Genomic DNA, 144,179 nt, shown 5'->3' with positions numbered 1-144,179 from the left:
CTTTTAGATGTATTACCAATACAGTTGCATCTAAATATTTAAAAACAGCTAAATAATAAACAGACTGTTGTAACGGCATTTAATTGGCAAGGGACTGGAAGGTGAAGTATACTTTTACAATATTAAGAGCCATAGTACTCAAGGGAGAGCAAAGAGTTGAAGATCGGTTCCGACAGCATGAAATACAAAGTTACTTTACGCTCGTCCAGACATGCAGCTGACTCAGGTGATTCGCATTTCTAATGTCAAAAGATCCTGACTCCTGCGGTAGCAGACAAAAAGTTAAGTCGCCGGGAAACTCTAAGCTTGCTCATATGACCCTTTTCACGCTTTTCTAAACTTTCTTCCTTCAACTCCTTGCTCTCCCTTGAGTACTATGGCTCTTAATATTGAAAAATATACTTCACTTTCTGGTCCTTTGCTAATTAAATGCCATTACAAAATTTAAAAAAAATTAACTCAATAGGTTAACAAAAAAATGCCAAAAAATGAACAATGACGATACCTTTTTTGTTTCGGTAACTCATCACAATACAGGAATAAACTCTCTCACATCAAAGAGTTTCCCTAGTTCTATTTAAGATGGCTTCGAGAACACAATCACTGTGTTTAAGAATATGGGAGATAATCAGTATAGAACCAGCAATATTCGTTGAATGAATAATAAAATGCCTCTTTCTTTTATTTCATGAGCTGTTCTTCTAGGTTATATATTTTCTTCTTGGACAATTACACCTTGCACACATGAAGAACTAATCTAAGTTAATCCTTACATGCCCAACTTTTTTCTAGCGTTCATACGGTTTAAGAAACACGAAAAACTCGCTTTGAAAGATGCTTCTTTCGTAGTGCTGGAAGCTGTTGTGAATATTCTATATGCTAGGAAAAGATAGTCGAAGATACGCTTTAGCAGTTTTCAATAATAATGGAAAATAATAAAGATATATCAAAATGTCATTTGACAACGCCAACTGTCAATATCTCTGGTGGTACTGCTCCAGTAAAGTTATATCAGACTAATAGCAATAACTTCAGTTCTAAGTTCTAATAGTCTCAGTTACTGATCTTCCTTATTTTTGTGAGTAAATTCTGCCTAAATCAAAAGTTTTAGCAGCTTAAAAACGTTGTTCTTTACGTACAACATGGGCATGAAGGGGTTGATGTGCTTTATTCATACCTTAATACAAAATATACTGATTTTAAACAAGAGTATTTAGTGTATTTTAGATATGTGCAATTTGTTCATTTGATGTTCATTCGTTCTGCATCATTTATTTGAGTAAAGATTTCTTGAAGTATAAACAATAGAATAAAAGGGTGATCGAGTTTTATCAGCTTCCAGATTAATTAAAAAAATTTCAAACATTTGCGGTCTTACCACCCGAGGGTGTCACCACCAAAAAATTATTTCCTTAAAGGATACTTCAATATGATAATTTATGCCTAACGTCCATTATGCCAATCGTCCATTGTGCCTAACGTATATTATGCCTAACGTTCATTACGCTAAACGTCTTTATGCCTATCGTCCATTATGCCTAACGTTCGTATGTCAAACGTCCGTATGCCTAACGTATTTATGCCTAATGGGATACACCCGTCAAAAGCACCTTCAATATCGAGAAAAACTTGATTGCTTCGTGAAAAAAGCATTTTTAATATTGTAGACAACATTGTGTAACAGGATAGTAGTAGACTTCCCCTGCTGATATGCATGTTGCATTGCATGCAGCGGGTGTTCGCCATAGCTAACATCCCGAATGTAGTGATCGATTAAACGTTCCACTGATTGAGAAGGAAGGAGGTCAGAATGATCGGTCTAAAGCTCTTTGCCTCCTCATAAGTGATGCGGCCACCTTTAGGAATGAATTTTACAGTTATTTCCCACCACGCTAATTGCACGTATCCTGTTGCAAGCAGGGATGCCAAAGGTCCTGGTAAACTACATTTTTCGGTATATTTTCATCGAGGGTCTGCCCCAAAGGGAAGAAGAGCGTGTCCAGATAAGAATAAGAAGAGTGGCAGTGGCAAGCGCAAAACAGATTCAAGATAATCTGCATAAGGTGCATGCATGTGTGTACAATAAAATTATTGGTGGCAAACACTTTGAGAGGCTGAAAGCACTAGTTTCTATATTCAAAACATTGTTTTAATTTCGTTTTTATTAACTTCTTTTTTGGGAAGTGAATCAGTATTTACGCAATGTCGATCATGCCAATCGTAAAACCAAAACTCTCGCTTTACGTATGCCTATACCTTATCTGGTACCATCTTGGGTTTTCACGTCATTTGCAGTTTGACAAGACCAAAATTTGACAAGACCATAATTTGATGTTGGAACGGTCTATCCCTGAGAATTATCATAGGAAGGGCAATCCCTCGATTTACATTTGCACAAGCCGTACAGCCCGCTACAACGACGCATCACTATAGCTCTTGCCAGAACGGTAGCCAAACCGAATACATTTTCCCGTAGAGCAGTAGAATACATTTTTGTTTTGCTGCTGTACTCCGACTGCTCGGTGAGAGTGTGGCGTAGTAAAGTTTGTTCTCTCTCTTTGTACATTTTTCTCTGCATAGTCAAAGGGAGAGGCGCGCACACGAAAGCGATGATGCCGGTCGTGGCGTAAACGAACCGCATTTATTGTCGACGTTTGTGATTGAAAATATTGAATAGATTAAAAATATTAAAAAGTGTAAAATAAGGAAAGAGAAGCTGTACCGCTCGCGTCTGGTGGCTGTACTGGGGGCAGTATTTCTTTGTCATGTTACTGCTTTGCTTACAGACTGCTGTACAGCGCTGGCCGTCCTGCAATAGCGAACGACAGCAGCGTCAAAAGCGAAATGAGAATGTAGGCAGAAAAAATACAGCCGCAGAAAAGGTAGACATTTTGCATCCTTGGTTGCAAGACTACAAGTAACAACGTTTTTCAAAATATGCTTCAAGTGTTCATATCCTTTTTGAAGTGAAAGTCTTTCGATTTCGAAAGTGTTTAATCTACTAGTGTCGTTGAGACTTGAGACATTTGTGCAGAGTCTTTTTCAACCACTTCGCTCAGCACATCGAAGGGCATTTCGGTATTATTTGCGAGCCAACTTAAATGCGTCCATCCGTTTGCGATTACAAGCTCTTCTACACAATTTTTTGAGTCGATCAAGTTCGATAGTTCACCAAGGTGTTTCTCTAGAAGCACGCATAACTAAAAGTGGACAAGCCTCTCTCTAGTAACAATTGAGGTTCTATCGTAGTTTGATAGCCTCTGATGAAACTTAGATTACATTCGTAGCGTGCTATAAAACTTCAATTGTTACTTGGGCTTGGTATGCTGCTACTATGATTAAGTTTGTTTTATCCACGACCTCATCCAAGTCACTTGGAGATTCAATAGTCGGAAGATACCCATGAAACCCAGTCGCCAAGCCCTCTTCGTAGAGATTCCAGTTCGTAGAGTTAGATTACGATATGTGAGGATATCTAACGAGTCGTTTTAATGATCAAAGACGATGTGGTTATGATCAGATAACGACAGTTCGAACTCGTTTGATACGAATCAGTTGGCCAACTCATACGTAATACTATCAGAGCAGAGAGTTACGTCTAACACATCTTGTCTGGCTATTCATACAAATGTTGGAGGATTTCCTATAGTGAGTATGTGCTAATTTGCACTACTTAAGTATTCCATCAATTCAGTGCCTATCAAATTGATTTCTGAGCTGCCTTACATTATGTGGTGGGATACAACCGTTTTCAAATCATCAGAAGATGATGGCTCATTATGCGGCAAATATGCCGAAGAATAGACATATCTCTTGTTTATGTTATCAACAGCTATATTGTTCGGGACAGCGTCGAATGAAAGATTTGTATCAATAGCACTATTTGCAGGTATACATGTACGAGGCATTTCACGTGAATTTAGCATGCTATTTTTGTTGACAGCTACTAAGACGGCGTTAAGTAACTTTCCAACATGGAAGTTTGTTTTATGGAAATAGGGATCTTGAACCAAAGCTATGGAACCTTTTCCTACATTCACAAGGCGGGATAGATTCATAGTTGCTGCACGTTTACGCTGAAGATTAATTTGTGCTACTCTAACCATACTCGATCACAGCACTATTCTTTTCATCATCAGCACGTGTTGTACAGCAACTAGAAGATACCAAACACGTTATCTTATAATCGTCCATAGCGAACCCCAAAATGGGTATTATACCAGCATTCGCGTAACACAGCAAGGATAAGACCCACGGAACTCCATGTACGACTGGCATAGTTTAGTCCTGCTAGCCATTCAATCCTCGGTACAGAGAAAAACATTGACTTGAGGACTCCTGTGCTCAGTCGCCTTTTATGACATGGGAGCAGGAACCCAGTGGATTAATTCTTGGTTGAGATATATCAACCCACCGGAAACCACACGGCCACTAGGCTGGTTTTGTCCAGAGAAAGATAATACCCGTTGTTAGTCACATCTCACGACATGCGAACAGACACCCAGTGAGTCATTTCTTTGTTGAAATACTGCGAGAAATATGGAACTCGTTTCCCGGATGATTTTGGATCGATTTATAATTGTAGATAATTGTATCGATTTTGTTGGCTATTTCGGCAAATTTAAGACTAAGAGAAATGAAAGCAAATGAAATTGGAAGGTATTAGGTATTCTATAGCGAATCAGTTATAAACATAGAACGGAAAACTAGAACTAGGCAGGCTAATATGGACATGATCGAAAGGAAATGTGAAGAATCCTTTGCCTTCTGCTGGTAGGAGTTGGGCGTTCCTCCCAAGTCTACCGCATGGTCGTTGATAGAATATAATTCATCAACATGTTTCACCGGTAAAAAATCATCAGAAATCTTTGCTTACATCGACCGTTCTTTCCCCTTCTGCTAGCATCACGCCGCGACGTATGCATTCAATCGACACCAAGCTCTTGGTGTCGTGTCGATCATATTGTGGCTACTTATTTATTTTTTCGTTCCGCACACACAGATGGGCGTGAGCAATTAAGGGAAGAGTCTTTAACGGGTTTCAGCATGAAAAAAAAAACACTGCGTTTAAGAAATTTGGGTGAAGCGAATTGATCAAAATTTTTGTACGTTATGATTCAATAACATTCTTCAAGTTTTTATGCAAAAATTTCGACAAGTGACTCGGTGACGAAGCTTTTTGTAGAACGTGTCCGGAAAAAACACGATAATAATTGCCATTCAAAAACTACTAAACCGATTTATATTGAAACTAGAATTTATTCACTCATTTAAAATAAAACACGACACGCGCACGTCGCTACTTATTATATTTATATGTTCTACAGCACTCAGGGCCCAGTAACGAAATTGTAAGGGATGAGTGCATGTAATTACATCAATCATAATCTCATCGTGTAATCTATTTCGAACATGATTGGAAGACTAGTTTCAGATGCGAGATTAACATTTAACTATCAATATTCATCATAGAACGACCACGTCTCGAAGAAGAAGTCAGTATCAGATCCATCGCAGACGAGTCACCAAGCCAAAATGACACAAAGGAAAAGCTTAGTGAAACGCATTTTTTTACACTCTCGAAAGTTTGTCCTCAATTTATTGGAAACATCATCGGTTCACGGATTTCAGCATATTGTGCAAGGAGGGGTTCATGTGGTCGAACGCATCTTCTGGATTTCCTGTATTACGCTGGGAGTTTTTGGAATGATTGCTTTGGCCCAACGAATCTGGTTCCGCTACCAAACGTCACCAGTTGTCATTTCAATGGATCGCAACATGTATTTCTGGAATACAAGTTTTCCAAGTGTCACCGTTTGCTCTCGTCATCGAATTGACGACCAGAAGGTTGAACAATACATTCAGCAACACCCGGAAACATTTGCGACCGAAGACGACAAAGAAGACTTCAAAGAATTTATTACTAAGCTAGCGAATGCAACCTACGACACATTCTTGGACTTGCCCATGCACAAAACATACGGGATACCAACCACACAATATTTGAATTTAATCCACAATTTATCATTAGCTTTTCACCCTCAAATCAGTAGCGGAACTCTATTGCCCTTACTAGGGCAGCAAACTATTACAGAGCTAGGAGTGTGCCTGTCGGTTAACTCTATTGTAGCAGAATACAGTTCGTACCAGTACTGGTCGAGTGATCGTTGGGATTTGCTTCCATCACCGATTACTGCTGTTGTTCATCCACTGGACGGCGAAGTATATGGACAGTTGGTCAAGCTGGAAAATTCCTACGAGGTGTATTTTCACGGGTACATGGAGATTCCTGAGATTTCGAAACGAAGATATCTGTTCCTAGAGGCTTTTTACACTACAGTGGAACTACTAGCGTTGGAGCTTATCACGTCACCTTCGGCTAGACAGTAAACAGTTGTTTGTTTGTTTTATCTCGGAGGTAAATTTGGAAAATATTTTCAGGTTGGCAGTATCTCAGAGACAATGTCGATTTACACACGAAGCTGATGTTCTGGAGTTTAGCCCCGTTTACAGCTATAACCTGTGTCGGATTGAATGTCGCATGCGTTTGGCTGTCCGGTATTGTGGCTGTATTCCTCATTTCTATCGAAGCAGAGGTAATATAATATATAAATCATGCATGGCCTTAAATTGTATTTGACATGTTCTAAGGTAAAGGAAAGAAACGCTACCGTATCTGTGATTTTGAAGGATATCGTTGCTTGGGTCAAAATTCAGGTATTATAATGTAATAGCAGGGTTTATGTCAAAAGAGTGGTGGCATGATAGTTTTTACAAAGAACACAATCTACAGATCATTGTTTTAATCTTAGCATTGTCATCACACTTTTCATATGCACTCTAAATATGAAATATAACGTAGTTTTTGATGAAGAACCCATCATTCCACACAGATGTACTAATAACATTACGTGAAGGAAACAAATCCGTGCAGTGCAACTGTCTCCCCAATTGCGACGATTCAAACTTTTTCGTGCAAGCCTACGTAAGTAATATAAATAAACCTGAAGTGGATGTAACTACTGTACAACATCTCTTACAGCGATCCAGAGAATGGTTTCTAGGAGCTAATCTCCAGTGGGGTTTTACCGAGTATCCAAAAATGCAACTACAGCGAGATATCATTTTTGGACTGTCAGATGTCTTCGGTAATTTAATACGCATGTCATCTTCTTTTACGTCCGTTTATTTTTGTTCTATTTCCTTTGACCTTCTCCATTTTATTTTTCCAACAATATCTCTTTGAACTTTCTCCTTCTCATTTTGCTTGAAAATCCAACTAACTTTGCGCGCATTTTAATAAGTTCTGCATAGTTTTGATATCATATTAGTATCAGTTTATATGACAATATTCACTCTTCAACCCGTAACTCCGGAACTGGAAGTCTGGCCAACAAAAAATTGAATAGAATCGTTATATCGTTATACCGTTCACTTGAAACTAAGTTTGTGCAAATCGATTCACACACGCACACTCCCACACACATATACGCACACACGAAACTTGACGTAAAATGGTGAATGGGTTAACAGCATGGCTGCCTCGTTAAAACTTTGGCAGGTCTCCAGGTATGCTTAACCCTTGCATGCCCAACTTTTTTCTAGTGCAAGTGGGGGTTCAAAACTATTTTTCCTTGAAAAAGGTGGGCTCAAGAAATACGAAAAGCCTTTTATCATAGAGATAGGTGCTTTCCTCGCAGTGCTAGAAGCTGCTTAATTTTTACCTATCAATGCTCAATGCACTTCTCCTAGAATATTTACAACAGTCCAATTTCGTGGAAAACGTAGCCAAAGATAGTTTAAATTGATAAGTTTTATCAGTTTTCAATAATATTGCAACATTACGCAGATATATGAAAAATTCATTTTTCATCGTCAACGTAAACTGTCTCTGGCAGCACTGCTTCATTGGAATCCAATCAGACTAATTGCAATAACTTCAGTTCTAGAGCTAATCCTTGCAACTTTTAATACTCAAATGAAAAGCAATAGTCACGTTTATTAGCGTTACTTGTTATTGTGAGAAAATCTTGCCTCAATCAAAAGTTATAGCTGTTTAAAAACGTTGTTGTCCACAAACAACATGGGCATGAATGGGTTAAAACCCGTCACCAATAGTTGGTGGTATTAGGTTCGGATGAACCGATCCCGATTTAACGCCGATCCGGCTCTGAACACTATTCCCCATGAATTATAGTGTCAACCCTAGCATAGTATCCCTGCTTGCATAGATAAACATTGGATCACGGCCCGAAGTTGAGACCCCATAAAATGGAGAAACTCACACATATGGAGTAGGCGCGGCGAATCTCTTCACCAAAAGTAGTTTAAAGAGGTCCCCACCTCGGCAAAGCCAACCAGTGCAACAACAGCACGACCAGGGGAAACAGAATCTTCAGCAACCGGAGCAGCCTCAAGAAAAACAACTGCTGCAATCACAGCAGCATAAAAAGGAGGGCAGCAGACGTTAACGTGGGTAAAAACACCCAATGGGAAGTCGGCGGCACAAGACGGGAGGCGAACAATATGGATTGCACAGTGGGACGAGCCCGAACTTATGTCCAGATAAGAAGGTCACGCGGTATGTTCATGAATATTTTTCTTGTGTTGGTTGTTTCGGAGACACTTTGGCAAGATTTTAGATAATTTGGATATGAAATGAGTTTTTCACAGCTTTTAGAAATGCGTAACTCCAGTGTTTTTCGCAAATTTGCTCACAGGAACTTTTCCGGTTATTTTAGTTTTTCGAAGAAACGTTTTTAATTTTTCTTAGGACGGCGCCGGTGGTTGAGTGGTAAGCGTGACCGCCACTCATTCCTATTTGCCTGGGTTCAATTCCAGCCGAGGTCATTGAGATTTTTCTGAGGCGAAAAAATCTGTGGTCACGTCTTCCTTCGGAAGGGAAGTAAAGCCGTTGGTCCCCGGTCTATGAGTTTGGTGGATCGATATCTAGTCCAGATAGTCAAGTCACCTCTCTGGCGTCGGTAAAGAAGAAGTGATCCAACTTCTATACTCTTACTAACAAAAATATCCTCCTCCTGTGATACTTGTGGAGTGTACAGTAGTATATACGGCCTCAAGCAAAAGCAAGTATCGGACTAACCATTCCTTCTCTTTCCTTCCGCGATCTACGTTCGGGCCTGGCCGGCGCCGGTATTGATCAATACTTTAGGATTACCAGGAGTTGCACATTGAAAGATGTTTCGCTACTCCCAAGCATAATTATCTACTTATTCTCTGTGCAACTTCAGCTAGTCCAGATCGATAACGGAGTAGCAGCCAGGGGTGGTGGCACAAGCTCAAGCTCAAACGTTTTTAATTATTCTTAGCATCCCTAACGAGTGGTTTTCCTTTCTGAAATGCTTTAGTATCAAAAAGAAATGGAGTGTATAAACCACTAAAAAATATTAAATGCTATGACAAAATAATTATTTTTGAGCCACCTTAATGAGAGGGGATTATTTCCAATATGTTTTGTTATTAAAAACAAATTCATCACACGATCATTACAAAATGATTACATAAAAATAATTATTTTTGAGCCACCCTAATGAGTGAGAATTTCTTTTTTTACATGTTTAAATATCAAAAATGAATCTAGCGCACAATAGTTACTTTTAAAAACATTTACGAACCGTTTCTACAAAAACCTATTTTTGAGCCACCCTAATGAGCAGGTCATTGTTTATTTTTAATGTATTTTGATATCAAAAACAAATTGAACGTACCAAAAGTACATAAAAGCATCATACTTGAACTGATTTGACAAAGTTTTGCCTTTAATCCACCTTTTGCTCTAAGCCGAGCCGCTGTGGATTGGTCCGAAAAACGAAAGCACTTCGAGGGACGAAACAAATGTGAAGCACTCATAGTCAAAGATAACGATGACTCGTACAAGAAGGTACTGCGTGAATTGCGGATAAACCCGGCACTGAAGGCTCAGACGTTAAGAAAATCAGGCGCACCAGCACTGGAGAGATTATCCTGGAATTGAAAAAGGATCCGAAGTCAAACAGCTCTACTTATAAAGAACTCACCGATAAAGCCATGGGCGACGCAGTGGAACTGATAACCTTGTACCCGGAGGCAACCATCCAATGTAAGGACCTGGTTGAAGTATCGTTGGAAGAAGAGCTAAGAGAAGCTCTGAAAAAACAGTGCGAGCTTAGAGAGGGGCAGATGACGATCCGAACAAGAAAGGGACGCAAGCGGCTTCGGTTAGGTTTCCAGTCGCAGCAGCAAACAACGCACTAAAGCCGGGAAAACCAAAGCTGGTTGATCGGTATGACCATTGAGTGTCTCTCAGCGACCAGAAGTGTGCTTCAATTGTTAGGAATTTCTGCCATCTGTGGACCACAAGGCAAATAATTGCCGAAAGGCTCCGAGATGCCTGATCTGTGCAAACGAAGGTCACAATCACGTTAAAGGCGGCCCACGGTGTCCGCCTTCAAACAGGCGACTGCAACGAAGTCACAGTCCAGGTAACGCAAATCATCCACAACCTTTGCGGCACAGCACAGCCACAGATTGCTGTGGCAATCTGTAGCGGAATCTAACTACGACCAGCGATAGAAACTGGATATCAGATAACTCAAAACCAGCGGCGATTGGGACGATGGGAAGATATCCATTTCAGGAAACGGTTTATCGCGCAGATGAATGCTGCTAAACACAATAGAACCTTTTCTGCAACTGCTAAGGCACCGAACAAAAAGAATTAACGGAGCAAGTGTTGGGCTAGCGAGATCGCCGACGCAGCGAAAAGATCGAGTGCAACTGCAACCGCAGCAACAGAGAGAGTAGCCCAGGGAGACCATACCGAGCACAAGCGGCGACAAACCAGTTTGACGCCAAGGAAAGCTAGGGTTTCAGGAGCGCACTTTGAAACCAAGCATTAACCAAGAAGACCAGCAGTCTGGGTTTCCTAAAGTGGCGAAGTTGAGGCAAAAAATCGAAGAATTCTACGAATTCATAAAAAGCGAGGGCAACATGCACGGACAGATGAAGGATCTAGTGATTAACATCAAAGCAGCAGTCGAATGCGAGCAGATGGCATTACTAGAGAGAGCTTAAAACGCCGAAAAGACGTTGAAGACCACGGAGATAGCGAAATCAAAAGCCTACGAGACCAGGGATGTTATGCACCTCAGAGCAAATAAAGAGAAAAAAACAAACGCTCGTTGCACCTTTCATGCTCTTCTCTTTCACAATAAACCTCTTCACTCCGATGCGTGTTGCTCCCACACGTGTATTCTACTCCATGGCTGCACGCCACAAAGAGTAGAAATAAGAGGCTCTTTAGTGTGTATCTTGGTCCCACACGCACGTAAGTAGAGAAGGCAACCAAAAAACATTTTTAAAACGTTCTTCCGGTCAAACTTCATCTGAATTGTAGTTTGATTCGCCTTCTTACCTGCTTTCCAGTGAGGGGAGGCACAAAAAAGTGGCTCTTCAAGGTGACTCTTTGAACGAAATTGTGCAGCTCTTGGTGCACTCTTTTTCGTTTTCAAGTGTCTCTTTGTGTGGTCGTTCTGCACATCGCAGTGTTTTTGTGCTGCTCTAGTTTCAATCGGTGTATTTCGCTCTTTGTGGCTCATTGTGTGAGCAAATAACAAGCCTGTACGAGACGCCGAGAGGTGGCCGGTATTCCCGTTCTGTGAAAAGAGTAAGGGCAACACCAGGAGAGAAGGAGGAACCGTAGAAACCCAAGAGGTCGGTGAAGCACAGCGGAACAGTCGACAAAAGGAGTGGGTGGCGATCCGTAGAAGCCGTAAAAGAGAGGAGGAAAAACAGAATGAAAAGGATGAAATGAAGAAAGCAGACCTTCGATTGCGCCAGCGGGGGTGTAAGGGAGACACTCTAGTCGTCAAAGCAAACGACGGCGTGACGTAAGCTGCGATCCTCAGAAGGGTGAGAGAGGATCCCAAACTGAAGGAGCTGGGAAAGAACGTAGCAAGATCCAGGCGCACTTAGAAAGGTGAGATACTGTTTGAGCTGATGAAGGATCCATCGATCAAGAGCTCGACCTATCGGGAACTCGTGGCAGAAGCGGTGGGAGGAGTAGGGAACGTGAGAACTTTAGTTCAAGAAACAGTGATTGAGTGCAATGAAACCTAGAGAAAGAGCAGATATCAATCAGGTTGAGGAAGACGTATAGTGGCACTCAGACAGAAGCGAAACGCTTATCGTCAGACCCAGCCAACCAGCTTATATCCACCGGTAAGATCAAAATCGGATGGTCGGTAATCAACGGCGTAGTCGCATGTAGCAGTTATGCTCCCCTACGGTGGACACCAAAGCAGTACAATCTGATGCTGAACACACTAACCGTCTCGTTAGTCGGACGAACGCCGGATGTATAGGAGAAGATTTTAACGCTTGGGCGAGCAGGGTAGCATGCTGACCAACGAAAGAAGTTACAGATTGTGGGAAGCCCGGCGAAGCTGGAAGAAAAGGCTGTGCAATGAAGATTCCACTAACACATTCCGTAAAGACGGTCGGGAATCGCTCCAGCACCGTAGTAGTAGTCCGTCGCTGATAAATAACTTGAATAGGCGAGTTAGTGAGCAGTACACACATAGCGATCATCCGGCGATCCACTACACGATTGGTCGGCAGAATTGCGTTGTAACGCGAAGAGTGAGGACTAGCGAGCGGAAGTGGAAAATAAAGGACTTCGATAAGGACGTTTTTGTGAAAGCACTTCGTGCTGACAACCTCGCTCCAATTGCGACTGCTGCTGAGCTGTCAGAAAGATTAGCGAGGGCGTGTGACATAACAATTCCGAGGAAAATGGAGCCGAGGAGCTGTTGGCGTCCGGCGTATTGGTGGAACGGAAAGCTAGCTAGATCGGAGGCTGTCAGAGAAGTGTGTAAGGTGACATTTCGGGCGGCTAGGGCCGCTTTTAAACGCTAGCTAGTGCTTAGTAAGTCCACCTGCTACAAGGAGCTGTGCAGAAAAGTAGACGCTAACCCCTAAGCTAACGCTTACCGTGTCGTGATGACTCAGACTAACGTGGAGGAACTTTGCCCGAAGTACGACCCAACCGCATGACCGCCTGCACCGTATGTTGATACAGACAGGGCAAATGCTGGTGACAATCCAGTCTCCCACGACGAGCTCTTTATAGTGACAAAAGCAAAGAAAGCTCCTGGTCCGGACGGTATCTGCTTAGGATAATTCAACAGAAATGCCTGCACGAAGACTACTTACCGAACAGATTGAAGACTCAGAAGCTGTTGCAGCCAAAACTAAAGAAACCTCCAGGAGATCCAGCATCGTATATGCCTGCTGGATACTCTTGGTAAATTTCAGGAAAGGGTCATCCTCAACAGGCTGACGAGCTATGCTGAAAGTGAGAATGGACTATCGCAGAGGCAGTTCGGGTTACGCACAGTCAAAAAAGAGAAAGCATCGAAGCAAAAAATAAGGGGTAATCGCTACTGCGCTGTGGTAACGATCGACATGAAGGACGTGTTCAACAGCGCCGTAGTGCTGCACAGAATGCGGGTCCCGGACTATTTGTGCAAGTTTTTAAAAACTTAATTTCAGAACTTAGTACTTGTCTACGAGACGAACATGGGGCAGGGGTCAATTGGGGTCACGGCGGGAGTACCTCAGGGCTCCATACTCAGCCCAACACTCTGGAACATAATCTACAACGGAGTGTTAACACTGGAACTACCCAGGGAAGTCGAGATCGTCGGCTTCGTAGATGACGTTGTCCTGACGATAACCGGCGCGACCCTCGAGGAAGTGAAGATTGACGGCAGAAACAATAGGCATCGTGGAAACCTAGATGGTTGATGTAAAGTTGCAACTAGTGTCCGAAGTGTGAGAACGTCGAGGAACCTCCAGAGCGCGTCGTCTTCGAATGCCCGAGGCTCGAAGCGACACGTAGAGAGAACGGAAGGGTCGGACATCAACCCGGAATGGCAAGTGACGTAAACACGGGGAACGCAGTCAACAGAGTGGTGACGAAGATCATCACAGGCACAGCAGAAATGACGTGATGAACAGTGAGCAACGGTCTCGAGAGAACAACCACTGACGGGAAACTCTTCCACCGGAGTAGGCTAGATCCACCGCCTGGGACTAGTCGAGTAGACCGCAACAAAGCATCAGGAGTGGGTCGTCGGGGCGCCAGCGAACCGGAAGGCACATTCCACTCGGAATCGCCAGACCGACCACGGCACCCTACCGTTGGCCCGAGCGAAATATATCGAAAACAAAAGAATAATCGGTATCGGGAGAACTCCTTTCGCCAAGAAACTCCTTCGGCTCAAGCTAGATTCGACGCAGGGGACTAGAATGAGTAGTTCTCGACTAGACACCATCAGTTTCGGGTCTCCGGGGCACCAGCGAAACGGACGCCTTGCTCAACCGGAACCGCCGGACCGAAATCGGCACCTGGCTGGTTCGATCGGTTTCATGAGAACTTCTCTCATCGGGAAATTCTTTGTCGAAGTAGGCAAGGTCCATCATCGGGGACTAGGGTGAATAGTTGACGAACAGATCGGGAACTGAATGGCTCAGCGGTAAAGTGGTACTAAAAGGACGAGAAGTGAGCCAAAAGAATTAAAAAAAAGTAGCAGTGCTGAATGGCACTGCGCAGGGAGCCAAAGGGCTCAAGAAGTTGTAATGCTGAATGGCATAAGAGAGCCGAAGAGCTCAGTAAATTAGACGCTTTTACGAATGAATATGATGTTTATTGACGACAGCAACATTAAAAGGAACTAAATTTCGATCTAACCACATCTAATGTAGGAAAAGCTTGATAACATTGACAGTTTCATGTAAAGGCGCCACCATGCCCAGCCTAATGTCGTTATCAATCGTTCATTTTAATTGAAAGTTTTATATTTCTCTTTCGTCTTACCAAATACAAATATTTGTATTTGGCCTTACCTACGATGGTAATAATACTGAAGAGTTAGGCTTTTTTATACAAAATAATAACTTCCCAATAACCATCTATAAAATTAATACAATATTTTCTAATTTCAGTGTACATAGGTGGTCTTGGCGGATTTTTCCTGGGTTGCAGTTTGCTAACCTGTACTGAATTCGTGTATTTCCTCATCTGGCGACTGTTCAAACTAACAAATGACAACCATAGAAACTAGTAACGACGGTTAGCTCTGGACTTCAGTGCGCTCAACTGTTCCTTACACAGGGCACGCTTTGCTTCATTGGACTGCAGCAGCTTCCTCAGCCGAACGATCCGCGCCGAATTGTGGTTACGTTTTATAACCAAATCCTGTTCACGTTTCGCCAGCGATCGTTTCAGCTCGGTCAGGCGTCGTTCCTTTTCGTCTAACTGGTATTCACGAGAGCAACGAGCGTACGAAAGCTGATTCGGAGAAAGTACAGCGGAACTGTTCCCATGAACCGGATCTGCAAGGTTAGGTTAAACATTCTGAAATCTCTTGTTCAAAAGTTGTATCTAGTTACCCGTATTTTTTCTGGTGACACTTAAAATGGTGGCCTTATAGTCTTCAACAGCTTGCCGGATTTTAGAGTACCGGGATTTCTCAATCTCATGAATAGCTGTAATTCTCTTCTCGTTAGTCATAAGCTCCGTCACTTGTAATTTGGTTTCCTGAAGATGAATAAACACTGCACTAACCGTCTATTTAGTTATTCGATTGACCCAAATCTTACTTCACAGCGCTTTTTTATAGCACCAAGCTGATTGCTCCGGTTACTAATACCTTCTGTAAGCTGTTTAATCCTGACCCTCAGTTCCTCGTGTTTTTTCTTGTGCATAATGATTTCATCTAAAATATCATAGGTGAACGCAGAATTCTGAACACAAGTATACTAATCTTACCATTAACCTTTTGATTCTCACTTTTCAACCATTTAATTCTTTCAGCATTCATGATTTTCTGTTGTTTTGATGTACTACCTCTCTAAATTAGCGTGAATTTGAAACTACAAAAGATGCAGCACAGATGCCCACGTGTTTCGATGAAAAAATGCTAACAAATCACTGCCGCTTTATTCAGTCGACTCACATAATTAGTTTCTTTACTAAAACAGTTAACCTTACTTTTCTTGACAGTGCGCTTGTACTGTTTACATGGAATTTGTGGACGACTAGATTCGCTCGAAGAAAATCGAAAAGAATTTTTCTAAGTCCATGTAAACAGTACAAGCGAACTGTCAAAAATGAACACTCAGTTCATTTGTGACGTCAGCGTAAAGTATTCAATAAACAGGCAGAGTTCATCACTGTGGGATCTAAGACATAAGGATGAATTCCTAATGTCACTCAATTTGCACCATTTGCACCTTATTGAGTTCATTCGGACACAGCTATCCTCACCTTTTTGACAGTTCACTAATTACTGTTTACATGAACTTTGTCGTCGATTCGACTCGAATTATTCTAATGTCGTTTTTGCTTGAAGCGAAACTGAGTCAAAATGTATGAACTGACAACGGTTCGGGTTAGAATCTGACTCAGTTTCGGGTTCAAGCAAAAACGCCATAAGAGTCGATTTCGCTTAACTTTCAAACCAGGTTCACCAGCACGGTTAAGGGCCGATTTCTTTAACCTCGGTTAGTGCTTAAATCATGTTTAAACATACTGGTGGTATAAAAGTTAAGCGAGGGTGAAGAAATCGGCCCTAGGTCTGTGTAAACAGTACTCAAGAACTGTCAAAGTCGAACACCGTAAAGTATTCAATTTTACATTTCGTTGGCGTGAATTGCAACGCTTAAAACCCGAAGAATCGTTTTTACAACGAAGCTTATGGTTATCTAAATTCTTACACCAATTGTCTGCCGTTCAATTCGTTAGAAATGCCGAAATGGGTTGTTGCATTTGAGCAAGAACCCAAATAGACATCATTCAAAATTCTGAACCAATTTCAGAGACCCGAAAGAATTAGTTTAGCGGAAATTTCCCAATAAAGTTTTCTTTTCTCCTTCAAAATTCATATACTGTTAAGTTTGTGACTATGAAGTCTTGCCAAATGATATGGATCAGGTAGAACATCGAATTGAATTGGTAGGCTAATCACAGTTGATACATCTTCGATTGCTAACAAAACCGGTTTAAAGCACTAATGCTATATGACTATATTAAATTAGATCTAGGTAAACACATGTGGTGTCAATACCCTTTAGGTGGAGATATTAAATGTCTAGAAATTTTAATATTTATCAGACACTTATCAACAACAATAAGCAGGAAAAAACTACTCGAAGCCAGTTTGAATCAGTTCTTTAGCGTCATATGTAACCTGTTGGGAATTCCGAAGTACTACTAGTTATAGATTGCAGCACTTAAGAAATTCTCAGTGTGCTAACGCAGTTACTAAACAACTTATGCAAATATTTTGCATAGTTGATGCGCATTTGAAATGAAAACAAATGCATGAATTCCAGGAGTTAAGTCTCAGCCTTTCTATCGAGCGCAGTGAGCTCATATCTACAAATAATAATTTCATCGACATGTCTTAATTAGGACTATTGGTAATCGTTTTATAAGCATTACAATAATTAGGGTGAAAAGATGCTATATTTTTTCAGGACATATCGTGGATCTTAATTAACTCTCCTGGCGTCCTGGGAATTCGAGGAAAAAATGGTGATGTGTTGTTTTTTCTTTTCTAAACCAAAGTTTTTTATTCATTGTGCTTTCGCTTTATTCACTCTGATCCTGGCTTCAGTTATAGTTATTTTTTCATCTTGCATCTTTATACGTCCTGCCCTAAATAGTATTCTTGAATCTTGATTGAAATAGTTTTGGGCATTCAGGATTCTACCTGTAATTATTATTGATGTTTTATTTTGATCTAACATTCGCTATCGATAACACATTCCGAATTTGATTGAATTTCATGAATTCCATATCTTTTATTATCACCAGGCATTGCATTTATCGCTCATATGAGTAAATGCGCCCGGATAGTTTGCTTCTGCGACAATAAAAACTCACATTTTCACACGAAAAGTTATTGGCACTCACACAACTTCTCCGGATAAATAAAACGTGTTATTTCTCCGGATAAATAAAACAGCCGGAGAATGAGTGAATGAATTTATCACGGTATCCTTTTTTCGCTCGCTGCTTTTCTGTCGTTATTCCAAAACACGAAGAAACAAGTCTATCATATTTCTTTGCCGCTTTTCTTTGTAATTAAGTGTATTTTTTGAAGTTTTTATTGATTTCCACGAAATTAAAATTTTATCACCTTCTCCGGTGAGAAGGAAAAAGTCAAATACATTTTATCCGGAAAATCATTCTCACGCTATTTGAGGAGACGGAGAATTTTGCGACTCATCTTATCTCGGAAAAGTTGGACATCGGATAAGCTTCTTCTCGCGTGAGTGAGAGAGAATTACAATGCCTGATTATCACGGAATGTAAAGAATGTCAGGTCAATTTAATGCTTCATGGTAGACTATGTTCTTCGTTTTGTTGTTGTTTTGTTATTTCCGGTGAGTAAATAAACAAATATGATGGCTTTCCAACTCGTGAGCATACCACATATAATTGGCAATGCGAGAAGCAAGGGAATTCGAGTTTAATCCCCCACAAGTTCAAGGATTGGCCTCTTGATTTATTAATTGTCATGGCAAATGCAATGAAATTAATATTAACCCTAGAACGTTGCACTTGCGTTTTCTACCTTAGAACGTTGCACTGGGGTAAAAATGAATCCCACGTGATGGATCGCAATTTTTGCAGGTAAAATTGCAAACAAAAGAAATGTATAATACATCATTTTCTTCGTTTTGTAATTGCGAAAACAGCTGCGTAAGTGAAAGTACGGAATTTATTGAATCAATGATACATAAATTGGTTTGAACAAAACAACAATTGAATAAATCGCGGTTTTGACTTTTTTCATAAACATTACTATAACTGCGAATTTTCAACCGATTTGAAAAAAATCAAATGATTCTAAAAGATGAAAGATGGTCTAAAAAAACTATAAAATGGAATTTCGATATTTTGAAAAAAGTGCAATTATTTGGAAGAGTGAATGTTTAAAAATCGGGTTTTGGAAAATACCACGAAATGGGGTGGAAATTGAAATGAAAAAAATATTTCTGTGCAGTAATATATTGGTAACACGCAACGTTACTGTTACAGCAGTAATTGTGCGCAAATTATACTTGCGAGTCATTGCTATAAAAAATAAACAATACAACAGTAAAAATCAACAAAAATCAGAACGATTTTTTGTTCCGCTTGAAAATTAATTTAAATTAATTGAATAAATGATTAAAAACGATTACATAATACTAATTGTTACTTACGTAGTAAAACAACCAGTATTTAAACTGGTATTGTCACGAATAACATTTCCACTGACAGCACGAAACCTGACGAAACACTAACGGCAACCGTACACTGGGGTACAAATGTACCCCACGCCAACTTTGACACCTACTTCTACGAAGGCTATAAGCAAACTGGCTATACCACCTTTTCCTACTCTTACTAGGAACTCTAAATTGAATTATGGTTAGGGTCTCAGGTCGGAAAATGCCGAATTCTCGTCTTTACATGGCTCCAAAGAAGGCGTGGGGTTCTAGGGTAATAAGTCTCGTGGATGCGCTGGAACTCGATGCGTTGGAACTCGAAAGGTGAGTCGTTTGGAATTAGTGGAATTCTCGCAATCAATACTTCGTCGTCCTCGAATTTTCCTTTGATAATCATTATTTTTAACTTGCTTCACGGCCAATCTTGTTACACTGCACAATTTCGGTTGATTGAGGTTTCGAAACATAATGGTAACAGATCCAACCTTCAGTCGTAAATCATATAGTGGTAATCCTGGCAAATCCAATGAATTTAGAAACTCTGTTAGATAATTGGTTACAGGAAGCGTTTGTCGAAAACCGCCGACCAGCGGAATCAATACACCTCCAAAACTGCAGTCCTTTATAATTCGATCAAGTGCTTCGAATTCTCGTGTGTGTCATTGTGCATTCGTCCCAGATGTTAATCGCAACACTTTCGCCATTCCCGAATTATTTCAAATTGGGAACATATCGGTTCCTCAGTCACTTGGAGATTTAACGGTAACTTCAACGCAGAATTATTGTGAAAATGTGGCTGCAATTCCTGAAGAGGCGATGGCCAGCGCAATTTCTGATCTCGAACGAACCGAAGCCAACAGTATTAGAATAAGAAACGTTTTGCCAGTTCCTCCGGGTGCATCGATGGAAAAAAACCTCCGTTTCGGTCGTCAATCGCTTTCATCGGAGTGTCGCAAACGTCCTTTTGCTCGGGAGTCAACAACGGAACGTTTGTTCGAAGTACCTGGTTCAAAGCGTCGCGATCATATTCTCGTTCGCGTCCCAACTCATGATTAAATGCATCGTACATTGCACGATTCGATGATGGAATGCCCAATTTGTTCAACAACCTGCCGCACATGAGCAGACACATGTCTTCAATCAAATTCAACGCCTCGTTACGCATCTCATTGTTCATTTCCAATTCGCACAAATTCGATGCAAAATATCGTCAACCATGTAGTCCTTACATTTGTGCCACAATTCGACAGCATTTGATGGAAAACACGTCGAGATGGTGATCGCAAAAAGCGTAAGAATTTGGTTTGCAGGCACAATTCGAAGCGGTTAAAACGAAGTTGGATCACGAATATTGACTAAAAGCAACCGAAGATACTGCTTCTAACCGCACTGCGCACTTATCATTCCTCTTATAAATTCTTCTCATAGACTGGTTAGTTTAACTAGTCTGTCTATGAAATACATGTGTTCTGACATGTGTTTTGACAGCTCGCAGTTTTAAGATCACTCGCACGTTGGAAGTACGGAGTCCAGGTTGGTGGGAAGCGCGCAATAGAAGCACTCATCATGCACAGTATAAATTCCTCCAAGTGCGTCTGTAGAAAAACATTGTCGAATCCAAGAACAGCTTTTCCTTGCTTCCATCACTGGAACGTTTTTGACGACGCATGCCATGTATAATGGCGTGGTATTTCGGAGTATAAGTGTTCCAGCAAACGGATCACTCTGGCAGATGGTAAAGTAACTTGATATCGCGTCATATCATCGTTAGTATCAGGAGTAGCAATTCCAAAAACTGCTATGTCGATGCCCTTATTCACGTACTTGCGAACGTATTTAATTGATTTAATGGAGTTGTAGAATTCAACATTGCAGTGGTTTTGAATGTTTTGGAGAGGTGAATACCGAACAATCCAGCTATTGTTAATGACAACGTTATTGCTTTTCACTTTCATTCTAAAAGTTTTGCCATTATGCTCGGTGGAACAACGTCGATACAGTGGGTATCCATCGTTTCCGGAGAGTGCTAGCTAGCAATGAACGTGGGTATCTTTCCGTGTAATGATTTTCAACCATGCAGGTAGATTCTGGGTTGTGTTGACCACAGGGACCGTGAACCATATTTGTCGTTACGATTTCGAAAAGTTCAGCATCGGTTTCTGAATCGGGAATCACTGCGCTAATGGTATCATCGATTCGGTCAGCACGTATTTAGTCTACCAACCAAATAAGTCCATCTGAATGCATCAGACCTCTTTTCGCCATTTGATAGAGCACATTCAGCATTTGACTTCACCAAACACGTTTTGCTTGACAATCAAATCCATGAGATTTTTAATTTTGCCAGAATACTCGTGTGGCGATGTCGAAACGACCCCTCGATGTCTGGCCGAGTATCGAATGCTGAGATATTTCCGTCCACTTCGGGTTGCAAGTAAATGTAATGAATAGATCTGGACGTCCGCAATAGCGTCTTGGGCATACTAATTCATACACCGTAAACTTCCGTCATAAGTGAACGGAAGAATGGCCAAACGATTGATATTATTGGCACTTATATTCGAACTTATTGTATCTCTTAATGTACGTATTGCTCGGACCGCAATTTTGATTGATTCAGGTGCTCAGTCTCGATTTTGACATACATGTCGCCCGCATACTGTTGGAACAATCGACTATATCGCAGCAAATAGTTATCAATATGCGGTCTAATTTCATACAATAATAGACCTTTCTCGTCAAAAAATTTTATATGATAGGATGCTTCCTTTTTTATCCCCAATTCGTTACTGCCTATTGCCGCGATGATTTGGTACCTCTAACTATTGAAAAAATCAAAAATAGTGCAAGCTGCTCATTTAACCCCATATTCTGAATACCTATCTTGCCTTGTTTCCCCATATTTTTACACCATTTGGATGAATTTTCTGTGGGGAATACTAAAAGGATGCCAGATCTGCATATATATTAGTAAATCTGCAGATTTTGCATTTTCACTGCAGATCTTTTGCAGATTACAAATATTTAGCAGAACAAAGCCTATGCCAGCCAATTTATACACCAGCCTTCAACATTTTTGATCATTTAAATTATATACATACTACATTTCTACGTTGCATTTATTGAAGATTTTTGTAGCAATCTGCAGACTTTTATATTTTTACTGCAGGCTATTGTTTAAATAGACCTGGCATCACTGATGCTGAAATGATTCATTCATATACCTGTCAAAAATATAGAGCATTGTATGAAAATGTATAACCTCACTTTTCTGACAGTTTCGGTGTGCTTGTTTACCTAAGACTTGTTTACACGGACTATTAAAATTTACATTACTTGAATACTTTCGATGCTCTTTGAAAGAATATCAGCTCAAGAGGGATGAGGATTGGAACAATGGTAACCTGGTTCATACATTGACCAATCGGCACTGGATGTAAAACCCGGTGGCATATGCTGAATCGCAAGATCAAGCATTGGGCTATAAAACGATTGCTTTCTGGATGATGGATCCTTATCACATTTGTACACATTTTTTTGTTTGCTCGTGGGTTAATTCCTAACAAGATGATCAGATTGATTATTCATTTTTAGGTGGTGAAGTTTACCTGAACTTTATAGGTAACGAATTCGGTCGATGATAAGCTGTTGAAATGATTTTGATCGTTCAATGCCCATATCGAAGAACGTTTCCATTGGTCAGAATGCCTACCAGCGTATAGACTTTTCTACGGCTCATGTACGTACACGGCACATGCCACAAACACTACAACACTAGCTGGTGGAAAATAATAAACAAAGACGGCAAAATCAAATGGGATTGTTTTCAACCAGGAAGCTGCAGAAGTGTTCGTGAGACCGGGCGACAAGAACTCAATGATACCAGCAAACATGAGGACGACAAGGTTATTGCTTTCGAGTGGAATAATCATTTATTAGGGTTACCAAATGGACTGAGAGCAAATTAAGGACATCCCTGCCAAATCTATTCGGAATCGGAGCCTGAATCAGTTGTCACTTGAGCCAGAATTCTGAAAAAGTCGGGATTCTGGCTTATGTTCCAGCAGTTGAACTGGGACGTTGAATCTTGATCGAGACAAATTGGAATGGTGTAGTGCCAATATTGAACGAAGGTAACATCTTTGGCTATATCGAGTTATCCAACAAATTTTGGTTACTTCTGAGTAAAAGAACTTTTGGTTGTGATGAGTCGCCGAGAGTATGCATTAGCAAAAACAATCGCTGGAAGTATTTGAAATTGACAATTGAAATTGATTCTCTTGGAATAAAGCTGATCTGAATAATTTAATACAGGGTGATTCATCATGACGTTTTTTTGATCTCGCAAAAATTTTAAAAATGGAGTTAATCGCGAAATGTTTATTTGTCAATCGAAAGAACATTTTTTGCCATTTATTGTTTGAAAACAATTTCTTTTAAACGTTGACCATGTTGGCGCTTGAGGTAATCCTTTCGATTGGTCCAATTTTTGTTGATGGATTCGAGTATTTCAAGTGGTATCTGGCTAATTAGTCGAGTAAAGTTGGTTTCCAATGCGAATGTCAATGTTTTCTTCAATGCGTGCTGGATGTGGTCGATTTGTTAGCTAACCATCCAATAACGAGAACTGCAACTTTCACTCTTTTATTGTATGGTGAATAGTGGAATCAGTTGGCCGATTATATCGACCATATTATGGACGGAGTGCACGAAACACATTTCTCACAGATCGCTGGTTTTCGAAATATAGTTGAATAATTTGAAAATCGTGAGCATACTGTGGTGGCAAACAATACTAAACTACAATAAAATGACATGGCTTGGTAAAACCATCATGTTGAACCACTCTGTATATGCCAAGGTTTGAGACTAAAAATAAGGATATTTGAAGTAAAATAAGGACGCTTTCCAAAAACCTCGAAAATAAGGACATGTCCTTTAAAATAAGGACGGTTGGTAACCCTAATTTATTATTCGTGTTCAAGTTCCATTACAGCAAAAGTTTCGTCGATTATCGCATTGTCGTTGATTTAGCCGGCAAATGCAAAATAGCGCTCGGCACTGACAATAAGGAGTAAGAAGGATTTGATTGGAGTGATAATAATGCAGAGCATTATACGTTCTGATAGAATATCAGGGAGGAGAAATTATATGTAAATTTATATTATATCCCAAGTTGCCATCATTTTGGCACCGCAATAAAGCTATCTGCTGTCTTGTTCAAATTGGCACGAAATAACTAGGCAGCGAATGATAAATTTCATAGTCAATTTATTTACTTTTTCGGAAGGATAAGTAATTAGTATGTTGTGAATATATGTGTCGCCGGTGCCGTGTGTTATGGTGGTACCGGACGGAACCGTTGGTCAGCAGACCGTCCTTGTCGTACTGGTCATAGATGCGACGTTTTTTCTCATCTGATAGCACTTGACATGCTTCGGAGATCTGTCTTAACGCTCTCTACTTAGAGCAGGATACGCGAAACCACTGCTAGCTTTCGAAAGAAAATTCCTAGCTGCTGCTACCCTATCAGTCTCTTTCTCGGCTGAGGACTACAATTTCGGTCGATTAAATTATGCTATGAAAATTGTACTTCCTGGAATTTCATCTAACAAGGTCAATTCATTGTGAGGAATTTCGCTGCGTTCCAACATTGCTTGCCTCTGTAGGTGATGATGTGTGTGGATTCACTTCGGCAGCCAGCTCTTATGTTTTGGATAATTTTGCTATCTTATTCTGCTGAATAAATCATCTGCCTAAAGCCTCTACGTTATACTACGGTCACTTTAAAAACGCTCTGCTATTTAATCTTGTAGCTCTCGGCAAGTCAGTCCTGGCACTCTGCTTGACTATTCCTGGCACTATACCGCTGACGTCGCACTTATGACGGTGATCAAACTTGGCGAGAGTGGCAGTGGTTTCGTCGGAATTTTTCACTCGACAAGCAGTAAGTGCAAGGACTCTGCTACTTATGCCTGAGCCCCTCATTGAAACCTTCGTCCTGCCGGAGTGTTAGCTTCGTCCGATACCGGAGCGTATTGCTGAACCGAAGCAGTCTGCAACTGGCACAGCTTCCTTCGAATCGGAATCGCTGAATATTCCCGTTAGCCGAATGTCCAACGTGGCCGAAGGCAAACCGATTGCAGCAACACCACCAGCCGTAGCTGACCTTTTAGCCTTTAATCCAAGTCCCTGCCATTGGCATAGCGACAGACGAGTGCGGCGCAGGCTGGACCATCAGTTGACTCGGTGCCGGACGGGGCGAAACAGCTGCAACAGGAGCGGACCTAGTATGGGGTGTAAAGGTCATCAATTGCCATAGATCACCAAAATGCTCTGCGACTAACATTGTGAACAAAACAAACCAAATGAAATTGATCGCAACAACGATAAAATAATCTAAATTCTACCCAAACATTTGAAACATTTGAAAAGGGTCTAACCAGCCCCCTGTCAAGGACGACGTCTCTGTACAGCCGCATCACTGCCATGAAAGGCAAAACATTGATTTTGAACCGAATGATTAGAAGCTGTATTTAGTTACAAAATGTCGATTTTCTGAATAATATGATATTAAATCATCCCACAAGATGCAAAACGTCGTGTGGAATGCTTGAATATCGAGCATAGTGCCGAACATAATTCTTTGTTTGGGGCTTTATAGCTATAACGCCCCATATATGTCGGTCGCTGTCAAACTCCATGTGATGGTATAGGGTTGCCAGGGGGGCTGGGTCTAACTGCCAAACGTAAACCTTAAGAAAAAGGCAAAAGAAGTTTTGGTCGAATTCATTATAATTCTATTTAAAAATTTAATACTGTTTTATTTAGTTTGATTGCGCATATTGTTTACATCAGACACTCCCCTTAATTCATTGAGTACGTATTTCACTGCCTTTATAATCCTTTTGGAATCAGTTACAATAATCCTGTATAATCATTTTATAATAAGCGTATTGCTAGTTAGGACTTTTATATCAGCCGGGCCCTTTTATAATTTGTTATAAAATCATTATCAAAATTCTTCATAATCCATTGTTGCGTTACGTTTATGCACATGGCCAGATAGATAGTTTTTAACTGGGACGTGACGTGTGGATACGAAAAAACCTAATGTCAATTGCAGCCAGGAGGAGCTGTCAAATGCAGCCAAAGGGAACCGTCAAATGCAGTCAGGGGGAACTGTCAAATGTAGCCAGTCCATTTAAAATATGTGAGAAAGAAAGAGTGGCTATGCAAGACAAGAGATCAAAAGAGCAGAAAAAAAGAAAAAGAAAACATATATCCACAGGTTTTGTCCCAGGATTTTAATAGAGAACATGAAAATTCGATTTGTTTGCATTTGGCAGTGGGCCTTTTTCAAATGTTTGGCTAGAAATTCCTTACTTCTACGATAAATCATGTACAAGAAAAGTAAAAATGTTAAATTTAACGGAACAATGTATGATGCCGACATCAAATAAAAAATAACAGCTGAGCGACCTTGTTTGGAAAGTGTTAACATTTGGCAGCGAACCAAACCAAGTTTCTCATACTATGATCGAATCAACAAAAATTCCAAGACCATGTAAACAATCTCTCTGAACAGCCAAAAAAGTGCGGTTAAACATTATCATGCAATGTTCTCTACCGAGAGGTTCACTTTAGTTTGTTTACATAACCAATGAACTTTGTACCGCGACTCACCACTTCATTTGCCGCGTTGCCAGGAACTCAAGCAAAATATTCAAAACAGTGTTGCCCAAACACACATTTTCAGTCCCACCATTCTTGCAAAGGTGAAAAAATACTCAACATTCTTGCATTTTTCAAATTTAAAAAAATCATTAAAAAATCACGATAGCTCCAAATAGTCTCATTTCAACGGCAATATTCTTAAAAATGTGTAGTCTTTTGAATAAAAATAAGAAAAAAGGGGGTTAGGTCGGACGAGAAAGGTCTATTCTCGGCTCTGATGATGATTTTGTGATTGTCAGAATGTTTCCAATGCCGTCTTAAATATCCGAACCAAAGCGTTGTGTTCGTGAAGAAGCTCTTGCTGTTCTCCGATGATCTGACGATTCATAGCATGGTTAATCGCACAACGCTGATCGATTACAGTATCAGAAATTCCAACGAAAGAAATTTGTGTTCTTCATTCACTCTTGGCTACAATGATCCGGTTCGATAGTTGAATCTGTAAAGTTGGGTAGTTCATTCCAAATGGGTAGGAGTTGTTGGTCCATAAATAGGCACACATATACTTATTTGAGATAAAATTACCTTAAATGCCGGAATGAATCCACGTTCTTCAATAACATTCGCACCGAATGACGTCATTTGAAAGCAAGTGTTGTATTTGTGTGCATTCTTCAAGCAATGTCTTGATTCTAGTAAATCACCGTAAAGCAAAGAGCGCAATGGTTCGGGTTATTCAGTCAACTGTGGTAATTTGACTTTGCCACCTGCACAACACAATCCTGGCGTCTCTGATTGAAACTTCAGTGCATTGCAATATTAACAAATCATATCCGTGCGCCCAATCGTAACACACGGCAGTCCACTGTAATCAATCGCACAGTTATATTGGAAAGCGGCACGATGCAATTGGACATTGACAGCACTTCTCACTCGCCGACTGACGTTCAATTTAACTCGACAATGCAGATTAAGATAGCGCTGCTGTCTCAGTCGTTCAGAAACTGCATCTGCTTCTCGTCCCTTCTGAATTCATCCTGTCCGGCAAACTGTTTCTCAAACACTGGAAGTACAATGCCGAAGAATTCGAATGATCATCCTCGAAACAATATTATTCGATTCAAAATGCACTGAAAATATGTAGCCCATTATTCTACATAAAACTGCCAACAAAATGAAGAACAAATTACGCAAATCAATCATGTCGTTCTTGAGTGATGCGAGGTCTTACGTACGCCACCTTTGTTTTATTCACGGAAAACCGGTTCTTCACAATTTCAATTAAAAATTAGTCGATTTATTTTTTTATTTTGTTTTGTTGAAATCTATAATCTATCTAATAATCTATAAATTGTTTGGATGTTGTCAGTCTCAGTCTGGACACGAAGTCTTTTTAATGCTGTAAACAATATCGTGAAGCAGAGTAATCGTGGAGTTTCCATGTCGTTATTGCTTTTTGCGCACTGGATATTCAACTAAGCTAACGTTCCTGATGTAATGATCAATTATCCGTTCCAAATCAACAGGTATTGGATGTTGGATGTTCTCCAATACCTGTTGATGTACAATACGAATCCTCACTCTACAACAGACGAGCTGCTTCGGAACAAATAATCCGATTCAAGATTCATTCAATTAGTGGCATTGAAACGACATTACCAACTAATTCTAAAATTTCAGGAAGGGATGTAATCGTCAAACACAAAGCGAAAGTAACCAACGACCTGAGACCTCACTCGAAGCTCTCTGAAAATCAAGAAGGCAGTACTGTCTTGGTGCAGAATTTGTTACCAGGTGGAAATTGTCAACAAAATTTGGGAACACGGTTCCAGAATAGACCGGAAATCGCATTAAAGTTTCAGACTCCTTGTTAAACAGTTCTTTCCTGCGTAACCCTGCACACTTCAAGAAAATTATTTCCATTGAAAATATGCCCTGGTCTAACGGTACAGACGATAGGGTGATGGTGCAATGAGCCACTCGTAATATGTTCAAACTCTAACTCTAAGAAGGATTCTTAGCGGTCAGTAATCATAGCACAAGCCCTACAATTATACTAAAATCGACTGCGAAATCTGTCAAAGCAGAAGGTTTAGTTCTTCAACGGAATGAAAAATCGACGCTTTGCTCTGCTTTTTCCATTCAAGATATAACTTAAAAGCAAGCAGAATACCGATCGGAGGTAAACTCACAAGAACTCTCCTTTCGCCCGGGTTTTATATGCTCCAACGCACTCCACCTACGGGCAGATTTCGCACCCTGTTTACGAAGACGAACGACGGTGAAACTTCGCATACAACATCTATAATTTCATGCATGTTCAAACCGTTGTAACAAAACGACTTCGTATGCGGTTCGCAGGATATCTAAGCCTTTTGAGGAAAGCAGCTGTGGTAATTGCGTGATTAACTTAACCCTAGAACGGTTTTGTGGGGTTCATTTGAACCCCAGGGCTATTTTCAATACCTGTAATTCTGTTACGGTTTATTTTATCTGCAAGCAATCTCAATTTGATTATTAAACTTCCATTGAAGCAGGTGGAACCTATTAGGTTCACTTGACCAACTTAACAGTGCCCGTTTAAAGTGTGTCTGGGGTACAAATGTACCCCACAAAATCGTTTGCGTTAGTGTTTTGTCATGTGTACATAATTCGGAAAATTGATTATATCTTTGTTTGTAAGCAAAATATCGATACATAGTAAGTGAGAAACTTGTGCAAAATTGTGTAAGCTTCAACATTGCTGAACTATGCAAATTGTTATTTAATATAATAAAGCTACTATTGCAAAGTAACTAGAAAATGCGCTTGGATCGTTATGGTAATTTTTGCTTTTGCGGATGAAAGAGACAGAACTCATTCCTGAATATGATTTGTATATAATACATATCATGCACCACTCAATTCGTCATCTTCTGAATCCCAGGGTCTGGAACGCACTTATATCATATACACATATAACACACTGGCTCTACCTATCCCTTTGACGCCTTCCCGTTTTATCGCCGTTATTACATATTGCTGTATCTGTTTGTGTTTGCGTTTGATGTCCAAAAGAGCATCGGAATAAATACACTTTTTGACCAGTTTATGAATAATTTACTACTTGTTCAAAAGACAATTTAATAATCTTCACAACGCCGTATAGAAGGTTAAAATCGGTTAGAAACTACCGGAGTTATATGAATATTAAGGAAAAATGAGAATTTTGGCATATTTTGAAGACTTCTAGCGAAAATTTTCAATAGGACATAAGTAACAATGAGAGATTCTCTTTGAGGTCTTTCTCTTCTGTTCATTACTCGGCCATTTCAATATTTACTACTCTACGCTTTGCATAATATTGTAGTAAAAACCGTCGGCTTTCGATATGTACTGGAAAATTAGTACAAAGTGCTGTAATGACGTCGTAATAAACGAAAGAGAAAGTAAACAAAGAGAGGCTCTCAATGTTACTTACGTCCTATTGAAAATTTTCTCTAGACTTATTCTACAAAAACTCAAATATTACAGAATAAAATAGACTAAACACGAATATTTTCCTAACTTTTAACTTTTTGAACTACCCAATTTATTTACAAATTGAATAAAAATTAGGCATATTAGAGCGATTTTAGTGCTGGGGTACGTATGTACCCCACAAAACCGTTTACGAAAGTCACGAAACCGTTGTAGGGTTAATAATTCTGACAGCTCTGACCATGATCAGAACCGCGTCAGTACACATACAGGCTCACGAACATGTATTGCTTGCAGCTGCGCCAGATTTAATTATCTGTGGAGTAAAGTTGGTTCAATAAAAACATATTGATCTGTTTTAGAATTATTACCTACTTATTAGGCGTCCTGGAACAACAACTAATAAGTAACCCTAAATTAAAACTCTCTACTACTATTCCGTAGGATAAATCCATCGCATTTGATGAGTTGAAAAGTAACAATACTGTCTCTCAGCTGTGCAATGCACCATTTTATGCAATGTATTGGGACCGAGAATGTCGCACAAAACATTTCCGGTTATTTCTGGTTACGCTGAATGGGCGATGGAAAATCCCCACAAGTATTTATGTATGAATATGGTGAAGAATAGGTAAAAACAAGTAATTAACACCTTCGATGACCCGAGGATACGGCATGCTTGCGGAATAAACAAAACTTCGCTGGCCTTGCTTCACAGAAAATATTTCTCGCATACATTGTCAAACATGTCAGTTATTCGCGAACCAATCTAGCGCTTCGTTGAGTTATTGCTCTTGTAAGAAACATCGAAGTACAAACAAATCCAAAATCAAACGTGTTGACGTCGGTTTCACACACATTGATACCAATCAGAAAGGTGTGTGATTCGGTACTAAAACCATCAAAATGTAGAAATTAGCAAAATAGGTGTACTTAGCAAGCTATTATGCATTCAAACTGGAGATCCTGCAAATACAACTATAAATTGCACTATAATTCATGAAGGAAAATCTTTTATAATTCATCTAATTATGTAGGTACCGACCCGCCTGATGCCGCGATTGTCTTTACCGTATCAAGAGATCGATGTCCCTTGCAATTCTACATCTTATTTGTTTTAACTGCCTTTTTTCCTTTAACAACCACCATTGAAATGATGAGAAGAAGTTTCAAATTTTCTACTGTGCGTGGAAATTGTGCCTTTTGAACCTCTGCTTATTATTCCACCTAATCCAAGCTAAAATAATAGCATCATCATCATTATTGTGCCCGAACAATTCTAGTGTACTGCCGAATCATGACCGAACAAGTTAAAAATTTCTTTAGTGATCAATCAGCCTTCCAATGTCAGAAAGTTTGTATACAACATGCTACAAATGAAAATTATTGAGCACAAACATATTATCTCTCGTTAATTTTCCTCGTCACTATTTCAATATCTCAAGGCCCCATTGAAAAACAGGGAGTATCAGCGATTTATACAGAGTAAATTTGAAACGCATCTGTAAGATACGGAACTTTAGTATATTATACAAATTGTAGAAAGTTATATTCCATTCGCCACCTCAACATTCCCTTGTGCCTCGTGCCTAACATCATTATCACATGCCATATTTGCCTCAAGATATACGGGCTATTTTAACTATAGCCTCGTTTCCGTGTAAAAATCAATGATATGCTATGCCGTCCCCTCGGATAGCGAAGATAACAAAATGAACAATACTCTATAAATCATTTAAATGACCAAATCATTGACGTAGCATGTTTTCCTACATTTTTGCACGCCACATTTTTTTTCCAAAAGAAAAAAAGTTGGATAAACTCATTTGCGCATGAGGGCACTAGACCTATCTTAGAGGAAATGTTACTATGTTTTAATTGCCGCGAGGTTCTACTGTATCGATTATATTGGCTATTTTCGGCAAATTTAAGACTAAGAGAAATGAAAGCAATCAAATTGAAAGACGGATAGGTATTCTAGAGTGAATCAATTATAAACTTAGAACGGAAAAATAGGACTACGCAGGCTCGTATGGACATGATCGAAAGGAAATGTGAAGAATCCTTTGCCTTCTGCTAGTACGAGTTGAGCGTTGCACCCAAGTCTACCGCATGGTCATTGATAGAACATAACTCATCATCATGTTTTACCGCCGACGCCGGCAAAAGAAACTTCACAAATCCTCGCCTAGAGTATGCATATACTCTATACATTTTTTCCAAAGGAAAAAAATGTTGGATAAACCAATTTCTTCTTGACTTCTATATTTGGCTAACCGAGACAGGATCATTTAGAATCCGGACACTCTATCGATTCTATAGCAGCGTCCTTAGCGGTCGAATTTGAAATGCTTTGACAGCGATTTGTTTTGAAGGTACGTGGCCTTTAGTGATGAGAGTGAGGTGTTGCTTTTTCGCTCCCTTCAGCTTCATCCTGTATAGTGTATAGTGATATTGTGGAAAAAGTTGGTTTTTCGGAAAAGATTTAACTGTACACTCTCATCCGCGAAGATGTGGATTTTAGCCGTAGTGCCAAACTAACTATTAGGTAAACCTTTAGATCGCTTGTGTGAGGACAGAAACTACCGGCCAATATCCGATTTGACAGTCGTTTCGCATGTGTGAAAAATCAAATTTATCAACAGTAGCGTGGTTGCTGACTACTGGTGCTATTAGTACTCGAAAATAACCGAGAGGGGAAATACCCACTCGAAAGTTTGGAACAAACTAAAACCTGAAATTAGTCGTATATTTGTCTTGCGCACAAACTGCATGCGTCTGAAATTCTCGATGCACAATAATTTCATTTTTTTATTCAGGTGCAAATTTCTTTTGGCTTACAATTCAACTTTCTTGAAAATATGGTATAATAATTAAGATTTGTTTAAAATTTAAACTTATTTTTAGTAATACTAAGGGGAATATATTTTAACACATCTACATCTTAAAACAAGGTTTGTGTCTTTGGGATTCCTAAACTTCCATTGTTCCATAAAATTTTCCAATTTTCGACCGTTCTCTGACAAGAAATACTGAAAAATTCGTTGAAGCTACGCGATCTTTCATGAATATCACCTTCTAATGCCTAACTGTACGCATTTTCTCATTAGTCATTACCATTCTAATCTAAGTGTCCGCCTTCTCGTTGCCCGGAATGGGGCAATGCAAACTGAGGTAATCTGACATGATTTTTCAGATACAGAACTAAGGAACTCCCCTGTTTTTCCCAGAAAATGCAAGGAGTGCTTTCCATGCTCCATCGAGCATCCTTGGAACTGTAATGATGTGGACATGGTCGTTGCTGGTAAAATATAAATCCACCAGTTTTGTGGGGAGAATGTATGCAGCACAGCCTCACCACTACTATCATAATAATTAGCATAAAAGCGATGCATATCTCTCATCATCAAACGAACGCTACAGTGATATACGCACTACAATGCTTAGCGCGAGCATTTTTGCTGTCAGATAAATTTGTGTGTTCAAAGGGCAATCATTACGTTTAAGTAAAGTATTATCGTTTCATCGCGAAGCATCAATTGTTTGAGTGTAGATCTACATGGAATGCTGTTCTTGCCGAAAAAGTTGGTTCCATGTATTCCGATCAACGGTTGAATAGAATACACAACATAGTACCTAGCCACTAGATGGAACATTATTTCTCTCGTTAATCCGTCGACAAACCGGTGCCAATAACCGCAGTTTCAGCATTCATTGAGTTTTTCATTTGTATTTCTAACATTGCGTATATTCGGAAAAAATCGGGCGATCCGACATTCAAATAGTCCTTATAGGATTTTTTCACGTACAATTCTGAGTGCTCTCTACCCACCACGAAGTGGGAGACCGTCCACTGCTGTTCGCGCCGGATCTCATTTCATCTGACCCTTCATCGCAGCGTCGATAATCAAGCCAGTTAAAACCTTGTATGCTTCCACTGGAGGAGTTTCTTGTTTTGATTCGATTGTTTCGGAAATAGTGGACGCGTAGCTGTTCCAATCAATAGGCACACTAATTGAGGTCGAGTACAATGATAGTACAATGGAGTAGTCATGATCATATTGAAATTGTTGCGAATATCCTGCAGTAAGATAAATCGGTTATCAACGTGAAGACAACCCTATGGCATTGAGATGTATAGGGGAAGACATTTTTCCTTTGATTCGGTCTTGACAACCGACAACTTCAATATCTAGTACCGGCCCTGGCGAAAAATGCTAAAATTGTGGAAAATCTACTTTGGAAGACGAGGAGCCACTTACTTCAGTTTTGGTATAGCACCCATTAAATGACACTCTCGGACCTTTACGAGGAAGCTTAAGGAATGATTTTCTTTTTTAGAAAATTTATAGGCACATTAGAACATGTTCCCTCAATGGGATTGTCAGACTCTCGCACTTTAGTGGACAAGGGAGCGTAGAAATTAGTCGTGGTTTCTACGCTTCTACATTGGGTAGCTGTATGCATACTATACTATGCAGCCATGCACAAAAAGGTGCTGCTCCGTGTCCTATTCCTGTGCACTGGCTCATAATGTGTCAGAGCTAAATTCATTGAGCCAGGGCTTGTGCTGGTTTCCGATGAGCTAGAGTTAGCAAGTAGCACGAGCACCGATGAGCGAGAGCTCTCGCTAGCACGGTGATAGCTAGCACGCTGCACGGAGCTATAGCTCAGCTATAGCAAAGTAGAAAAAAACAACGCGTTAGTGTGAGTAATGATGCCTGCATCGTTTTTTCAGCAACCTGTCGCACATTTACCAACGCTTATTTCTTGCTTTGTCCTATTCTTCGTTCCATAGCTTACACTACTTTACTGTACCGTTCTAGCTCATCGGACAAGGTTACCGTGCCAGCTCATTGAGTTAACTCGTGCTAGTTCACTGAGCTAGCTCACCGAGCTTGCTTGTGCCAGCTTACTGCGCTATCTCATGATCGTGCAGCTAGCGCAACGAGTGCTAGCTCTTCGAATCCTACAGTTCGAGCACGAAGGTTACCTAGCACAAGCGGTGCCAGTGCTTATTGCTTTTGGTTCGTTCAAAGCGGTCGCTCAGCTCGTGTTAGGCTCTCGTGCTGTGCTTCATGCAGCCCTGGCTGTATGGCCCAATTGTTCGCAAAGACGACATACCATGAGACACAAAAAGGCGAAGAGGTGGACGAGCCCCGTTCAAAAGAACAAAGTTTGGAAGAGTAGATCCAGGGAAAGGCTCGAAATGAGATTGATTGAAAATAAGTACCGTAAACCGGGGTGACATTGATCACTTTTCGAAGTAATCATTGCATATTTTTAGACGCACACATTTTTTTCAAGTTTAATATTTTTAAACCATGTACTGATGTAAGGAGAACAAGATTGGATGGTTTTACCTAAAATTGTCCGCTTACAGCTATTTTTTCAAAAATGATTTGAAGTTGATGTCCGTTTCGTATTCTGGGGTGACTTTGATAACCTGCATGTTCACCCACATTAAGTTATTGATGTCAATGCTTTTAATTCAAATGTTTGTTTAATCTAATTCTGGAAAGATCCTCATTGTTAAATAGATGTTAATTGGTATTATACAAAATAATAAATGTACTGTAAAATTCGAGTAACCAAAATTCGCATAATTTGTATCCAACTAGAATAAAAGATTCTGAAAACCTTTAAAACTGCTAAAATTGTTTTATTTCAATGCTTTATCAATGTACAAAATGTTTCATCCATTTTAACACGTTGGAATATTGAAAAATGAAAAACAAGTTGCGAGTTTTAGCTTAAAAAAATTGAAATAAATGCCAACTAGTTTCACAAAAAATTGTATTTAAAATAAACAAACTCTTAAAAGTAAATTTGGTACATCCCACTCTAGAGGAAAATAAAATCTCACTTGCAATTTATTACTCTTGCTCAAATCTGAGATTTATTTGTTTTATAAAAAATAGACACTTTGTGGAGCTTCGTAAAAATAAGGTAAAGTCAAATTTCGGTTTTTTGTAGTTTTTGTACCCAAAAACCGAACAAAATACTCAAAAAGTATAACAAACCAGTATTCATAAGTTTAGAGTAAAAATCGTTTCAAACTAAAATGATTCGGTGGACTATTCTGGTTTAATAAGCGATCTACGAAAAAAGTTTCGAGTGATCAAAGTCACCCCGATGATCAAAGTCACTCCGGTTTACGGTACTTATACTTCTCGATCCAGGGGCCTGTTGTATTAGATGAATATAATTTATAACGAAAAGGAGATTTATTCGCATTATTTTGCCATCGGAGAAATATTCCATTGAGCCAGAGGGGATGTCTGTTGTCAGAGATACCTTCCCAGTAGTCAAAACTATTATGCGGGCTTCAGTACCCGCACAAAGGTTTCATCGGTGGAAACAGAAAATTAATGCAACGAAATTTAAAAGAATAGAGTAATTGGTCACACAGCCCGTTAACAAAGGGTATTTCAGAATAGCCACCACGTATTATCCGGAAATTTTCACTTTCACTTACATACACCATACCTGAATTTTCTCCACAACGAGTAGAAATCATTTCGAATCTTACTACCAACTCGGGAAAAAAAAAGTTTCGCCGGCCCGATCACATCTTTTCTTTTCTTTTGGTATTTTTTCTTCCTCTGTTGCTGCATTGTTTACCTTTCTCAATAGAAACGTATAGCATATAGTATTAGATAAAATTATATTATACACTAACTACGCGTCAATTCTTTGAACACGCATTCGTCGCAAGGAATCGAAAGTTTGATTATAGTACTGGGGTTTTTTCCGACGGGAAAATGGCCTCGGAATGTACCGTTAGGTCTCTGTTATTTTGAAATGGATCATTGGAAAATCGGTAGAGCTAACACCTACTACATCCCGAGATTGAGTTGTTTGCATGGAGTGATTGGATCATATGCAGAAAACTTTTTCTCACAATACCACTACCGGCCAGTGGGACGTAGAAGGTTAACACACACATACTGACATACACACATGGGCTTTAGTGATGAAAGTTTCGAATCGATACGTGCATTATTAAAAAGTTTTACTAGCCGGAAGACGACGAAAAGATTGTTCCTCTACACCCACGTAGTAAACCCGTAAATTTAAAATATTGTGAAAAAATCAAAATGTCCGTTCCTACCGTAGAAAATGTTCTCAGGTGGTTTCGTAATCGCAAGAGCGGGACGCGGAACATTCAAAACATATACGTCATGCTGGAACTTTGGATCGGTTGCTGAACTGGCTGATGTTAAGGTCGAACAAGAGGAATCAAATATACGATTCCAATCGTAGTACCGTCTGGAGTAGGTTACCGATCTTTCCGTGCATCCAAGCAACAAACAGGACGATGAAGCAGTATCTTGTAACCAAAACACGCACCCGGAAGTTGTACGATTGGCTTCTGACGAAGTACAGGAGATACTTTCTCAAGGATGACGAATTCTATGTCAAGATGAATTACAGGCAGGTTCTCGGACAAAAGCATTATCTGGCCACAGCACGGGGTGATCTTTCCTGAAAATACAAGTTTCGCTCTCGTAGTGATTTTGCAGTTGCGTTATGAATGTTTAATAAAATATCTTCATATCGACTAAATTACATTTTGCTTACGTCGAATCAATCCCAAGAAACCTCTTTTTATGTGCTTAAATTTAAGCGAACCAGATTTGAGTACAGAGCCCATTGCCACTAAGGTTTATTACTATCGAGTGATAACAACGATGTGAGTGAGCGAGATTTCTACACACCAACGAACTTCCGTGGTGAATAGGAAAGGTTAGTTCTCCCAAAGCTTCCGAAATGGCGACCAATGTATCTATTGTTGGCCTTAAATCATGCAAGTATCATTCGTGGCCACGATTCATCAACCCGTTTCGCCGGAACCGGAAAATTGATACAAAATAAATGAGAAAGGCATTGAACCATTAAAAATACTAAGGGGGTGTCTGGTGCAGTGGGCAAAGAAATCGACGTCTTTTTTATCCACTTAATTGTTGGTATCGAACCTCTAGAATAGTCTCCAGCAATCTCGGTGGCCACGCTGAACTTCTTTTGTTTTAAACAGCCATACATTCATCGCGCTTATTTGCTGCAACACACGCAGTTTTCAATCTATCGGCAACAATTTTTGAAACACTTACAGCGATAAATATACAATGTAAACATTACATTCTAAACTACTTCTACCCAAATTTTCACGAGAGAATACCCAGTGGGTTATTTTCTACAGCGTTTTTTTCGTGATGCATTTTGCTGTGGGATACCCTTTAACGGCGTTTTTCCCGAAACTGCGTCTTATCAATTTATCAAACACGATAACTCAAAAACTAATCAACGAGTTGACTTGGTTTTTTTATAAGAATGAACAATATATGTAGCCTGTCGATGGGCCACAGTAAACTGAATAAAACAAATCTCCCTATTATTTTAAAGAAAAGTGAGGGAAATTTAAAGTAAAATTTGAGATTTTTAAATTTTTATGAAGCTATTTTCCGAAAACCGAACTTTTTCCTTTTTTTTCTTCATCGAGTAACTACTAGTCTAAGCTTTACAAATCTTATTGAATTTCCTGTATCAGATAGGTCACGGCGCTCCTCGACGTGGAAATGGTTGGACGACTACTCTCGGAACGCTCGTATGTATGGCTCTGCGTGACTGAAAATATTTTTTTTTCGTGCACAATGAATGTATAGATAGATCTCAACATTACACAAAAGATCCACTGTTGCCTTGCCTTCAAAATCGTAAAACAAAATAACTTTCGGTTTGAGCACTTCACACCAGACGTCCCCCTTAAGATAAGTTTTCGAATTATGGAGAGAAGCAGACGCAAAAAAAAGCTCTAGGGAAATGCAGTTTTCCCGTTCTTAGCAAGATATATAACATTGTATCACCCAAGAACTTCGTTGTGAACCAGACACGAGAATATTTCAACACGTGATTGATTCACAATGGGCAAAATAAATAATTTTTTGTGTAAATTATCATTTGATGCCACGAAAATATTTTTACCAATTAGTAATGAGAATAATTTCGTTTACTGTGCGATTCAGCCATGATCTTTTAAAAAGCCATTATCAAAATTTCTACCAATGTCGTTGTAAAATATTCAAGAAGTTCACATCTTTCCGAGTAAGTTATGTCGCAAAGCTAAGCCACTGAGCAAAGCAAACGTAAAACAGAGTAATTGACAAAATATTTATCTAAAAGAGATGCTAATTTTTTTAACATTAGATTTCCAGCAATAATTAATCTTAAAGCAGAATTTTTAACACGTTTCACCATTCTGGTCATGATTGTACTAGATTGAGAATTTTCATTAAAGGGAACTCGATCCATAATAGATCTCTGAAGAAAACAAACCATTTTGCGTGCATTTAGATGAAAACAACTTCGTGATAAAGGGGAACCTTAGTATACGTTGAATGTCTAAGTCTAAGGATTGTAAAAAATGCTATGGCTACGGACCCGAAAACCAAAACAAAAACGAAATTATTCAGTAAGGCCTATTTACACACTGGGTTAACGTGAGTTTTACTTGTACGGTTGTGTTTTTCGAATTCGAGCATAGAAGTTGACAACGTACCCTAACGTTAAACCAAAATTCGTGAAACTGCCCATGTCAATCGTTTGTTTACCATTTATCTGTCAGTGTCGTTCTTATCGAACACGAGACCTTTCAATGGCCCACATTCCTCGGACTGAGTGCTTTTGAGAGTCCCGTGCTCGATTGGAATGACAGTGACAGATAAATGGTAAACAAACGATTGAGATGGCGCATCCTTAATAGATATCACGCGTGTTTTTTGAAAAGGGCCAATAAGCATACTGTCAAAATTTACTTTGAGAGGAAATTCTGGCCAAACCATCAATCGCCGATTATTAGTGACAGCAGTAAACGAAAGAGAAAACTTTTCTCTTTTATAAAATGCCAACCTCCACTCTTGGCGAGCTACGGTTTGTCCAGAATATTCTCTCAAAGTGAAATTTGACAGTATGCTTATTGGCCGTTTACAAAAAACACGCGAGATATGAACTATTTAACTTAATTATGTAACTGAGGGGACGCACGACATAAGTACATGGTGTCAACTACCCAACGATATTATTTCGCTAGCATTGTCTTAACTGAGATGATTCAGCATTCAAGGTCTATCGATCTGTGATCACAGAGTTGTTTGCTGAACCAATTATATTTCAATATTGCATAAGCTTCCGTCGATCCTCTCTAGATGATTCTTGCGCAAAAATTCACAACATCACAGTTTAATTTTCTATGAGCAAACACCGAAAAATGTACATATTTGCAATTGGGGTTCAGTAAACTTGTTGCACCTAGTGAAGGTTTACTCCATCAACACCAACTCAAAAAAGTACAGAATTATCCTGTGAATGCATGTTGCCAGGTAGCCTATTGTAAACGCCACACCTTGATCAGTTGGAATATTTGTTCCGTCTGCAGCTAGCTGCGTTCAAGACAATCTACCTACAAATTGCAAATATTATGATTCACGTTGCTATACAATCGTTGGAAGTTAGTGCTTATCTTGTCACCAAGGAGAACATTGCCAGTACCATTGATCACAATATCCCACTGTGCGTGCACACCATATTCACGTGCTTCATACATATCTGCAGTATTTGCATAAATACAACAAACATCTAGGTACCGAGGAAACCAGTTCTTCGGTTTTGAATAACATGTTTTCTGTGACTGTCAGGTCCGCAACGACGCAGCCACCGGCTAGGGTATATATAGGACTTACGTGTTGATCGGCAGGTATCATTCCAGAAGTACCCGTTGTCCAAAATTTACCTATTGTTGGTTTTTTACCATCTTTTTTGTCGCGGTAGTGAAAAGATTTTGGTGTCAATGTTATTAGTAGAATCGGATGCATCGTTGAAGTTCATTCCGTCCGTAAGGTAAGAATATGTGCGAAGGAGAACAGTTCTAACGTTATCGGCAAGAAAACCCTAACAATTTAACGATGGTGATCTAGTATTGGTAGGAGAATATTTCAAGAAAATTTGCATTTGAATTGTAAAGTGTTTACCTTCGAGTAATACTAATGCAAATGGAATTCAATAGTGTTCATGTGACATCGTAACTAGAAAGCTGATTTGAATTGAGATGATGCAATATTTGGATCAACTTCATCAGTTGTTGACTGACCGACTTTGAAGCGGAGTAGTGAAACAACATTTAGTTGCAATGGTTCACATTTCCTGTAATGATTAATCATTAAGTCGCAAATTATTGCATTTGACGGATCAAGTTGGGTGCAGGACTGATGATATATCTTCTTGCTAGTTGATTTAGCTGAACCACACGGATTGGATGAAGACTCGAATAATATCGAATCGTTCATACGTACATATAACAAATGACGACTCGCAATGCTTCAAGCTGAGAACAGGATTGAACACTCAAGGATTTTCAGTGGGCATTGAGTATCACGGCAGGGATCTTTGTAGCGTTGTCAGAAACTATTTTGGAACAGAATGAGAACAATTGCAGATATTTCATAATTATAAGAAGGAAAAAGAGACCATTCCAAACTGGCCTACAATGGTGAACAAAGGCCCGATCAAAATCAAACATCAAAATTACACCCAATCTTCTAATTTTGAGAAAGTCAAACAGGATTCTTAACCGAAAGCTGCAATAAAATTCGTCAAATGTCTGGTTGGACTTTAAGCCAAGTGTATTTTGCCAGAGTTGATAAGAAAAAATGTCCATTCAAGATTACATTATCAAGCCTCGAGAAGAAGGGATGAAATGGGTAAGAAGAAATAGATACATGATTGATAAAACTGTTTCTGATATTTTATCCAGGATCAACTATGTAATTCTAAGTTGAACAATACAGCAATACCATTTCAATAATTTCCATTTCAATTAATTGGATTCAGATCATTTTTTTTATTTTTTGATGTAGTAAAAAATGACAACTGACTATGACTTAAAAAATAATTGGCTCTTGATCCCCTACTGGAGGGGGTGGGCGTAGCGTAGTTGGTAAATCGATTGCCTTGTACGCAGCACACCTGGGTTCGAGTCCCGACCCCCCACATAGGGTTAGAAATTTCTCATAAGAGATTTTTCTAACCCGAAGAGAAATGGCCTTAAGGTTAAAACCTCTATAATCGAAATAAAAAAAAATCCCCTACTGGACTTTTAGTCGTAAATGAAAGAGGAAAGTGCATTCTGTCATATCCTGAAATTTCAGATATGCGTATTTTTTAATAAACTTGTTCCACTAAGCGCACCGTGCACGTACCAGTCTATTCAATTCGTCGAAATCGGAAAATGGTTGTGTGTGAACGTTTAAACAATGTCACAACTTTCTCATGGATGGCAAAACCGATTTGCATAAACTTAGTTTCTAACAAACGGTATTGTCCGTTTCATTGGAAACGCGCTATTCAATCATTTTGAGGCCACGATTTGAATTGGCGCATTTGGTAATAAATGCCGAAAAACGTAAAAAAATATTATTACCCAGGATTAATGAGCGCTAATTATTTACTTTAACTGAATTTGTCAATAAAACTGACTGGAAACTGTGCTATCAAAGCTTCAGGTTTTCGCATGTTTTATTTACAATAAGGTTTTTACACAAAATTGCACCACCTTTTCTTAAAGTGTTCCATAAAAAATACATTGCGACAAATCGTGCGCCGAATATCGCTACGAATCTTACTGCGACGAAAAATAATCGTCGCATCTCCTTTGGAAAAACACGGACAATATAATGCTCCCACAGGCCGCTAATAATGCCACGATGATACCAAATTTGTTAAGGCGGGCGTCTGGCGTAGGCAAAAAATCGACTACTTTTTTATCCTCTTAATTGTTAGTATTGAGCCTCGCTGATCTACTTTTGTTTTTTTATAAACAATACACTCTAAACTACTTCTACTCAAATTTTCAAAAGAAATGATCCAATGGGTTATTTTCTACAGCGTTTTTTTCCGTGATGCAATTTGATATGATATCCTTTAATAGCGTTTTTCTGTAAATCGCGTTTTTCAAATTGGCGAACACGATAACTGAAAAACTAATCAGCCAATCGACTTGATTTTTTATGAGAAAGTACAAAATGTGTAGCCTGTCGATGAACCACAGAAAACTGAATAAAAATCTCCCTATTATTTTTAAAATAAGTAAGTAAAATATGAGATTTTTCGGTTTTTCCGTTTCCGAATCTCAAACTTGTTTCAATCTTTTTTGGTTCATGGAGTAACTACAAATCTAATGTGGTTTTTGTTTGAGGCGAAACTGAGTTAGTTCCTAACCCCAACTGCTGTCAAAATGTATGAACTGACAGCGGTTGGGGTTAGAACCTGACTCAGTTTCAGGTTCAAGCGAAATCGCCATAAGCTTTACTATTCTTATTGAATTGCCTGTGTGAGACAAGTTTATCGAGAGTTATCGTGTTCGTCGCGGCGCTCCTCGACGCGGAAATAGTTGGACATCTACTCTTGGAACGCTCGTATGTGTGGCTCTGCGTTACTGAAAACATTTTTTTTCGTACATAAAGAATGTATAAAAAGATCTTAACATTACACAAAAGATCTATTGTTACCTTGCCTTTAAAATTGTAAATTAGGCAATCCATGAGACGTTAGTTTGACAATCCGGCGGTGGGTTCTGCCAACAAGTCATCTTTCGTTAGTCCGACTCATTTGATGTTGGATCGATTCAACGATATTGTCGGATGTCGCTCCCCTCGAAGTGACGCCAGAAGAAGTAAACAATAAATAATCAACTGATCAGAAAGTATTCCATCAATTCAATGTCTCTCAAATTGATATCTGAGTTGCCCCAAATTTGCATCACTGCCCATTATAAGTGGAAGTCCATTTCTTTCACAATATGACACAACCTTTTTGAAATCATCAGAAGCTGATGACTCATAATGCGACAACTATGTTATCAACAGTCATACTGTGATAGCACAAATATCACGAATTGTGAGCTCGGATATTAAACATACACCAATAGTACTATTCATAAGTCTACAAGCACGAAGAATTGTGCGTGGATTTGTCTTGCCAATCGATGCCTGATAAATCGTATTTTTATATGAACGCGATCGATCTGACAAAATCGATTTCTTTTCGAAGTTCTCGCCACTATTGAGCACTAGAATGATTGTGATACTATTTGTTAGTGACATTTACGGAAAATGTTTACGAAAGTTACATGCACTCATGAAGTAACTATTTTTTGTGAATAAATATTGTGGGGTTCTTCAACAAAAACCGTGACTAGCGCTAAACGAATTTCTTGTTTTTTTTGTTAGGGGAAACTTTGCCACTGCGACCACTATTCAGGTTATCTTTTGTGGCTGACCCTGTTTGCTCTACATGTTACAAATTGCCCGAATCCAATGTAGTTGGAAGCGAGTTGTTTGTTTGTCCACATGTGTCGTCCCAACCGGGTAGTACATTATTAATGTAGCTGAGGATCCGTTTGGGACAGGTATGCCATATCTCGTGACGCGTCATAAGATGCCTTCCGAAGTATCGCTCCCTTCGAAGAAATAGTACTGCACACTGGCAGAGAATATGTTCCGAGCTCTCGGGCTCGTGTTACAAAATCGACAAATGTCATCTTGACTTTTGCCAATTTTTTTCAGATGATACTTAGCAGGACAATGTCCCGTAAATAAACCTGTGATTATACATAAGTCTTTACGTTTTAGATCCATTAATTTTGTGGCTCTCGTTGTATCTTGATGTATGAATTTCTTAGCTTGTCGAGTTGGTCTCTTGCCCAAACCGAAAGTTCTAGTTTAATGGCACAGGTAGATATACCTAGAAATGATTCTGGTCCAACAAACGTGTTTGATTAACCACGCCTGGCTAATTCGTCGGCCACTTCATTACCATCGATTCCTTGGTGGCCAGGTACCCAGAATATCATTACTTTATTCCGAGTTGCCAGTTGTTGTAAAGATATGATGCACTACCAAACCAGTTTGAACTCACATTTCGACGACCTTAATGCCAACCGTGCTGCTTGGCTGTCCGAGAAGATTGCGATTTTTGCATGTATGTAGTTTCGTTTCCTACAGACCTCCGAGCAGGTGTATATTACATATACCTCTGCTTGAAAAACAGTAGGCCACTTTCCCAATGATATCGCTTCTTTAATTCTCGGTCCGTAGACTCCCGAGCTAGTCAGCTCACCCATTTTAGAACCATCCGTATAGAATGATATTGTACCTTGAGGCAGCATAGGACCCTCTACATCCCACATCTGACGATCCACTTTGTGGACCTCATATGAGATATCGAAGTTCGGTTTAGCCTCCATTTTATCTTGAACTGTTGTCAAGACAGGGTTTAGTTTGAGTTCCTTTCTAGGGGCAGATCACTTGTGATGCATTTTTAAAAATCAGCGAAATTAAATGCATTTATTTCCATCAAAATAGAAATTTATAATGTATTTTGCGTTGCGTGCTATGTTGTTTGCGTTGCGTGTAAGACGTCAAACCCCTACAGAAAAACTAGCCCTACATTTAACAAAATGTCGAACAAAGTGGATCAGCGTAGGACGTTTGTTAAATAAACTTTTCTGCGAGGCAGTGCAGAGCTGATGCAAAAATGGAAATGAAATGCATTTTTTTTTAATTTGATGCAAATTTGTTATACATTCTTAGAGTGATCTGCTCCTAGGTTCCTTTGTTATACTCAGGTGACCATTTAAATCCCCATCAAATAGTGGTTTACCCTTCAGCACTCTCAGAGAGCCAAGCCTCGTCTCCCTGACCGTTTTTGCAGGGTTCACGTTGAGTCCCTCTTTGAAACACCATGTCATGATGAAGTTTAGAGCTAGTTGAATCCAATCGCTTAGTACAGATTCATGTTTTCCTCTCACAATTAGGACAATGTCATCTGCATATCCAACAATTTCGAAACCCATTTCAGTCAGATCATTGAGAAGATCGTCCACCACTAGTGACCAAAGCAGGGGTGATAGCACACCTCCCTGGGGACAACCTCTATTGGTTGTTATAGTTGCTTTCGTGTCTCCCAACGTTGCTGTGATCTCTCGACTCTTGAGCATTGCAAGAATCCAGTCCTCTATCGGTTTTTCCACTCCTCTTTTTCCAGGGCCTTGTGAATTGATATGTAGGACGTATTATCAAAAGCACCCTCGATGTGTTGGGTTGATGACGAATCTATTTCGTTAATAGCAAGAATTGCTAAAAACATCTTTCGTAGTGTAGTGATGAGCATTTTCAAAAAAAAACAATTCTGCCTGATAGATCGCTTTAATGTAAAAACCTATTTTAATCCACCTAGCGGTGCAATTGTGCCTTTCTCAATCATGAATCACGAGAATGTGTGCGTTGTTTATATTCATTAAAAACTTTTAAATGCATATATTACATTTTATTATTATACATCACATGACAACTATATACAGGAAAATAAATCATTATTCGAGTTCTAAAAATTTGAAAAAGAAAAAACAGCCACGGTAATATTGAACTGAAAAAAGGTGCGAAATCGGCAGTCTCAAAAAGTCGATTTTTATAAAAAAAAAATTTTCGAGATAGCATAAAATCTCGACGTTTCATGCATTTTAAAGATGTTTGGCATCAAAAATACGAATTCGATTTCTGAAATTTCATGGGGTCCCCCCTTTGCAAAAAAAATTTGAGTTCCGGCTTATATGGGAATTTCATATGTGACCGGACGATTTAGTCTATATTTCCGGACCCATATAAGCGATCCGTACGAAATTTTATAGACTATAGCTATCATTTGGGACTAAGTTTGTGAAAATCGGCCCAACCATTTCAGGGAAACTGATGTGAGTTCGTAAATTTTGAAAGATGGCCGCTTTTCCCGGGCACTTCCGGAACCGTCTATGGTGGTCAATGTAGTCAACGAAAGTTTGTTTGGCCGTCGGTGACCTAGAACTGCAAAGTTAAGTTATTTGAGAGACATTTTAGCGAAATTTTTACCTTTTTTGCTTCCATCGGAGTATCGGTTTGAATCATAATTTGCTATGTGATCGCACGCCACAACCAGTAACTCCGGAACCGGAAGTCAGTTGAGGATAAAATTTAATAGCCATTTACGGGGACGCAACATCTTTCATTTGAGACTAAGTTTGGTTGATTCGGTCTAGCCATCTCCGAGAAACCGATGTGACTGTTAGTCTGAATTTGGATACTTCCGCCGGGGCTTCCGGAACCGATGATGGTGGCCAATGTGACCAAAGAGACTTTGAATGGCTGTTAATGACCTAGTACTACAAATCGAAGCAGTTGTGCTCACATTTTGGAAAAATTTTCACCATTATGCATTCATTGCAGAATTTCTTAAAATCGACATTTTCTGCGTGATCGTACTCATCACCCTGTAATTCCGGAACCGGAAGTCGGATCCATTAGAAATTCAATAGCAGCCTATGGGAACGTTGCACCTTTCATTTGGGACTAAGTTTGTAAAAATCGGTTCATCCATCTCTGAGAAAAGTGAGTGAGATTGTGTTCGCGTACACACACACAGACGCACATACACACACACATACATACACATACATACATAAACACACAGAGACATTTGCCGAACTCGACGAACTGAATCGAATGGAATATGTCACTCGGCCCTCCGGGCCTCCGTTAAAAAATCGGTTTTCAGAGCAATTGCAATACCTTTCTATTGAGAAAGGCAAAAAATCAATATTTCGTACCACCAGATTTTAAAAACATCGAAAAAATACCTTCGCCTTATTGAAGTTAGCTTGAAAGATATTTAGCCAGGCATAAAATCATTATTGCCAAAATGTTTCCAGATGTATAACCTTTCCAACAAATCCTTGTTTGTCAAAAACAGTGCAAAAATACCATCGCGCGAGCTCGCCAGAAAACTGACCGATTTGACCCCACTCTACTCTACTTACATTTTCGAAGTTTATTCAATCACGAAAGCTGGACTTTCGCCGTAAAGAATTTGTTGAACGTAATATTTATGCGAGCTATGAATCAAATCATTATAACGCGGTAATTCAAACGTTTGTTCATACATTTTAAATGCACCCTTTTCTTTTCTCCCAAACAGGCTGATCAACAATCTAAGCCTGCGCAAAGGAAGCCGCACAGGAAACTCGGGCAACCCGTTGGAATTTCAAGTACTTACCCAAATTCAGTACGTACCCTGACAAGCTGACACCCGAGTGCTCGTCTCGCAACTCATTATCCTGAACACACGCGCATAATCACAACAATGGTTCAAGATCAGTCGAAATCCCGTAGCACCGGTGGCAACGGTGCTTACCGTCAGCCGGAAAAAACATCGGCAAACTTCCAAGGAATTCAAAAAATGAAAATGACCTCCGCTAATGGGTCCGCATTTGGCAGTTCTAAAAAGGATGAGCACAGCAGCTCGAATAACGCGAGCGCTGTGTGGGGTCCACACTTCAAAAATCGCGATCATTTCGTTAGTATGCACTTTTCCTAGATCGATCGGAGTCGAAGTATTAATTGATGTTGCATTTGGATATTTGGTCTGTATGAATATTTGATTTCAATAAAATTATTGGATTGGAAATTTTATTCTAAGCGACAAGCATTCCGAAAATTATATATGCCAAAGCTGCTGAATTAGAAAAAAAACTACGTCGGCGCGCCTTGCGAGACCCAACTGGCTGAAAGAACAATCACTGGTAATCCGCTTCGATGACAGCAATCATTGCAGAAGAACAGTCAAGGTGCTACAAAAGTGTCATAACTACAGTTCACGTAGTCATGCAAGAAAAGCTTCCCATTTAAATTAATCGATTAGCCATACTGGCGTATATATAAAAGATATAGAATATATTTAATAAGTGGTGTGAAGTGTAGGAAGATAGGCGAGTCTTAGTTATACGTTAATCTGTACTGATCGGTAAAGCTAACTGTAAATCGTCTTGAGGCTCACTAAATTCCTATTGGACTAAATAAAGAAGAAAGTTACACTCGACAGGAATATTAAATTGGATCAAGGTAATATAAGCACAGACTACAGCCACTCATTTTCTAGTGTGTTACCCCTCAGGCTTAGGAACAATTTTTCATTAGTGGTCTATCCTCCGCATGTTTGTTCATATGGTAGTGGCGCCATCATCGCAAATGAGACTACAGTCTCAACAACAAATATATTTAAAATGGTGGATAAAGTGGACAGTGACAGAGCCAAACAACCGAAACGTGCAGCAGAGTCATCGATACACCATAGACAGATGCTTGGTAACCAGATCAGCAATTTTGATATCTTTTTGTAGAATTGTAGCTAAGTAGCCAGGGCCCAATTCGAATAAAATCAGTTAAAATTGAACATTGGAAGAGTGCGTTTTTAAGATGAGTGGGTAATGTCAAAGACATAACCGGAGTGAAGTAAAATACGCTTAAGCTGGTCAATTCGAATGTGTTACTATCTTCTGAAATATTGGAGCAAAATCAAGTGATACGGCATGCCTGTAAACATCGAGCTTTAATATACTATTCGCCAGTAGGAAATATTTAAACATTTTCTATAGATTCTTGTATGATAGCTCCATATGCTCCATTCTTCTGATACTCCAAATGGCGCCTGTACGTGCCATAATAGCTTCAAACATGACACTGTTCGTAATATATCAATAATTTTTATGTTGACACAAGTAGTCATCCGCCCAGTAATTCATCCATTTAACATTTATTCAACGAACGGCCAACATTCCTAATGAGATGTTGCTGTGAAGCCACCACAAACAACTAAATGTCTGTCTCAATACTACGAACAAGATAAAATTGGCCATCATAGACACCATCCTCCATATTAAGCCGTTAACAAAGAATTGTGATTTTTGCAGTGGTCAAACGGAAATTTCTTTGAACAATAACTTTAGTAGACCTGGCGCCAGATCGGATAGAGCTCGATTTTCTTTTTTGACTACCTGCGGGTCTAGATCCTACCCAGGTAACCAATAAGCAAGCTGAATGCGTCTTAACGGCTACTTGATAAGCACTTAAGTCGTTTTAAATGCTATTTAAAAGTCGCTTTTGGCAAAATATACGGCTACATTACTGCTGTGCTATGAAAATGCTTTTTTTACTACTGTTGTGCATTCAGAATGCTGCTTACTGGCAAGAAGTTTTTAAACAGTTTTTCAAATGCTGATTAACAACAGTTATGCATAACGAATGCCAGCATACTGCAAGAAGCATCCGGAATGCAAATTTTACGCTACTTTACTGCATACACTAATGCTTGTTGGTTACCTGGGTAATATCGTTTTTCTAAACGACGCACAGTGGCTGGAGGCTGGCCAAAACCTCCAAAATTTATTTTTGAAATATTTATATTTTATATTTTTTCTAGATTTCTCATATATTGAATGATGTATATTCAAAATTTTATGATCATTGGATAAGAACACGATTTTTAACATGAGTTTAAACGTAGCAAAGTCCGGACTTTTTATTGATTTTCATTTCCGAAACCACCATTGCTCTGTTCACTTCAAATGCATGTTGCTCTTTTGATTTTCGTCCGATTTTAGCACAACTAGTTTCATTGTGTAGAGGAACGAAAGAACTTGGTTAGTGAATAAAATACATTTGTTAAATTTGCTTGGAACTATGACTTTTTAGTTTAAATATGTTTGAGGTGGTCAGATCAAAAATACTTTCTTCACTAATGTATTCTGTACAAATTTCGGAATCATTTCGGAACGGTCACATAGTATACATTCTATGGGAAATAAGCTCTACTTTTCGAATATCATGGTCTCGTTCTGCGCCTAGGTGCGCAAAAGGTTTTAAAGAGATTTTGAAGCTTTGTTGCTAATATGGAGGCGCATGGTGTTTTGTGTAAAATAGTTAGATAATCTACAGTAAACCAATATGTTATACAGTAGTATTCTTCATTTTTTATGATATTGCTGACATTGGTGAACAGTAACGGAAAATCTATGATGAAAACGGGATCATAGTTATAAGAAAGGTTCAATGACACTGTATGGAAAAATGCATTTAATATTTTACGACTTTTGACATCAAAAATGAGCTCAGCACCTCAAAATTAGCTTAAATTGTGATTTTCAGCCAAATTAGGTAACATTTGAGGTTTTGTCCGACTTTTGTTTGAAGACCCGCCACTGTGCCTCGCACAGGTTGTCGAAACACGCTCTCTTGCTACTCTTATGGCGATTTCGCTTGAACCTGAAACTGAGTCAGGTTCTAACCCCAACTGCTGTCAGTTCATACATTTTGACAGCAGTTGGGGTTAGGAACTGACTCAGTTTCGCCTCAAACGAAAACCACATTAATGGTCTTATTAAGGGCCAATTCCGCTGCTCGAAACACTTAACGTGTTTGTCGCTTACGCTAGCGCTATGTTACTTCGCATGCATAAATTTGATGCTATAATTTAGTTGCCATTCGCATATTCGCATGTATTCTTGAATGATTACGCGCGGAACGTGAGTCTGATGCTTAATTTTTAATGCTAGATGCTAAAAGAGTCAGTTTCCCCATATCACTAGAGTTCCCGGTCATGTCGCCGTGGAACGTTTTATCTAGTGAGCATGAGCGTCATTGTTTGATTGGTTCAACTGAAGGCTCTTATAATCGAGTGTAGACTTCCGGACGTGACCAAGATCGCGCGAGCGGTGGGTTTGTTTTAATATGTGTAGATGATTGCAATTGCGTGTTCGGTATGTGTTATCGCGAAAGAACCGAGTGTTTGTACGTTTGAAATTGGAGAGATTGTGAGTGTATATGAGAGAATATGCAATTAATTGTGTTGGAAAGTGTTAGTATGCATCTAATTTAGGATATAGTAATAAAAGGGTTCATAAGATGCCGAATAAAGAAACAGGATGCAAAGAGATTAACTAGAAGTATATGAATTGATATTATTTTTGGTATGCATCAGTAGTGGAAAAGCAAACTAATAGAACTACAACAAAAACAGGATTACATCATGCTATACTGATCGAGAATGGATGATTCACATGCGTCGGTAAACTAATTGTACACTAATTTACCAATCCAATCTTCCCGAATGAATGGAATCGAATGTACATATTGAACACTGGATTTACCAACTATTCTATCATATGCGCCAGTTCTACATCCATTCCCTGATCCAGCTGTCCAAATTCCCAGACGAACACACACAGATAGATAAACAATAAGCACGCAACCATTGTACACTAGAGTGGGACATGGTTATATGAAAAAAATAAAATTTGGCTCCGAGTAACTTTTTGGGTCCCATTTAGCTCCCAGAACAACTCTGCAAATTTTTAGCTCGATCGGTGAAACTATATTTTTGCGCCCACGGTTTAAAGTTTACATGGGATTTCGTATGGGAAAATTGTCTTTTGCAAATTAATTCTTCCAAGAGTCGCCCGTTATCTCCTAAAAATAAACAGATGTCTGATTTTTATAGGAAATTTGTCAAGGAAACAAAGTCTAGAAGACTGCAAAACGATCTGATGCTTGTGGAAAATGTTATTAAGCAAAAACCGATTAATGCCCTGAAGATTGATGAAAATTTCAGTTTTCATAGCATCACTGCTTCTGACGGTCTAATTATATACAAAATTTTTAACTTTCTCTTATTATGTACAAAAGAAGCCTCAATTTATCCCTCAAAACCTTGCGAAGTTGCCAAATAGTATAGATAAACGATTTAGATACGTTAAGAGAGGATTAAAACAAAATTGCGTATAATTGGACAACCAATAGCAGTGGTGCTGGAAAAAATGAATATTTTATCAATCGTCAGAGCATCAATCGGTTTCTGCTTAATAACTTTTTTCTCAAGCATCAGATCGTTTCGTGGTTTTCGAGACTTTGTTTCTTTGTTAAATTTCCTATACAAACCACATAACGATTTATTTTTAGGAAGTAATGGGCGGCTCCTGGAGGAATTATTTTGTAAAAGTTAACTTTCCCATACAAAATCCCATATAAACAAATAAACAGTGGGCGCAAAAATATAGTTTCACCGATCGAGCTGAGAATTTGCACAGTTGTTCTAGGACCCAAATGGTACCTAAAAAGTTGCTCGGAGCTGGAATCTATTTTTTGTCCCACCCTATTGTACACTAGTACTAAAAACTAACTAATAGATTTCTTCTTCTACATTTCTTTATTTATTTTATTGACCTGTGCACGATGACGAAGCTGACCAATGAATCGACACGCAATGAACCCCACTCCGAGCTGTGCCCACAAACACTACCATTAAGCTTTTAAATAATGTTTGCAAACACAGCCCACAGAAAAGGCCAATTCGCGGCGATCTACCAACCTGCCCCGCCAATGCGCTCAGGTTGTTGGCTGACTGTTAGTTTGGGCTGGTGCGGAGTATGAAAAAACACAAAACATAAAAAAGGCCCATAATCAGCAAACAAGCGACACTTTTCCGAGATATCAGTATAAAAATTTACTTTTTACTCGGCTGTGCGGGGATTTGGCTGATTACAACTTAGTTTGTATGTACATGCAAGTCATTGGTTTGAATTATTGTTTGTGTTTGCTAATACATCGCACATTCTTTTCATTGTCAATGACATTTTTTCAGGGCGAAATTGAATTTGTAATTAAACTATAAATGTTACAAGAGCAAACCATCGAAGCAGCAAATAGAATAAGAAAAGGGTTCTAAATGTGCTAATTTGAGAAGTCCTGCACTTAAAAGTAAAAAAAATAATGTTCGTGTATTGGGCCTCGAACCCAGGTCGGTTACGTTCGTCATGGTTTGCTATAATCGTGTCAATTTTTGTAGTAAGTACAATTACCTTTGTTAAACACATAATTCAGCCAAAAGTCAAAGGTGTTATAAAGGCAAATGTATAGGTAGAAACAACCTTTTGAAGACATGTAGTGTAGCTTAATGATTAAAGGTAATACTATTGGTAACAGCACCATTTGTTCAACTCGTAATTCAGTCTAATTAAGATGGTTGAATAAAATCATTAATGTTGTCGCTGCAACATTTGTTAGTGGTATAGTTCAGCCTAGTTTGACCTGGTGAATACTATTGTTGAAATAAGCTGAATAAACTGTTAATGTTTAAATAGTTCAGCGAATGTTTTATTCAGCTCACATAGCCTTTAATCTGCTTTTAATCAGACAAGTAGTCTTATAGTACAGCTCCTAATGTTTGTCGGAATGTATCAAACTCACGGGCCTAGCATATGCAAGAGCGAGATAAACTATCAGTGTTAACAGCGGCATGCGACCTCTAGTAGTTATAATCACTTTTGCCACCCGAACAGAAATGTACAGTAACAAAACCATGATTTTCACTGTGACTACAGTAATTTTACAATAATTTACAGTAAGTTCTAGTGTTATGCTACAATACAAAAACAGTAAACGTTTCTAAATAAATTACAATGTAAACTCGACTTTTACAGTAAAAAGGGGTGTGGTTATGTACCTTAACATTAAAAAATCGATTTTTCTCCCCACATTTTTTTCTCGAAATCAGAAAAATCTAATGTGAATATACTGTATTAGTTTTTAGCTAAACAGCAAAATTGATTGTTACATGAAATTTGATTGTAAATCAACTGCGAAAACTCTGCGTCGAACAATGTTAAAACAGTAATAACTATAATATTTATTATTTTATGATTGTTTGTAGGGTAAATGCTATTGTGAAATTCTATCCGGGAACAAGCAAAATTCAACTTCATTTTGAAAATTATTTTTCCTGCCTTTTTCAAATGTTTGACGCGAAGATGTATTTGAAAATAAGTAAAATCAAATAACTTCACGTTTGGGTAATACTGCGATAGTGTGTATGGTAAGACGAATGACGTTAAATTGCTGTTTATTTATTTTAGCTGCAACCACGTTGGTTGATCGTTCACCGCGAGTTAAGTTCAACCCGTTCAGTTTCTATTAAACTAAACTCCCAAAACATTACCATGGGACGTGTTTCAAGGAAAAATAAGGCATCATGGAGAAAAAACGTTGATATTACTGATGTTGAAACGTTCTTGGAAGAACAAAGACAAAATGATCGCATTGGAAACATCGAACAGAAACCTGATTCTGAGCTTTTTTCTAAGGAAGGTGCTAATTTCGAACAAACGGCGTTGAAAACCTCTAGAAAGAAACGTTTTCATGAGTCTCCCAAATTTTGTTGGCCTCTACAAAACTCTTCTAAAGTGCCAGATCCAATTGTTAAAAGAAACATTAAGAAGAAAATATCGAACCCAAGTAGTCGTCCGGTTAAAACAATCACTACTATTAAACCGAAAATTCCGAAAACAAGATCGTTTAATGTCGACATCTGGAAAAATGATACGGTTCCGATCGCATTGAAAAACGAATGGTACAACGAAAGCACTGTACTGCATAACCTGAAGCATACGGGAAAACCAATCGTCAAAGTAGCACCGTCAACACATGCCAAGCCAAATGCTGTTCCGAACATAGAAGTGCCTTCGGGTGGCTCCAGCTATAATCCTTCAATCGATGATTACAACGAATTGAAACTTTCAGTTGTGGAAAAAGAACGTAAATACATAAAAAAGATGGAACACCTTGATCGGGTAGTCACGAACAAGTTCACCAAGTTATCAAAAGAGGATCGCGAAGAGATGATCTGGAAAGAAATGTCGGAGGGATTACGCGACAACGATGATGCATCAGATAGTGATACTGATTGCAGCGAAAAGGAATATAGTTCGATAAACCCACCGGTAATGAATAACAAAAAGGACCGCAAGGCTAAAAACAAGAAGCGTGCTGCAATATCTAAGCGGAACGCTGAAACCATCGTTAAAACGGAACTGAAGAAATTCAAAGATATTGCAAGGATACCGCAGCTGAAATCGGAACTGGATAAAAGGCAGTCTAAAATAAAACAAAAGCGAGAAAATCGTAGTAAACGATTGGAGGAGAAGGCTAGAAATCCTCGCCGAGTAGCCTACCTGCAGTTCGAAGAAGGTGAGGCTGATTTTGCTGAACCTACAGAGCTTTCGGATAGTTTGCGGAGAATGCTGCCGAATAAAAGTCTGCTGGTGGATCGTTTTAAAAGCCTCCAAAAGCGAACGTTAATAGTACCGAAGAAACATCGAGATGGAATACTTCGCACGAACAAATCCACGCTGAAGAAATGGAAACGTTACGCTCTACCAAGTCACAAAGAAACATAATGATGGTTAAAGCTTATAGTTCCCCCAAATAAATGTTGAACGGGTAGGTTAGTTGTGAAATGCTGCTGTTTTCCTTTTCCTCATCATCCTATTCAAACGATTGGTCAAGCCGAATATAACATACTTCAATTGAGCCCTTGACTGAAAGTTGTATTGTAATTTACATATAGGAATTACTTAAGATAATAGTGATATATACACATTGTCAAATACTGCAACATTATCACATAACTATTTTACTAGCTTAATTAAAACACTTTTACCGATGTCTTCCGTTTTACGGAAGATATCGGTAAAAGTGTTTTAGTATAACATTACACTAAGCCGTTCAAAAACAGTGCTGTTGTTAAAGTGTAGTTTAATTAGCAAAACTGTACCTCTCACGTTCACAGAACGATATTTAAAATTATGTTCAGCGAATTGCAGTATTCAAAGAAAAGTTTGCACTACTAAAAACTTATCGATTCTAATTATATATTATAATTCGTAATGGTTTTCACTTTACCTTTCTCCATAGGCTGATCAACGATATAATCTGCGCTAGAAAAACGTAAAATCAACCAATAACTTGGCTACACCCACACTCAACAATAGCATCTAATAAATAAAAACTTTCAATAAATTTATAGAATTGTAAATTTTAAACCATTTCAAAACTTTCATTGCGACGTGTCGGCCATTCCAAAGCCACGAAGTTCCCTGCTTTCGTTTTACCCAGAAAAATGTAATTATTCAAAATTAAGACTTTCTGCTTATGAACTCAGATTAAATCAAACAACTCGTTACTACCTATTTTAATCGAAACATCATGGTACGTCATCTGAAATCCAACAAATGGTTTGTCATGAGATTATATTAGTGTATTTCCAACGCTATTATGTTACTTAGTAGAGTTCCAAGTTTTTACGCATTCTCAAACCATATCAATCTTTGAAAGACCTGTGTATGGCAAAGGTTTCTTTAGAAAATCAAACAGAGAAAGAGGAAAAGTCAAAAGAAGCATACAGAGAGAAAGATTAGAAGAGAAATAGCTATCGTTGTAAGCTCTCGTACGCTAAAATGTGCTAAATGTGAGCGTTGAAGCATTATTGAACTATCAAGTATGTGGTAGAGGAAACGAAAGAATATTGAAATAGGAAAAATATTTCGCTAAAACCAAAAGATAACAATCATGAATGTTGTCCACTCTAACCTGTTTCCCCGTGGTACTGTGAAATGCTGAGTATTTCGTTTTCCGCCAGATCTTCATGTTGCTGCAGCTGCTGTTGCTGTAAGTGAACGCCGAGCGAAAGGTTAAGTCGAGCGTTCTGATTGCCCGTGTCTCCTCCCACACCACCACCACCCACTGCGCTCATGGGTGGTGGTCTCAGACGGGAAGGATCCAGTAGTGATTGCATTTTACTTTGTTTTTTCACTGGTGTTCGACTGGGTGAAGATTTGCGACTATTCGTGAAAGTTTTCAACATTTTTGCGCTGCAAAAAATGTTTACATTAATATTTGCAGCAATCAGGAAACATTTCATCACTTACGCGTCAGTAATCTTCTTTAGTAATCTTTGATACGCTTGATACTCCTCCTCTCCAAACTCATTTGGATCATGACGAGCATGTTCGTACCTGTAGGTATTAAAACGTTATTAAACTCACTGTAGTATCTATTATTCAAACATATTCATTATCTTACATATCGCAAAACTGGTGGATCAGTCTCTGCCCGGCGCCATTCAGCGGAGCTGCCAGTGTTGTCAACAAAAACGCTCTCAAACTGTCCCGGGGGTGTCTAGTAGAACCATCCTGTTTGGTGATTTCCTTTTCTGTGTGGAAAAAAGATTTGCTTTGCTGATCAATATAATCGAACATTTTCCTAAAAAGTTCTGCACGCACCCAGTTCTTTGACGTCGTCCATGGCTTTCATTCGATAGTAATAAGGTGGCAAAACAGAGTCCGGTTGAAGTATATACTTCTCACCATCCTTCTTGTCATCCCACAGCAACTTTGGTTCGTAGTATATCTTATGAATACAGTCAATACGCCTCTCAATTTCCTTTTTAATAGACTATTCAAATAAACAAACAAATCATTGGTAACTTAGTGTCGACTAATGTAAACGTTGACCTGTTATCATTATTTAACATGGATTCTTCAGGGATGAAGCATACTTGGCACGATAGAATAGAAAACAAATCGTTCATGAAATTTAGTTAAAATTTACCTTTTTTGCATCGTGACCAACAGCGACATGAGGGCCCCGTCGCTGTCGGAGCGTGAATCGAACGATTTGTCGCTTTGCAATAATGAAACAAATTGTCACGGCTAGCACTCCCCCACCGATGATTATTACAATCATCACTCCGGATAATTCCTCCATCCTGGCAGATGTGTTGGGCGTTGCGTTGGCAATTTTTTCGAACATTACATTAAAACCAAACGCTTGTACCAATTTTCAACACTCCCATTGATTTTTTTTAATCTTGTAACTCGAAATCGATATAGAACAACAGCTCCTTTCTCAATTTTAATGTTAAATTTTTCGGTAAACAATGCAATGTCATAATGATACACGCTCGTCAAATACCGCTCGTTTATTAAAAACCAAAATTACTCACACCAATAAAATAAAGTACCCATTAATGTGTAGAAAACTACCCATTTTCAAAAAAAGTGGAATAACCCACTTAATGGGTAAAGAGCTTACAATTGTACTCATTAATGCATTCATGCACGAAGCGAAACTTTTTTCTTTGATTGTTCAATATACAATATTTTATTGTTGAACTAACAATATTATGTTCATTCCAACCAAATTTAAGTTAATTTTGGTTTTGACTAGTAGTAAATCAGTGTGTATTGAAAATGTTTGTGCGCACCGTATATTTCATTGAAATTATTGTGGTTATCACTGGAAATTAGCAAAAAAAAGCGAAAAAACAAGATAGCGACAAGATTGCGAAACCGCCATTTTTAAGATTTAACCATGTAAAATGTAATTTGAATTGATTTTTATATGAAGTGTTCGAGCGACTATTGGTCTTGAACCAAGAAAAAACAGGATGATGCAAAGGAATCGAGTTAGGAATCAAAAAGGCACACTAAACAATAAATTAAATAGGTACCAAAAATAGTAACAAATAATTTCCGATTTTCGCTCAACATGTAGTGAAAGGGTGAATAAATCCATGAACTGTCAATTCATGACCGTCCGATACCTGACCAAGAGGGGGTATATATTGCTAGACGTTTGTTCTAAACTGGGCGGATGGAGCTAACAGGGTATATTTTCAATTCTTTCGCTATTTTGAATTGATTCCGTCGCATGCTAATCTTCGGTGAAAAGCACAATACTATTATTAATAAAAAACAAAATGTATGCTTCTACAAATTTTGCAATTCCGATTTCAACAAATATCGCAGCCCAGTTACGCCAAACTCAACACTGTGGCAAGTGTCAATGATAAAATAATTAAAAACATTGGAAGTAACATAACCTTTGACACTGTCAGAACAACCTCAAAATGCTGAAAATAAATAGCTGGCAAATGATCCTGCAACGTTTTAAAATTTACAGTAAATTTAAAAATAAAACAATAAAATTATTGAATTTATTTTTATTAAAAAACATCAACTGTTAATAACCTTTCCAACAAGCCCCTCGTTCGCTGCAATCACTGCTTCATCTACTCGATGCGGCGAGGCGTAGGTATGCCGGAGCAAGTCGGCGCGTCGGCGAAGACCGGATAATAAATAGACAAAGCTAATTGTAAACAAACGAAACAGAGAGGAATCATCTGGACCCCATTGTGCGATAGGTTATCTTTAGTATAATTATTAGGATATATCGGTAAATCAAATACAACTAATCTCAAATTGAGCAAAGGTCGATTGTGGTACGAGCTACCTTATTATGTCGCAGAGGTTTGCTATGTAGAGAACAGGTTTGAAGTAAATTTACGACACCAAGTTTATGCTCGAGTAGCATCATGATTAAATGCATCTCTTATTGTTATTTAGTTACTTAATCACCTGGAAATCATTTTCAAGGGCGCAATTGTCTACTTGAAGACACTCGAGAAGAAACTAATTGTATGTTAGTATGACTTAACTGAAATGTACCATTGAATTAAATAAATTTGATTTCAGTTCGAGTCTCGCCAAAAACGGACTGCGAAAACTTCTACATCAACAGTAAATATTTTCTTCTATATTCGTTGTTGTTTCAACTGAATCATATTGTTGGACCAATCGTGTTCACAATATTAGATCAATAATATTGGCAATCGTTTCAACAATAATATTGTTGATTCAACCGATGATGTGATTGAAAGCTAGAAATGTCAAAATCAGAATTTATTGTAGAAATAACAATATTACGGATTGAATCAAATATTGAATATTATTAGCCCTGAGATAATAATAATTATTGTTAAGTTTATACCAGAATATTGTTATATCTACAACTAATTTTTCTGCGTGTTGTAAGCAACGCAAAATACATTATGAATTTCTATTTTGATGGATAGAAATGCATTTAATTTCGCTGATTTTTAAAAATGCATTACAAGTGATCTGCCCTAGATCTGCCCCTAGATGCCAACTATGCAAATTTTTGTTTCTCAGTGTGGAAAACCCAACCAGCGACAATCGTTCTTTCGTTTAGTGCTAATCCATGATGTCGGAAGTAGTGCGATGTACACGGATACGAAAAAATACCAAAAGTTGAGCTCTTTTGAGTCAATCTCGGGGTATCGTGAAATAAGGTAAAATTAGGTAGACCGTGTTGAAGCTAGTTTCCCTTTAACCACTGCAAAAACCACAGCTCATTGACAGGTTTTTTATACTCAACATTGAGTTAAATATGCCTAAATTTAAGTTGAATCTACCTAATTTTGAGTATACCTCAAGAAACTCAAAAGTACCTTATTCCATGGAAGGCCTTGACTGAGTCGAATCTCTCACTCTCTCTCTCTCTCTCTCTCTCTCTCTCTCTCTCTTTGTTTATGACAAAGCTAATAAGTGCGAAAGCGACACAAGACTCAAAACTACCTAAATTTAAGCACAGAGAACAGACAACGTTGGAACAGACATATATGCTAGAACAAACTTTCCCGAAAAGCCTGTGTAAACATTTAAATAAAAATACATTGAAAATCACCATCGCATACAGGTTCGCATGCGTGAGTCACCATTGTATCCAAGTTCGCACAAAAGTCCCGTAGCGATTGCTGGCCGATCGAAGCGCCAGCCAATGGCAAGTTGCTACTTGCTGTTGTCATTTCAAAGCGACAGTTTTATTTCTTACACAAGTTTACTTGTATGTCTTGTATGTCAGGTCTCAGTGATTTAAGTTAAAAGAACTTATTCTGCGGGCTGTTTTATTTTTCCGTGTATAGCGCACACTCAAAAAAATGATCACTTACTTATCATATGCAAAAACATATAAATATTTTCCATAACACTTTTCACGTAAATTTTACATGTTTCACACACTGAGCCAAAAAATCACATACGTTTCATGTGAAAAAACACCTAAATTTTAAAAATGATTATTCACATCAGATTCATATGCATCAAATAAAACTTATACAATCACCGATGAATTTCAAATATAAAATGAATAACTTTCAATCGTGCCCCACATACATTTTATGTGACTATCACATACTCCTAGGATTATGTGTAAAACACATAACTATTACAGAAACATACGATGTTACTACAAAGCCCCTCGTCCACAATTAATCTTCTTTACCCGTACCGTACAAGTAAACTAAACGTCAGCCAATAGGCAATGACTCATGAGAATGTCAAATCAAAGAATTATAAAAACGGTCTTAGCTTACGTCTTAGAATCTAGTGATCGATGGTGTTAAAGCGGTAAATTTACTACTAAACTTAAAACTATTGAAATATTATACTACATCTAACTTATAGGCTACAAGTAAACTAAAATCTAGTGGTATTTAAAGACGGTATTTAAAGGTGATTCAAAGATATTTGTATATTGAATTGAGGTACAAAACGTGAATTACTTAAACTAAAACTTCATGAACTTACGATCTACTTAAAATTAATGCAGGTATTAAATAGCGGAATGTATTATTTCTAATCGCCCTTAATATACTTGGTCTAGCCTAGAACACGACCAGATTAGAGGTAACATAAAACATGACACAGCAATCCTGTGAATAATCGCTAAAACCTAACCTAACTTACAGTGGCTAATACGTGGAGTAAACTACCAAGGAGGAAACAATTAGAAGCCTAAGAGGGCACTAAACGTAAGAATTTACCTATTCAACTAAATACTAACTAATGTAAATCTAAAATTTTAGGGATTTTATAATCCTCGTAGAATAAAGATTATAAAATCGGAAAGGCCGTGGTTTCTCTGCAACAACTTATAAAATCCGTTTAAAATGCCATCAAAGAAAGTTGGCAACAAATCGGCGAAGATTCCGCCGCCGACGAATGTGAGCTGCAATTTGTGCAATTCTCCGGACAATAGTCGAATGGTGCAGTGCGACGACTGCAACAAGTGGTATCACTACAGCTGTGTACATGTAGATGAAGGGATCGCTAATTACGACTGCTGCTGTGACGAATGCGTGACGAAAAAGTCCCAGCCAGCGGGAACTTCAACTCCAGTCTCCTCTAATGGGCAGGAGCTGGCTGTTACCATCGTAGATGAATCATTGACGGTCGCGCCAACAACAAAAGCTACTAACGTTGGTGATAACGCTCTATCTGCCACCGGGGCCACAGGGCCAACCCTACAATGTACGGATAATAGTGACAACGCAAAACTACGTCAAGAAATCGAAAAATTACGCTGCATGTTTCAGACACAGCGTACCAATTTTGAACATCAGATCAATATGCTAGAGGAGCAGAAAAACACATCGATGAACGAGCGGATCTACAAACTCCAAGCACAATGGAGTATGCGTGAGAATCAGCTACAAAAGGAGATCGCACTTCTCAAGCGAAAGCCTGACAATGTTGCTATAGAGACAAAGTCACAGAGTGAAACAAAGTCAATCGTGTCATCAAAACGAACGACAAAAGACCGTGAACGTCGTCTAATAGCTCTAAAAGAACGGCAAGCTTTGGAAATGAGACACCTTGAAGAACAACTTGTGCTGATGGAAGAATGCAGTAGTGAATACGAGTTCGCAAACGAAGAAGAGGAAAATATCAGCTGTAAGGAGAAAGTTGATAAATGGTTGGAGAACGGACCTCACCCCGATACTTCCATAGCTCCTACGCCGGTCTGCTCCGACGTACTATCCGTTACTTCAAAGAGAAACACGAATAGCAACCGCAGTACGACCGGTAACTATTCTCAACACGCGCGGGCTCTCTCAAAAAACCAACTGGCTGCACGGCAAGCCGTATCTAAAGATCTACCAACCTTCTCCGGAGATCCTGAGGATTGGCCCCTATTTTTTGCCACATTCGAGAGTAGCACTGCAATGTGCGGGTATACCAACGAGGAGAACATATTTCGCCTAAGACGCTGTCTAAAAGACAAAGCCTTCGATGCAACGCGAAGCTTGCTTCTACACCCAGACAATGTGGGTACGGTGATGTCTACGCTGAAAACCTTGTTCGGGCGACCTAACCTTATCGTTGGGGCAATGATCCAGAAGATTCGAGACATACCACCACCGAGAATCGAAAAACTGAATACAATGATCAATTTCGGCGTATCAGTACAGAACTTATGCGCTACTATACAGGCCTGCGAGTTAGACGAGTATTACTATAACGTAACAATCCTTCAGGAACTAGAAGAAAAACTTCCACCAACAGTTAAACTAAGCTGGGCGCTAACCCGCAAACCTATTCGGAGAGTGAAACTCACAGATTTTAATGAATGGCTTAAAACAATCGTGGAAGCTGCTTGTGAAGTTACTACCCCGGACGTGGACATAGTCGGGAAAACAGAGAAGAAGAAGAATCAAGGATTTTTAAACGTCCACTCCGTGTGCCTGTCGGAAAGCCCGCGTGAGCCAGCGACAGATGATTGTATCGTCTGCAAATCGGATTGCGAGACCGTTGCCAAATGCAAACGTTTTTTGTCTATGAACGTAGATATGCGCTGGAAAGTATTAAGAGCCTGCAAACTTTGTCGTAGGTGCCTAAGAAAGCATTTCACGTCCTGCGACGTCAAAGATCCATGTGGGCAAAATGGTTGCACATTTTTACATCACAAATTGTTGCACAATGATACCAAGCACAGGGACGCAAGATTAGCGCCACCCTCTCCACCTACAGATTTAAATCAGTGTTGCAACATTCATCGCAGTGGCGTCGGTTCCGTATTCTTTCGATACGTACCGGTTATTATAAAAGGAAAAGGGAAATCAATTGTAACGTTTGCGTTCCTTGATGATGGGTCATCATCAACCCTGATGGAACAAGAGCTTTACAACGAACTAGGGTTGGAAGGAACCCCCCAGCCACTCTGCCTGAATTGGACGGGTGGAACCAGTAGGTGGGAAAAGAACTCGGTTAAGCTTTCGGTCGACATATCAAGTGTGCACAGCCCTGATAAACAATATCGCCTATCCGGAGTTCATACAGTCGCAGAACTCAGACTACCAGAACAGACATTGTCGATCGAAGATCTGAGTCAGAGATATAAGCACCTCGAAGGGCTTCCTATTCAATCATATTCCAGAATCGCTCCCAGAATATTAATCGGGATGAACAACTGTCGACTCGGACATGTACTAGATAGTAGAGAAGGCAGAGATAACGAGCCTTCAGCAGCTAAAACTCGACTGGGTTGGATTGTATACGGTCCGTGCTTCAGCTCATCACAACCAAATACAATTATCGATCACGCCGTTCATCGTTCGTATCATATCTGTGCTTGTAACAAAGGCCATGACGAGGACTTACACGCAGCCGTTAAAGAGTACTTCGCTTTAGACAGTATGGGAATAATTTCACCCCGCAAAATTCTACAATCAAAGGAGGATGAGCGCGCCATACGTTTACTTGAACAGTGCACCACTCTAAAGAACGGAAGACACGAAAGCGGTCTTCTTTGGAAGTACAACGACGTCCGGCTTCCGAACTCCAGATCAATGGCACTCACGAGAACGAAATGTCTAGAGAAACGAATGGAACGTGAACCAGAACTAGCCAGTATGCTCAAATCTAAAATAAGCGAATATGAGGAGAAAGGTTATGTACGAAAGTTGACCTCTACAGAACTGAAAATTCATCGCAATCGAGTGTGGTATCTACCGGTTTTTCCGGTCGTCAACCCAAATAAACCAGGCAAGATTCGCATTGTCTGGGATGCAGCAGCGGAGGTCCGCGGAATATCTCTGAACTCGCAACTTTTGAAAGGACCCGACCTACTCAATTCTCTAGTTTCGGTACTGTATAAGTTTCGAGAATATAAGATCGCTATTACGGCGGACATACGCGAGATGTTCCACCAAGTGAGAATGAACGAGAATGATCAACACTGCCAGAGATTTTTTTGGCCCGCCGAAGAACCCGGAGGCAAGCCTCATGAATATATTATGACCGTCCTGAGCTTCGGGGCAACCTGCTCCCCAGCCACAAACGAATACTGCATGAACCTTAATGCCCAGCGATTCGCCAAAGAATTCCCACGTGCTGTAGAGGCCATCACGAAACAGCACTATGTGGACGATATGCTGACGAGCGTAGAGGAAGTCGAACAGGCCGTTAAGCTGGCGAAAGAAGTCCGCCACATTCATTCTCACGCAGGATTCGAGATAAGAAACTGGCACTCAAATTCCGATCACCTACTGAACAAACTTGACGCTAAACCGCACGTCGAAACGAGCCTCAGCATAGATTCAGAGACTGCCATCGAAATACTCGGCATGTGGTGGGATACGAAAACAGATTGCTTCACCTTCAAGCTTTCCCCACGACACGATGGCGACTTGCTCTCGGGACGAAAAATCCCAACGAAAAGAGAACTCCTTCGAACACTGATGACTATCTTCGACCCACTGGGACTGATCGCCAACCTCCTAATGTATCTAAAAGTGCTTTTACAGGAAGTATGGAGATCCGGTGTGGGCTGGGACGAGAAGATTAGCGGCAATCTTCTAGATAAATGGAGGGTGTGGCTTCGAGTGCTTCCAGGCGTTCAATCAGTTGCGGTACCTAGGTGCTACCGCAAACATACCTCAGCGTCCGATGAAACGACGACAATCGAACTCCACACTTTCGTAGATGCGAGTGAGAGCGGCTACGCAGCGGTGTCGTATTTCAGGTTCGAAGAAGGCGATGAAATAGAATGCGCAATAGCAGGAGCAAAAACTCGCGTAGCACCGCTAAAGTTTGTGACTATTCCCCGACTAGAACTACAGGCAGCAGTACTGGGTGCTCGACTTGCTAAAAGCATCGTGGAGCATCATAAACGTCCGATCGTGAAGCGCTACTTTTATACAGACTCAAAGGATGTCATGCACTGGATTAACTCCGACCATCGTCGGTACAGCCAATTCGTAGCTGCACGCGTGAGCGAGATACTTGAGTCTACTACAACAACCGAATGGTACTGGATTTCGACCAAACTCAATGTTGCGGACGAAGGTACAAAGTGGCAAAAGCTTCCCGACCTCTCACCGAACAGTCGTTGGTTTAGGAGTCCAGAATTCTTGTGGACAAACAAGATAAACTGGCCAACCCACTGCAACAGCTTCGGATCGACGGATGAAGAACTTCGCCCTACCGTTCTCCACCACAACGCTTACGCGTCGATAATAGCGTGGGAACGCTTCTCTAAATGGAACCGATTGTTACGCTCGGCAGCATGGGTGCAACGATACGTCTCAAATCTTCAACGGCAATCAAGAAGTGAGGGTCTCCAGTACGGTCCTCTGTCTCATGAAGAGCTGAAACGAGCAGAAATGTGCATCTACCGCCTGGCCCAGAAAGAAATGTTCCCCAAAGACTATTCACTGGCTTCGCACCCTATCAAAGCAAATACACAAAAGCGTCTCAAAGAAAAAGGTCAGCTGTCCAAACGACATCCCATAATGGACGAAAGCCAAGTTTTACGCATTCCAGGAAGAATAGACGAATGTAACTTTGTTGGCGATCTCGCTAAAAGACCAATATTCTTGCCCCGGCAACACTACATAACAACACTTATAATTCGTGAAGTTCATAAGCTCTATCACCATCAAAATCATCAAACAGTTCTGAACGAACTGAAGCAGAAATACTATATTCCCAAAGTACGTACACAGTGCGATCGTGTTAGGCGAAACTGTCAATTTTGTAAAATACGAAATACAACGCCACAGCCACCAATGATGGGCAGTCTCCCTGCAGCCAGGTTAGCAGCCTACGCGCGAACCTTTTCGTATATAGGTATAGACTACTTTGGTCCACAAGAAGTACTAGTAGGGCGCCGTGTTGAAAAACGATGGGGTGTGCTAATAACATGCCTCACTGTGCTGCGCCATACACATTGAAATAGCACACAGTCTTACGACGGACTCCTGTATCATGGCCATACGCAATTTCATGTCTAGAAGGGGAGTTCCGCTCGAAATTTATAGTGATCGAGGGACGAACTTCATCGGTGCAGATCGGGAGCTGAAAGAAATTTTGAAAACGGTTGACCAGGATCACATGGTGAGAAGTTTTACGACATGTTCTACGCGCTGGATCTTCAATCCACCTGCCTCTCCCCATATGGGAGGGAGTTGGGAACGACTGATACAGTCGGTCAAGAAAGGACTGGCGCAAATAAAGCCACGAAGACTGCCTACGGACGAGATTTATCGGAATATGCTAATGGAAGTTGAGATGGTCGTAAATTCTAGGCCATTGACATACGTTTCAGCCGACAATGAATCAGCACCAGCTCTAACACCAAACCATTTCCTCTTGGGGACATCGAATGGCGTTAAACCCTTCATTCTATTCGACGACGGCGCAGATACCTTACGCAAAACCTGGAAAATGTCTCAAGTTTACGCAAACATCTTTTGGAAACGTTGGTTAACGGAATATCTTCCCAGCATCACGCGCAGAACTAAATGGTTCCAGCCGGTAAAACCTATTAAGACGGGAGACATCGTAGTCATCGTGGACCCCGCATTACCAAGGAACTGCTGGCCCAAAGGTCGTGTGGTTTCCATTTCCCAATCGAAGGACGGGCAGGTATAAAGTGCTACAATCCAAACATCCGGAGGGTTGATGGAACGGCCCGCTGTAAAGATTGCAGTTCTGGACGTTGGACCAACATAGAGTAGGCTGCCTCCACGACAGCATACTGGGGGGAGTGTTACTACAAAGCCCCTCGTCCACAATTAATCTTCTTTACCCGTACCGTACAAGTAAACTAAACGTCAGCCAATAGGCAATGACTCATGAGAATGTCAAATCAAAGAATTATAAAAACGGTTTTAGCTTACGTCTTAGAATCTAGTGATCGATGGTGTTAAAGCGGTAAATTTACTACTAAACTTAAAACTATTGAAATATTATACTACATCTAACTTATAGGCTACAAGTAAACTAAAATCTAGTGGTATTTAAAGACGATATTTAAAGGTGATTCAAAGATATTTGTATATTGAATTGAGGTACAAAACGTGAATTACTTAAACTAAAACTTCATGAACTTACGATCTACTTAAAATTAATGCAGGTATTAAATAGCGGAATGTATTATTTCTAATCGCCCTTAATATACTTGGTCTAGCCTAGAACACGACCAGATTAGAGGTAACATAAAACATGACACAGCAATCCTGTGAATAATCGCTAATACCTAACCTAACTTACAGTGGCTAATACGTGGAGTAAACTACCAAGGAGGAAACAATTAGAAGCCTAAGAGGGCACTAAACGTAAGAATTTACCTATTCAACTAAATACTAACTAATGTAAATCTAAAATTTTAGGGATTTTATAATCCTCGTAGAATAAAGATTATAAAATCGGAAAGGCCGTGGTTTCTCTGCAACATACGATGTGAAAAAATCAAACACATTCAACATGGCGTCAAGGAACAGCACGGCGGAGAATACATTGCTCCCCGACTTGTGATTTTTCTAATTAAATGTGAAGACGTTAGAAATATATATCCGCTATCTCTGCTCCAGGTTGAAGATTCCAAGATGGTGTAGAATGCATTTCAAATCAATGATCAACACAGCCCAGTAAGTCCAGCCGAAAAATGTGCCAAAGTTCTGGATGGCTCCAGTTAGTGACCGGTTCCAGTGACACGATTGTTTTGTCACTGGAACCGGATATTAACTAGAGTCAGTTAGAATATCGGCTCAATAATCGGCTGGACTTTATAAGGATACTCCGCACCTTTATTCAACCCAGGTTCATTACCTATCAAAGCATTTGAATGCTATTATATAGGCAACTAAAAATCACATGAATATCAGATAAACCCTCTTCACGTAACATGATTGCTATTATACATTTCACTGAGCCAAAAAATCATATACATTCCACGTGAAAAAGCACATAAATTTTACAAATGACTATTCATATTAGATTCACGCGCAGCAATTAACATTCATACCTACAATGATGACTTTCAAATAAGGTACCAATGACTTTCAAGTATACAATACATACATTCTATGTGATTGTCACATTCTTCAAGTGTTATATGTAAATCACGTGAGCATTATATGAATGTTACATGTGAAAAAAGTAAACAGATTCAATATGGCGTATTCAGCTTTTTGCTGGTGGCTGCGTTTTTAAATGCGCACTCTATTTTGACAAGTCGTCTGTACAGTGTCAACTTTGACAACTCGTCAGCAGTGTCAATTTTGACAAGCGGTCTCATCAGCCTTGAGTTTCATGGCTATCATATATCCTTCTTTATTTATAAGCAGATTCTCAGCTTTTGGAAAGTGTCGAGAGAATTATGCGATTAGAACCTCTGCTCTTACCTAAATTCATCACACATGAAATGACTAATAATAGCACATGAAACTTGCTTTTAAACCACCAGGAAAAGCATCTTTAACGATACAGTACCTAAAAGTAGACCTAAACAATGTTTGTTCGCATCTGATTTTGGATACAAATTTGTAGCAAAATTAATGGTCGACCGATTTTTGTATGCCGATTGCGAGTAGCTAATAGTTTTGAATAGCAGATGTTCTGTATCCATATTTCGAGTTGAGTGCCGCTGTTGAATGGAACTACAGTTAACTGTGCGAATCCGTACCGAAATCAGTTTAGTTTTTCAACTGAAAAACAATATTTATTTGACGTTCAATTTTAGTTGAGAGCAGAAGTGAACGCCTACCGCGATCAAAAATTTGAATCTAAAGCACGTTTTGTCAAATTTGACAAGACTGTTGATTTGTCAAAATTGATATTGGACGGAGGACTTGTCAAAGTGGGGTGCGCATTTGAGGACGCAGCCACCAACAAAAAGCTGAATTACCAGTGTAAGGTATTCGAATTACGAAGAGTTTCTCGAATAGTTCACCACAGGTATTTAAATGTAAGAATATTAAGAACAATACCATTAATACGTAATTACATTTCAGGATCTGGGAATGAACAAACTGCTAGTTTTATTGAAATTGGAATCAACGGAAACTGTAGATAATTTCACTGATTTCATGATCAAAATTGGAATCTATGGTGGAAACAATATGCAACGATTCTCTTTTGGAATAGATGTCATTATAGATAGAAATAGGTCAAGTAAATACACACATTTCATATCAATTATTTGTGTTAATATTTAATCTACATCCTCCACTCTTCTTAAACACCTAAGAAAAGCATTTGAATGCTTTATGAAATGCAGCTAAAAATTGACTGAAACTCATATAAAAATAATACGGATTTCATCTAGAAAGTATGTGACATTCCGATGTAAAGTATCTGAATTTCAATTAACATTTACATGCAGTCGACGATGATTTTAATTTGATTGACAATAAAATATTTTAGGTGTGAAACATGTAAAATTTACGTGAAAAGTGTTATGGAAAATATTTATATGTTTTTGCATATGATAAGTAAGTCAAAGAGAATAGGGAAAGAGACGAATAGTGTGAAGCCAAAAATACCTTATTGAGCAGACCAATCGTGCAATGTAAATAAACATTACTCATGCCTGAGTTGGAGGAGATAAGTATTGTAAATCTATCAAAAAAAGAAATTTGAATTTTCGTCAGAATTTAGTGCAATCGTGATTGTAAGGTGCATTCTAGAGTCTATGTATGAGTAAAAACAAGCTTAAGAATTATTTCATCTCTTTGTTTCAAAATGCACATCGTTTGATAAACAAATCCAACGATCGACAAAAGGTTTGTTTTCAAAATATAATAGGAGTCATTTAAAGTGCTGCCTTTGGAAACGGTTGCCAAATTCTAGTGTTGAAATCATCGTAAAGGGAGTGTTGCCGTTTTGACTGATTTTCACTCTGCGTCTCTTTCACTATTCTCTTTGAAGTAAGTGATAATTTTTTTGAGTGATAGGAAGGGCAATAGATAGACAATTTTATCAGTGTTCTCTTCTGTAAGATTTCGGCGAGTTGTGATTCGATGACGATCCGATTTATCTGCTCAAAAATCAGAATTTATATAGATTTTGGGTTGTTAATTCTAAGTGTGTATGTTTTGAATTGTGTAAATAAACAGAATTTTATTTTACTTGGTGTTTAATTATAATCTACTTGACGATTGTGTGCATTATTATGCAAAGTGAACCCAAAGTGCGTCGTTCCGCCAGAGCTCGTCCAGTTAACGCATATTCGGGAGAGGCACCTTCAAGTGAAACCCGCACTGCTGACGTTTCAGCGGACACTTCCTCGAGAACACCTAAACAACAGCAATCTTCAGCGATGCCATCCAGAGCCTTAACTCCTAGAAAAACGCCGATTTCGTCAAGAAAAAAGCGATGCAGACCAGTCTCTCGCAGCTCCAATAGTACTACTGACGAATCTTCGCGTGACGAAACAGAAGGCGATGATGAAGACGAGGATCCGGATCCACTGCAGCCCAAACTTACCCGCCTAAAAGCAAAACAGCTGAACAAGAAACCACTTCCAATTGCTCCTTTAAACGCTCCTCGACCGGACGCGGAAGTAGCCGCTTTGATACAGCAAGAGCTAGGATCCGACGACGATGACGAAGAATACAAGCCAACCGAAGATGAAATCCATTCCGACGAAGATCCAAATACTACAATCTCTGACATAGACTCCCAACCGCGAACGCCTGCTACTCCAGCAACTTTAGAAAAAGTGGAGCACGATGTCCACGAAACCGAGTCTTGCTATACCAAAGATGGATTGTTCAAAATTCCTCGACCAAGGAACGACAGTCAATGCTCGCACTCGGAACAGGAGCAAGAGAACATTGCTCGCCGTACACGGTCTAAACTGTGTCTGCAAACTACGGCGATCGAAACGATTGAGTCAACGTTCATTCCACCGGATATTACGACTGATATGTACGATTTTGACTGTGACATGGATCATGTGTGGAAAGAATTTTTGAGCGAGTTTACCAAACCGTTGCGTAAGTGGCAATCGTTATGTTACGTGTCGTTCATATGATAGGTTATTACATTTTTATAGCAACCAACGCGGAAGACGATGATGATACGGATCCTGAGTATGTCGCAGCTGGTAAAATTCCAAGTAAGTGTACTACAATGCAACTAATTCTGCAAGAACATTAATCCGGTTCTGGTTTTTGTAGTTGATCGTGAAGAACTACGAGAGGTTAAGGTCTCCCGGAAAGAGCTTAACGAACTTGTATCAGAGCTGCTGGAATGCGGTTTGAATGATGAATCATTTTTGGATGGCAACATATTCAACACAACTCCAATCGCAAACGAGGATGGTAGCACTCAACAACGATGCCAGAAAACACCAACGGATCAGAAAAATGGAGAGCAATTCGATCAGAATTATATGCAATCGACAAAAGCCTCTATCGCAGAGCAACAGATAGATCAGATCGTTCAGATAAATGATACGGAATGTCCACCATCCAATGCTTTGTCAAACTCTTCAGCGCCGCCTATAATAAGCGAAATAATTCCGTCTATGGGTGCCACGTGCCAATCCCCAGCTTATGCCAACAATACTTTATCAGGGGGCATTTCCTCATCGTCGCAACCAATGATTCTATTAAATAAGATTCCAGCGCCCAACGCTACCAGTGGCCTAATTTATGCGACTGCACAACCAACCCTGATTAATCGCATTCCAAATGTGCAACAGACAAGTACCCAAGCAAACCTCAACAACCGCCAATTCTTCATTCAATTATCAACTATAGACCATTCGAGCTATCGAAAGTATTACAAGCCGTCCAGCACGGTACCAACAACGCCAGTGGAACAACGCGGTCTGGAGGAACCTACTAAACGACGGTATCGTTACAATCACAATCTGGTGCCCGTCGATGTAAATATCGATGAAGGACAAACCGGATTCAACGACTTCCAGCTTCAACTATTTCAACAGCAGCTGCGAAAGCACGTTCAGTTTGCAGCGCAAAATTTTCTGCAAAGCTATGCGCATCCCATGTTTTGGAAGCTGGCAGATATCTTCAAAAAAATGATAGTAAATGTGTCATTTGATTTTGCTTAATTTTTACCTAAAACATATTTTCTTTTAGCTTGAGTTACGCGAAGGATCGGTCACAAATCCACTTATGAAAGCGTGGAACTTAGATGCTGCCGTTGAGTGTTGTTTGAGCTGGGAATCAGGTCTGCAACAGCAGACCGACGAGAACAATGAACTAATACAGTTTTTACTAGAAGAGACTGATAAGGCGTGAGTATTTATCGTTGTCGAAACGTCTCAATTTATTTAGTTGTTTTTTTTATTCTTACAGTAATAAAGCGAAACAGGAAGCAAAATACTATCAAAACCATTTCCATCCAAAAATGATGGAAAAAGTTGTTACCAACCAAGCTTTTATGTATCCAAAACTTCTTCCTTACATACCATTCCGTATGGACTTGCGAGCAGACCGCATAATTAAGTCAGAGGAACGGCTCATTGCTTTCGGGCTGGAATTATTCTTCCCGATAGTTCAAAAGAAAATTTCCGAAAGCAAATTTCCCAAAACAGAAAAACCAAAGCTACATCACGTTTGCCATTATATTAGCAAGCATCTTCTCCCGCTGCATAGCACTACGCAAATTTACGCTCGCATTGCTTCTCGCCGCCGTGCCAGTGAAACTAATCCGATCCAGGTAAGGGCGGGAAGTTTAATATTTTTTATCATCATCGGTATTCGCAACCGTTTGTTTAATATTTCAGCAATTTTTTGTCCACTCGAAAGCACCACCCTTTCAACATATTCTAGAAATTGTCGATTTTGACAACGTGATTCCACCGTACCTATACCAGCAGGGTGAACTACCGCATCTATGGGACAAGTATATATACTCCAATCCTAGGGTAAGTGTTTAATTCAGTTGGATGCCAATTTATTGAATTCGCTATTCCCCTTTTATTGAATTATGACTATTTGGCGAATTGCTTAGTTTTACATTTTCAATTTCCTAAATGCATTGTTTTTTTACTTGGTACTCATTTTTCGGGATGGATACGATATACCTCTTGTCGAAGTTTTTTTATCATGAAAATCAGTATATGTTGCTAAATGGCAACAGTATGTATTTAAAGAGTTAAAACTATGGTCGCCTAATTTCAAATTTTAAATGTTTTATATTAATACTAAAGGATCTGTTGTCTTTAAAACCACAACTCCTTTTTTGAGTAAGGTTTTTTTAGCAATATGTTGATTTAGGCCCAAATGCGGTAGCTTATTCATTTTTTTAAGTAAATGGCACGTGTTAGTGGAAAGCCATATTCAGAAGTGGCTTGCTCCTCTCTTATACTAGTAAGGAAAAAAGTCGTTGACTGGTTGATCGTTGTGGCGGATAAGCACACTTTGTTGTAGTGGTTTCCAGCCTGTAATCGCAGGGGCTTGGGGAGGGTCGATATTTCGGATAGTTGTTGGCACTCTGATGCTATCATGATGTTCTCTATATCATCGGCATGTCATGATTTTCTGGTTGGACGGTAATCAAGGAAGCGTATGCATTGTAAACTCGTGCAGTTGTTGAAAAGGTTGAAAGGATTCTACTGTGAATGAGAGAAGGGAACATGTACTAAACTTGAACATTAATAGTTTTCAAAACGATAGATTAGAAAAATGTAGAGGTTGTCGTGGCTTGCGAGGACGTCCCAGACTGGAACATAATGATCTACTTCAGGTCCGAAGGGAATCAATTAGTTGGGACCTTGCAATACAGTACTTTGCGCACAGACAAACAACATGCTCGATGTCATGATAACCATTCTCACAAACGCATTGATTACTATCAGCAAGTCCCATACGACGGAGATGCGCATCAAACATGTAATGCTTGAAAATGAGCCTTGACATCGCACAAATAAAGTCCCCTACCATCCTAACAACAACCGCAGAGCAGCACTAAATTTCGGACGATCCCTACTATATAGTAAAATTTTTTATGTGATCGACCGGACGTGCCGAAGTCTAGAAGTGCTCTCCACTATTCTCGAGCTATTACACCGTGGAGCGGTGCGGTAGCCTACAGGCTACTATCAAGCACCTCTGCCGAAGCAGCATGCATCGAAGTCGGAGTGCTACCCTGCCACTGCCCATCAGGAACTCACCAACAAGTCCCTATCATCGCCCGGCTACACCGTGTGAGACAACGGGCCTGGCTTACAAAATATTTCAATGGTAGAAGAAGTGTAAGTATTGTATAATACGACGACTTTAAAACCAGAAAAAAAAAGAACTATTAATGGATGATATGTGTTATAGTTACGTTTACCGTTGTGATGGACGAGTAATCATTTATAATTATCAGTGCGATTGCCCATATATTTTAGATTACTGCATCAGAATATTTTGTTATTAAGAGTATACCATCAGTGTATTAGTAATACTCTTCTTGAACTGCATACAAACTTTTTCTACTATTACTACGTACCTTTTTGTTTATTTATATAACTGACGAATTGAAGTTTGCACAATATTTTTTTATAATATAAACTAGCGAAAAATGTAAGTTTGATATAACTTGCTTAAAGAAAATTTAAGACACCATAATAATTTTATTTATAATTTTTACCTGGGAATAGTAAATATAATAAAAGAATGTAGTGTAAGAAAACTAGAGCTGATATCATACTCATAAACCTGCATTTGAAATAGGTGCGTAAAAAAATCGATAAAAGATATACCAAACACTGATATTTTGTGTCAGGAATTAATGTGGTGGCTATGCAGCAACACCCAAACTGATATTCTGGTGTTTGAAATGGATTTCATATTATAATGTTATGAAAATGCATTGTTTTAAAAATATTGTTTAAAAAAGTGAACATATTTTAATGAAAAAAGTATCCTAAGGTAGAACATGAAAAGTTCTAAAAATATTTTTCCGCGATGTTAAGAAATTTAATTTAAATTGATCATTATATAAACAGTTTACAAACGACTTTTGGTTTTGAACCAAAGAGAAACTTGGGAGGATTTAAAAAAATCGAGTGGGGAATAAAAGGCACACCAATAGATGGGATATCAATGAATTAAATGTACCAAAATAGTAACAAATACTTTCCAATTTTCCCACCGTAGTGAAGGGGTGAATAAATTCATGACCGCCCAATTCCTGACTAACAGGCCCTATATTTTGCCTGATATTTGTTCCAAATTTTGCGGATTCAGTTAAAATGGTATATTTTCAATTCTTTTACTATTTTGAATCGATTCCGTCGGGTAGTAATTTTCGGTGAAAAGCATAATACACCACTGTAGAATTTTTAGGATTAGAAAATTTTGTTATTGAAGTAAAATGATATAACAGAAAATGGAAGGCGAACAGAATACCTAATTGTATATATTATCAATACTGTCCTATCGTTTTTAACTAAACTCCAAGCGTACTAAAAACTTCTAAATTTCAAATTCGTGTTTCAATTCTAAATAATTTTCTCCAGCGACGTACGAAGGTTTTTAGTTAATAAATGATGTCTGTATCGATTTTCTTGGCTATTTTCGGCAAATTTAAGACTAAGAGAAATGATAGCAATGAAATTGAAATACGGATAGATATTCTATAAATGATTGGGTGTTGATTTTAATGGTATTTTCAGCGTTTCGTGTAAAATTAAAATAGCAAAAAATATAGGTGAGAGTGGAGACACTTCATCCTTGGGGATATTTGTTTCCCTGGCCATATCTCATAATCTATACGAATAATGTTATCACAATATAAAAAGAAAATGAAGTTGTGATATATTTTAGAAAATGTGTTTGAATTCATCTCGAAGACCTTTTAACAATTTTTTTGAACGGTTGTATGAGATAGTCGAACTAATTATTTATGAATATTTTCATTTACGATTACTTTCTAAGGATTTTTGTCTAGAAAAACACGTGTTTTGAATAAAAAATTTCACAAAACATACAAATAAATTTTAATTTTGTTCACCTTATACAACAGGTATCTTTGATCCCTGTGACATCCCTGGTATCCTTGATCTCTATCATTATTTCTCTCAAACACTTTTAAAATGTATAGAAATAGAAAAGCATCATTTTCATGAAGTACCGGGCTCTATTAATTGATTTAAAATGTTTTTTCCGTGAACAAATCATGATATAAGTTATTGAAAGTTGGAAAAGCCAGTTAAACAACACTGATTTACTGTAAATACTTGTCTTGACTTTCTGCTGTGGTTAAAGTATGTCGTGCATCTAGAAAGGTAGTATCATTAGTTAATTTGTCAGGACAGGTGGTTAACTGAACTTTCGTGTCTATAGGTCATAGTTTGCTTTGTTTCTTTAGCCCTAGTAGGCGGGGGATCAAATTACCACACGTTTTCACAAAAACCTCGTTTTGACATGATTTTCAAAACTGTTCATATTACTGACAGGACATAGTATTCGGATTGACACATTATTCATAGCTCTTACGATTCGAATTGACAAGATGGCGATTTTGCAATTAAAATTTTTATTTCGTGGAAAAGTTATTAGAAAAAAACAAAAGTGGGATTAAGTGTACCCACCTCCCCTACTACGTAAGTCACTTGCTATCGTTCGAAGGTATCAAGAAAAAACTTTAGTTTTTGACACTAAGTCAAACATTACAGGAGATAGATTTTGGGCCCGGATTCAAAAAAAAAACGCTGGCGGCAAAATGCTGATCAAATTACTTGAAATTAATATTTTTGTGCTGCATAAGTCGTATTATGAATCCCATTTTTGGGATCTTGATTCATTCCCTTATTACGCAAAGAAAAATATGCTTATACCGTACTCTGGAATGGTGTAAATTCGTAACGATCAATCTAGAACGCCTCGAAATGCGCCTATCTTTGAAATTGAAAAAGCAGTGTTTTCCATAACGTTGGCAACATTTTTATGATAACCAATCACAAGTACTCTAAAAATGCCCTGAATACGTTGATTAATTTTCATGAAGATTAGGTAATCGGTTGCGAAAAAATAGAAACATTTCCTAAAATTTAGTCATAAATATTCCTGGAACCTTTGAAATTTTATAGATTGTGAATGTATCTGTCTGAGATGCTGCCTTCTTATAAATAAGTATTCTTCTTTGGAATTTTTTTGCAGAATGTTGATTTAATCTATATGAAGTTTCTCTGAAAATACTCTTGGACTTTTATTAATTTTTATTATCACTAATATTTGTTTACGGTAACAGTGCATTGAAAACGCCTCCAGTTATTTTAAATTCCACATCGTATTAAAAATTTCAATGTGAATTAGCCTTATTTGGAACAAGAGCAAAACAATGGAAATAATTTTAGAATTTTTTTGATTCAAATACAATAAATAAAATGAAATGGATTTGCCTTCTTTAAAGTTTTCGTAGTATATTTTTGAAATGCTATTAATTTTAAATTAAATTACGACCTTCTTTGGTATCGCCTTCTTTTTAGCATGATCTGTTTTCTGGACCTTCGATTGATTTATAATGATTTCAAATAAAATTACAGATGCATGAGAATTTGTTTTTTTTTAATTCAATAACATGATCAGCGAGCAAAGACAAGCTGTGAAGGGTACCAAACAAATATTTGAGTAGCAACATAGTTCTAAATGCAAATGTTCTCGAAGTACTTCCGATTTCAATAGCATAACGAATTGCCGAGAAAAAGTACGTTCCGGGAAATGGTATTCCGGGAAATGGTACATTCCGGGAAACAATATTCCGGTAAATGGGACATTCCGGGAAAATAATACAATTCGGGAAATGGTTTTCCGGGAAATGGTATTCCGGGAAACGACATACAATCATGCAGATGACATTTGTTAAGTTCTGCATATCTCTTCCTTTCAAGGAAACATACGTTGTAAAAAAATTATTAAACAATAACCATTCCTGGTATGATTCAGCTATGGTTTTCAAGATAAATACGAAACTTGATCAATATAATTTGAGTGTGTATAAAAACCTGCTTTATTGACACATAATTCGATAATGTCGATAAAATAGATTTGTGTGCATACTCAAATTATATTGATCAAGCTACCATAGCTGAATTATATACCAAAAATTGTTATTGGTTATTCTATTTTTTAGAATGTATTCTTGTAAACAAGGGATGATTCCGATTGTCGCTGTTGTGTACCCAAAAATGGGTATAATTTGGTACAACATTAAATTATACCCTACATTAGGTTACGCTCTTTTGGCGTACCTACCTTTGCAGAAAGGTAAATAAAAACAGCTGTATTTGAGACGTCAGTCTCTTATTGTAGTGCGCGATCAAACAGAGTTAGAAGTGTTTTAATTAGTAAAGAAACAATTCCCTTTCTCGGTTCTTCGACGAGTAATATTGTTTCAGAAGTTTGAGTGAACCTGCTTACTCTTTGGAAGCTGCCTCTGCTGGTCCACCTCCCCGACGGACAGATCTTACAGTCGCAAGGCCACTGAATGATGTCAAACAGACAAATCGAGCTGCGAACCATCATTTATTTATCAGTTTAACTTGCATTTTATTAAAGATTCAAACATTGTACACAAAACTATGATGATAAACTAACGATTCCTTGAATCATTGCTCGAAAAATATGATCAAGAAACTGCATTTTTGAATGGTAAGGATATTGACCTATTCAGTGTATCGTCCGAATATTATAAATACTATCATCCTTACGATTCACGGTATCATTGGTTTATGATAGGGTTCTACGATAACGGTAATAATCAATGAAAAGTTGATAATAATAACAAAAATGATTTCCGTATCGATTTTGTTGGCTATTTTCGGCAAATTCATGACTAAGAGAAACGAAAGCAATGAAATTGAAAGACGGATAGGTATTCTAGAGCGAATCAGTTATAAACTTAGAACGGAAAACTAGGCATTCCTTGTTTTGACGTATTTGTTTTTTCCTTTCTTAAGGATTTTTATGAACATGTCCACTGGAAAACTAGGACTAACCAGGCTCATATGGACATGATCGAAAGGAAATGTGAAAAATCCTCTGCCTTCTGCTAATTAGGAGTTGGGCGTTGCACCCATGGTCATTGATACAGTCGAGATTCGCTGGTTGGACCATAGCCTTGTCCAACTAACGAATTTGATTCGCTAGTTGGACCGACTGACAAATGTCAAAAACTCTCCAAAGGAGATGTTGGTAGTGTAAATGCATCTGTTCACATCTCTAAATATTGTCAGATTGATTGTCACAGTAAATTTGACATGAGATTTTGACGTTCAGATGCTTTTTGGTTGGACAATGGTCCAACTAGCGCAGGTCCAACTAAAAAGCGGTCCAGTTAAAAAATGTCCAACCAGCGAATCACGACTGTAGAAAAAAAACTCATCATCATGCTGACGCCGGCGGTTCTGGTAACGTTATTGTATGATACCATCCTATTCAGGGGGTTAAGGTTCAAGTTACCTTTTTTAAGCATGTGTTAGAATTGAACGCTTGGTAGTGTGGGTAGGAAAATTTGTGTTCAGCTTTGCCACCGGATTATCCATTTAAACCTTTTTAAAACTCTAAAAGAAGAATATCAGTCGATTTATTAGATCATCACGATTCAATTCATGCAAAATACCTGCTGGAAAAACCATCGGCTTAGCTAAACGGTGCTTTTGAAAAAGTGGCTGTGGTTTTTTCATTGCGCAGTTGTGGTGCGTACCCCAGCTCGGTGTGGTAGTGTGATAAAAAATCACAGGTTTAAATGGATAATCTGGTGGCAAAGCTGAACACAATTTTTCTTACGCATACTACCAAGCCTTGAGGTAACTTGAGCCTTAAACTAGATGCTGGCGATCGGTAGGGTATTGAAATTTTGTTCTAGGCTACCCGCCGTAACTTGCCGTTAACTGTAAATGTAATGTACGAACCATGGTTCGCTGTTATTCTCACCGCGTGTCTATATATGATATTTATACCAGCGTCTCTGGCTCTACGAATTCACTTGTGATGGCTGCGTACTTATATTTGCAAAAAAAAAATCAATGAACGTCATTTCATAGTGATTGTTTTCATCGTTTTCATATGCCTAATTCATTTAGCCGAAGGTTATTTAATTGTTTTTTAGTAATATTCATATAATTTACACCTCTTCAATGTGTTTTTCTACCCTTACAGTTAGCCAGAATAAACAACGATCACACGGAATCGAGAGTTTCTGCTACTAAACCAATCATCAACAGGCTATCATCCACGGGAACATCAGATTCTAATGTCAACATTACCATCAGTCTAGTTGTAGATCCAATCCAAAACCAGCAGGATAGTTCCTATAATAGCAGGGAAGATACTTACCGTTTGAATTCCGATTATTTGGACAAATCTAAGCAAAACTCTGACCAGACAATCGCCCGCTACATATCAGAATTCGACGAGGAGCTTAGCTTCTCCAGTAGCACTCCGTTTAAAAGGGCAAAAACTGTTCCGAAAGCCGCAATAGTTGACGAAGAGCTTCCGATCCCACGAAAAAAATGTTGTAAATGCGACTGTCATTTTCAAAATAAAGAAGCTAGTGAGCCTGAACATAAGAGTAACAGTTCGAAGAAGGTCCAAAAAAGATTAACTGATTATTTCCGATTCACGTCGAAACATGTGTTGTCCTCTCCTACTCGGAGAATAAAGCTAAAGGAAAAATTGTGGGAAATATACCAGCGCTATCGTGATTCGTGTAAGAGGTATTCAGATTGGGGAAGTTCTGCTTTAGAACGGGTCAATAAGCATTTTCAACTAATTGAATCATTCAGCTATTTTTTGGATGACTTAAAGAAGATGAGTTCAGGTATGGACGAGAAAAAATCGGATGGAGAATTGCCTAAAAGTGAGAATTCGTTAATTAACGGAACGACTCGAAGAATTCCCAAGTTGGATAACGTTGAAAACAAAGACGCAAACTATGCCTACAACTTTTTCGAAAAAGTGGAAGAGACGCTTCTTGGGGAGAATAAGCTTTCGCAATATGAGAAATTCTTGGAAATTCTACAAACGTTCAACGAAAAAGAAGATCGCGTAGCTGATCTGTACTGCAAAATCGAGAGCCTCCTAATTGCAGAGCATCCGGAGTTGGTAGACCTGTTTCTAACATTTCTTCTACCAGGACAAGCTGCTGAAGTTGGCAAATTTTTCGAACATTTCATTCTTACTAATGCCAACGACTTTCTTGCCAAGCTAAACATCTATTTTGCCAAGCAGCCTTCACAAATCAAAAAGATTTATTCCTGCATCAACGATCTTTCCAACGAGTCGGACGTAACTATGGAGCAAATAAAATCTCGAATCCTACCTCTCTTGAAGGGCAATCCACTTCTGATTGATTGGTTTCTGCAACTTTTTCCACCCGAGAAACCAGCGGAGAGCAATCTGGCCGATTACGAAGTTCTTTCACTGAAGAAGCTTCCACCCTCAGATAACACCGATCCGAATCGAATCTACGAAGATGTTACATTTGTGGAAGCTCCCTCCGAATCGGTGTGTGGAACAAAATACATACAGGGACGAATAGTGTACGGAACATTGCCAGCAAGACTTTCATTTCTTGCACACGATTATGTAGTTCCGCCGTCGTTACAGAATGATCCATCTCCCATCAAAGGGTGTGTTCACAACGTTCGACAAGCGGATAAAACAAAAGGTGGTGCGGATGGTGAGGAAAAGGACCACGGTGATCTGGTGGAAGCAAATCGAGAAGATCCGCCCTATAAGCTATGTGACGATGTTACTTTTAAAGCGCACGCTATTAGACTGAATCCGCTGGTGCACGGCGGAAAAGGCACAAACTATGCCGAGGTGGCGCATCTTTTGGTATCCGATGTAGACGGGGCTGTTGAGAGGTAAATGCTTATTAAGTATATTTGATCAAGATAAATAAAAAAAATCTTTTTTAGTGATACATTTTCCGAGGAGGAGAAATCAACATCTCCGAAGAAGCATTCGTCAATCAAAACGCTGCCCAAAAAGCGAATCAATTCTCCGATCAGTAAGAAGCCATGCATCGGCAAAAGCTCGCCACCTATCAGTAAAAAATCACCACCAGCGTCGGTACCACCTGATTCGAAAGTGGTTGCTATTTCAAAAAAACTTAAAAGTATAATCGAAGCCCCAACTTCAGAATCGAATGCGGAGATTCCACCACCACCCATGGCACCAGTTAAAAGAAAACCATCAATCCCGGTAGCCGTCAACTCCGCGCCGATTCCAGTGAAACGAGAAAGGTTGACAAAGAAATCCTCTTCAGATGCGTTGCCCGCTGATGAGAAGATCGATGAGGCGGAAAGCAGTGATAGTAATAGTATTCAAACCAGCTGGACTAGGGATGAGGATAAAGTGATTCTGGAGGAAATTAAGCACGGCTTCAGCAGCGTGGATGAGCTGATCCAACGAATCGGAGGAAAAATTGAGGGCAGGCATCCGTCGGAGATCGAAAGTAGGTACGAGTTTTTGATGGAAGTGCTGAAGAAGTTTCAAAAGTAAAATTAAACCATTCTGGAATGTAACCGTAATGTAAGCTTTTAGTTCTGCAACCATGATAATACATACATGTTGGGAATGTATTCCTTTCCATGAATTTTAAGAATATCACAAGCCTATAGTTGAGGTCATTTCAACTGAAAAAATTACTCTCCTAATTTGCATGTGTTGATTTTGAGAATTTTGTATCATACTTTTTTGTTATACGCTTACATTCGCAAAACAATTAAAGGAGTTTCTTTAAAAAATAAAGCAGCAATTGAGATCTGTGTCTCGCTCATTGGAATTTTTATTCAAAGCTGCTGTATTTTGCCATGGCAGTTTGTTGTCTACGCATTCAACACAATTTCTTCTCACCATTCTCGCAACTCTAGACTAGATTAACTATAATTCAACGGAGACTGCTCTCCAGTAGCGGTAGTCATCTTATCGTTCCTTTTTCTGAAGAGTCTTCAATCGTTCCAAACGTTGCAGCAGCGTGGGATGAGAGTGGTTCCAGCTAGAGTACATCCAGTCGTAGATTGGGAAACCCAGATTGTCGATATTGAGCTTAACAAGTGCCTTGCCCAAATCTTCCGAGTATCCAAGACCATAAGCAAACTCGTCCGCCTGGTACTCGAAGCGACGGGACAGAATGGTCATGCCGAACGAAATGAGCGTGTTGTAAGGTGCCAGAATGTACATAGCGATGACGAGGAATCCGATTAGAATTGGCTGAACATTTTCCGGGAAGCCAACGGCCTGGTAAAGCGGCGAATATTTAAACAGCTGCGAGAAGGCTATGAACATGAGGAACATTTGAATCTGCATGATAATGATGTTCTTCCGTATATGGCCAAGCTTCCAATGGCCCAGCTCGTGGGCAAGTACGGCCAAAACTTCTTGGTCTTCGCATCCCTTCCCTTTCTCGTCATCAGTCAGTGGAGCATCATCGGGAAGTCCTTTGTTGATAAGCAGGGTATCGAACAGAACGATGCGCTTGGCTCCAAAAAGTCCAGTGAAGTAAGCATTGCTATGAGCAGATCGTTTAGAACCTTCCACAACAAAAAGTTTTCCAAGAGGAAATTTCACAGATGCAGCAAGATTTTCAATACTCGATTTCAATTTGCCATCCTCCAGGGGCCGGAACTTGTCAAATAACGGTGCAATGTAAACCGGATAAACTGTTATCAAAATCAGAGATACTATTCCCATGAAGACCCATAGCCAAATGAAGAAATAATCTCCTCCAATTTGAACTATATAGACAATGGCAGACACAATTGGAACTGTCAGAACCTGTCCGACTAAAAACGATTTGATCTGATCCTTAACGAAAAATCCCGGTGTTTGCTTGTTAAATCCGTGCTTCTCCTCCAACACGAAAGTTGAATAAATCTTGAACGGCATATCCTTAAATGTTCCTATGATGTTGATTAGAATCAGAAACATGATGCTGACCTGAATTTCGTTGTCAACGTTCATGCCTAGCTTTGCCGTAAGCTCTATGGCTCGGGCCCATACCATTGCTATGAATCCGGAATACAACTCAATCGAGACGATAGCAATGTCACAAACGAGTAGCTTGAAAACTTCAAAGTTTGCTTTGTCCAACCCATAAACTCGAGCCTTTTCGAATGTTTCCTTTTTCATTACGCCTTGAAGTTCCGCTGGGACATCTTTGCTGTTTTGGTAGACATAAATCTGTCTCCGGGTTAAATAAAGATTAATTACATTTTCCAGAAAAAGGAAAATCAGAATCGAGTATAGCGTAATTTGGCTGGTTGGCAGTCCGTCCAACATGTTGACTAAAAATAATCAAACATTATTGAAAATTCAGATTCAATATTGACCTGCTACTCTATACCGTGGATTTTTGGTTTATTAAATGATGTTCTTGCTTTATAGACACCAGATTTTTGGGAAACACTTGCACACGTACTATCAGAAAATTCGGCTTTTCGCCTGCTACCATCAGTCACGACTCACGCGTCATGCACAAAATGAATGCAGTGGCATTGGCGAGAGAAAGATGGAACTATATTTCTTAAAATGATCCATATTCACTCATTCAATGAAATCCATTCATGAATGATGTGTAAAATAACGGCGCTTGTCTCTTTCTGTTTCTGACTGATGTGGAGTGCGAAGAATCAGCGAACGATCCCCGCTGTTTTAATAAGGCTCCCAGATAATTTTGAAGTTTCTGAAGGTGCCTTATCTACACGGAGAACTTTATTTAGGCATCGATAACGTATTTAGCTCTTTTATCTTTGCATTAAATTTGATTCATTGCTCGCATAAACGAGAACAATAAATGGATTATTTCTCGACAAACATAGGATTACGGCTTAAAAGCCAACTGTCAAAATCCACTTTGAATGGAAACTCCGGACAAACCGTTACTAGCCGAACACAGTTCACAACAGTTTATGAAAGAGAACACTTTTCTCTTTCGTTTACTATCAACACCTGTCGTTGCCGTAATCATATGTTTGTCGAGATTTGTACTATTTTTTCACAATTTGACATATTGTGATTCGACAATAAACACGCCACACCGTAAATTGTTTCCGTCATTTGGGGTATTTTTTTCAGCCGAATAACAATTTGGGGAATATAGCGTTAGGTTATGTTACAATACAAAAACGACGATTTTCTTCAAACATTTTTTTTTCGTGGACTATACATGTACAATACCACAAATGAGAGGAGCGGCAACACTGCTGTGATAAAGTTGTTATTTTTGTGCTCGTGATATTTAATAGATTTTAGATGCGAATTCGGTGTTTTTGGTCAGAATATAGTTTGCTCCGTTCGCTTGTAGTGATAGTGAATCTCAATTGACTCATGTCTTGTAGATTTTCGGTCATCCGGTGACAAAAATCGGAAAAAAAAAGTTTGATACTGAAACTGAAGTGCCTTTCGGCAGTAAAAAGTTGCGTTTTAACTTATGCACAAATCCCCACTAAGTTTTTACACGTCGTACTCATCGTAGCCATCTACAGGCGAGTAGCGGAAAGCGTTCTCGCGTTCAATTAGGGTGGGTTCAAAGTGACTGAGTTCTGCTAGAGGTTCTACTCTAGAAGTAGAACAAATGATTATTATATTTGACGTACACGAACATCGCGACGTATTGTATATATGAATTGCGACGTCCCTTTTATATACATTTCACGAGACGTTATGTTACAGGGTGTATAGTTGAGAAAAATGGCGGCTTAAAAGAAAGCAACATATTTAATTGAATTTTATTGATGGAATTAGTGCTAATAATTCCATATGTGACAAAACGTTACCACAGGTGTAAAAGAAGTGTTGTCTATCAGAAGATCCGCAGAAATATGCGAAACAACGTAAAATTTGTTTTTTTTATTTGAGCTCACGAAATTTTGTGCATTAGATATTTTTATTTGCACTACCATTTTATGCATTGATTTTAGGTTTCCCTTAAATTAATGGGCAAAAGGTAAGTTACATCCATTTTACACCGTATTTCCTACGAAATGTGGTTGAATAAGTTCCTGATAATTAACCTGCCTTACTAACACAAACTCCTATTCCTGAAACATCTATGAAAGTAGTATGGGTTCCCTGCACTTTCGCTAGTAGATATTCAACTAACATTCCTTCCCTTCCTCGGCGATTGTAAGAACGTGGCCAGGTGTACACTGTGATGCTTGTTCCACTATGAAGAAAAAGCGTTAATCCCAAATGTTTTTTTCTTGCGACGCGGTATGGTGGATATTTTGTTAAATATTAGCTGATCACTGTACAGCCACCCACGATTTGTGCAATCGCATATGCTATGCTATACATGTACAATACCACAAATAGTCGCGTAGTTCCGAGTTTCTACTATTTCTCGTATAGTTCAAATATAGCTTTCTAGCGAAATACTATACAAAATAATGCGTATAAATCAACGATAGGATTTTGACGAACAATTTTGGAAATAGTTATAATTTGTTTTTTGTTATTATATTGGCCTTGTCCACCATAGATTACTATAATGCAACAATAGGACTAATTATGAAAACAAATTTAGGTTAAAATGATCAATTTAGCAGAAGCTTACAGAAACTACTTTATCGACGCTGTCAAAAGGATAGGCAAAAGTAAAGAACCTTACGATGTTGGTATTTTCCGCATAGTTTGTCACATTTGTAACGCTCGCATATAGTTTTAACTCTATCGATATTTAATAATCGAAATTTTATTAAATTTGTTGAAATCAGTGGTACTGCTGCTTTATCCAATTGAGCTATTTCCGCTATCGAACAAAGAACATAATTTTCTTCATATTATTGTGAACTCATCCCACTATCACAGAGAACAGACATCCATGATCGAACAAAAATATTTAAAAAACGTGTGTAAACATTTGAATTAATATACGAAAAACACTAGCGCCGCCACACCAACCTATCCCAACTATCCGTCAAATCGATTCCGGAACCGGTTCGAAATCCTGGATGGATTCAGCATGGAATCTAGCTCAAAGAAAACAACCGATACCGACTCTATCGGTTGACGCATTTGAGCTGGAATTCATGCTGGAAGTCCGAATCGGTTCCGGGAATAACCGGCTGTCAATTCTGTCGCACTCAGCCACAAAAAAACATGACGACAGTAGCGCACCTGGTTTAGATATCCAAACTACCTTCGAAACCGTTAGAGATTTTACACAAGTTGAATGCTGAAGTTGGACGTCTGTTCTCTGTGCCACTATCTTGAGCTGGGGAAATCGGAATTAGCTAGTACCGATAATTATGAGTGGCATAATGAATAACCATGACCATAGGAGAATAAAAACATACCATATGGCATGTGGTTGAAACTACCATACAAGATGTGAACTTGTTCAAATATATTTGATTAATTTGAGTTGTTAAGTTTATGTCCAACAGAGACATGTTATTATCAGGTAGTACAGTAGTACCAAATACAAATATGTTAATACGGAATGCTCTGACGATTTTTCGAGGACACGTTTTAAGCTACCCAATGGTACACCGAGGTACACTGTCAAAGTGACAGTATGCTTTGATGAAATAGTGTTAAAACTGGTTGCACGGATGAATTTGTTTAGCAACGATTGACACATGCAATTGTTTTGATTACCTGTTGACGAAAATGTAAGTTTTCTTTAATAATCGTTTATCGAAAAAAGATATTACTTATGAAAAAGAATTTCTAATCTGCAGCTCAAGGATGGGATTGTTCCAGCTTTGAGGAGGTAGGTGGTTATTTTCGCACATTGTCTTAAAATCTTTCTACCCGCAGCTCCACGTATGACGTTAAATACAGATTCTGGAGAGGCACTGAAACTAAAGGAACCAGGTGAATAAGTTCTTTTTCTACCTGATTCGATAACTTGTCGGAATTTAACATATTAGGTAACAGGTGCCCAATTTTTTGTCCCATTCAGTGACTCAGTTGGACAGTTGATGACACTTAAAAACTCGACCAACTCTACCAATTTTGGTTTTTTAGTCATCCACATACTTTCGGCAAGCACTGTAACGTCCAACACGCACGGTTCTTGGAAATCTGGTATGTTTAAAAAATACCACCACATCTCTTCAAACAAACCTATAACCAAAACTATCCATTTTGTCCATTTCATTTACAGCAAGACTCTGACGATGAAATATCGCACCTGAAATGGAAACCGTGCAAGTTCGGTTCATAAAGGCAGCCACCCTCTCACGACTAGTGGATGCCCTGACGATGGATGACGGAGAATTGGAGGGTACCTTTGTAAATGTGTTCCTTACTAGAAAAACTCTAGAAAGAGAACTGCGGAGACTCCATTTTGGATCGATTGGATTCGCGTTTAGCTGTCAAAAAACGAATCCAATCGAACATTGCCTATCCTTATAACATTGGACGTGTTGCCATACAATGCCGGGGCATACGTTGCCAAAAATGCTGTTTTTCTCTCCGCAGTTCTCTTACTAGAGTTTTTCTATTCCTTACCACCTACCGAACATTTACTTAACCGGAGAATGTCCTGGGATTGCTGCTGGACCAGTACGAGAAATTATATTCGGAACCAGCGGCACTATTGCCCTCGGATGCGCTGAACGATCAGTTTGTTCAAAAGTGAACAGTTCAAAACTCCGCTTCAGGAATAAACTATCTGCTCTGACATTATAGTCTCAGTTCTGCACGTTTGGCTGGATGGATTCCCCGAAGGTTTGGATACGGAAAGCTTGCAAAGGCTTCTGGCGTTCACATCAAAAAGGTTGCAAAATTCATAAATACACATTAGGTGAGTTCAACTGATATTTGTTAAAACCAACCCATTCCAATCATTTATCTTCGACCAGGTGTACCAATAGGCCAAACAAGAACAGTATAAAACCCTCGCCATTGCCAAGGTCCAGTTATTATCATGATCTGACCGACTAGTTTGGAGTTTTTGGAATATTTACAACCTGCCTTCCGCGGACCACCATCGCATCTGATGAACTCGTATCGATTCCCCGAAATTCCCGTGAAGCACTTTGTCGAACAGCTGACCCGAATGGATATGAAACTGTTCAAGTGGGTGATACGTGTGATCGCCAACAGGGACAAGCACGAGTGCGGATCAGTACTCGCCACCATTACTCAGTTCAATGCGGTTTCCTTCCGGGTGAAATGCTTATCGAACCGCAGCTGAAACCGCAGGTAAGACTAACTATATCTTAACTGAATTTGTATTCTAACGAGCTATTTTTTACTAGGGACGAGCCCTTCTCATGTCCACTTGGATTGACATTGCACAGGAGCATCGACTGTTGAAAAACTTCTCCTGGGCCGTGCTGCTTCGAGAACAACTGGAACTCTACACCGAATTTGCTCGGATATTTTCCGAGGATAATAACGCCTGAGCCCAACAGGAACCGCTGATGCGGAAAGGTACTGTTAAGTTTGCCGACACGGTAGGCGAGAAAGACCGCCATCAGCAGAAGGTATTTCAGAAGCAAACCATGTTAATTAGCTACGGAACCCTTCCTTATCTGGGGACATTCCTGACAGACCTAACGATGATTCATTGATTCATGCTGCCATGTCTATTACGCTACAGGATGGCTTGATCAATTTCGGCAAGTGACGGAAGGAGTTCGAGGTCATCTGCCAAAGGATGCTCTGTTCGATCGGTGGTTTGCCTCGCCGCTGGTCCTGGACAAGACGCATTATCCTCAAAGTAAATGCGAGCAAATTGTGTTTATTTTAATTAAAGACGCTGAATCTATCTGGGTAAAGACTCATTGTTCATGCGCGTATAATCATCATGTGTAAATCAATCAATTGCCCTTCCTATGCTCATTCACAGGGATAGACCCTTCCAACATCAAATTATGGTCTTGCGGAACAATTATTTTTATTGAAACAAATTTTATTGAATTCAAAAAATAAATTTGTCTCCCGACTAATAATTTTATTTATTGAATTTAATGCATATTTTTTAACCTACAAATCTTTTTTTCTGCATGTTGCAATATTTTCCAAATCCAAGCAACAAATAAACATTCAAATCTCTTGTAGGATAGGGAAAATACTATTCCTCAGCACGGTACATCATTAATCCTGCACTTTCCACTGAAACTTCTTGCTGGTTTCGTACAGGTTCGCCAGCGCCATAGTAAACTCATCCTTAGCATTCAGTTTGAGATAGTACTTGTACAGCAAAAGCGCTGTCCGGGCATCCTCAACGGAATCGTGTGTCTCGGATTGGATCTTGATCCCGAGGAATTGCCATGTCAAGAAGCGATGCGACACCGTGCGATGATAGGGAGATGAAACAGGTAACTCGTGTCAACCACTTGCTCCGGCGGAACAATTATATTGATCATGCGAAAATCGTTCTTGAGTCCATGTCCGACGAAGATGACACCACTTTCCACCAGATAGTGTATTTTTGGTAGGACTTTTTCAGCGTCGTCGGTCTCTTGTAGCTAAAGTTAGCATCCAGATCGCCTTGTTTAATTTCAAAGAATTTTGTCGGATTGTCGACAACCTGCTCCTGAGTGGAGATGTAATCGTCGACGAAAAGTACTCGTTCATCTTTACCTTGTCCGCGGATACACGTGATCCTAGCCACACTCATGTGACGAGGTTTTACGGTGGACATTTTACCATCGGACTGGATTTCACTTTCCTCCCGATTCAAAGTATCCATTGCTACCAAGTCACCCGACTGAAAGATCTAATTTTTACTCAACGGTTTAAAATGTTTGTCACCTCAGATTTCACCGGAGTTTGGTTCGGTAACATATCATTTGCGAATGGATTTACGTACTGAATCAAACATGCCTTGTTCTCTTCTTGTTTCTTCCTGAGTGCGGTACTGGTGTAAACAGCTACCGACAAGCGATTTCAAATTGTCGCTACTACGAAATATGTTCTGACTCACTTAGTTTGCAGCTTTCGTGAGCATCAGAACCTTCATAGCAGCTGGAAGCAGTTTTCAACGATGCAATTTCCAAATTCTCTTTCATCCAATGTCATTCGGAAGCCTAGCGGGACCCACTATTTCTGCTGACCTTGATTAGACGCATTTGAGTTGAATGATGGTGGGTGTAATCTGTAATAACAGCGTAAAATATCATAGGACCTGTTGGAACAATATTCAGGCTTAAGGAATCTCACCTCGGATGGAAAATGTAACAATCTACCCGAGAGCAGTGCATCCCGTAACGGCACATTTTCCCATTACCTACGTTTGCACCATTCCGCGAATCACCATCGCTAGACACTTGGGCAGAGTGTCGCGGCACTTATTTCTTCAGATACTCAAGTTCTTTGTTCGTCTCCAGACCGCAATTAACCGATAGAATTTTCGGCAGATCAGCCACACGACTCTTTTGATTAGTGGGGGTGAACTTGTTGCATTTCTCACACCAGGCCGGTGTAGTTTTTTCAACAGACATAATATTATATGCTCCCGGAACGATCGTAGAAAATTGATGGCTGGACAGGGTCGATTTTAGGTTCCAGCCACTGCACGAATTATTTTCAGCATATATGAAACGATATTGAATCATAAATCTGCACAGAAACAAACAAATATCAATAAAAAAAATAAACTTAAGAACGGCATGCTCTGATCGGATTTATCAAGATATGTTGCCATTTCTTATTATTTTTCAGTGTTTGTTAGTTGTCAAGCAAAATCCATGCATAGGGTTCATTAAATCTAGTTTTCGGAGAGCCAAATAATGATTTCCTTTTTGTATGGGACCTTGGCGTATTTAATTTGTATTTGGTAGTACCTTAGATTGCACCATTATTTTGCCTAATTCATCAATTTTTTTTGTGCTTTTCCCATAACAAAAATTATATGCTTAACATTATGATCATTTATTTTAGCAGCCCCGCATAGCTAAAAACCATTTGACATAGTCCGAACAATAAACCTATGTTGTGGGATATAGTAACCATTAGAGGTGTTGCTTTTATAATGTTCCTACAATATAAATTTAGATTTTATTCAATGAGTATAACGATAGTTCTACCATATCCCCAATAGTAACGACGAATTGAATGGTTGAATTATAGTAAAACATTATCCAGTACCATATGTGATATTGTACATGCCGATGGCCATGTTAATGGTTCGAATGTTAAACAAACAATATCTGATATGGTTTCGCTAGTAAACAAAACAGTAAATAGACATTATGTGGGATTGTTGAAATATATTATAATGTACAATAACATCAACGTTGATAACATCCTATCGTGTAAATATTTAAAACATAAAGCTTATTATGTCTATTGCTATCATTAACATAAGGTTGGCCGAAATATATTTGCAAATTAAGTGAATTACGTATTACCTGGGATTATTACTTATATTGTAAATATATAGAGTTATCGGATATATTATCTGATATTGTAAATATTTAGAGTACTTATGCAAAAGGTTTCAATAGAAATAATAAATTCATGTTCTAAATATTTACAAGAGAAGGGTTCCTAACACATTTATTTACTGTATTGTTAATAAGCGAAACCATTGCAGATATTGTTTGTTTAACATTCGAACCATTAACATGACCATCAACATGTACAATATCACATATGGTTACAGTACTGGATATTGTTCTTTTATAATTTAACCATACAATTCGTCGTTACTATTGGGGATATTGTAGAACTATTGTTATATTCATTGAATAAAATCAAAGTTAAAATTGTAGGAACAATACAAAAGTATCAGCTCTAATGGTTACTACATCCCATAATATAGGTTTATTGTTTGGACTATGTGACAAATGGTTTTTAACTATGCGGGTGATCATATTTTTCGACAAACATGTTAACGCTTTTTTGTGAAAAGGGCGATACTTACAAATGTAAACATTGCGCATTTCCTATACATGCGAATGAAGGCTTCGAAACGCAACAATTGACCTAAAATTTAGATTCTATGATATTGCTTTCTTAAACTATAGCAAAAAATACAACGGGTGAATCTATCTCTAGAATCTAGCTCAAATATACGCGCACTCCAGCATAGAGGCACCTTTTGACCTTGAGTAAACACTTAAAAAAGGTCGCCACTTCTTGTCTTGAGACGAATTTCGATGAGAACATTTCAAATGGGCACATAAACAAAACGTAAACTATTCCGGTTAATACTTCAAATGGACACTAACAAAGCTTTATACACTCTTTAAATAACGATTCTGAAGCATGGCTGTTCGCGAAATAAGACTATTGAAAAAGCACATAAGCAAAATAACTTTGTTCCCTTTCACTTCCTCTCAAAAATTAACGATTCATATACACCAAACAAAACGGAAAAAATGTTTATGGGCACTTTTTCTAATGAACAAAACTATACACACAGAAAAAATATTGGTAAAAATAAGAGTTTTTCACTCTTAGAAAAAACAACCAACGCATACTCTTAGTTTGAAAATAAAACTTTTATTTTGATTACTATTCTTCATTAGCTTAAAAGCAAAACTTTTATCTTGATTATTATTATTGAATAATTTAAAAGTTTTACTTTCAACCGTTGGTTGTTTTTTACTAAGAACGGAACACTTTTACTTTTACCAAAAAAATAAAACAACCCACAGAATAAGTTCTTTTAACTAAAAATTTAGGTAGTTGAGTCTTGCGTCGCTATCGCACTTATTAGTGTTGTCAAAAACAAAGAGAGATATTCGACTCAGTCGAGGCCTTCCATGGAATAAGGTACTTTTGAGTTGTTTGAGGTATACTCAAAATTAGGTAGATTCAACTTAAATTTAGGCATATTTAACTCAAGGTTGAGTACAAAAACCTGTCAATGAGTTGTGGTTTTGCCGTGGTTAAAGGGAAACTACCTTCAACACGGTTTACCTAATTTTACCTTATTCCACGATACCCCGAGATTGAGTCAAAAGAGGTTATAAGGATAGGCAATGTTCGATTGGATTTTTTTTTTGACATCTAAACGCGAATCCAATCGATCCAAAATGGAGTCTCCGCAGTTCACTTTCTAGAGTTTTTCTAATGGGATACTGTTTTCGTTATCACAGGGCAAGATGGATACAGGTGTGTACATTTTTTTCTGTGTGTGAGTGCGGTTGTCTTTTTTCTTCGATGAAGCCGAAAAAACAAGAAGATATGAAGAAGAAAAGCACAAACAGTTGACGTAGCGGGCCCTTCTGTTGCCATAAGTTTTGTTTCGGTTCGGTCATAGTTAATTTAATCGGTTTTTTTTTCGAGGTGAAAAGTGTCCATAAGTGTTCTAATCGATAGATCCGAAGTGAAGCTCGGCCTTTTCTCACTTTTCATCGTGCGCCAAAGAATCAGGATGCTCGTTCGGATATTGATGTTTACTTCAAGGGCCCCGGCCGCCATTCTTAATTTTGCAAGTATTATACTAATACACTCAAAAGTGTCAAATGCTCCCACCTTTCTTTCCATCTTGATCACAGGGGTCATTTCGCAGTGTTGGCATCATGATCAGTGCAAGTTGCCTAATAAAATAATTTGAATTCGTCAATTCTGTATCGTAAGTATTTAACCCTTAAATGCGCAGTATTGTTTTAAAACAACATCCTGAAAATCGTCTAAAAATTATCGCATTGACGTGATATAGCTGTGAGACAATTTTCACAAAATTTAAAAAAAATGATATGCGCCTTTATGCGTTAATATATTAAATAACGCTGAATATTTGAATAAAGACTCGACATATCAATCATTTGTTTACCATTTATATATTGGTTTCCTTCCGATGGAATACTTGTCAATAGAATTCATATCAAGCAAAATCTTTTCGAATTCTTTTTGAAGAGCATTTTTATTTGTATGTGTATTTGTGACGTTAGCCTGTTAGCGTATTTGTAATATTTAAATTTACTATTCTCGAAAAGAATGGCACTGACCTATTCTATTCTATTCTATTCTAACCCTTACACAGCCAGTATTGAATAGCAATGTCACTGACCTATGTATAAAAAGAAAACAAAATATAGAGATTTCGATTCATTATCCATTGATTCTGTGTTTTTATGTAAATCTACAAAATAAAAAGTGTGTAGGCTGCAGACTGTTCTGTAACTAGTCGTTCACATGGCAAGATGGCGGAAGGGTGAGTCGAATAGGTTTATGAATGTTAGCTTTGTTCTTGCGGTCTGATATGATACTATGCTGGCCAGATTTGCTAGAAACATGTAGTACTTGATATGACGAAATGTTTGTTAATGAAACGGACATTGTGTATTATAGCAACATATCTAAATATGAAAAATAAATTGGCTGCACTGCCAACATCGCTAGCTGCATACAATCAACTGTCATCAATTATTCAGCAGGGCATAAAAAAGCAAGAAAACCAAAAATAAGAAGCCAGTTGCCTCGTCTTGTCTAAACCGTGAACATGAATCGCAGAAGGGCGCGGTAAATGGGCTAAACTGACTCTGTCTTGCTAGGTAGGGCTGGCTAAATGGGCGAGCTTGACATGATATTTTTTAATAGGGCTCAGTAAATGGGCGCATAGAAACCCAATGTAAATGAAAAGGCGCGTTCATCTTTTCTTCAAATTTCATGAAAATACAAAATATTCGAATGTTTATGTGCAACTACACATGATCATGGCCAAAAATGTAAGTTTAGCCTTTATATTCCATATAAGAAAGAGGACCTAAGTCGAAATCTCGAAGAAAATACATATTTCGCCAGAAAACATTCTTTAATTATAAATCGAACTAAAAACCACTTCTCGACAAACATATGATTACGGCCTAAAAGCCAACTGTCAAAATCCACTTTGAATGGAAATTCCGGACAAACCGTTACACGCCAATCACAGATGTTGGTAGTAAATGAAAGAGAAAAGTTTTCTCTTTCATAAACTGTTGTGAACTGTGTTCGACTAGTAACGGTGTGTCTGGAATTTCCATTCAAAGTGGATTTTGACAGTTGGCTTTTAGGCCGTAATCATATGTTTGCCGAGACTTTAACTAATTTTCATCTCAACCTTGTTGTATTTTAGTCGCCTAATGTCATAATAGCGAAAACGCAGTTTGTTTACATTTGCGATTTAGGCCCCAATGAAAGATCTATGTCGAATTTTTTACACAGGCTGCGTCAAACTTCTTCGTGTAGTTCAGAGTGTATGTAAGGAGAGTGAAGACAACTGTCATGATTATCTGTGAGTAATATTCCAAACGAACAAAATTAACCTCTAAAAATACATGGATTTGACTCGTTTGGAATGACACTGACAAATAATCATTGTTCCAATTGTGACAGTGTCGTCACTCTCCTTATATGCACTCAGGTGTAGTTGTAAACTTTCCTTATTCTTTTTCATTCAGCTAGCGTGTGAACATTTTCACTATAAATTTTACTGGCATCACTACACAGCCTTCAGAAACGTTTTGATAGAACAAAACGTTGTGTGCATCGTCACGTCAATCAGAAATCATCGAACGTACATTTTGTCATGATTTCGACGCAAAAGTCAAAGACGAAAACGTTTTTAGTCCGCAGCATCGGGATCAAAATCTTTATTACGATTATAAATAATTCCCGTTAAATTGTACACTGTGTATTTTTGTGTGTTTTTCGCGATCATTGGATAATGGAGTAGACGAAAATATTGCAAAGCCAGAGTGTATTGTATATTGTACGCATCGGGATGAGTTTTCTGCGTTGAGCAGCAGGCAGGAAGAAGAAAAAATACATATTTTTGTGAAAAGTAGTAAGAAGCACGTAATCAAACGCGTTTCCTTGATCTTATAGTCGTTATCGATTCCTTTTTGGCTACGAAAGCAGTTCTCTAAATTTGGTGTTTCTATCGTGTGTCGAACTAGTTATGATTTTTCAACTGTGGTACTATAGTGTATTATTTTGTGGTGTCTGAAATGGTAAACAAGAATAAGAAGATCGCGTATATTGATGTGAGAGAAGCACAGAATACGACATCATGCGTGTGAATATTATTCTCAAGCTGCTAAAAGCTGACCGTGTTTGTCTTTTTTGATGTGAACAAATTATGCGAACAGAACACTAGTGAATCGTCTTCTTCTACTAGTCGCGAACGCAAAAACCACTAGCTGAATTGTTATTTTGCTTACGGTAAGTCAAATTATTTTGTTAAATTATTTCTTTCGTTTTGTTAGTCCTAATAAATACTAAACATTATTCAAGGTATGCATTTTTGAAATATTTTGTAGCTCCGGATCGCAGTTGGTTTGATGATCTTATCTGTTATTTATAGAAATGTGATTCTTTACCTGAGAATTGATGTCTTGCGTTGCGTAAGTACGGTGCCAGCCATGAACCGCTGATCGATGTTTGTCTTATAGTGTGATTACCTCTATCTTTTCTATGCTGGGGTGTCTTCAGATGTGCACTACTTTATGCACACTTTAGATATTGAGCAGTGTCTACTAATTGCTAATACTATCCATTAATGTTCAAAAATGACTGATTCCGATTCTGTCGGACTGTGTTTGGACTCCATTACCTGGCATGTTATGACGCAGTACCTTTGCTTCATAATATCTGAAACCATGAGTGTGTCACTGCGTCCAGGATGTCCTTTACGACACATGATCCGAAACGACATTATGACGTACGAAGGGTATTAAAGGGTGCACCATGAGATCCGAACCATAAATGTGTATCCATAAAGTTCGGGTTATCGGATGTTCCCCTTTTGCGTCATAATATTCCGCATGTTGTGACGCATCCCCTTTCGGAACGATCTGACATAGTTCCTACGCGACACAAAATCCGAAACTGTAAGTGCGTCATATAATCCCGGACTTAATGACGCAGAGGTACTCAACATTGGGTCCAAAACATACCGTGTGTTTCGAATCATGATTTGAATATATTTCAAGCTTCCAGGTTGCTCGATTTTGGGCCGCCAATCTCTTGGGCGCCTGCCATCTTCATTCTTTCCTGGATTGCACACAGGGGTGCGGGTTCTGTCCCGAAGTCGGTGACCTCCTCCAGGTTCTCTGCTGAACATAACATTATCCCGATCAGCTTCTCGTCCACTATCGTCTATTCTATCGACGCTATTGGTTTATTGTCTACTTTTCTGTCCGAATGTGTTCGTCTTATTATTCGCATCTTCGTTGCTAGTGTTGGATGTCGGCTTAGAAGTGCTGGATGCATACGTTGTTTGATGAATATTTGATGCTGGTTGAGCAATTTTGTGATTTTCCTATTACTTCGCAGACAATTAACTTTGACTACATGTAATTAGAAACAAGAAAATCAAAAGAAATTTTTCGAAAGAGTATTGATTAGATTTAAACCATTGGAATCATTTCTAACGATTTACGATGCGGATGGCGGGGAAAAGTATGAGCTTCAATGAGTGGAGCCTTGCTGTCATCTCTATGTAAGGACGCGTAGGCTAATTTTGTAATCTCCTATGCCCCCTGTTGTTCCCCCTTGCGACAACAAACGTGGTGGAGAAATTTTATTGATAACATGCTGGTCGTAAATTATTTTCGTATTTCTTCCGCCCAGGCTTGATTGTGTTCAGTAATGAGTCTAATGCGTCAATTGATATCACTACAAACAATCGAATCGCAAAAATACGGTTATGAATCAGATTCATTATTATAGCGATTTTACAACGGAATTATACAGGCCAACGAAGGATTCGTGATCCTTTCGGAAACGAAAGCCTGTTCAAAAAATCGTTTTGTCAGCAGGTTGCTTTTACTATTTGTCTTATCCGGAAACAAGTTTCCAATTTATATTAATTGGAAACCATGCTTCATTCAGTGGCAACCATTACAAAAGATTAATTCTTATGAAACGCTTGAAAATCCATAATTACCATATACAAAATAATACAACACATTTAATTCAAGGTGACTGGAGTAGGCTATTTCATAGAAAAGGAAGGTACTGTATGTTCTACTTTATAGCTACTTGCTCACGTGTAGATTGGTACTTTGTTATCAAATATTCACCGTGGCGCCTCGCTTAAACCTATACACGCGCACACACTTGTGGTCGCTAACTTGTAAACAATTCATCGTGATTAGGGAAACTGATCGTGGAAACAGGCGAAGTGTTGGATGCACCGTTCTTTTGCTTATCACTGACTTTGATCGGTGCAAGTACCACAGCAGGCGTGGGGTGGAGGGTACGTTAGGCATCTTGCGTAAACTAAGATATTTATTTTGTTCTTTTTATAATTCTTATAGAAAAAAAATCAAGTGGTTTCCATTTGTGGATTCGGATTTGGACAACTTTGTCTATGATACCTCGCCAATTTTATTTATTCCGTTAATCAGCATAAACTTGTATGGTTATAGATATATTCACAATTTGGTTCTAACGTCCAGAAAACATACAGGATGTCCGGATCATCATTAAGAATTTTTTCAGTAGGGTTATGGTACTGGGAATACCGGTGTCAAGCAATTTTGATGAAGGTAGTAGCGTAATTCTGCATTACACCAAATATTTTTCGAACGAGCTTGATCGACTTTATTGAGAACATAAAATAAAGACAATAGTAATCAAATGACAGTTGAATTCGATAAATTCATACTCATCTGAAAAATCAATCCATAATCCAGAACAAAGACATACACATCTAAACAGGAAAGTAACAGGAAAGAAAAGCAATAAACAAAGCACTTTCGAACTTGCATATTTTTGTGTGATACACTATGCTATATTTCTCCTTGGTGGAGAAAAAGTTTGGGTCAAAATCTATTTTTTCTCCACTAAGGAGAAAATTGTTTTAAACCACTTTGCGCGTAGAGGACACGAAACTATAGCTAATTTAGTTATTGGAGGCATTTCGAGTTCCTCTCATCAGAATCTGACACTAACTTAGTTATCGGACTAAGCTAGCACCGGATTGATGCTAGCTCCAAAAAAAAACGAAAGAGCGATTTGTGTTTCTGAGCAAACATCTAGTGATGTATCGTAAGAAAATAAATTATTCTATTCATCGGTTCATTAATTCTCATCAGCTTAAACCAGAACTTCTTTTCTTACGGGACATAGTGCCGGATTCTGACTAGAAGAACTCGAAACGCCTCCAATAACTAATTTGTGTGATATAGTTTAACGTGCTAGGTTTTCTAGTTGCCAGCATCGCGATTTTTACACCACGAGCTTACTAATACGAGAGATTAGCGTTCAAACATATTCGTGCGAGGAAGTTACAGTAATCTATAAACTTACTTTCAAAAATAGTAATTTTTGGAAGTCGGCCACTTCATTCGTTTCTTCTTCAAATCCACTTAAGGACATGCTGAACAGAACAACAAGGTGGCAGCTAAAATGGCTGCCGTCGTTTCTGTTTCTTCTTTTTATTTCATCGTCAAAATCAAAACATTGCATTGGCGCGCAAGACAAAATCGTTTGTAACTTAAATATCTTATCTCAGATTGCTTAGAAATTGTATCACTGTATGTGAGCATGTTGGCACATGCAGATGAATACATTCTCTTCAAGGAATTTTGATTCATTTGGGAAATTTGTACATTTTTAGTTTTCAAAACAAATGAAACACGTGGTGCAAAAATCAGTCAGCTGATTGCTGAACGATACGCTTGTGTGCGTGCCATCTCCTATCGGTATAGTACGTTCTAGCCGCACACAGATGCTGAACGTAACCCGAATATAGCCGAACATAACCGAATCTTTGTTGTGATTTTGGCATCGCTTCACCTTAAGTCGAGAGAAATGAAATCATGATTCCAAACGCTTTCCATTCAAATTTTCAGCAACTTTCTAGCTAAAGAAAAGAATCGAGCAAAATGTTATTGAGCCTAGGAAGTTCCGATTATGATTTGATTAATCGTTTAACCCACTTATGCCATGTTCTTTACGTTTTTAAATAGCTATAAGTTTTAGACGAGATTTGGTCACAAAAACAAGTAAGGTCAATAAATGTGACCATTACCTTTTATTTGCGCATTAGCACTTACAAGTATAAGCTTTAGAACTGAAGTTATTTTCGTCAGATTGGATTCCAACAGAGCAGTGATGCCAGGAACAGCTTACATTGACGACGGAAAATTAAATTTTGATATAACTTCCTTATTTTGCAATTGAAAACTGATAAAACCTATCAATTTAGACTATCTTCGACTACGTTTTACATGCAATTGGACTATTGTAAATATTCTAGGAGAATAGTATTCAGCATTGGAAGATAAATATTGAGCAATTTCTAGAACTGCGAGGAAAACATCTATCTTAATGGTTTTTTATGTTGTTGATCCCACCATTTTAAAGAAATGCGATAGAAAAAATTGGGAATGAAAGGGTTAAGCGCTATATGGTAATCGAATAAATATTAATCAATTAGCAATTATCAACGGCCTTCCCTTTTGGAAATCACCAGTTTTCATAACATCACCGACGTTAAGCAACATCGGGTGCGATTAGTACTTGGACCCTGGTATTTGGGCTCTTTAAACTTGGAGCGTTCCAAGTCAGGGCTCTCATAGGTCACAATCGACCAGATGATCTTTGGTTACCTAAGAACGGGTGCTCTGGACTGGTGGATCGGAACTAAACGTTGATGCAACGTTGGGAAAAAAACTCCCCTCTTCTTTTTATATTTGGGTTTTAGCCGTGTTTTTTCCAAATCATTTTTATCCGGCCGAAATATAGGCTTTTTCGTTTTATCGAATTTTTTACGTATTTTTAAAGATCTCGTTCTAATTATACTTTTAACGAAATCAGGCAGTTCTTCTCGCATACTTATTGAAATAATCCTATGTGCACATGAATGCCTCTATTTGTTTACTTTCTCTTTCGATTATTATTGCAAATCTTTTCTAAAATCCACACTCTGCTGTTTCAGCTATGCGCCGCACGGCCATGATCATAGTTGTGCGCATGTCAGATGTAAACTGTCAATCATTGTAATGTAAATAAACAAACGTCAAATCTTCTGTGAATACTTTTCGGAAAGGATGTGTTTTAATCGGTTTTCTAAAGATATCGAATTTATATTTATTGATATATAACTGACACTACAATGGATCGTATAAAAAGGAGGTGTTGGGCAGGCATGCCTCTTCTAATACTAAATACCATGTTCTATACGCATATTTTTTCCTGGGACTACCAAAGCGGCTTGTGCTAGAATATTTGGGAAACACGACACCACGGTTGCCTGCTGGATTAAGCGTTACGAAGCTGATGGTATGGTATCTGGCAAAGAAAGGAAAAAAGTGTTTCTCGAGTTTACTACAGCAAAACGACGATGGCTTATACATTTGTTCAACAGAAACCCTATTCTGTTTCTTGATGAAGCACAGCATCAGTTTGAAAAAAAAAAAACATTCCAATGTTCAATAAGTGCATCGTGGATATTGCATGTCGAGGGATACACATACAAAGTTCTGGAACGACGAGCTATCCAAATGCAGAACCTTCAAATTTGCCGGCTTGTGAATGAACTAGCCTCGATTAGACTATCAGCACCGGTGCGTAAGCAAATGCGTGTGTATTTTGATTACGCTAAACGATAATATTTTATTTAGACACCCGTTTTCGCACCGGTCGTTGGTAAATAGGTTGCTAAGATAATAATCTGTTTTTACACCGGTAGTTGTTATTATAGTTACGTTACACTTTTTTGCAATCATGCAATAAAATAATCGTTTTTTTTTTTTTAATGATATGGACTTTATTTATTGAAAAAAATATTGCTAGAAAGAAAATACATTTATTTATTGAATTCAATAAAACCATTTCAGTAACAAACATCGCTCTCTTTTCTAAAAATATTTTATTGCAATGATTGTAAAATTATTCAAACTGGAAATGTTTATTAAAAGTTAATTATTGTTTCAATGAAAAAAATGCTCATTCCATTAATTTTGCCGTTTGAAGCAATAAACATTGTATTATTGAATTGAATAAGACATTTTTTGTTCAAATATGCTAAAATTCTCTATGTAATAAAAATTCTAAGAAATGTTATGGGTTCGGAACGGACAACGAATTCTAATAACTAATGTTTACCCAGAAGTTATTGTCTGAAGCACATACTACGGCCGCTCTGAATCAGGAGTGTAATGAAAAGGATCTCATGCTAGATATTACAAACAAACTTGCGGAGAAGGAACCTTTACGACCATTCAACGATTGTTTTGCGGAAACAGTTTATACGAATGATCAGTTTCGAATACGCTTTCGTTTTTATGTATTTCGAAGCCTTTGAAGAGGAGCTAATGCTATATTGAAAAGCCAGAGAAAGTTGGGTTTTACCAAATTATACGGAAGCCATCTGACGTACGTTCTTCAGACGCTGCAGTCAAATGTATTCGGATGGGAGAAAATTGCGCGTTAATGTATGTGAGAATACTGCCATACCCCAGGTAATAGACGTTTACACTGATTTTTACATAAATTTTGTAGCCCAAATGTCCATCAGCTGTGGTCATATTGTAGACAGCATAGCCGGGTAAACATCTGGGTTTTAAGTATATTCAAAGGCAATTTTGAATTGCAGAATAGTGGGCTTATTCATGAATACTTGGTACGCTGGACTGTAACCATTCGAAATGAAAACATTACTGTACAACTTAGACAGAACAGTATACAGTAAAACAAAAATAATTGAGTGATAGTATTTTATGTGAGGCTTCAATAATAATATTAACTTGTGTAAAATGCGTTGTTTTCCTAGGTTGATACACGGAGCACGTTGTTATAGTAATCATATCTCATCTAACTAACCTAGAACTAGAATCAGGAATCAGTAGCGACTGGTTCAAATAGCACGTTCCCCATGTTGATCGGAGATTTGTGCTTCAAAGACAATTATCAAAATTCACATTGAGAGGAAGTTCCAAACCAATATTCACCAAACACATCTAGTGCTCGTGAACAAAAGGAGTATCGTCAACTCTTTCGTGACTGCTGTGAATTGCGCTGAACCAACAATAGTTTCTCCGGAATTTCCCCTCAATGTGGATTTTGACCCATACCCGAAGTAATTTTACTTTTGCTATTAATAAATGACATCCAATTCAGAGTGTATGTGTAAAACATATAACTATCATTTTTAAGCAAACAACAATTAGTGTTTGTGGTATTATAGAGTCCCGTACAGAGGAATGCGCAACGCTGCCTAAACTGATCCCATCTTCTTTGTTTCTGGCACCCATAATTTTTGCTGTAATTTTGAGTGACTTCAACCGAGTTACACAATAAATTAATATGGAGTGAATTGAAAACCCACTGTTTCGTGGCTTATAGCACTTTATTCTTAATACTATTCCATGTAATTTATTTTACATTGTTACAAAAAAGCATAATAAACTGAATACAGTTGCATGTTCTCCGAAAGAAGAATATTTGTTTACTTTGCACGATAGGTAGCCATCTGACTGTTCGATAGGTAGATTTGGGTTCACTCTGTGCGAGCCTTTATAACATAAACAAGGCCTTTGGCAACAAGTAGCCGCTAGCCGGCGCTACTATCGGCCAATAGGCTTCCAGTAATCGATATATGAACTTTGCGTGCACCTATGGGTAAAGTTCAATCGGAAATTCTGGTTGGTTCTAATTCGTATTCGTAATTCGTATTCCGGCCGATTTCCCGAAAAAAGCTTAACTGTGTAGTATTCCGGCGCCAATAACACAACTAATTCTAATTTCAATCGGTTGTATCGATGGGGCTGAAATACTAACTACAACTACATCTACTTCAAGAAATAAACATTAAGTGCGTACCCTGGAGCAAATTGGTACACACGAATTTGTGGCAAGTTAATACAGATATATATTAACTGAATTCAACATTTTGTCGTCGATACGGTAATTCCAAAGATGGAATCAAATAAGGAGTTACTGCTCAAAAATTATAAATTTGATTCCAATTTATCAGTATGGCAAATGACATAACACGGAATCTTGCTTTCAAACAACGGTCCTGCGGGGTAGTGCCAAATTTCGCTGCTTACCAAATTGGTCATCAAATCCACATCCATGTATCCACAGTTTGCATAAAATTGTCGGAGTAAGTCAAAAACTATTGCAACGAATTAACAAAGGTGGCTATCCTAGAATTATAGGACATTTCCACATTGTTCGACGCGGAATACTTCTAGTAAATTTATAATAAACGTCTTGAAACAAGCAATTTCATTGTCCAACAATAAATTATAAAGTTAATTAACATTTCGTGTTACTGTTTCTAAGAACAATATTAGAAATGTTAAAATGTATTAGAAATATCATTTTTATAAGTTAAGTACAACCACCCAACCCCGTCTACTCCCGCCCTCCCCTTTTTTACAGACTAAGTGAATTGAATTCCAAGTGCATTCACGTTCATGCATTTCACTATACTGCCTATGATCGCAAGTCAGTCCCATGAAGATAGGAAATCCCATAGAAAACGGGGCAAATAAGCGATCTTGGGTAGTATACAGTCGTGATTCGCTGGTTGGGCCACAGCCTTGTCCAACTAACGAATTTGATTCGCTAGTTGGACCGACTGACAAATGTCAAAAACTCTCCAAAGAAGATGTTGGCAGTGTAAATGCATCTGTTCTTATCTCTAAATATTGTCAGATTGATTTTAAAAGTAAATTTGGCACGAGATTTTGACGTTCAGATCCTTTTTAGTTGGACAATGGTCCAACTAGCGGAGGTTCAACTAAAAAGCGTCCAACCAGCGAATCACGACTGTACACCACAACACAATATTATCCCTGGAAAATATGATGAACCACCGGATGAAATGAGATGGTGATGATGTAACAGGTGTGATCTGTGTCCTGCCATGCGTACCTATTAGCAGTTAAATCCAGCGTTTTTGAACTAAGCGCTGCAGAGTGTGTGATAAACCATTATCGTTGTGATCTTCTTTTTACTACTGGTCCTGAATTAAAAACTTTGCGCGAGAAAAATACACGCATTTTCTTTCTTCTCGAATCTTATGGCATATTCGTTTTTGACAGTGCACTACACCGGTGTAGTCGGTGCTACACTCATTCAAACTTGGGTGTAATCAGTCTATCTCTTTCTTTGCACTACACCGGTGTAGCACCAAGAAAAAACGAAAACGCCATTAGTTTCCACAGTCCCCACAATCATCACCATTTGTTCGCAGCGATTTTCGATTTTCGTTGGACACTATCATTAGCTTTCGTATTGGCCTCCACATATAAAAATTTTCGGGCTTTTACAAGCTTCAAAGCCAATGAAATTCCGCTTTTTGCTAGCATCCCATCAATCGGATCCTGGGACACATCATGCCCAGCTTGACATAATGCTACATCTTCCAGTTCAATCCAAGCTGCTTAGATGCACTAATTTTTACTTCCGCGCAGAAAACATACAGCATAATCAAAACTGTGAGTAATTGAATACAAACAAATACTGTTCATTGTATTAAACGACAAAATAATTGGTGTGAATCGAGGTTTGAAAGTATATTTTCATTAAAGTTACAATAAACTTTTAATTTCAATAATTGTTTTAATTTCTGTAAACTTTAAAAAAATGTTATTGAATTCAATCAAATAATTTATTGTCTCACAACCGATAGTTTTATTTATTGAGCTCAATCCATAATTTTATTTAAAATAATAATCTTTCACGAGTCGAATCAAAATTCACGCAGAACACTTCCGCATAACATTTATCGCAAGATCCTATTTTTTACATTTTCCTTTGTTTTGCCTCCTTTCTGCGAATAGCAACGTTGGCGTCGGTTGGAAGAAGTTACCAAATATAGACACTCGCTGTAAACCGAAACGATAAGTTTCCATTTCCCAACCTGTTTACCAACCGCCGGTGCGGTGTCGTGTTATGATGACGGTTAGTAAATTGCTTATACCCACGCCCGGTGCTGATAGTCTTAGTTGGGATCTTCATAATCTTGTTTTTTTGGATGAAGTAAGTATGGGAAATAGCGGTTTTTTCTCTTCAAAACGGTGTGTCTTAAATCGGCACAAATTATATTGAGATTATAAGTGTTTTTTATGTAAAAATGTCTGAGGAACACGATGGCATTAGAATTTTCAAAATTAAAATATATGTATTGAGAAAAAATAACCTTTTAATATTTAACTGCAAAACTCGCATAGTTGGCAGAACAGCCGCTAAAAATTAATATTTTGTTCTAGATTCCTTGAACAATTTTCTTCAAAAGACATCTTACGGTTTGATTCTAGAGTAAATGGAACCAGGGATATGATCAAATGAAAATCAAGGGTTTTGGCAATTTGCCAAAACGGGGGGTGCTCCCATGACTCGAGGGGTGGTTCAATTGGCCGTTCATAAATGAATGGGGAAAAGCCATGAATTACCGTTAGAAAAACTAAAAATTTGAGAATTCTAGACGTACTAGTGGAGTGAAGTGGACCCCGGCACAGAGAACAGGCTTCCATCTCACGCGTAAAAGTTGAGTAAAAGGCACATCCAAAGATAATTGAGACACATTCCAGCGTTAGGGGACAACGTTTGCACGCATCATGCAACTGTTAACAACTCGTCGTTTAAAATATCCTACGATATACGCTCAAAAAACTTAATCAAGTACTTTAAAAGTCCTCACACAACGTTTATGTTATAGGTTTGATGTGTTTCAGGTTGTCCTTTCATTCTGGGAGGAGAAAATGTCGCGTTAGGGGACAACAGAGCAAAAAATTGATTTTCCAACCTACACTTGTATTTATCAAAAAACCTGCTCTGTCTCAAACTTTAGAGCATTTATTTGTTCTAGAAATTTGATCATCGATAGTCACAGAACAATACTGTATACTTAGATTTTTTAGGAATTTTTTTCACGAACGCTGCGTTAGGGGACAACACCAAAAGGAACACAAACAGTCGTATATGAAGTGTTGTCCCCTAACGCGACTGAAGTATCTGTTGAAGCTCAAACAAAGCGATGTATATTACCTCTAAACCTATAAACAACTCAAAATAAAGATTTGAAATGCCAAACCAGATGAATTTCTAGTTTTACCTTCATGGGTATTTGACAAATGATATTTAGAAATCAAATTAATATGGATTGAGAACAGGACACACCGCATACCACAGTGTGGCCCGGTATAGAAGAAATTGTAGATTGTTCCTAATGGATCGAAAAAGGTGGTTTCAAGTAGTTTTGGTAAGTTTAATACATTATTGACATCGGAAAATATATGAAATAAAATGAACTATTTGTTAGGGTGACTCAATTTTTTTATTTTGTTGACCAAATAAGTTTTTTTTTCAAGTAATTTTGGTACACTAACCTTGTTTTTTGACATTATAAAATCTTGAAAATAAAATTGACTGTTGATTAGGGCCGATAAAAAACGTCATAGGGTGGTTCAATATTTATTTTCTTGTTGCGTTACAAATACACAAATGTGGCTCTGAAGCAACTCAACAAAGGTAAGACGAAGGATGCGAACGGTACCGGTAAACTATATTTTTTCGGTATATTTACATTTGCACAAGCCGTACAGCCTGCTACAGCGACGCGTCACTACAGCTCTTGCCAGAACGGTAGCCAAACCGAGTACATTTTTCCGTAGAGCAGTAAAATATATTTTTGTTTTGCTGCTGTACTCCGACTGCTCGGTGAGAGTGTGGCGTTGTAAAGTTTGTTCTCTCGCTTTGTACACTTTTCTCTGCATAGTGAAAAGGAGAGGCCCGCACACGAAAGCGTCGATGCCGGTCGTGGCGTAAACGAACCGCATTCATTGTCGTTGTTTGTGATTAAAAATATTGAATAGATTAAAAATATTAAAAAGTGTAAAATAAGGAATGAGAAGCTATACCGCTTGCGTCTGGTGGCTGTACTAGGGAAAATTATTTTAAATTTCTTACAAAAGAATTGTATAGGATTTCATATACCAATCGACTCAGCTCGACAAATTGAGACAATGTCCGTATGTGTGTATGTATGTATGTACAAAATGTCATGTAATTATCTCAGCAATGGCTGAACCGATCTTAATGCAACTATTTTCAAATGAAAGGCCTAACGTTGCCATTTGACACTATTATTTTTGATTATTTTTGATATGTTGTTTACTTTCTGAGATATGGTCAATTTTGTCAAAACACGGCAGGTTTTTTTGCAAATAACTTTCGAACAATGCAATATCGTCTGACAAAAACATGTACATAAATAAAAAGCTTGTAAAAATACCTTTCTAACAAGCTATAGATTGTCAAAATCCGTGTACGAGCGGCGAAGATATTAAACTTTTTTTTTATTCCTCGCTTACCAATTTTCACTAACTAAAAATTAGATTGTTTCATACAGAGTATTGCTTTACTAGGGGCAAAACTAAACCGATTTTGAATATCGGGGTATGAAAACACATCTACGTGATTCAAGGAATTCGATGTTGAGAACATTTTGTGAATTACCTCTATAATAAATTAACTATTTTTCAAAAATCAATATACAAGTTCACTTCAAAGACAAAAAAATGTGTTGATAGTGAAACAGCGAGTTCTTGTATTTATCCCTTGGATTAGACGTTGCGTTCAATCATGAGGTAAATGTTGGATGGTATATCAATACACAGATCAAAAAGTAATTCACCTAGCAGTGAGATAAAAAATTTCTCATAATTATACTCGTGGCGTCACCGAAAGCAACTGTATGTTTGAAGCCCAAAACTCTAGCGAAAATTTAGCTCTTTTGCAAGATTTGTATACTGGTTATGGCACAAAAATTACTACTTACATTATTTATGATAATAATGTAAGGAATCAATATATCGCATAATATACCTATAAAAATAAGGTCACTGCCTTAACCATCATTTGCCATTCCTCACACGCCCCCGCCCCCCATCTCTCTCTGTTGAATTTTGAATGAAACATATGCTCAAAGACTGAAAGCTGAAGCCAGCAGGATTGGACTTGCCATCAACGTTTCGAAGACAAAATACATGAGAGGAAGAGGTTCTAGAGACGACAATGTGAACCTCCCATCCAGAGTTCGAATTGACGGTGACGAAATCGAGATGGTCGACGAATTCATGTATTTGGGCTCACTGGTAACCGAAGACAATGATAACAGCAGAGAAATTCAGAGACGGATCTTGGCGGGAAATCGTGCCTACTTTGGACTCCAAAGGACGCTCCGGTCGAACAAAATTCGCCGCCGCACGAAGTTGATTATCTACAAGACGCTGACTAGATCGGTGCTCCTCTACGGCCACGAGACCTGGACTATGCTCGTGGAGGACCAACGCGCCCTTGGAGTTTTCGAACGAAAGGTGTTGCGTACCATCTATGGTGGCGTGCTGATGGAAGAGGAACGTGGCGCAGGCGAATGAACCATGAGTTGTATCAGGTGCTGGAAGAACCATTCATCGCGCATACCGCTAAAATAGGACGCTTTCGGTGGGCTGTACACGTCGTGAGAATGTCAGACGACGATCCGGTGAAGATGGTTCTTGAGGGCGACCCCACAGGAACAAGAAGACGGGGCGCACAGCGAGCACGGTGGATGGACCAGATGGAGGACGACCTGCGGACCCTTCGAATACTGCGAGGCTGGCGACAAGCTGCAATGGACCGAGTGAAGTGAGGACGGCTTCTGCATACAGCAAGAGAAAAAACGGCTCTAGCCTAAACGGTAAGGTAAGTATATGCCCAAATATATCATGTGAAAACTAAGAACAACTTTTGACATTAAAAATGTCTTACTCCACTATCTGAGGCTAGGTGTCATTCTAAAATCTAAACTATCTCCCATGTAACGAAACTATGTAAGGTTTGCACGCTTATAACTCCGATATTACTAGATGGATTTTAATCATTCATACACCAACCGATTCAGAAACACCTAACTTAAATATTGATAATAATTTAATATCTCCCCAATAAAAGTAGACTTTTAAAAATTGGTAAAATTAAAAAGTTCACGAAAAACGGGAAAATTACCATTCGTGATGCAAATTTCTCAGACACAGCCGTCATTAGAGGGTAGGTTAGTGGCTCAATCACACACGAAAAGTCATAAATAGAAGCAACGCATGTCTGTTTGAATCAGTTGTTGCTCTTATCCCAAACGAGCAACGTCTTCTCCGGGCGATGCAATAAGCGTTATCGATTTTCGGCAACGTTGGCATTCGCACACACTCGCACCTAAGTGACTAAACCATATACGGTTAGTTTATAAATAGAGGTACGCGTCACCCGTTTGAATCAGTTTTTGTTCTTATGTCGAACGGGTAAGATCATGGTTGCAGCGTCTAGGCACTACACTAAGCGGTAGAAGCTATGCATTTTCGGCAGCGGTGGCCGTGTGCGGATTTTTCGGGTACCAGCACGGTGTCACAGAATGATTTGCAAAGTGGGTGGGTGGGGTGGTTTGGATTTCAATACGGTGTGTGCTGCTTAAGAGTGTTGCGTTTGAAAAAAAATATATTTATTTTTATGCATGCGTGTGCGTTGTAACTTGTTAATCCATGTTTACGGCGCTTTGTAGCTGCGTAGGGTAAAGAGCCTATTGGTTTTCATGTTTCATATTTCGGTTATATGTTTTTTATGAGTAAGGCATCTGACAACGTGCTTCTGTAGTTATTGCACTGTTCAGCAGCGTAGTATTTTATATAGGAGAGTACACTCAGGTTTTTTACGCGGATTTTGAAATTTACGCGGTTTTCATTAACGCGTTTTTTTTAAATTTACGCGGTTTTCATTTACACGGCGTGTATCCCCTGCGTGAAAAATCTGAGTGTAATTGCATCGGAAACAATCACATTCCCAGCAGAACTTTTTGTTTTCTAATTTCAAACACTTTTGTTTCGCACAACAGAAAATTTTAAAACAGAAATTACCGTCCCAGCAGCAGTTTAAGCGGGTGTTCTTTTTCGATTCAAATTCAAGCCATGTCTTAAGCGTTACTGGACATAAAATTGTTTTCCCAGTTTATCCAGTCAGAATATCTGTCCTACCCTATGTATTTAAAACACAGTTCTAATTGCGTTTAAAAGTATACAACAAATAGAACGGTTGGGTATACTAATTTAAATTTTAAAATAAATTTATTTTAAATTATGAAACAAACCGCTGTACTGAAGATATAATTATGTCAGTCCTATTACCACATAAAACACCTATATAACATAAAACGCTGCAGAATTGGTTCAATAATACAATGTTAACACTACAGAGTTATAACACGTTTTAATAATTAGCAACAAGAAAAATGTCACCAAGATAGCATAAAAACCCGTTTTAACTGGTAGTGCGAACGTTGTATAACAATGTAATTTATCAAATAATTTCATTTGTTCAACCACTAATCGATCAAGAATTGCTTAACCTTAAGATTGTTTATTCAAGTTCATTAGTACATTATTGAAAATTTAAATGGAAAATGAAATTTCATATTTCATGGAGAATCTGTATATTTCCGTTGGCGGGCGTGGGCTTCCTCATCACAGCTCTCAATATGGAACTTTTATTTTGAATATATTTTCTGGACAGACCAGCCTATTTTTACTAGATGGATCAGCCAAATAATGCCAATCACCTAGTGAGATAATTGATTAATTAATAGATTACCGTTAAAAGACCTTCAATAAATTATGTTATATAGCAAATTGTAACATTGTAACATGAAAACAGGCGAGTGAACAAGAGCGTGAGTCGATATGTGTGATAGATAAAATTAATTTGCACGCTCTTGAAAAAAGCTACATTTTTAATGTCACCGTGGTCGTGTCCTGTACACAACCCTTTAATTTTTTTGTAATGATATTATTGAAAATGCACATTCGTTGTATTGGTACGAACTTTCATGAAAAATAACGGATCAAAGACCAAAAATATCCACAAATCAGATCCAGAAAAAGAAGTCTTCCAAAGTACCCACTCGATTGGGAATGCAACTACAATGTGTCTTCTAACTTATCGTCGTCCATATCTGCATATACTGAGTAGTTTGAACCATTTCTTTTTCACAGTATTGGTTTGTATAGGACTTATTTATCCATATTTCCTGCACGAGAATTCCGAACGCAACAATATGCAAGCTATAAGGATGAATGGAAAGCGACTGCATTGCACTCAACTGAATGCATGGCTTTTATGCTATCGACGTAGCCTAGATATTTCACACTATTAACTTCAATGCAAATAAAAACTTTGAAATATCTACCTGTCTCATTCACGAATCGCATTCTCCCTCTGTCGTTCTCTGTTCAAGGGGCTTAAAAGCACATGTGACCTTGTCTCACTTTACTATATTCAATTGCGCGTTAAAATACTGGACCAGTAAATTCTGTTCTGCACATAAATCTTTTTTCGGGAATATGTGACCAAAAAGTAAACTGAATTCCAAAGCAAATTGAACGTTCCAGGTTCCTGATAACTAATTAAGGTCCAACAATAAAGTAGATACACCAGATAATCTTAAAACGACGCCGTCAAGTAAAGAAGCATGAAAACGTAAAGAATAAAAAGACGGAAGCTCTAGAAAGTCCATTGTATATTTATTAGCCTTTTCTCAGAAGATGGGATTTTCAAAAACATTTCAAAACTTTCTGATGCAATGGTTCTCAAATTCGTACAATCCGGTTTATTCATTTTCTTTATTCAAAAATGCTTTTTAACTTTAAATATATGATCATTTCATTTTAATTGCTTATTCCATTCAGCATATTTTTATTCGTTTTGTTCATCTGCGTCATTTTACTTATTTTATTCGTTTCATTCTTTGGATTCACTCTGATCAGATTAGTTTTTTTGTGTATTTTACTAATATTATTCATTTATTTTATTCATTGTTTTCATTGCATGCATTCTATTCATTTTTTCCAGTTTATTCATTTTGTACAGTTTCTTCATTTTAATAATCTGACTACTTTTTCAGTTTTAATCATTTCATCCAAAAATTATTTTATAACATTTTACCATCGTTTAATTTTTCATTTTAATCAATGCATTTTATTCTGCTCATTTTCTTCTTTTTATTCATTTTATCACTTCAGCTCATTTTGTTTATTTGATTCCTTTGTTTTATTTATGCATTTCATTTATTTTTTACTTTATTCATTTTGTTCATCCATTCATTTGATTCATTGTATTCACTGGATGAATTAAATCAGTTTGATTCATTTTATTCATATCTTTAATTTTATGCATTTCATGTTCAGTCAATCTTTTTATTTCATTCAATTTGTTAGTATGAGTCAATTTATTCTAATAATCTTATAACTATTTCTAAATATAATCTTAATTTTTATTTAATAACAATCTAATTTGATTCGCGTATTTTATAATTTTGATTTACATTAATTTTTCTACTCATGTTATGAATTTAAAAACCTATTATTTCATTTTTTGCTTTACTTTCTATTTCGTTCGTTTAGTTGATTTTCTATAATTTATTCAGTTTATTCGAGATTTTATTCGTGCAAGACTAGAAACTGTTTTCATTCCACCTCTAGTTGGGTGCCTACTTCTCATGAGTTCTGCAAACTAATCCAATAGTGATATGGGTAAGAAATGTCTCATCTCACTGCTAGATGGATTAAATCGGTTTTTTGTCATGTTACTGCTTTGCTTACAGGCTGCCGTACAGCGCTGGGCGTCCTGCATTAGCAAACGACAGTAGCGTCGTATGATAAATTAGAGTGTAGGCAGAAAAATTACAGCCGTAGAAAAGGTAGGCATTTTGCATCGTTGGGTACGACTGTCAAACGATTATACTCAGTCGAGCAATTATTATATTTACATATTGTATAAAATGTTGTTGCGGTACCAGTAATACGGTTGAATTCAACATTTCGAAAGGGAATATCGCTCTTCCAGTTCAACCTCTGGCGTTTGTACAACTGTTTCTACTCGTAGATCTGCAAGACGACAATTATTAGTGATGATTGCGGAAATTAAACAAAATGTAGCCGTTTTACGCAATTTTTCAAAAAGAAAATCCAGCTTTTTGAAAATTTAGATATATTAGAGCACACAAAAAATTCGTTAGAAAATTTCACACAATTGCGGTCTTATGGGTCCGATGGCTGGCTTGTCATTGAATTATCTAAATGATAGAAAACTGGAGAATTTCGTGAAATTGTATCTTTTATGAGCGAATTCTAAGAAACACGTATCCTCAGGAGAGCATTTTGAATTTAACGTTTTATAAAATCAATAAAAAGCATGTTGAAGAAAATCTATCCCGAAAAGACAAACCGTGGTTAGTTCCAAGTGGTCAATTTGAAAGAATGTTTAAGGAGGACGAGTGAGTGTTATTCCCTATGACCAAATTCTTCCGCGCGATGTCATACTTATTTGGCATTCTTACGCGTTCCATTCTATATCTTTGAAATCACTTCGAACTCTGTTCTGAAATTGTTGATTTATTCTTGGATAGTTTATTTACTGATAGATGTAATAAAAAACTTGATTATTTTTCGATATTATAAGGTAGGCCTTCCCCTTAATGGCAACTCCTCCCTCTCCCCGTCTCTGAACCACCCATAACACTGCATGGCTGCGGCATTGCTGAAATAGGTTGATTATATCTTGCATGTCTATATGCTGTTCTGTAGGCTCTCAAAGTAACTCTGCAGAAGGATTTATCGTACTGTAACGGAAAGGGTTTGGGGACAACCCTTCAGTGCACCCCCGTGAAAGAACGATTTCAAAGCTTTTTATATACAAATAACACATTTTTAGAAAGGTATTGATGAGTACTAATAGCTTCTGAAAATTTTTTTATGGATAGCATGCTTTGTTTTTGTGAAAAATTGAAAAAATGATTTTTGCGTTAGGGGACAACGCAAAAATGGTCAATTTTTGGCCCCCTTTTATCCGGCGATCCATTCACTCAAAAAATCTGTCCAAAGATGAAATCTTTGTACAATATGTGAACAATAAAATGGAATTTAAGATTATTTTTTTTTTGAGAGTTGTCCTACTGGAGCTATAGAGCTAGGTTCTCGGAAGGGCTCCCCGTCAGAATCACATACTACAATTTGCAGACGAGACAGGCAATGTCGCCCAATAAAACACTGCATGAGGCCAATTGTAGCGGACCGTGATTCTGAATGTGATATTCATTGTACGGTTCAGGTATGTGCGGGCGTAGGGACTCGCGATCGCGTGTATCATCGCGAAGGGCTCGAACATTTGTACGTTAACGTCTTCGATCGCGTGTGCGTTTGTATGTCGCGTGTGCGTTTGTATGTCGCGTGCGCGTTTGTATGTCGCGTGTGCTAACGTGTATGAACTTCGCGTGTATAAATTCTATTTCATAACCGTGTGCCTTTCGAATATTCGCGTGTGTTCTAGAATGATCGCGCGCGGACCGTGAATCTGATACTTAATTTTTGATTTTTGGTGTACGGTTCAGATTCCAGAAGAAAGTGGGTCCTTACATATCATTAGAATTCCCATTAATGTCGCCGTAGAACGCGTGGTCTAGTGGATATGAGCTTTATTTTTTTTTGATTGGTCCAACTGAATGTATGGACCTAAATTGCTAGAATGAAGGCTAAAGATTTCCGGACGTGACCGATTCATGATCGCGCACGTTTGCGGATTCGCGTTTGAGACCGCGTTTGTAACGTCGTAAGTACTAAAACGTTCACACAATTGCCGGAGTGTTATCAAGTTTACGCGATCTCGGGCATAGGTGTGCGTAGATGATCGCGAAGGGCTTAAGCGTTCGTATGTTGACGTGTTTGTCGCGTGTGCTCGCGCGTATGTGACTTCGCGTGTATAAATTCGATTTTGAAACCCTGCGGCCATTCATATATTCGCGGACCGTCATTCTGATCTTTAGCTTCCGGTATACGGATCACATTCTGACAGGGAGAGAGTTACCCCATATCACTAGAGTTTCCGGTCATGTCGCCATGGAACGTTTTGTCTAGTGGATATTGGAGTAATTTTCAAATTTATTATTTTTTATTAATTAACAAGGACCTAGATTGTTGGTACCGAGGATAGAGACTTCCGGACGATCCCGATTCATGATGGCGCGAGCGCGGGAGTTTGTAGGTTGACGCTTGAGATCGTGTTGCTAAGTTTATGAGTGCTGAGATTTTCACCTTTTCACCGGGGTGTAATCACGTTTGCGAGTTCGTGGGCGTAGGTTGCTTGGAAAATCGCGAGGGGCTCTAACGTTTGTGCGCTGACGTGATTTTGTAATGTGTGTTCTTGAATGGTCGCGCGAACCGTGAGTCTGATATTAAATTTTCGGCGCGCGGTTAGAATTCTGGCAGAGAGTGGGATCGTCTATATCGATAGGGTTCCCGGTCATGTCGCCATGAGACGTGTTGTCTAATAGGTATGAGCGTATTTTCTTAAATGGTCCAGCTGAAGGCATGGACCTAGGCTTCTAGGATCAAGGATAGACGTCCGGACGTGATCGATACGTAACCGCGTGCGCGAGGGCTTTTTTATAGGTTCATGCTTGAGATCGCGTTTGAGAATGTGTGAGTGTTAAGACGTTCACTATCACCATCTTTGCTGACCCAGCTGAAGGCGGTTGTAGAATGGCAGTATAGGACTCAAAAAGAAGAAATAAAGGACAATATATGAGAGAAGTAATAGATTAGATAGGTACAAGATACAGCTGAATTTATGATCATCACATTAAAGGCATACATTAGTACTTCAAACTCTACCAATACTTGAATATCCAACCACCACACATAGCAGATCCTTTCTTTTTTTATGTCGCTAGCCGTGCATTGAAGAATGCTCAAAACTCTGAACTAGGCCCCGTCAAGTCCTGTCCGCCATCTGTCCGTCTCGTCCTGTCGTATCTGGGGCTTCCAGGTTACATGCATTCACCAGACGAGACTAGCTTAAATTAGCTTAATTGTGCACTGGTTTGGTAGAATCGAGGCGATCATCGAAATGATAGATCCTACGAGTGAATGCACTTGGCCCAGTCACCTGTCGAGCATTTGTATATTTGCGAGTTTGAATGTTTACGTGTGTATGGGAAGTGTTGTGTGTTGAGATATGTGTGTTACCTGTAAATAATAAGTTAATATAAATAATATTTAATGTGCTAAAATAAGACATGTGTAATATGCTACTTGCAATTTTTGGTCGTTCCTACTTATCTGATTCAATTAAGTATGAGAGTACATCTCAATTCTTCTAAAACCTGGCGACGTCTGATGGTAGCGAATAGTCATTGTTGGCAGCAATGTTACCCTTTTTTGATAAATGAATTCGGAGAGGTCATCATAGGAATGTGACGCATGAGACCGAAAATAAATAAAACAAAATGAAATAAATAGAAGAATTAGTATTATTATTGAGTATTATTTGAACAACACACATGTAACATGCAATAAAACTACTTGGAATCGTCTAAATGCCAGAAAATGATATATATTTACTATTAACGACATTTGCATTCCGTTAAAAGTTTCTCATGCTATGCTGACGGGGAATGGATGATTGATGTGCGTCGGTAAATTAATCGTACCTTCATTTATCCAATCCGAATGAGTCGAATCGAATGCACGAATTGAACACCGATAAAAAGTGATCCAAAGAAGGATTACCCACTATTCTATCATATAAGCCAGTTCTGCATCCATTCCTAGACCCATATGCACAAATACTCAGACGAACACATACACAGATAGACATACGACTAGCACATAACAATTTTACACTAGTACTAAAAACTACAATTATTACAACACAACACAACTAATAGGGTTCAACTGTTAATTTTTAATGCGCCTGTGCACGTTGACGAGATCGACCGATAAATCGACACACAATGACTCCCATTGCGAGCCGTGCTCAAAAAGACAGCCGTTAAGCTGTTGAACACTGTCTGCAAACACAGCCCACAGAAAAAGTCAATCTACGGCGACCCGCCAATCGGCCACGCCAGTGTGCACAGGCTCTTAGCTGACTGTTAGTTTGGGCTGGTGCAGAGTATGAAATAACAAAAAACATAAAAAAGGCCCATAACACCTCTCGGTCTCCTCGATGCACCACTATCGAGGCGTAATGCAATAACCATCTTAAAGCAGGTGTCTGCTCAAATATGCTTGAAGATGTTTTCAATACCGTCAAACCCGTCAGCCTAGGAGAGGGATAAAATGGAATTTAAGATTATTCCAAATAAATTTTATTACAAACCTGTCGGTGTGGTACGGAACAATCACTTCAATTATTAAAAACGAGTCATAAATGTATTGCTGGTTTTCATTGACGACCGTCATAAAAAATTTTTAAAAAATTTCTATATATCTATGATTTGGGAGCCTTTAACCTATACCAACATATTTCAGAACAACTTTTACTTCTATTAGCAGATTTATTTTCTTGAGGTAAGCGATACAAGTGCGTGGAATGTGTCTTGAGATGTTACCGCCAAGGGTGGTTCTGTCGACATTCCGTTTAGTGACTTTTACTGAATTGATATCCAAGTGATCGTTATAATTATGGAATATGCCAGTACGGTGGTCGTAATGGTCTAGCAAATATTTGTTCAAATGACAAAATAAATATTTTAAACTCGTTTGTTCGAAACGTTGTTAGGAGCTTGATTCACTAGACTAGACAAAATAGTAGACTTGACATTAGGGTCGGTATTCGAAACTTTACTCTTGAGGTGATAGCTGAAGAATTTAGCGAAAAAAAATGCTCCACATGTACCTTCAAATTGCAGATTTCTGAAGATTCTTAGAAGATCATTGGTGTTTTAGAAAATTCTTCAAGACTTTCTTGGATTTCCTGAAATATGTCGTTTTGGTAGGGGAACATGAGTCAATTTGGACCGTTGGCTAATTCGGATCCCCTCAGCTGTTTCTGAGCCATTGTAACACATATGTAGAAAAGAAACGAATTGAAAATCTTTTCAAAAATGAACTATAGAGTTGTAGTGCTGTACAAATATTATAAGTGGGAAAGGGTTAGTTCTAGAAATCGTGACTATATAAACTCAAAGTATCAAACTTCAAACAACTAATAGTAATAATTTTACACATGATCTAGCTGCCTAGTCACATCGGATAAGCCAGTAGTGCCCTTCTCCTTTGTTAGCGGAGTTTGCAGTCAATGCATTGAATTCGCCTACATCTTACGTCAACCATCTAAAATTGTGAATCAGATCATCATCTGTAGGTTGTTTTTTCAACAACAGATAGGTCAACTGTCTGGCGCTGCCGATTTAGCTTTGGCTAAATAATACCGCGCCATCTCCGACGCCGCCCCTGACTTCTGCAGTCTGGTTCTATTTTTGGACCCAGTCTATTCATTTTGCCATCGCACCAAGAAAGCACAACATTGCATACAGTAGCGAGGAAATTCTTTTGCAACGTACTGTTGTTGGCTTCAGCAGGTTTGCGGTCACAAGCTAGCCGGCGCTTTTTTGCGTGAGTGTTCAAATTTCTATATTTTTAGCGCATCTTTCTAGTGAGAAAATTTCATGACAACTTAGACACAATGGAGGTCATTTTCAAACTACACCATATATCTGTTCAGGGGTCGGTAATTTCTGTTCAGCGGTCGGTAATTTTTCAACAAAACCGGAACGTGGAAACACCATGATTTTTGATCAATATTGACTAGCATGTTTAACTTGTAGGCACAAATAAATTTGTGTCTTGGAGATGCATATTACCTTACATTCAACAATATCGAGAATTACATCAAAGTTATCGCAACATCAATAGCGTTCGCTCAATTTGATAAGAGAAGAGTAGCACACGACAATTTCTAAACGTAACACTTCACATTTCTTCACTCCAACTACACCACACGCCCCCCTAAAGGTTATTCGTAGGGAAATGCATGGGTCTTAAAAAACATGTCTTCGCTCACTAGTGCCAACACATTCTTCCTCCAGCTAGAGCAGCTAGAGGGGATTACAACGGGTAGGTTTTGTTTTGTATTTGCCAACTGCTTACGTACTAATCCGGTTTTGTATAACACTTTTTTCATTCGCGTCAAACGATGATTCAATAAACAATATTCAATATTAACTTTACAGATTTGAACAACGACAGTGCCAGTGCTGTCGATTGAGACACGAGGCGAAGTCCTCATCGCATCGCAAATTGCAGTGTGCTCGAGAGCGACCAGTGAAAGTGCACGCGCGCTCTGAATTAACACGTCGTCATTGCCGCTGCCATCGTCGCCGTCGTCGTTGAGGAAACAGTCGGAAACTGAACGACCTAATAACCCGTTAATACCTCGAATTTGTGACTTTAAAGTTACTTGTGCCCAAGTGCTGACACCACCTCGTTATGTCTTCTACAGACAGCAATCCATCGCAGGCGGTTCCGATATCGCAGCCCACTCGCGTCACTCAACCGGTCACCGTCTCCGCCCAAATTGTGAAGGAAGGCTGGCTGTATAAACGCGGTGAGCATATAAAAAACTGGCGCTCGCGGTACTTCATTCTTCGAGACGATGGCACCCTGGTCGGCTATAAAAATCGACCGGATGCTTCGTTCCAAGCGGAACCCTCGAATAACTTCACCGTGCGCGGCTGTCAGATTATGTCCGTCGATAGACCACGGCCTTTCACATTCATCATACGCGGTCTGCAGTGGACCACCGTGATAGAGCGGATGTTTCACGTCGAGGAGGAAAAGGAACGCCAGGAATGGGTCGAAGCGATCCGAAGTGTTGCGAACCGAATAACGGAAGCTGAAGCCTACCAGGCAGGATCACAGTCGAACGAAGATGTCGAAATGGCATCGATTGCTGAGGATGAACTGTTGACAGAGAAATTTTCTGTACAGGGAACATCGACTGGAAAAATTAGTGGCCGAAAGAAAGTGGTGAGTAAAGTGAAAGATATGCAGGTGAAACTTTAAAGAGCGAATTTCATTAGAGATATCATCTAGAGTGCAATATTTTTTATTCTTATTATGTGTGTGGCCGTTCAAATACAACCCACACTCGGTCTTGTAGCTATTCATGCAATTGAAAAATCACCGGTTCAGAGATGGTTGAATCATCAAAATAACAAATATTTACTTTTGGAGCTTTATTATTGATTGATTCAATTTTTTTCCAACGCAGACTCTGGAAAATTTCGAATTCTTGAAAGTGCTCGGCAAAGGAACATTCGGTAAAGTAATCCTATGTCGCGAAAAGACAACCGCCAAACTGTACGCCATCAAGATTCTCAAAAAGGAAGTCATCGTACAGAAAGATGAGGTCGCCCACACGATGGCGGAAAATCGTGTACTGAAAAAGACGAATCATCCTTTTCTGATAGTAAGTGGAGAATGGGGCTAAGCCTAATTGGTGTGTTTGTGTGACGATTGTTTTTTTTTTCTAACCCTTTCAGTCGTTGAAATATTCTTTTCAAACCGTGGACCGTCTATGCTTCGTGATGCAGTACGTCAACGGGGGAGAGCTATTTTTCCATCTAAGCCGCGAACGAGTATTCTCCGAGGATAGAACACGATTCTATGGCGCCGAAATCATCTCTGCATTGGGGTAAGTTGGTCGAGTTGTAGCAATCAATTAGTAGGTAAATCGTGTGATTCATTCATTTACTTCAATGCTTCGTGAGGCAAATGGCGAGAATGTGGGAAACAAACACAGTGTCACGTTCAGAGAAACAAGTCAGGTGGTTTGCACGGGGAAACCCAGGTGTTATTGGGAGGTTCTCTAAGTAAACAGTCGCAAGTTGGTAATGAACATGTTTGAAAGTCGAAACCGGCGAAACTGTATTCACTTCGTCTAGTAATTATTGTGTTTACCACGAAATCTATTTAAAGTTCTGTTCTCAGCTCCCTTCTTGTTATATTCTACAACAAAATATGCATTTTGCCGGTTTAAGTTCCTGTAAGAGCATTCCCGATCAGAAGGGCATAACTGATTTATAACACCTGAAGTTATTTATTTCAAAAATATTTTGAAGCAGAACCTGTTATAAATCCGGCTGGTTAGTTGTTAAAATAACAAAAAATAAAACAAAAACCTGGTTAATTATAACAAAATTTGATATTATTTTATCAAAGTTAAAACTAAATGAGAAATATTTTTTTTTCCAAAAGTATATAGGTATTCTGTGAGAGAACTGTATTAGATATAATCATCTAATGACAGTGACCTAGTAACAAACGATCAATTCATAAATTGATGGTCTCATAATAGATAATGTTATAATATTGATAGTATAGAAAACTGTCCGCAATCCACTTTCAATTCCGTTATCTGAATATAACTACAGTTGTTATAAATATCAACCATAGTTATAATAGTGTTATTGTTTTGTTACGCTCTTCTGATCGGGATATGTTCAGCTGCCTTTCATTTGAAATAAGAGCATGTTCAGCAGCGTTTTATTTTGGGAGCGGGCCATTTGAAATAAAGTCATTTGGCATAATGGTCATTTGGCACAACGATTATCTGGCATAATGGTCATTTGGCATAATTTTGAGAATTGATCACACTGAAGGTCATTTAGCATAGTGGACATATGGCATAATTCATTTTATCTCCAGAATAACGGTCATTTGGCATAATTTCTAATATTGCGTAAAGTGAGGGTTATTTGGCATACCAGACATTTGGCATAATTGATCTGACTGATCAATTATGTGATCTCACTGAAGGTCACTTGGCATAACAGTCGAATGTCTAGTTTATCAGGTGAATTATCCATAAGGTTGTAGCTGCACAAAGCAATAACAATAATGTGTTATTATCCATTACCTGCTATTGACTATATTTCAAGTGAATATATTTTATAACTGATTTTGCCTTTTTTTAAATATGAGCAATTCTTTTGAGTTTCATTTTTGAAATTTGTATGCTTGTTAATTTTTGCAATTATGGATTCTTTGTCCATGATTTACATTTTAGTATAGTGGAGATTTTACAGTCGTTACAAATTATAATCGTTCTTGGAAGTGGTTGGCTTGGAAAATATCTATTCTGGGTGTTTATATGGTTCTATAATATTCACCCGAACGTCAATCGCCCGAAAGCCATTTACCCGAATGACATTCGCCCGAAAGCTATTTACCCAAATTCCATTAACCAAAATGGACCATTTGTCCGATCGTCATAAACCCGCATAGACCACTTGCCCGAATGTCATTATACCGAATTCCGCATTCACTCAAACGTAATATAAAATCAGATCCATGCTGCTTATAAGATCATTTTTTATTGTTTCGATTCCAACACAAGCGAAAGATTATACCAATACTAGAGTCCAACAAGAAAGCATGTTGCTATAGTCATTCTCTCAGCTTTCGTTGCTTTAGTCACTTCATAAAATGTCGGAGAGTGAATCGATTTTTTTTGGGGTTTTACAAACGGAAAATTACACCGTGTTGCTCATAACAGTGCCATTAAAAATCCAACATCAGCATGCACCCATCGATGTTCTTGATCATGCTCTATATCAATACCGCCATTGCGAGTTCGGAAACCACGTGAGATCGGAAAACTATTAGCGATACATCATCATCACTATCGTTTTCATCGTTCAAACCACCGCCAGCTAAATCTCAAAAGGCGTTTGAGGCCAAGAAAACAGCTTTGAGCATGCCTTCATCATAATCATTAATGCATTCGGCATCATTCCCGTGGCCGATTCTGGGTATTGATTGGGATTACACTGATTTCCCAATATATACGCGAACGGACGACTTAGTGAAATGTACGTAATAATTCAAAGGTTTTCTTCCATTTAATTCCACTATGTGGAAAACCTTTGAAATATTACTGATTTCCCGGTTTCTGTCGGCTGAGAGCAAAAGCTCGCACCACCTGTTTCGTTGTCTTTGGGACAACATTCGTTCGCGGCATTTACATCGTAAGAGTGCCAATAACATAAGAGTGCATTCCTTCTTGCAAACATGAGCAGTGCTTTGAATTTGTATACCAAATAGCCCTCGCAGAAAAGTGGTGATCCACTCGTTTGCCTGGTACACTCAAACTTAGGAGTTGATTTCAAACATGAGCTGTTCTTTGAACCTGAATACCAAATAGCTCTCGCAAGCAAACTGGTGTTCCATTTGGTTACCCGGTTCACTAAAAAATAAGGGCTGATATTTTTTGTCAAATAAGAGCAATTTTAAAATCTTTATACTAAATAGCTCTCGCAAGTAAACAAGTGATTCACTCGTGTGCTCGGTTTACTCATACTTAGGAGTTGATTCCTTCTTTCAAAAATGAGCAGTTCTTTGAATCTGTACACCAAATATATCTCGCAAGCAAAATGGTAATCCTCTTACTCGGTTTACCTAAACATAGGGGCTATAAATTGAAGCGATGTGGTGTAGCTGGTTATATCAACTTCGCCCGACTGACATTCGCCCGAAAGTCATTTACCCGAATGACGTTCGCCCGAAAATCACGAACACTGACCAATATGGGTACGCCACATCGCTTTTAGGTGTACCGTCCGACGCCGCTGAGGTTTTCACTCTTCAAACCTGTGATCCATTGGTATCCATTGAAACATAGGGGTTGATTCCTTCTTTAAATATAAGCAGTTCTTTGAGATTGTATACCAATCTCCAATCTCCTCTTTGCCCTCGCAATCCAAATGGTGATCCACTCGTTTGCCCGGTTTACTCACACTTAGGGAATGATTCCTTCTTTTAAACATGATCAGCTCTTTTCCCACAATTAGGGGTTGATTGCTTCTTTCAAACATGAACAAATCCTTGGATTTGCATGCCAAATAAGTTTGCAAGGAAACTGTTGATCCACTCGCCTGCCCGGTTTACTCAAACATAAGGGTTAGTTCTTGGATTTATATACCAAAATTTCTTGAATCTATATACCAAATAGCTCTCTCCATAATATTGGATTTCGAGACATCTAAACCAAAGTTTTTTTTAGAAAACTAAAACAACTTGGTCATCAGACAAAATATTCGGAAGTTCACCGAATACAACTCATTTACAAACAAGTTGTTGCCTTGGCTTTCTTGCTCCATCAAGATATTCCAATGGCACTCGAAGAATTGAGGAAAAGTTGTTTAAACGTTTTCGACGATTTTTGGATTACATTAGTAAAAATTGTATTTTCGGTAGGAAGGAAGCTAACCAAAAAGTTTCTCGATGACCGCTCTTTCCCCCCGCTCCATGGTCAGTTTTCGAAAATGTATCGAAAAAGCTTCCTAGGACCACCAATAATGTGGAAGGCTGGCACAATAAATGCAACGGTTTGTTAAGGCGTGGAAACCCTACATTCTACGGTGTGTTGAAGCAGTTGCAGCTTGAAGAGAAAAACCCTAGTACGGATGTTTTACGTACACTACAAGCGATACCAACAGCTAAAAAGTCTAAAAAGAACTCACGAAAGGGCCTAAAACTGGAAACCCTAGTTAAATAATTCAAACCAGGTGATTGTATTAACTATTTGACTGGTATAGCGTTAGTGTTAATCTCTTCATAGCATTAAATGTAATAAAATTTGTATTTCAGCTTAATAAATTTTTCAATTGACATTTGGATGTTTTTCGGGTATATGTAATTCGGGCGACTGGCATTCGAGTTTATGTTGCATTCGGGTGAATGTCTTTCGGGTGCTCGTGGCATTCGGATGAATGACTGTCGGGTTTATGTGACATTCGGGCAAATGTCATTCGGGTAAATGGCTTTCGGGCGAATGTGATAGAATCGGCGTAGCCACATATCGACACAGATCTTTCATTAGGGCCTAAGTCGCAATGAACTCAAATGGAGAAAAATCAGTTTCAATATAATATATTCAATGTAATTCTAAATGTAGTTTTTATTGAAGGTATAAATTACTTTATGACCATGTTTTTCCGGAAGCATCTTTGGTTAAACCTTATGACAATATAACAAAGAATTTAATTTCTATGTGCTTTTAGTGGGTTGAAACTAAAAAAATGCTTACGCCCAATTTGCATCCCAGTCGTGATTTCGCCGGTTCAGCAACCATCATTTGTGAAAGAGCTAAACTGTGTACATAATGTTCAGAAGAGCGCGGTAAATGGGCTAAACTGACTCTGTCTTGCTGGGTAGGGCTGGGTTAATGGGCGAGCTTGACAGTATACTTTTAATAGGGCTCAGCAAATGGGCGCATAGAAACCCAATGTAAATGAAAGGGCGCATGCATCTTTTCTTCAAATTTCATGAAAATATCGAAATATTTGAATGTTTATGTGCAACAACTATCGAGTAGACATGATCATAGTAGATATTGCTTATCATTTATATAATAGAACCGCCGTTTAAAGAATAATTTTGTGAATAATAACCGTACGCCCGGTTCTGTCTAAAAATGTAAGTTTAGCCTTTATATTCCATATGAGAAGAAGGGCCTAAGTCGAAATCTCGAAGAAAATGCATGTTTCGCCGTTTTGTTTTCTTTAACTATAAATCGATCTAAAACCATTTTAACTAATTTTCACCGCCATCTTGTAGTATTTTTGTCGCCTAATGTCATAATGGCGAAAACGCAGTTTGTTTACATTTGCGATTTAAGCCCTAATGAAAGATCTATGTCGATACATATTATTTTGTTAATTGGTGAAGACTTAAGTGACTTATGCTGTCGGAATCAAGCTTATGCGAGTCGGTTCCGACAGCATAAGTCACTAAGGACTGATTTCTTCACTCTCGCTTAATCCAGGTTTAAACGTACTGGTGAACCTGGTTAAAAGTAAAGCGAGTCATCTGCAAGTCACGTTCCGCTTGTCCGGACATGTCACAGACTCAGGTGATTCGCATTTTAAAATACCAAAATATCCTGTCTCCCGCGGTAGAATACAAAGGGTTAAGTCGTCGGCAAACTCTAAGCTTGTTCGTATGACCCTATTCCACGCTTTTCCTAACTTTCTTCCTTCAACTCCTTGCTCTTCCTTGAGCACCATGGCTCTTAACATTGAAAAATATTTCACGCCTTCCAGTCCCTTGTTAATTAAATGTCGTTACAACATAAAAAAGAGAAAATGACTCACTTTTAGTCTATAATAAAAAAGGGAAAAAACTTCCCTCTCGCAGGTTGATGGGATTGACGGTATTGTAAACATCATCAAGCCACAATATATTCAATAGAGTTATCTAAATATAAGGACCTTCGCTCTTTTTAGTTTTTATTTGCACCAAGTTCTACTACTAGAGGTTAATTAGTTCTCATGTTAATATTCCACCAAACATTATGACTACTGAGGATTTGATTTATATAAGAAGCCCGCTTCAAGATGTTGATTACAATACGCCTCGATAGTGGTGTGTCGGGGAGGCCGGGAGGGCTGATATGAGCCTTTTGTCTGTTCTATACCTTTCCTCTATTCACCAGCTCATAACCAACAATCAACCAGTAACAAATAGATAATTGAGAAAGGATGTGCTATGTGTGGTGATTGGCTATTCAAGTATTAGTAGTGTTTGAAGTACTAATGTATGTCTCATGTGATGATCATAACTTCAGCTGTATCTTGTACCTATCTAATCTATTACGTCTCTCATATATTGTCTTTTATTTCTTCTTTTCGAGTCCTATACTGCCATTCTACACCCGCCTTCAGCTGGGTCAACAAAGATGGTGATAGTGAACGTCTTAACACTCACACATTCTCAAACGCGGTCTCAGCGGGAACCTACAAAAATGCCATCGTGCACGCGATTACGAATCGGTCATGTCCGAAAGTCTATCCTTGATCCTAGAAGCCTAGGTCCATGCCTTCAGCTGGACCAATTGAGAAAATACGCCCATACCTATTAGACAACACGTCTCATGGCGACATGACCGTGAACCCTATCGATATAAACGATCCCACTCTCTGCCAGAATTCAAACCGCGCACTGAAAATTTAATATCAGACTCACGGTTCGCGCAACCATTCAAGAACACACGTTACAAAATCACGTCAGCGCACAAACGTTAAAGCCCCTCGCGATTTTCCAAGCAACCTACGAACTCGCAAACATGATTACACCCCGGTGATAAGGTGAAAATCTCAGCACTCATAAACTTACCAACACGATCTCAAGTGAACGTTTTAGTACTTACGAAGTTACAAACGCGATCTCAAACGCCAACCCGCAAATGCGCGATCATGAATCGGTCACGTCCGGAAATCTTTAACCTTCATTCTAGCAATTTAGGTCCATACATTCAGTTGGACCAATCAAAAAAAAAAATAAAGCTCATATCCACTAGACCACGCGTTCTACGACGACATGATTGGGAACTCTAATGATATGGAAGAACCCACTTCCTTCTGGAATCTGAACCGTACACAAAAAATTAAGTATCAGATTCACGGTCCGCGCGCGATTATTCTAGAACACACGCGAATATGCGAAAGGCACACGGTTATGAAATAGAATTTATGCACGCGAAGTTACACGTTAGCACACGCGACATACAAACGCACACGCGATCGAGCACGTTAACGTACAAATGTTCGAGCCCTTCGCGATGATACACGCGATTCCGAGTCCCTACGCCCGCACATGCCTGAACCGTACAATGAATATCACATTCAGAATCACGGCCCGCTGCAATTGGCCTATTGCAGTGTTTTATTGGGCGACATTGCCTGTCTCGTCTGCAAATTGTAGTATGTGATTCTGACGGGGAGCCCTTCCGAGAACCTAGCTCTACAGCTCCAGCAGGACAACTCTCAAAAAAAAAAAAAAAAATAAAATAAAAAAGGGAATATGAAATATGAACGATAGTACCGAATCCAAGATAACTCCAAGATCCTTGACGTGAGAGTGCCTTCGAATGCTCGAGTCGAACATGTGCTGTTGAATTGGATGACGTTTCCGCGCGAACGTGACGATTGAATTCGGTATCAATTGATCGGTGTTAAGTCAGACCGGACTAAGTGACAAAATATTGATTTCGAGAAAAATGGGTTCAAGGTTTGAATTGCAGCATCCTCTACGTTAAAATTGGAAATTATTTTTTACCATAATTCTTGTTTATGGTTACATATTTCAAATCTGGCAAAAGTAGAACTACAAGAAGAAATTCTTTATCCAGCGTTATCATTATCCCATTTTTTGATGTTTTGCGACTTAGTCCGGTCTGACTCAATACCGACCAATTGAATCTCGTATTCGTTGAAAAATCTGCATGTCGGTGTCGTCCCAAGGTTCCAACATATTTGGGGTCCTTATTATTTGATATTGACGTCATTAATATGGAGGAGAAATATTACTGGACCGAGGTGGCGTCCTTGCGGGATCATGATTGATTTGGTTGATGGCCTTGTATAGACCCGTGCAATGTATAGAAACTGCAAACATGATAAGTGAAACCATCGCCAGCAGACCCTGGACTGCCCTACTATAAATTAGAAGTCAATAATTAAACAACCAAAGCACTAGAGAAATACTTCTTACACTTTAGGTATTTTGCGTTCTGATGGAGTCCAAAATATAAGCAACCATCTGTATTCGCTTATGTTGAAGTAACTAGAAGAAAAAAGTTTTTGTTTTTATTCGCCCAGGCGCCCAACACCGCTTCTAGGCAGCCAACTTATTTTAAGGCTTTAATGAAAAATCCATTACTTTCAAGAATTTTCAACATTATTTTCGTTTTTCTCATCACCCGCCTCCGAAAGTTTTTTCAAGCCAAAAAAATTTGGACACTAGAGGGTTAAAGGTGCCAATTTTGTTTTGTTTTACATTTAAAGTTTCTTAAAACTAGGGGATTACATAATGTTTTTTTAATGAAAGTAAGGAGATTTTATACCTACTTTATACATATACACGAGGGGGTAATATAATATAATTTTCCTCATTTAGTGGGGTCATTTAGTTTTTATGGTAATACGGTGTGACATTTTTAGCAGAGAGGTTATTGTAGCAAATAATTTTTAACTACGGACAGAGAATTGTTTTGTAATTTACCCGATGGTATTCAGGAATGATTTTTATTCTTGCAATATGCTAGAAGTACTATTCTGCCATTCTACGCATAATTGACCCATGTTTATAGGGAATCCCATAGAACATGAAACAGTTATGCGTATAGCGGCAGTATGGGTCTGGGTCAATTGGCATAAAGTCATTTGGCATAAGATCATTTAGCATAACGGACATTTGGCATAACGGTTATTTGGCATAATGGTCATTTGGCATAATTTTGAGAATTGATCACACTTAAGGTCATTTGGCATAACGGTAATTTGGCATAACGGACATTTGGCATAACGGATATTTGGCATATCGAACATTTGGCATAATTTTGAGAAGTGATCACACTGTAGGTCATTTGCCATTTTATCAACTACAGGGAAACACATAATTTAAGACTGTGTTGGAAATCATCTAATTCGGCATAATTTGAAGCCGTGCTACTGGTCTTTCCGTACAAATATTTTTATGTTAAGGAAAACAGTAATTTAGCATAACAGTCGTTTGGCATAGGTATATGTAGTGATAAAGTTATTGATTACCAGGATGTTTTTTGAGTATATCCTTTCTTGTATGTATTATGTATTTTGATTGCATGTTGACAATAACGTTCATTGTTCAAGGGAAAGTTAGTTATGCAGTTGTAAGCAGCTGACATGTAGATCAAATGATTGAGCATAACGACAACTATCTAAATATTTAAATGACTAAATGAGTTGGTTTATCAATAGTACTAAAATTGAACTTGAACCAAAATTAATTAGATTATTCTTCTTTACCAAATAATAAAAAAACATTAACGACTAATGTGGCTACGCCACATCGCTTCAAGTCGCGTGCTGTCCGACATCGCTGTCGCTCCGTCGGACTTAAACTAATGTATAGCCCCTATGTTTGAGTAATCCGGGCAAACGAGTGGATCACAGGTTTGCTTGCAAGGGGGGAGGGGGCGCTTCCGACCGCGCCAAATGCCAAACGTCCATTATGCCAAATGACCGTTATGCCAAATGTTTGTTACACCAAATGACCTTCAGTGTGATCAATTCTCAAAATTATGCCAAATGACCGTTATGCCAAAGGTCCGTTATGTCAAATAACCTTCTGTGTATCAATTCTCAAAATTATGCCAAATGACCATTATGCCAAATAACCGTTATGCCAAATGTCCATTATGCCAAATGACCTTCAATGTGATCAATCCTCCAAATTATGCCTAGCTACCATTATGCCAAATAACCGTTATGCCAAATGTCCATTATGCCAAATGACCTTATGCCAAATGACTTTATGCCAAATTACCCGCTCCCGGCAGTATTTCCTCGTACAAATTGCCTTTTTCTCCAAAAGGGTACATCGGCGTGGTATCTGTTACAAAAAAGGACACCAGAATCCTCAGCATATCATATCTGATGGCCGACATAAGAGTCGTTCCAATTAGCCGCATAATTCTCTTCAGCCCCATTACTATGGGATATATCAAATTTACTGTTCTCATTTGTTCGTATACCATACAATAACACCCTGCTGGTGCTCTTCAAATGTGTAGTTCATAGCTGCGATTAAATACATAATGTGATTAAATACATCTGATACCTCTATTAGGCAGTAGAGTTCTAGATACTGTATTTGTAATACATTTTCGTTGTAAGTGTTTCGCTACTACAACGCTGACATTATTTCATAAAAAGATACTCCTGCTCAAGGTTGTTTATCTGCTATTCGTTTTCAATGGATGTTTTCTCTTGGCGTCTTTCAAAACAGATACCTACACTCCCACGAGATCGTCTACAGAGATTTGAAGCTAGAGAATCTCCTGCTGGACAAGGATGGTCACATCAAAATCGCTGACTTCGGCCTCTGCAAGGAACAGATTACCTATGGACGTACAACGAAGACCTTCTGCGGCACACCGGAATACCTGGCACCGGAAGTGCTGGAGGATAACGATTATGGCTTAGCGGTAGACTGGTGGGGTACCGGTGTTGTCATGTACGAAATGATGTGCGGCCGACTACCATTCTACAATCGGGATCACGACATTCTGTTCACATTGATTCTGATGGAGGAGGTCAAGTTCCCTCGGAACATCAGTGCTAACGCGAGAGATTTACTCAGTGGACTGCTAATGAAACAACCCAAAGATCGACTAGGCGGAGGTCCAACAGATGCAAAAGAGATAATGCTTCATCCGTTCTTCTCCAGCATCAATTGGACTGATTTAGTGCAAAAACGCATAGCACCCCCGTTTCAGCCTCAGGTCACTTCGGACACGGACACGCGCTACTTCGACTCGGAGTTTACCGGTGAGAGTGTCGAACTTACTCCACCTGACAATAGTGGCCCACTCGGGGCAATTCAAGAGGAACCACATTTTTCACAGGTGAATCACCGTTTGTGTTGCTATATCATTACGTTGTCATGATACATAATTTCATTATTACAGTTTAGCTACCAAGACATGGCATCCACCTTGAATACACCGTCGTTTATTAGCAACCCGACCAGCTTCGTATCGATGCAGTGAAGCTACCTACGGATCAGACCGACGTCATACATAAAACAGCAACAGCAACGTCTTACGAGGCATCGAAATCGTTACCAGTACGACTTGCCCCGTATACTTTCCAACGGGTTGAAGCGTTGTGGTCATTTTTTGTTTGAAACCGTTACAGAGCGCTTGAGACCTTGGGTACGGAGCACGCAAATCAGGTAGGCCTTTTCCATTGTACAGTAGCATTTTGCAGTCAGTTCGGAGGAGACAGTAGATTGAAAGTATAGATTGTATGAAATCAAATCGATGAATAGCAGGAAATAGGCCCAGGAGGCTAGAGCTAGCAACTACCATTTTTTACGATTAGTTGACAGGATAACGTCCACAGGAGCATAGTACTCAAGGAATGGTCCCGCATCAACAAATAAGCCTCAGCAATAGACCGGTTAATTTCAGGTAACGCTAATAACGAAACAAAACAAAATAAAATGCAAACACATAGTGGTCAATCAGCAGTAGGACCCAAACGAACAATAGCCCGGAGGTACAAAGCCACGCAGGTCGCCCAGACTGTGCAACCAATATGAACCCATTCCATTAAAATTCTCCCATCCGCAATCGTAACTTATCACCACAACAACACAGTTAAAATGAAGAATGCGAAGCTCTTTGAAACTAGGAAACCATACACACCTCTCCTGTGAATGAAATTGCTCTTCCTTAAAAAACAGAAAACTGAACATGCTACCAGTTTTAAGGATATAGCAAAAATAATCTAAATATTAAATGAGACGGATCGAACTGTGATAAAAACGTAAAACCAATGTAAGAGTAATCAAGGGATAAAGGAAAGTAATGAAAGTGTTTAAATGCATAATGTCGTCATTAAAGCCCTTAATTTTAATTAGCTTTAAGTAAAACCAAGATGTCATAATATACATTTACGGTAAATATTATTGAACGTTATTAACAAGAAGTTCCGTTGATTTCAAAATTATCCCGGCAATCACACTACACTTTGCATTAAGGAGTTAGCCGGGAATCTTTTCAAATTTTGTTTAAAATATAAGTGCTAACATCATTAATCATTACACTTCTAGTAGATTGTGTATACATGCGGTGCTTGTAACAAGGCCTGAAATTAAATAAATGTGAAAATGTGATGAAACACTTTAACGTTCAGCTTATAAAGACATCAAGTATATGAAATAGTTCATGAGCAGACATAGGAAAAACTTTCCGAAAGCAAACCTTCTTGAACTGCTTTGTTTTGATGCCATCGATTTGGTTACTCGAAATAGCATAACGTCAACAAAAATAACGGATTTTACACCAATCTTTCAACGACCTTAAATTGAAACAGACACGTAAATATCGTTGAAAATTGGCCAATGTCCCGCTTGGTGTAATTAACGGGATTCCTGAATCGGGAATCAATTTTCCTTTTCTTTTTCTACATAAGTTTAACACATCCAAGCGACGAGATTGCGTTGGTGAATCAGTTAACCCTTGAATGCACACAGTTGTCGTTTGGAAACATACCGTATTTTGGGATATAAAGCCTCAACGAGAATATTCATCCAGAAATTCGCGTTTAAGGGTTCAAAAACCGAAAGATAACGTGGCAAAAGTATCATCAGCCAAGCACACAGTCATCATTATGAGTGTCAATAGGGGCTCTGACACGAGGTATTAGTGATGTCATTACTGAGCAATAATGTCACTTTTAATTATCGTGTAAGGCGATTAATGACGAGATTCCCGTACAATTCCAGAAATGTCATTACTTAATTCTAATGCTCGTGTAAGAGCCCTTGATAGTTTTATCAACATTAGTAAAATATTAAAATAAAAGATATAGGGTAATCGATCTTATTTCTGTAAGGTGACGGATGCATGTTTCGGAAGAATAGAGGTCGAACGACTTTTGTTGCTGTTGTGTTAGCTGTAGAAATCAGGGTATTTTTTTAAACAAAAATTCAGACGAAACAGCGATAATTTGATTCAAACTGATATTTTTTCAAGTAGGTATGCAACACGATTTTAAATCATATTGCGATGAACTTGTTGATCAAAACGTGTTTCCTAACAAACGGTTCGACTGCAAACATACTAGGAACTGATTCGGTTTCAGTCTCAAGCGTATTTTCCTTCGAATAAGCGGTCCGTCATACTGCAGAATAGGACTGAATATTTGTGAAACGTTGAAGGATTGGAATAATTAGCATAACAAAAAAATCGATGCAACTGGTAAAATGATAATGATTACAATATTTTTGTTGGCTCATATTACTTCATCTATTTCCTCCAGGATAAACAATTTTTTTCAAAACATTTTTGTAGTTTCGTTCAAAATTCATATATTTTTTCATTTTAATAAAAATAAACAGTAAGTTCCATGTGTAAATTCCTTTGGATTGGTGTTTTCTAGGGTAATTGGGAGCTTTGGATGTGGTCGCTTTTTTAATTTGTCAAACGAGCTGATAATCTCAGTTACTATTCTTGATAATCTACAGGCATTTATCATTTCTTTAAAACTGATTATTGTGTTTAACTGGAATGTCAAATATACTGAAAAATGAAACGCACGTAATTTCCCAAACATTGAGTCAAGACTACAGACCACAGTTACGAGTAAACACATGGAAAATCTGAAATATATCACTGCCTTAGATAAGAGAAAAAAATCACTGAGCAACTTCAGCTGTACGGTGGATAACAACATTGCTAAGAAATTCTTATTTGAAGGAAATAAAACGAGATATAATATTACGCTAGTTTTAGGAAAGGTACTAAGTAATTAATATTAACTTACCATAAAGTCAGTAGTTGACTAAAAACTATTATATAACAGATGAAACATAAACTATCGAACCTTAGAGTAATCATTCATTGAAGGAAGCAAAACAAACCGACGTAAATTTAAGTAAAAAAATACAATGCTTTAATCAGTAGTATACATTTGTATTGTTTTATTTGAAAAAGAATCGTTCTGATTTTTTCCGAACTTATCTATAGATGCCTTTTCGGTCATTACATCATATATTCGGGTTGCCTATCTATTGATGCATTGTGACGATTGGTGCTAACAGCACAGTATCTACCAATTCTATTTTATAGGATTGACTGCTCCTGAGTTGTCATCAAGCAATATTTCGAATATCACATTATGTCGGTGATAGAGTAGTGGATATAGGCGAAGACTATAAATCTTCATGAAGACTGTCAACTTTATTCAAAGTCTAGAGACAGTAACAGCAAAGATTTCGATAAGAATCTCCTTATTGAGATCTTTGGTGACAACACCTCTTTATGTAAAGGTGGTATACCTATTTCGGGTATAGTGATATACGTATGAACTTGTAGCTGCTTTTTTATTTTAACTTCCCACCTTCGTACAATAGAGGCGCTGTCACCTCTACCGCTTCTCGTTTATATGAATAAACACACAAGACAGTCAGATTGAAATCATCGTTTCTCCTACTTTTATTGCAATACGCGTGTTAAAAGGTTACTTGTCGTTTCTTTCTGTATCTGTATTTCCGACACTCGCATGTTTGAACAGAAAAGCAAGCCCTGGACACCACAAACATATTTTTCATACCCCAAACGGTTGCCATAGTTTATACCAATGACGATGGGTTTAGACTGGTGACCCGTAAGTGCAAGAGGCAAGGAAGAACATCTGATCTTGAGCACGAAGACGATTTTAGTAATGATGACGTTGAAGTGAATGACAAGAGAGAACTTAATTATCACCATGATGTAGTAGACGAACAAACAAATATTTCCCAAGGATCCGTTATGGTTTTGCACACAGCTCAATTGTGCTACCGCTTTGTGTCGTGTAATAATGAATTATGCAAACACAAATATAAAACTGGTGAAAGTGAAAATCTGTGAGCATAATCGCGAGGAATTGACCTACACACAGCTACACCACGCGAAAAACTGTGCATTGGTAAAATTTAGAAAATTTCATTGAGAAGAATACCAAACAACACGACGTCGAATATAACAACATCGAAACCAATATTTCTATGTGCATGGACGACGATAAGTTGGATGTTCCAATGCTTGATCTAAAACCAAGCACTAGCGCAGAATTCATTAAAGGAATGATGTCGAACTACGATTGGCACTTTCCCCGGCATTCCCAACTGAGTATGGTGGAACGTAAACGACGTAAGGGAAAGCATAACCTAAGCGAACAACGCTTGTCACATCCCGGACGGACATGCGTGCCAGTTCTGTAACCAGAATTCCCTCTACAGAAAAGCACGCGCCGAAGTAGCAAATCAAAAATAATTTAGAACAATCAATACTAACAAACAGTCACCGACACCTGCTGCTAAAACACAATCACATGACCAACCAACTGCTTCCTTGACCTGAGTTAAGGCGTATGCCGACAGGTTATAGTAAAGTAACAAATACAAATATAAACAAATGATGCAGCCTCCGATCCTACATCCAGCAATGTAAATATCGAGTAAGAGAGATTTACTACAGCGACCCGTATGAAGAAGAGAAGTAGATTCCACTGTGAACACAAGAAAGCAGTACTGGTGATGACACGAACGTGAGCGATGGAGCATTAGTTGCAGCGGAAAACGCGGCTAATGTTTCATCGCTAGGAAAAAGACCTTAACACGCAGTTGTTTGTTTGGATATTGTTGCCCCCGCTGAATCAAAGGGGATAGAGCGTTTCACTGACAAATGGATTACTGAAATGTTTTGTTGCCAGACTGTGATAGCCTCGCTGGGAGGCGAAACTATAACCATGAGATCCAATAGAAGCTGTCCCCAAGGAGGCATGCTGTCACCCGTTGTGGCCTCTGGTAGTCGACGGATTCGAAGTAACGGGTCACGCAGACGACATTGTTGGGGGCAAAGATGAATCTACGATTTCGGACCATCTTCTAAACATGACATGGTAATAGTGTAAAAAGGAGAATCTTAGCATAAATCTCCAAAATATCACGGTAATTCCTTTTAAAGGAAAAACAAACTAGAAACACCTATCCTCAATCGAGCCGAATTTGCTATAGAATTTAAATTTCTTGGATTAATAATAGATAATCACCTGCTATGAAATCTGTATATCAAAAGCTGAACTACGGAAAAGCTTTAAAATACACGCTGACTTGCCGATGTTTCTTTAGGAAAAAGGGGGTTTGAAACCAAAAATGACGCACACACACTTCTAATCAGTTATCAGACCAATGACTGCATATATTTCTTTCTGTATAAGCAATTAAACGCTAAACTCATCAATATTTTTATTCATATATTTTCAAGTGACCTTATTTGCTTCTGTTGAGTTACTTCCACACGGTCCCTTAAGATGGGCACTGGCAGCAGACTGTGAATATAAGCCTTTTCCACAATTCCCACATTCGACTGGTTCGAACTTATCAACAGCTGCATCGTGTTTAAGAATTGCGTGCATCTTGAGTGCTTTTCTACTTCGGAACGAACTGGAACACGACTCACATTTGTATCTAAAACTATCGACATGCTGCAACTCATGATTTCTAAGTCGATCCTTTGATGCGAATTGTTTTGTGCATGAACTGCATGAAAAAGGCTTTTCCATTGTATGAGTTGTCTCATGGATTTTCAGGTGATGGCTATAATTGAACGATTTATCGCAGTAACGACAACGGAATCTACGCAATTCGCGATCCTGGTGAATTCGGCAATGCTGGCGAAGTGTTTTCCTCGTTCCGAAGCGTTTGTTGCACACAGGGCAAATAAAGTGTCCCCCATCCGGTTCCTGTTGACAATGTTCTGCTACGAAGTGACTATCCAGTTCCGCTTGAGATTTTAATTGTTTCGAACAAACCATGCACTTGACTACCTGGGTCGTAAGATTTTGTTCGTTTTCTTGGCCAATTTGCGGATTTGGTTCGTGATCGCTAAATTCAATAACGTCCAGAATTTCATCAGCGACGTGCACGATTAATTGATCCTGAACTTTAGTATCAGTACACTCCATCTCTAGAAATTCCTCGTCATATACATCTGTAGTTTGGTTTATTCGTTCTGATTTGTCTTCCTTCTGTATTTCGATTCCACAATCATTACTGGCATCATTTTCTATGGAACCTGGGATGTCCTGCCTGTGTTCAATTTTTTCGCGAGAATCATAATCTTCATTTTCAACACATATATCTAGAGAGAGAGGATATTTATTTAATATTTCCTCTGATATATCATCGTTGGCCAAAGAGACATCGTGACGAAATGTACGATAAGCTTGTAAAAGTGTATTAAACGATTCGAGAGCTTTTTTCTTAAACCGGTAGTAATTGTTCAGCTCAGAAAAGCACGAGATACAAACTTTATTGGAAATTATGTTTTCATAATGTTCCTACAAAGAATTGCTATTAGATTATATTCTTGTTGATACGTTGCAAAAATACTGTATACCTCTATCGCAGTAATGCTGCTGTACATATCCATGCACGTAACCATGACTCCTTCGGACTCCACCTCGGTTTTCAACGACAAAAACGTTTTTTCTATACCTAAACATATTCGGCAGCAATTTTCCATTGATGCTAAGTCCATTGTTGTTATTTTTTCGGAGTTCTATTTACGCACAACTGAAACAGTTTTTACTCTCTGCTGCTCATAATAAGGATGAATGATCAAACAGCCCTCACTTGGACAATACAAACAAAAAAGGATGAATGAATAAAAGCAATAACAATGAACTACACGGTTAAATAAAACAACCTGCAGAATAAGTTCTTTTAACTTACTTTTGAGTTGTGCGTCGCTTTCGCACTTATTAGTGTTGTCAAAAACAAAACGAGAGATTCGACTCAGTTGAGGTCTTCCGTGGGAGAAGGTACTTTTGAGTTGTATGGGGTATACTCAAAATTAGGTAAATTCAACATAAATTTGAGTATAAAAAACCTATCAATGTGTTATTTTTGCCGTGGTTAAATGGAAACTACCTTCAACACGGTTTACCTAATTTTAACTTCCCCCACGATACCACGATATTGAGTCAAAGGAACTCAATTTTAGGTAGTTTTTCGTATCCGTGTAGTGCACGCTACGTTACATACACTGTTAAATAAAACAACCTACAGAATAACTTCTTTTAATTTACTTTTGAGCTGTGCGTCGCTTTCGCACTTATTAGTGTTGTCAAAAACAAAACGAGAGATTCGATTCAGTCGAGGTCTTCCGTGGAGTAAGGTACTTTTGAGTTGTTTGGGGTACTCAAAATTAGGTAATTTCAACTTAAATTTGAGTATAAAAAACCTATCAATGAGTTGTCATTTTTGCCGTGGTTAGCTTCAACACGGTTTACCTAATTTTACCTTCCTCCACGATTCCCCGAGATCGAGTCAAAAGAACTCAATTTTAGATAGTTTTTCGTTTGCGTGTAGCAATACTTTTCGAGCCCCGGCTCGGCCGGAATGACATTTGGTGCGCTCTTTATTTACTTGTCTGATCAGCTGATTGTTCACAGGTTTTCTAAAGAACAGCTGATCAGTCAAGTAAAGAAAGAGCGCACCAAAAGTCATTCCGCTCGAGCGGGCTCGGAAAGTACCGCTATGTAACAGTGTATTTTGCTTCATGAAGCAAGACACGCTGTGCTACATAGCGGTACTTTCCGAGCCCCAGCTCGACCGGAATGACTTTTGCTGTGCTCTTTGTTTACTGTTGCTGATCAGCTGGTTTTCTAATGCCATTTCCGATGACAGTGCACCCAACGCTGCTGAACATGCCCTTAGGACCGATTCCTTCCCCCTCGCTTAGCACTTAAGCCAGGCTTAAACTTCATACACAGATTAGCGAAGTGTCCAAAATTGCAGCCAAACGGACTGTCAAAAAGTGCAGCAAACGAGCATGAAGGTTTTGAGAGGGGAAGTACAAGAGGCAGCCCATGCAAAGCTTACACACTTAAAATCCATTACCTACCAGTAAGTAATTTTAATTTGCTGTCCTTATTTCACTGCCGGAAAACAAGGGAGAGGGAATGATTTTTTTTACTCAAAATTAATGGGATGAAGTTTAGTCGGCTTTGGGGAATATCTCATTATTTTTGGGTAAATTTGGACTCCCTCTCTATCGTTTTTCGTTGGAGGAAGTAGGATGCACAGATTTAAAATTACCTACTGCTAGGTAATGCAAATTTTCTGTGTATGGGAGCTTCCGTGATGCCAGTTTACATTTATGGTTGCTAGTTTTACTGTTTTTCTCTCCGCTAGTCTGTTATATAAAGTGTCTGTAGTTTAAACTAGAAAAACTCTAGTTAAGGGCCAATTTCTTCATCCTCGCTTAACTTTTAAACCAGGTTCACCAGTATGTTTGAACCATCTTATCCAAACGAGCATGAAATTTGACATACACACAATAGAAATACGTCGAATTTCATGCTCGTTTGGATACGTCATATGTCTTCTTCTTCCTCATGACCACACTCTAACTAGAGTGCTCTATAGTTGTTTTCTCTGCTTTGAATCAAACCCACACGACTTTTGCAGTGAACGGCAAGTTACGGTGGGTAGCCTAGAACAAAGCCTACCGATCGCCAGCATGTATTTCAACCCGCCAAGCCGCCTTTTCGTTTACTGGCAAGTCCCTCTCTCCCTATAAGTAGGGTGACCATATCAAGCGAGTGAAAACCAGAACAGTCTAAAAGTATGCCTTTTCATGGATTGGAAAAATGTTCGCGGATTTCCAGTAAGACGAAAAAATGCCACTGGAAAGAGAACCCAAGTAAAAGCAAAGTCACCAAAACGTCTTCTATTTGTATTCTCTGGGGCGCCAAAAGGAATTCTTTGGATCTTCGATTGAATGGCAATTTAAGCCGAGAAGAAGCTCTAGTTTCGATTTGTTCAGCTGCCAAGTTTACTTGAAAACGG

At 38.6% G+C, this 144,179-nt stretch overlaps 10 protein-coding genes and 1 pseudogene across 13 annotated transcripts; 7 read left to right on the top strand and 4 right to left on the bottom strand.

The window, feature by feature from the left end:
* Positions 1 to 5,535: 5,535 nt before the first annotated feature.
* On the top strand, positions 5,536 to 15,140 carry LOC131680675 (uncharacterized). The gene is made up of 5 exons (XM_058961388.1): positions 5,536 to 6,386; positions 6,442 to 6,596; positions 6,894 to 6,985; positions 7,043 to 7,148; positions 15,007 to 15,140. Exons 1-5 carry the CDS (start codon positions 5,536 to 5,538, stop codon positions 15,123 to 15,125), a joined length of 1,323 nt encoding a protein of 440 aa, XP_058817371.1. The 3' UTR covers positions 15,126 to 15,140.
* On the bottom strand, positions 15,137 to 16,036 carry LOC131680674 (uncharacterized; the record flags this gene model as incomplete). Its single annotated transcript, XM_058961387.1, has 4 exons — positions 15,833 to 16,036; positions 15,664 to 15,779; positions 15,454 to 15,601; positions 15,137 to 15,396 (listed from the first exon to the last, which is right to left on the bottom strand). Coding segments are annotated over exons 1-4 (576 nt in total), but the record flags the coding sequence as incomplete, so codon positions are not given.
* Positions 16,037 to 41,160: 25,124 nt separating this feature from the next.
* LOC131684216 (uncharacterized) lies at positions 41,161 to 48,969 on the top strand. Its single transcript, XM_058966899.1, has 2 exons — positions 41,161 to 41,316; positions 48,481 to 48,969. Exons 1-2 carry the CDS (start codon positions 41,267 to 41,269, stop codon positions 48,578 to 48,580), a joined length of 150 nt encoding a protein of 49 aa, XP_058822882.1. The 5' UTR covers positions 41,161 to 41,266; the 3' UTR covers positions 48,581 to 48,969.
* Positions 48,970 to 55,222: 6,253 nt separating this feature from the next.
* LOC131684214 (ribosome biogenesis protein NOP53) lies at positions 55,223 to 57,268 on the top strand. 2 transcript variants are annotated; one of them, XM_058966895.1, is made up of 2 exons: positions 55,223 to 56,613; positions 57,084 to 57,268. In XM_058966895.1, exon 1 carries the CDS (start codon positions 55,331 to 55,333, stop codon positions 56,564 to 56,566), a length of 1,236 nt encoding a protein of 411 aa, XP_058822878.1. In that variant the 5' UTR covers positions 55,223 to 55,330; the 3' UTR covers positions 56,567 to 56,613; positions 57,084 to 57,268. The 2 variants fall into 2 exon arrangements, with proteins under 2 accessions (XP_058822878.1, XP_058822877.1); XM_058966894.1 differs by having other exon boundaries at positions 55,225 to 56,609; positions 57,084 to 57,262.
* Positions 57,269 to 57,357: 89 nt separating this feature from the next.
* LOC131684215 (protein C1orf43 homolog) lies at positions 57,358 to 59,115 on the bottom strand. Of its 3 annotated transcripts, none has more exons than XM_058966898.1 (6): positions 58,779 to 59,115; positions 58,451 to 58,622; positions 58,251 to 58,380; positions 58,097 to 58,183; positions 57,759 to 58,039; positions 57,358 to 57,386 (listed from the first exon to the last, which is right to left on the bottom strand). In XM_058966898.1, exons 1-6 carry the CDS (start codon positions 58,977 to 58,979, stop codon positions 57,373 to 57,375), a joined length of 885 nt encoding a protein of 294 aa, XP_058822881.1. In that variant the 5' UTR covers positions 58,980 to 59,115; the 3' UTR covers positions 57,358 to 57,372. The 3 variants fall into 3 exon arrangements, with proteins under 3 accessions (XP_058822881.1, XP_058822879.1, XP_058822880.1); XM_058966896.1 differs by lacking the exon at positions 57,358 to 57,386 and adding an exon at positions 57,405 to 57,524; XM_058966897.1 differs by lacking the exon at positions 57,358 to 57,386 and adding an exon at positions 57,405 to 57,505.
* A 3,864-nt stretch (positions 59,116 to 62,979) lies between these two features.
* LOC131680673 (uncharacterized) lies at positions 62,980 to 68,043 on the top strand. Its single transcript, XM_058961385.1, has one exon. It carries the CDS (start codon positions 62,980 to 62,982, stop codon positions 68,041 to 68,043), a length of 5,064 nt encoding a protein of 1,687 aa, XP_058817368.1.
* Positions 68,044 to 72,192: 4,149 nt separating this feature from the next.
* On the top strand, positions 72,193 to 84,647 carry LOC131684212 (uncharacterized). The gene is made up of 8 exons (XM_058966892.1): positions 72,193 to 73,092; positions 73,152 to 73,214; positions 73,276 to 74,147; positions 74,203 to 74,360; positions 74,422 to 74,785; positions 74,853 to 74,993; positions 82,219 to 83,927; positions 83,982 to 84,647. The coding sequence occupies exons 1-8, from the start codon at positions 72,267 to 72,269 to the stop codon at positions 84,565 to 84,567; spliced, it is 4,719 nt and encodes a 1,572-aa protein (XP_058822875.1). The 5' UTR covers positions 72,193 to 72,266; the 3' UTR covers positions 84,568 to 84,647.
* Positions 84,648 to 84,823: 176 nt separating this feature from the next.
* On the bottom strand, positions 84,824 to 86,593 carry LOC131684211 (CAAX prenyl protease 1 homolog). The gene is made up of 2 exons (XM_058966890.1): positions 86,411 to 86,593; positions 84,824 to 86,351 (listed from the first exon to the last, which is right to left on the bottom strand). Exon 2 carries the CDS (start codon positions 86,344 to 86,346, stop codon positions 84,991 to 84,993), a length of 1,356 nt encoding a protein of 451 aa, XP_058822873.1. The 5' UTR covers positions 86,347 to 86,351; positions 86,411 to 86,593; the 3' UTR covers positions 84,824 to 84,990.
* A 3,579-nt stretch (positions 86,594 to 90,172) lies between these two features.
* Positions 90,173 to 91,876, top strand: LOC131680672 (ral guanine nucleotide dissociation stimulator-like 1; annotated as a pseudogene).
* A 6,591-nt stretch (positions 91,877 to 98,467) lies between these two features.
* LOC131684210 (RAC serine/threonine-protein kinase) lies at positions 98,468 to 138,247 on the top strand. Its single transcript, XM_058966889.1, has 6 exons — positions 98,468 to 99,123; positions 122,960 to 123,755; positions 124,000 to 124,197; positions 124,271 to 124,422; positions 134,559 to 135,177; positions 135,241 to 138,247. The coding sequence occupies exons 2-6, from the start codon at positions 123,216 to 123,218 to the stop codon at positions 135,319 to 135,321; spliced, it is 1,590 nt and encodes a 529-aa protein (XP_058822872.1). The 5' UTR covers positions 98,468 to 99,123; positions 122,960 to 123,215; the 3' UTR covers positions 135,322 to 138,247.
* A 2,314-nt stretch (positions 138,248 to 140,561) lies between these two features.
* LOC131681443 (zinc finger and BTB domain-containing protein 14-like) lies at positions 140,562 to 141,949 on the bottom strand. The gene is made up of 2 exons (XM_058962236.1): positions 141,724 to 141,949; positions 140,562 to 141,664 (listed from the first exon to the last, which is right to left on the bottom strand). Exons 1-2 carry the CDS (start codon positions 141,862 to 141,864, stop codon positions 140,585 to 140,587), a joined length of 1,221 nt encoding a protein of 406 aa, XP_058818219.1. The 5' UTR covers positions 141,865 to 141,949; the 3' UTR covers positions 140,562 to 140,584.
* Positions 141,950 to 144,179: the final 2,230 nt, after the last annotated feature.

Source organism: Topomyia yanbarensis, chromosome 2 (genome assembly GCF_030247195.1).
Source record: "Topomyia yanbarensis strain Yona2022 chromosome 2, ASM3024719v1, whole genome shotgun sequence".
Lineage (NCBI taxonomy): Eukaryota > Metazoa > Arthropoda > Insecta > Diptera > Culicidae > Topomyia > Topomyia yanbarensis.
The sequence above is the reverse complement of the archived record's forward strand: the minus strand, read 5'-3'. Positions and strand labels throughout refer to the sequence as shown.

Bases quoted from the DNA above. Each gene is read 5' to 3' on its own strand.
- LOC131680675 (XM_058961388.1), top strand. From the start codon at position 5,536: ATGACACAAAGGAAAAGCTTAGTGAAACGCATTTTTTTACACTCTCGA. The intron at 6,387-6,441 runs GTAAACAGTTGT...AAATATTTTCAG, and splicing joins ACGTCACCTTCGGCTAGACA to GTTGGCAGTATCTCAGAGAC. The intron at 6,986-7,042 runs GTAAGTAATATA...CATCTCTTACAG, and splicing joins ACTTTTTCGTGCAAGCCTAC to CGATCCAGAGAATGGTTTCT.
- LOC131684216 (XM_058966899.1), top strand. From the start codon at position 41,267: ATGTTATTAGTAGAATCGGATGCATCGTTGAAGTTCATTCCGTCCGTA. The intron at 41,317-48,480 runs GTAAGAATATGT...TCTCCCAAACAG, and splicing joins AAGTTCATTCCGTCCGTAAG to GCTGATCAACAATCTAAGCC.
- LOC131684214 (XM_058966895.1), top strand. From the start codon at position 55,331: ATGGGACGTGTTTCAAGGAAAAATAAGGCATCATGGAGAAAAAACGTT.
- LOC131684215 (XM_058966896.1), bottom strand. From the start codon at position 58,979: ATGTTCGAAAAAATTGCCAACGCAACGCCCAACACATCTGCCAGGATG. The intron at 58,381-58,450 runs GTGCGTGCAGAA...TTTTCCACACAG, and splicing joins GGACGACGTCAAAGAACTGG to AAAAGGAAATCACCAAACAG. The intron at 57,525-57,758 runs GTTAGAGTGGAC...GATTTTCTAAAG, and splicing joins ACAGTACCACGGGGAAACAG to AAACCTTTGCCATACACAGG.
- LOC131680673 (XM_058961385.1), top strand. From the start codon at position 62,980: ATGCCATCAAAGAAAGTTGGCAACAAATCGGCGAAGATTCCGCCGCCG.
- LOC131684212 (XM_058966892.1), top strand. From the start codon at position 72,267: ATGCAAAGTGAACCCAAAGTGCGTCGTTCCGCCAGAGCTCGTCCAGTT. The intron at 74,148-74,202 runs GTAAATGTGTCA...ATTTTCTTTTAG, and splicing joins ATATCTTCAAAAAAATGATA to CTTGAGTTACGCGAAGGATC. The intron at 83,928-83,981 runs GTAAATGCTTAT...AATCTTTTTTAG, and splicing joins GTAGACGGGGCTGTTGAGAG to TGATACATTTTCCGAGGAGG.
- LOC131684211 (XM_058966890.1), bottom strand. From the start codon at position 86,346: ATGTTGGACGGACTGCCAACCAGCCAAATTACGCTATACTCGATTCTG.
- LOC131684210 (XM_058966889.1), top strand. From the start codon at position 123,216: ATGTCTTCTACAGACAGCAATCCATCGCAGGCGGTTCCGATATCGCAG. The intron at 124,198-124,270 runs GTAAGTGGAGAA...TAACCCTTTCAG, and splicing joins CGAATCATCCTTTTCTGATA to TCGTTGAAATATTCTTTTCA. The intron at 135,178-135,240 runs GTGAATCACCGT...TCATTATTACAG, and splicing joins AGGAACCACATTTTTCACAG to TTTAGCTACCAAGACATGGC.
- LOC131681443 (XM_058962236.1), bottom strand. From the start codon at position 141,864: ATGGACTTAGCATCAATGGAAAATTGCTGCCGAATATGTTTAGGTATA. The intron at 141,665-141,723 runs GTATACAGTATT...AATTCTTTGTAG, and splicing joins GCAGCATTACTGCGATAGAG to GAACATTATGAAAACATAAT.